Source organism: Orcinus orca, chromosome 1, assembly GCF_937001465.1.
Source record: "Orcinus orca chromosome 1, mOrcOrc1.1, whole genome shotgun sequence".
NCBI lineage: Eukaryota > Metazoa > Chordata > Mammalia > Artiodactyla > Delphinidae > Orcinus > Orcinus orca.
Genome location: NC_064559.1, coordinates 64,477,261 through 64,621,439, shown reverse-complemented (window position 1 = coordinate 64,621,439; position 144,179 = coordinate 64,477,261). Strand labels below are relative to the sequence as shown.

Below are 144,179 nucleotides of genomic sequence, written 5' to 3'. Positions count from 1 at the left end.
ATTTATTTTTGGCTGCATTGGGTCTTCGTTGCTGCACGTGGGCTTTCTCTAGTTGCGGTGAGCGTGGACTACTCTTCGTTGTGGTGTGCAGGCTTCTCATTGCAGTGGCTTCTCTTGTTTTGGAGCATGGGCTCTAGGTGCACGAGCTTCAGTAGTTGCAGCACACGGGCTCAGTAGTTGTGGCTCACGGGCTCTAGAGCACAGGGTCAGCAGTTGTGGTGCACGGGCTTAGTTGCTCCACGGCCTGTGGGATCTTCCTGGACCAGAGCTTGAACCCATGTCCCCTGCATTGGCAGGCGGATTCTTAACCACTGCACCACCAGGGAAGTCCCTATGTTGATCTTGAGTTTTGTAACTTTGATAAATTCACTTATTAGTTCTAGAGGGGTTTTTGGGTAGACTTCCTTGGGTTTTCTATGAAGACAATCTTATAATTTGAAAATAGAGATAGTTCTATTTCTTCTTTTTCAATATATATACTACTATTTATCTTTATACATTTATCTGTTTATCTATCTATCTATGTATCTTGACTAGTTGCACTGGCTAGGCCCTTCAGTATAATGTGGAATAGAAGTGGGGAGGGTGGATATCCTTGTCTTGTCCACTCTGCAGAAAAGTATTCAGCCTTCACCATGACGTATGATGTTAGCTGGCCCCCTTTTTTTTCCTAAATGCCCTTTATTAGCTTAAAGAAAATTTTCTTCCATTCCTAGTTTGTTGAGGGTTATTTACCATGAATGGATGTTGACTTTTGTCAAATGCTTTTTGACAAGGCATTTTCAACCTGGTTGATTCTTCTTACTTCTTGAGAAGAAATACTTGTACAAAAATTATTGAATGACTTGAGTAAAACATTTCAGTAATGGCTGTAATCCCAGGTTACGAGGAGTTTAAAATGACTGTTACTTCAGTCTCACCTTGTGATTTATAAACAATTATTCAGTATCAGTCAGGTTAGTAGAGTTTTCTAGTCAAGCGAGAGCTTTAGCTATAGAATTACCAAAGGGCCGCACTATAAATAAATGTCACCTCCAAAGTAGTCCCAGATGGGTTATCACAAAAAGCATTTTAGTAACTCTGATTTTATTTTCTGCTATGTTTTGGGCATTGTGCTTGTTGTCTGGCATCCAGTATCTCATTTAGTCTTAACAAAAACTCTGAAAAATTGGTATTGACATCTTCAGGATATTACAAGGTTTAAGAGTATGAACACTGAAGACCAACTGCCAGGGTTCATATTTCAGCTCTACCACTTGCTGAATGAGCACAAGCAAGTCATTTAACCTCACTTAATTCATTGCTTCACGTGTAGAATAGGGAAAAGAGTAATAATATGAGTAGTTGTTTAAGAGATTTAAATGAAGCTATTCATTTAACATATTTTAACATATTTTCTGGTGCATTGTAAACACTACATCAAAGTTAGATATACATCCTGCTATCTTACAGATGAGGAAATGGAGAGATATGGAAACAAATGCATATAACTAATGTAAGTCAGAGTTTAGATTCAAATCTAAGCCTAGCTGCTTCCAAAGCACACCCTCCCTCCCCCCATCATGCTGCTGTTTTCTTATGTTCTGATTAGGAAGAGAATATTTTGCTAATATATAGTGTCATTATATATCCTAGTTTATGCCTGTTGTCTCAGTGCAATTATTACTTGTGCCCCCTTTAACTCTCATGATTGTCCATTTTAGATAATAATTTATATGAACACTCTACTAATAACCCACATTCTAATTTATGTTTCAGTGGCAAATTATTATTTTTATTTCTAAATTTTCCTGTGGTCCAGACTCTCCAACACACACACACACACACACACACACACACACACAGAGAATCTAGCCTACAGTGGATTTTATAAGGATGTTGCAGATACTATGTGTGTTTTGCATCTAAGACATTAATCACAATTTAGCAACTTCATGGCTTTATGCAGAGTAAACATACACCCTTTCAAAAATCTTATATTTAAAAAAAATTATTTATTTGGTCACACTACACCTCAGTTGCGGCAGGCTGGCTCCTTAGTTGTGGCTTGTGGGCTCCTTATACTGACACAATTGCAAATCTATTCCTCATGTTGGGAGCGCCATACCAATTCTACGTGAATGGATACACATTGAAGTTGACTACTCTTGAAGTGAATTTGGGTTATTAATAAAATGCTATTGGTTGTCCAAACCAGAAAAATACGGTCTAGTAGACAATTAGAGTCTATGAATGATTTCTAGGTGTGATTCTTTGGGAGATTTGTTCCAGAGAGAGGAAGATAAAGGCTATGAGGTATTTCCAACATAAGGTTTTGCCCCTTAATGGGAATTTAGCTCATATCTGACTTTTCTTAGTATTTTTTTAGTAGTTCTATAGGCGAATATTATTAGTCCTTTAAATAAACATTCTTATTGTGAGGAAAAGTATCTTCCTTTGTTGCCTTCACTGTTAAACATACAGTATAACTGAAGTGTCTGTGCATATGTCATAACTGAAATGTTTGCATTAGTGAGACTCAAAGTGAGAGCCAAGAATTTTATTTTCCATAGACATTAAACCTTTATAGAGACCAAAATTCAAACAATTTTATTTTTATTCCTTTGAGGCTTGGTGCTATTCACAACTTTATATTCCTTATAGCCAGTATTTTATTTTACAATGTATATTTCAGTCTCAAGATAGTTAAATTCCTTTTATACTACATTTTATGAACACCTTTTTTCAATTGTCATTGGAGGCCTACCATAAGCAATGTGTTTAGCCTTCTGCTCACCCAATCATATTCCGCAAAAAAAAATAGACTTTCATCTGAAGAAATCCCCTGTGGAGTAGGAAACACAGCTGTTTCATCGTACTAGACAGCCTGCAGAGAGATACTATTTTCCTTGGGGGAAAGGACACTCAAGTTTTGAGAATCTAGGTACTGCACCATTGGGGAAAAAGATGAAAAGAAAATAGACCATCCTTTTCAATTCTATTGTGCAGAATATAAAGAAGCTCTTTGTTCAGATTTCATGTCCTCCTCCTCCTTTCTCAATCTTTAGTCTTTTAAAATTCTACCCTTAACTAAATGGGTAAGCTGCAAAAAAGATTAAACTTAAAAATATACCAGGAATACAGAATGAAGAGAGGTGACTGATCTTTGAGTAGGTATCCAACAGTGCAATGAAATTCTCAAGCAGGTTCCTTTTTATTTCAAAATGGGTTTGATTCAGAGAGATTTTATAGCTGCTAAATCATGCAGTTGGCAGAGATTGTGCGCGCTTCTTACAGTTACTTTGAAAGATGTCAAATTTGGCAAAGGCAGTAAAAACACTGGGATTTACTGAGTTTGCTTTTTTTTTCTCTTCTAGAGAATGCTCTAAAATTCAGTGTGCTCAGAAGTAATACAGTACAATTCTGCAAAGTGTGCAGAATTGCAGATTTCACAGAAAGAGTGTGGCTTTCTCAGCCAGTGTGTTGCAACTACATCTTTGGCAAAAGCTTATGTTAGTTGTTACAGAAGGCTCCTTTTTACCACCAGTGTACTTTCAGTGTCATTGCCATTGGCATCTGAAAGCTGCTTATTTCCAGCATGATAGTTCCTGAACAGCCTTACTTTGTTCATCCATAGAGTAGGTCTGAAGCAGCACTTCTGGCCAGGTAGGCATACCTACACAAGACCACCACCCTATATTGGTGCAGTATTGATGATGAGCATGATGAGTCATGATGAGCATGGCTCTGGTTTGATGAATGCCTTGGTTTGATTATCAGTTCCACTGGTGACTTGCATAACCGTTCCAAGCCCCAGCTTTACTAAGTGTAAATGGAGGCAACAGACAATTTTATTAGTCTGCTAGGAGATTAAGTGAGATACAAAGTGCTTAAGACAGATACATAAGTGTCAATAAATGCCATTATAACTATTGTCATTATGATGGTCAATGAATGGAATTTATTATTATTATTAGATTATCTCCAGTCCAGGAGAATAGATTATTATTCATAAAGTTCACATTTGCTTTCATGACACAAATGATGCAATTGTTACTACTAAACTTATAATACAATACCTCACTTCTATCTTGTCTAGAAGAAAGTGATACCCACTGTCTGTGAGTCCCTAAATGCTGTTCTGCTACCAATCAGATTCAGATTGCTATCTCTATTTGTACATTAAAAAATTAGCTTTTTAAAGCTAATTTTTTCCTAAAGCCAAGCTCATGGCCCGTTTGATAGATAAAATGTGTATTAATATACAACAGTATATACAATATAATTGAAGGATGAACCCAACTGGTGTGGTCTAGGTAATATGCTAAGAAATTGCTCATTCCTAGCAGATCATATATAAATCCATTCCTAAAATCCACTGGCATCTGCAGCTCAAAGAAGCCTTGATTATAGGACAGGAAATCAGAGTAGTGCTATAATTCTAAGCACTTCACTTTCTGATATCCAGAGGTCTATAAATGTGGCTTTTTAAAATGTATCTGCTATGTGCTAGTCAATGTGACAATTTAAAATTTTTTATCCTTAAAACAATCTTGTCGTCCCCATTTCCAGATGAAGACACTTTCTTGTTTTAGAGGAAAAATTTGTTAATTAATATGACCTTTGACCTTAACAGTTTGAGATGCATTTATTCTCTTTCACATAGGAATAGCCTGTCTTATCAGTTACTATAACCCTAGTGGCCAACACAGTGCCTGAAACATAGTACACGTTCCATAAATATTTTAAGTGTGTGCATAAATGCTAATATAGAGATTCTGAACAACTATAATGTCTTCATTTTCTATATCTCTTTTCAAACCTATCCCTAACTATAATAAAGTATACAAGCCCCTGGTTCCTTGAATGAATGGTAAGGGTGGATTATGGTGCAAACCAAGACTGTTGAAGCTTCAGGGATTACTCCAAACTGTGACTAAGTCTCTATTGTAGGACTAATGGGATTAGGCAGAAATTAAACCATCAAGGCAAGTAAGATGATGGAAGCATTTAACTAAATCTCCCAACTGTGCCAACTGGAATAAATATAAACGAGCAGGTCCAATGTTATAGACGGTTGATAGATAATTGAAGGGCAGATATTGTAGGCCACATTCTCATTCTGTTTTCTTCATAAAAGTCCAAGGAATATGTTTTAAAATGTAAATTGGTTTGTCCCACATCCTCACTTAAAATGCACTCATGTCTTGTGGCAGTTTTAATGTAACATAAGCGCTACCATGACCTACCACATCCTATATGATCTAGACCTTTTGCCGCCAAACTGTCTTCTCAATTGTATACTCCAATCACACTGCTCTTTGCATCTCAAAATCTTTTTCTTATTGTTCCCTTACCTGGAGTTTCTCACAGTTCTTTTCATTTCTGATCCTTCAGTTTCAGCTCAAATGTCACCCTCAGACCTTCCCAGGCTTTTGCATGTAAATTGCCCTCCATCTTCAGACTCTATCACAGTGCCTTGATGATTTCAGCTTGCGGTAAATGCAATGAAAGGAGTCATTTCTGACTAGGTGTCCTCCAAAACAATGAAGTCAGCAAATAAGTTTTGTGTGAGTGGGGGGCTTCTTTTTTTCCCCATATTTAAGACTGATAAAAGCCTAGAATTTGGTATGTTCTTAACAAATATTTGTGGTACATATTATTGTCTGAAGAATGCAATGCTGGGTACTATGGGTTGGTCTAAAATATGAAAGGTTTATGATTTTGATGATCTGATTGTTCTTGAAATGACTAGGGACATTATGCTGCTTGACAGTTAGGGATTGGTATCACAGCACAGAAAGCTGTGTGCCAAACCTGTACAGAGCGGACCAGCAGCAAATGAAAACCTATGTTGGGGTTGAGGGCATTCAGATAATATAACCTGCCTGGACAACAGCCCTAAGAGAGGATTGTGATGGTTAATTTTGTTTTACTTGGCTGGGCCATGGAATTCAGATATTTGGTCAAACATTATTCTGGATTTTTCTGTGAGGGTGGTTTAAGATGAAATTAGCATTTACATTGGTGACCTTTTTTTTTTTTTCCCGGTACGTGGGCCTCTCACTGTTGTGGCCTCTCCCGTTGCGGAGCACAGGCTCTGGATGCGCAGGCTCAGCGGCCATGGCTCACAGGCCCAGCCGCTCCACAGCATGTGGGATCCTCCCGGACCGGGGCACGAACCTGCGTCCCCTGCATCGGCAGGCGGACTCTCAACCGTAAATCTCTATATACGTTCTATTTGTTCTTTTTCTCTGGAGAACCCAGAAAAATACAAGGATACTGGGGTGAAGGATCCAGAAGGCTCTGAGAGGTTAGAGATAATTGCATTAATCATAGCAGAAGGCTTATCACAGTTGGTGAGACATCGGCTGGGGTGTTTCCATTTTGAAGTCCAGTAGGATAGTGGCTATACCTGGGAATCTGTCCAAATAAAGTAGTATTTCCCTTAGTGGCTTGGAAGTGTGCCAAAAAAGCTTCAACTTAGAGAATGGGCAGAAACAGTAAGCATCAAGCCATCAGATGGAGTTGATAGGACACCACAGATAACACTGTGTAACTTTTCTGCGGAAAGATGAAATGGGAATCTGTAGTAGCAAAGATAAGGCTATCATCAGGGGCTATCTCACATGCTTTATATGCATTATCTTACTTAATATCCTCAAGCAAGCCTTCAGGGTAGATGAGAATATTCCTGTATTACAAGTGAGAAAACTGAGCCTCAGAAGAGTGAAATTACTTTGCCAAATTCACATAGCTGGTAGGTGCTGGTGACAGGACTCACACCCAAGCATGCTGTTTCTAGCACCTGTCTTGGCCTGCTGTGGTGTTTCCTTTAGCACATTGGCTCTGAAAGACACTTGAGGGTAGGAGTTGGTAGAACTTCAGAACTTAGAAGGCCGTATGGAAGCACTGGATCCTTGGATTAAAACAAAACTATGTTTCATACTTTTAGTGCCTTCATTTTTGAAATTATTAGTATTATCAAGTGGATATAACATCTAGAATGATTTTTCACAGTTGAAATCTCTGACTGCATGAAATTTCATGTACTGTATTTCAGAGCAGTATATCCATTCCCTTCCACTGCCTTCTAGAAGATTGTGGGAAGTGTGCACATGAAGGGAAAAATGATACACACTATATCTCTTTAGGTATTAAAAGTACTTGAGTATAAGAAAATGTTTTCTTTTAAGAGGCCATGCATTCATATGAATCACCTCTCCCCATCTATTCTAATTAGACATTCTACTGTATTTCTTCATTGTGAACAAGTTCAGGAAAAATATGGACAGATATGTGCAGACTCAAATTTATTTCGAAAGGAAAAGCTGTCTCTCAATTTCTAGTACCTTTATTTCCATCCTGTGTGGCCTGTGCCTTTGTCACTTTGTCACCAGCATGATTAGTAAGAAGTACAAGGAACATCGTTCAACTTTGTATTTGTCTCAGCTAGATTATAAGCAGAAACACAAAATAATATAGGTAGAAATGTATTTTTAAATCTTGTGTTTCAGAAATAATACCTATCTCAATAATAGCCATCTGAATGCATACCCACCATAAACTAGGCAGTGTCCTGGCAGAATTAAATATGTTGTCACACCTAATTCTCGCAAGAATCATGTTTCCTCATTGACTTATTTATAAATTGAGATTTGGAGAAGTTAATATGTTACCAACGTCACAGGCTCGGATAGGAATCTAACCAGGATTCAAACTCAAGCTTGTCTGTTCCTCAAGCTCATGTTTTTTCGCTGTGAATATACCTCTAACTTCCTGAAATCTCTACAAAGACTTGTGCTGCCCAGCGAGCCGTGAGACAAGGGGAAAACCCCACGCTATTTCTTAGAACAGCGGATCCTTAAGTAACATGCAGTGAAAGAATTTGGGTATCAGAAATTCCAGCTGGGAGTGTGGCCAACCAGATGAGCTGAAGCCTCAGGGAGGCTGCACAAGAATATGGACATTTTCTCATATTTTAGAAAGAAACAGCAAATTTTCACACACAAAGAAATACCATTTGACACATGAAACAAGCCTGTTGTTGGGTCAAAAATTCTTCCCTGGGCTCTTCAGGCATCTGTTTCCCAGCAACTCCTCGAGGTCAAAGACCATTTTCCCTTCTGGTTCCTAAATCTACAAGACCATCTAAAAGCTGTATCTAGCTGGCACCTCTTTGCAATTGGAACATTAAACATATTTTCTCTCTTGTTGTCTCATGCAGTCAGCTTCCTTCTGTTGCTAGCTTGAGGGGTTATCTCTCTTTAGTCACAGCACAGGGCAATGTTTTTGTAGCCTTATTATGGAATTGTGTTCCACATTTTCTCTTTCATCCAACAAGTCTGTCTAATAGAATTATAATACACAAACCAGTCTTGCCATGCTGATGCTGTATTTCATGGTACATGAGACTGTGTGATGACTAGAATATCCTCCCAACCTGAAGATGTGATGGTTCTGTGACTAGGTTTGATTTGTGTAGAAAAAAACACTGGAACAACTACTTGATTCCTCTTCCTGTCTTTCTCTCTCAAGATTTCTCAACTGTGGCACTATTGACATTTTGGGCTGGGAAATTCCTTGTCGTGAAGGGCTGCCCTGTGCCTTGTAGGGTGTTTAGCAGCATCCCTGGGCTATGATCCCAGTAGCACCCGCCCCCCTCAGTTGTGACAACCAGAAATATCTCCACATATTGTCAAGTGTTTCCTGGAAGGTAAAATAGTCCCTGATTGAAATCATGGTTCCCTCTTTTTCCTCCCTCCTCTCTCTCTCTCTCTGTCTCTCTCTCACACACACACTCACGTGCACGCACACATGCACACACATGCTAGCACTTTGAAGGGACAGGTTTCACACTAAAATTACCAGTTGTATGTGTGTTACTTACATGGTTTTGTGCATTTGACTATGGAAGAAATTATTCTACATTCAAAAATACATGGCTAGCTGTTTCTTTAAAGGTATAACTTGAGGTTGTGTAAATCCTTAGGCCTGTGCAAAAGTTTGAAACCATCTGGAGTTGAACCAGCCCCAAAACCTAACTCACCTGCCCTGGAACTTGAAGATGGAAAGCTTGGAGGGAGGAGGGACTGGACGTGGGAATCATCTCAACTTTATAAACATGAAAGCTTAGGAATAAATTGCTTTTAGCTCCCAAACAATTCTGGCTTCTAGATTTCAATTCAAGGCAGTAATAAATGCTTCTTTCAGGTGCTCTCCACCCCACATAATGGCACAGGGTCAGAATACCAACAGGGAGGTCCAGGGTCCAGAAAGGCAGTTTACAGATTAGTTGTACTGATGCCAGACAGGAAGAAGGGCCCGGCTTCCCTTGGGGTCTGGTGTGAATGACAACCCTCTTCCTTCTCTGGGTGGGATTTTTTTTTTTACACTTTAATGCAAATTATCATTTCAGAATGTGTGACTTTCCCAGAAGTTACAGAATTTCAGGTCCATCATGTGTACTCACTTACTGAAGTCCACGTAGTGGTCCTCAAGGCTTGAGTATGAAAAAAGTTCTGATTCTTGAATTCAAGTGGCTTGCACACCATTTTAGAAGACAAAAACCTGATGTATTATATTCTCTGAAGATTTTATTTTCACTAACTCAGTTTCTCCTTCCTTGAGGTAATTCTCTACTAAATAACAGTTGTATTTTGCACTGTTCCCACTCTACTGTCACATATTTGTTTACCTGTCTATGTCTCTGTGAAGGCTAGAGTGATGATGTATTCACATTTATATTCTCAGTGTCTTGGAAAGGTCTTAACATGGGTTTAGTGCCACTCTCTGCTCCATTTAATGACAGAGAGCAATAAAGGCTTTCTGAAACTCTACTCTTTGGAGTCAGTGTCACTCCTGCTTTCCTCTCTGGCCTTACTTTCCTTTTTTCTTTGTTTCCTTGGTCATTCCTACCCTATAAGACTCTTAGATACTGGACCTATAGAGATTTATCTTTGATTCTCCATTTTACTTATTTTGAATAATTCCCCTAAATGATCTAATCTGTTTTCATTGGTCTAACTGTAGAGACTGTTGATTCTCAAATCTACTACCATCCGTCCTAACTTCCTTCCCAAGCTTTAGGCTTGTGAGCGCTTTGCTGGGTATATCCACCTAGCATTCCAAAGAAATTACAATTTAACACATTCAAAACTTGGTGGATATTATATTTTCGTCAACTGTAGTTAACTTCTTTAGTATTAAATCTCAATTGATAGCCCTATCAGCTTCCTAGCCATTCAATCCAGAAACATGTGGGTCACCATTAATTCTTCCTTCTCCCTCCTCTTCCAGAATTCTGTATTGGATTTTCCACCAAATTCTGCTGCTTTTACCTTCTAAATTTTGTTTCGTTTTGGTTTGGTTTTTTTTGTCAAGGCTATCCTCCCTTCTCTATTTGTATCATTACTGTCCTAGTAAATGTCCTCCTCATCTTTCAGTAGTCTCTTACCATCTCCCTGACTCTGGTCTTGCCTGTCTTAAATTTAACCTTCTCACTGCAGCCAGGATGAGTTATCTAAAAAGTAAGTCCAACTCTGATGGTCTAAAAACTGATTATCTATGGAATAAAGCTCAATGCTCTTCACATGGCACGACCTGGCCCTATTCTACTTCTCCAGCCTCACTTGTTATGACTTGTTCCAGTTACTATTGCTGTGTAACAAGGTACCCTATAATTTAACAGCTTAAAATAGCCCTCTTATTATGCTTACAGATTCTACGGGTCAGGAATTCAGATAGGACCCAACAGGGACTGCTTTTCTCTGATCCACATTCTGGGGATTCAGTTGGGAAGACTCACTGGCTAAGTTGATGAGAAGGCTGGTGGCTAGAAACTTCTAAAGACTCATCTCATATTTGTTTGAGTGACTCAAATCAGAGTGCCTACATGTGGTTTGATTGGTTTATGGCATGGAGGCCTCGTGGAGTTAGGTTTCTTAGAGTATGGTTCAGGGCTCTGAGTATGAATGGTCCATTGAACAAGGTGGAAGCTGCATGGCCTTTTATGACACAGCTTTGTGCATCACACAGAATCACTTTAGCAGTTCTCTCTTTGTGAAAGCAATCGCAAGGTCTGGTATAATAAAGAATATATCTGGTCTTTGTCCCTGGTTCCTGGCACAGAGTTTCAAGAATCCTTGGAATTTTCTGAGGGATTAGAGTGTCTTTTGTTATTCATAATGACCCCTCTTCAACCATATCTGAATTTATGCAGTGAGGTAACTCATAGTGGGGCCTCTAGATAGCTTTAGCATGGGGGCTGATTGACAGCAAAACCAACCATGTGATGAGAGGGTTGGAAATTTCTGTCTCATCCCCTGACCTCTCTAGTCCCTCTTAGAGGGTAGAGGGACTAGAGAGCTTCTTGGTTGGTGAGCATATTGATGTACTGGGAGGGTGACATACTCTGATTTCATGGGACCAGAAGCTCTAGTGCTTGGGACCTTTGCCCCATGTACCTGTTCAACTGGCTGTTCATTTATATCCTTTATAATAAAATGGTAATTTAAATATAGCACTTCCTTGAGTTTTGTGAGTTGTTCTAGAAAATTATTGAAACTGTAGGGGATCAGGGGAACCCCTGAATTTGTAGCCAAGCCTATTGGTCAAAAGTATAGTAGTCTCTAGCACCTGTAGCTGGGCTCCAAAGTAGGAGCCGTCTCATAGCACTGAGCCTTTTAGCCTATGGGGTCTGTGCTATATCTGGGTAGTTAGTATCAGAATTCATTTGAATTGTAGGACACCTCATTGGTTTTAGAAAATTGATGTTGGAAAGTGCAACCCTATCCAGATTCACATTAGGGGACATAGACTCCCACCTTTTGATAAGACGAGTATGAATACTCCTCATATGTTTTTCCAGCTTTATTGACAAATTGTATTACAATTTATAAAGTGTACAATGTGATAATTTGATATACGTATATATTGTAAAAGAATTCCTACCATCACATTAATTAACACATCTATCACCTCACATATTTATTCACTTTTTTTTTCTTTTGGTGAGAACACTTAAGTTCCACTCTCTTAGCAAATTTCAGTTATACAACACTGTGTTATCAACTCTAATCACAATGTTATACATTAGGTCCTCAGATCTTATTCATTTTATAACTGAAAGTTTGTACCCTTTTACCACCTATCCCTCTTTCTCCTATTCCCCATCTCCTGGCAACCACCATTCTACTCTCTGTTTTTATGAGTTCAACTTTTTTTTTTCCAGGTTCTACACATACGTGATACCATGCAGTGTTCATTTTTCTGTTATGGGTTATTTCATTTAGCATAATGACCTTCAGATTCATCCAAATGGCAGGATTCCCTTCTTTTTCAAGGCTGAAGAGTATTCCTCTGTATATGTGTGTGTGTGTGTGTGTGTGTATCAGTCACTTTTTCTGTATCCACTGATCTGCTGACAAACTTATGTTGTTTCCATACCTTGGCTATTGTGAGTAATGCTGCAATGAACATTGGAGTACAACTCTCTCTTCAAGATAGTAATTTTGTTTCCTTTGGATATATATCCGGGAGTGGGATTGCTGGATCATGTGGTAGTTTTATTTTTAATTTGAGGAACCTTTATACTGTTTTCCATAGTGGCTATACCAGTTTACATTTCCATCAACAGTGTACAAGCGTTCCCTTTTCTCTACATTCTCACCATGATTTCTCTCTTGTGTTTTTGATGACAGCCATCCTAAGAGGTATGAGGTGATACCATTTGTGGCTTTGATTTGCATTTCCCTGATATTAGTGATGTTGAGCACCTTTTTGAAGCTGTTGGTCATGTTCATGTCTTCCTTGGAAAAATGTCTATTCAGGTCCTTTGCCCATTTTTAAATTAGGTTATTTGTTTTTTCTTGCTGTCAGTTCCAGGTATATTTTGGATATTAACTGCTTATCAGATATGTGGTTTGCAATTTTTTATCCCATTTCATAGGTTGCTTTTTCATTTTGTTGATAATTTCCTTTGCTGTGCAGAAGCTTTTTAGTTTGTTGTAGTCTCACTTGTTTATTTTTGCTTTTGTGGCCTTTGCTTTTAATGTCAAATCAAAATCATTGCTAAGACCAGTATCAAGGAGTATACCCACATGTTTTCTTCTAGTAGTTTTATGGTTTCAGGTCTTATGTTCAAGTCTAATACATTTTGAGTTGGTTTCTGTATATGGTGTGAGACAGGAGTCCAGTTTCATTCTTTTGTATGTGGCTATCTAGTTTTCTCAACACTGTTTATTGCAGAGACTATCCTTTCCCCATTGTACATTCTTGGCTCCTTTGTTGTAGATTAACTGACCATATGTCCATGGTTTATTTCTGGGCTGTCTATTCTGTTCTATTGATCTATGTGTCTGTTTTAATGCCAATACCATGCTGTTTTGATTACTATCGCTCTGTAATATAGTTTGAAATCACAAAGCATGATAACCCCAGCTTTGTTCTTCTTTTCAAGGTTGCTTTGGCTATTTGGAGTCTTGTGGTTCCATACAAATTTTAGGAATGTTAGCTCTATTTCTGTGAAAAATGCCATTAAGAATTTGTTAGGGATTTCATTGCATCTGTAGATTGTTTTGGGTAGTATGGACATTTTAACAATATTAATTCTTCTAGTCCATGAGCATGGGATATCTTTCTACTTATTTGTGTCTTCTTCAGTTTCTTTCATCAGTGTCTTATAGTTTCCAGTGTACAGATCTTTTACCTCCTTGGTTAAATTTATTCCTAGGTCCTTTATTTATTTGATTGTAAATGTCATTTATTTCTGTAGAATATCTTTTCTATCCTTATTTACCTGGTTAATGGAGGACAAGGACTATGTCATCCCTCTTTATACTCCCAATAAAATTTAATAAGAGGCAAAAGTCAGTCATAATTTAGTTTATATAGTTTGATATTTAGGACTTTGTGATTCAAATGCTGCAAATATCTCTAAGACATGTTAGCCGAGATATCATAACTATATGGTATGCAAGTAACTACTGTCCCCTCCTCTGTCTGTGTAGATATTGTTAACCAATCAGAACACTCTACCCACTTAGGTCCTAACTTGACCTCAGAATATTTTTCAACACAAATTTCAGAAAGATTTTCCCAACTTCTTTCCTCTTTTTAATCAGAAAATAATTTAAATTTTCTTAATGATTTGACTTTTATATCAGTTGATGTACTGCTCTTAAATGTGGTATTGGAGGAAATAGAATTGGTAGGCAAAACAAAGAAGGAAACCATAACTGATTGGATATTAATTACATGCTACACCATTTACCTGCATCATCTTAAATTCTATCAACGGGTTTTTAACGTAAGTTTTGTCCCCATTATACAAATGAGGCGACTGGAATTCAGAGGATCAGAATCATTTGCCCAAAGTCACACAGCTGGCAAATATGATACAGGATTTAAACATGAGCAATTCTGTTTCAAGGGTTCTTCCATTTGTCTTTCTTTGGAACACCACCCTACTCAATCACTGTGCCTCTGAATAAAACAACTATCTCCCCTGCTTCTCACATGACTGCTGGGCACTGGTGCCTTCCTCAGGGTGCATTAGTGACAGTGAGGTTATTAAGAAGCATGTGGTTCCTTTTCTACCCATCTAACTTCCTCCTCTGACTTAGTCCGAGTAAGGACTAATTTTCTAATTTTCACAGAGGCAAAAGTAGAAGTAAGTGGAGCTAAGCTTTAATGCCATCTCCTGTCCTTTTCCTCTTCAGATCTCAATAAGTTAAGAGATGTAGGAATTTAATGGTTACTTTCTCATCCCTTCAGGTAATGGCTAGCAAGGAACTGTCGTATCAGTAGCAGCATTGACCAAGTCCAGGCTCTGTTGCTTTAGGATTCTCCAAAGAGAGAGAAGGTCATTGGGCTTTTGCTTCATGAAGTTCCCTGGATGTTATCCTGACTCTTGTTGGAAGTGCCAGGAAGCAATGACTAAGCTTCCTTACTATATTAAATGTAATTAGAGATTTAGGAGCTGCACCACTCAGGCACAAATCCTTTAAAAATTATGTATTTAAATAAATATATGTTTATATATTTTATATTGGCTAAGCTAACCCTCCCATTTCAAAAACAGTATTGTCACCTCAGCTCGCATTGCTCTATTATGATCAGTGGCACTGAGCAGCTTTATATTCAAGGCTCATGAGTTTCAATTACTTCAGGAGACAATGTGGTAACTGAAGATAGAAAGTCTCACTTCAGAGTGGCATTCACTAAGAATTTCATTCCATGGGGGATAGTCCAGAGGAATCTTACCAATATACTTTCCTTCTCCAAAATATGGGGTGCACATATAGTCAGTGTGTGTGCTTGTGTGTCTGTGTGTGTGTTTAGTGACTAAATATTAAAAAGTGCAGGCATTGTACATTTAGACACTCTCTGCTGTGATCATAGAGCATCTTATACAAATATCTATCAGAGCACTTAACTGACTGAGTTGTTACTCCCTATGTATCTACTCATTTTCTAGATCTTAAGCTTTTAGAGCATTTTTGAAGTAGTAGTATTAGTATTAGTAATAATAAGAACAACAACTTATTGAGAATGGATCATGTGCCAGATACTACCCCATCTATACCTATTCATATATTTTGTCCTTACAACTGACCCTTTGATGTAGATACTATAAGATCCCAGCCATTGAGGAAACTATGAGGATAGTGGTAATTCTAATGGACAGAAACTGGGATGGGCATAGAGGAGTATGCCTATGGGAGATTGATTACCCTCCAATTAAAAACACTCAGACCTAATTAGCTGTATATATAAGCCAAGGACTCAGGTGGCCAGGTCTAGAGCCGAGGTGTAAATAAAGAAGTAGCGTGTATATCTGAAAGAGTATGATCATTTGGGTCAGGCAAATCTGGTTTTAAGTTTTCTTTTGAAGGCTAGGAATAAAACCAATGTGTAAAAGTGGCAAATATTAGAAGCAACTTGTAGAATTGTTGCAAGAATTAGGATACGTGCCATTACTAGTTGATGCTAATTATTAGCGGAATAAGAATTTTTTAAAGTTTCTAGGAATGAAGGTATAAGGGAACATGAGGCCAAGGACTCAGTTGTGTTATGGGGCTCTCCATGTGTGGAATAGTAGGAAGAAGAAGAGATGCCGATGGGGACAAAAGAGTATAGAGGCAGAAAGAAAAGCAGAACAGGAATTTGTTCTGGGAATCTAATTCTTTGGTCAGGATTATCAAGATTGAGGAATATGCAAACCAAGGTCATTGTGAAGAATGAAGTCACCTCTGAGAGGGAGGACCATTCTGATATAATTGGGACCACAAATACAAACTCAGAAATATTATTCTGATTTTTCCACAGACCCAATAAAATAAAGACCAGGATTCCTAGGAACCAGGGCTCAGCAAAGTTAACTGAAATATGAAGTTACATAAGGAGTAAATGGCAAAGAGAGAGCTCGGGCCTAGGTTTGTCTGGATTCACGTCCATAAGAATGGGGACTTCCAAAGCAAAAACCCACTAGTGAGAGATGTGAAAATGATGATTTTTCCCCCCTTTTCTTTAGAAGTCATGCCCAGCCATTGAGGCCAGCAGCTATTATGGAACTAACATTTTGGTAAACCCCTAGTTAGATTCTTCTGCATCTTTAAAAAGCCATAGATTAAACAAGGAAGAGATGCTATAGATCAGTAAATTTACACGTTTTATAATTCCTGGGTCCTGCTCAGCTGCAGTGTTCAGTGAATGCAAGTGCAGTAAATACTTGGTCACAGATCCCATTTACATAACTATAGCCTGACAATGCAGGGAGTAAGAAAGTATCATTTTCTGTATCCTTTAGAATTACATGGAAATCAACAAGATCTTTGTTTCTTTTTTTTATAAATTTGTTTATATATTTATTTATTTATTTTATTTTTGGCTACATTGGGTCTTCATTGCTGTGCGTGGACTCTCTCTAGTTGCATTGAACTGGGGCTTCTCTTGTTGCAGAGCACGGGCTGAAGGCACGTGGGCTTTGGTAGTTGTAGCACGTGGGCTCAGTAGTTGTGGCTCGTGGGTTCTAGAGCACAGGCTCAGTAGTTGTGGCGCACAGGCTTAGTTGCTTCATGGCATGTGGGATCTTCCCAGATGAGGGCTTGAACCCGTGTCCCCTGCATTGGCAGGCAGACTCCTAACCACTGCACCACGAGTGAAGTCCCAGCAAGCTTTTCTTTTTTCCTCAACAGTGGTTATGTAAAACAAATATTTGTGATAATTTTAAAAAGCTTGTTTCAGTGCAAATATAAAGCAATTTATAAGACAAAGGAGACAAATAGCTAAATTAAGACAGTTGAATGATTATTACAATGTACACACACATGAGCTCAAAAAGTGTGGTTAAATTGCACACTGAAATCACAATAAAAGATAATTTTATTGCCAAATAATTAAATCTCTTTTTAAGTGTACTTTTTTTTCTATACAAGCAAATTTAAAATCTTAGTAAATCTTTTTTTTCCTCAGAAAAATATTTGCCAGATTAAGTCTTTATCCTCAGCATGCAGAGTTTTCATAATTGTTTGGCTATTTTTGTTTATAAAAATGTCCAGTAGAGGCCATGCCTAATTTTGCAGATCTATCATTTATATGCTGTGGGCAGGCAGGTAAAAGAGTGAAGTCATGAACTTCTGCCGCTTACTGAGTAAGAGTCATAGTTAACATTTACTGAGCATGTACTAAGTGTCAGGGACTCTGTGAATGCTTTAAGTGGATTGTCTACTTCAGTTAACTCAATGAATTAAATATGAGAGAACTGAAATGTAGAGAGACTAATCTAATTTCCCAGAATCAAATAATAAGGAAGTGGGTAGGCTGAGATTCAAAGCAGCTATAGAGTCTGTACTCCTAATCAAGGGGTTACATTCTTCATTTTCTTATCAAATTGAAGACAAATTGTCAGTCCAGGCCTTCACACCCACTGGTTGCTAGACTAATGTAAACTTAACATTGAAAAAAATCTGGTAGCTCTTAAATTGACATCTATGACATTTCTCCCTGATATATTTGGTTTTTCTAACAGTGGAAGATATTTGTTAATGAATTTATATTGTCAGTAACTGACAGCTTTGTAACAAGATGGTTTATTATTATTAACCATCATGGCAACAACAACAACATTAAAGAACAAGGTAGTAACACCTAATATGTACTGAGTATTTACAATATGCCAAGAGTGATATTTAAAGAACATCTGTGGTTTCTGCGTTTTCTTTGGGCATTTGCTACTCCAACCAGTCCATATTTAAAATGCCGGGAGGAGCTTCAAGTGGCGGAAGAGTAAGACACAGAGATCACGTGATCTTCCTCCCCACAAATACATCAGAAATACATCTACATGTGGAACAACTCCTACAGAACACCTACTGAGCACTGGCAGAAGACCTCAGACTGTGACCAGTCTGGCATAGAACCTTCTTTTCTTCCTCCTCAACGTCTTCCATTCCATGTCCTCTAACCCACTGAGCAAACGTGGAGCTCTGTGGCTCTTGATGTCACCTCTAGAGGTGGTCAAACAATTCCATTTCGAAAAGTCATTTCCAGAAGACATTTCTTTTCTACGGTTTTTTTAAAGAAACAAATGGGCATTTACAAGACATGTGACTTTAACTATCATACGTCGGCAACCTCTTCACATCTAGAAGGCCTATATGTAGCGAAAAGTTTTCGAAAGGTTGGGGGGAAAGTTGAGAGCAGCTTTTTCATATTATATACACAGGCCTTCTATAAACGGCCAGTAAATCTTCCCAAAGGGTGGCGGGCACTTCCTATTGGCCACATGTGGTACGTGATTCTACCATTTATATCTTCCAACATCTAGGTCTTGGTAGAACGAAGACCAACCGCCGGATGACCCGCTAACGTTCCACCCGTCGTCGACCGCGGCTCCGCTCACCTTCTGGGCCTGTTAAGGCCTTTGTCTGTCATTGTCCGGATGAGGTGAGGTCTTGTCCAGCTGGGACAGAGAGGTCACCTCAGGTCCCAGATCGCGCGGGCTCCAAGGCCTAAGGGTGGCTGAGCTGGCGTACACGTAGACCCCCCTTCCCGGGCCCTCGAGGCTCTAACGTTCCTCCGCAGCGTTCCAGTGGCCGCCATTCTTCTCGCCCTGCCATGCCCGACGCCCAAAAGCGCCACGTTCTTGGTGGCCTGCCGGAGCCTTCGCCTAACCCCTGCAGCGTGAGGTCAAGAGACCCGGCGGTAGGTGGGATCTGGGCTCCGAGGGGCCGCCTCCATTAGGTCGCGGAGGTGGGAGTGGGGGAGCAGTTCGTTGCTGCTTCCGGGCTCCGGCACTGCCAGTGGGCAGCTGCGGCGAGGGCTCTGGGGCTCGGCAAGACACAGCCTGAGCCTGTCCCGGGGGCTCCCCAGTTCACCTGCCGACCGGAGGCCGGAGGGCCTGGAGGGCCCCGGGCTAGAAGGCCGCGATCCCCTTCTCACCGCATTCTCTGCCAGAACTGTGGCACAACTTTTTTGAGGGCAATTAAAATTTTATATCTAAATAGTCTTCACCCCAACAATCCCATTTCTAGATAACTATTCTATAGAAATTAATGACCAGGCTCACAAAAATGCATGTACAAGGATACTCATTGCAGCAATGCAAGTAACAAGAAAACTGGACATAATCTAAACATCCTTCAATAGGGTCATTATTAAACTGTGATACATTCATACTATGGAATATTATGCAGGAGTTTAAATGAACGGGGTAAAGCTCTATGTACTGGGAAGGAAGGAAATCTAAGACATAGCATGAAATGAAGGGATCAAGTTGCAAGGATGTTACTTATGTAAAAAGAAGATAGGAAAAAGTACACAAACCTATTTGGCTATCTGTAAATATGTATGTACTCAAACGTATGGAAAAGAATCTGGAAGGATTAATACTAAACTCAAAGTAGTGGGTGGGGGATTAGGGCACAAGGAGGGTTTTCACTATACCTGTAATTTCATTGTTATATATTGAGAATACAATCATGTATTACTTGTATAATAGAAAATAAGTTTAAATTGTCTCTTAACTGGTTTTAAAGAGGTCCTGCCAAACTTGATTTTTAAAATAAACACAGAATGTCAATCATTAGCTTGCTTTGGGATATGGAAGGGGAAATACCTTTTCTCACAGGTATTGACCTCAAAATTCTGAACCAAGAAGGATCTTATAATGCGGTTAGCTTTTCTTTTAAACATATTTATTGGAGTATAATTGCTTTACAATGGCGTGTTAGTTTCTGCTTTATAACAAAGTGAATCAGTTATACATATACATATGTTCCCATATCTTTTCCCTCTTGCGTCTCCCTCCCTCCCACCTTCCCTATCCCACCCCTCTAGGTGGTCACAAACCACCGAGCTGATCTCCCTGTGCTACGTGGCTGCTTCCCACTAGCTATCTATTTTACGTTTGGTAGTGTATATATGTTCATGCCACTCTGTCACTTTGTCACAGCTTACCCTTCCCCCTCCCCATATCCTCAAGTCCATTCTCTAGTAGGTCTGTGCCTTTATTCCCATCTTACCCCTAGGTTATTCATGACTTTTTTTTTTTCTTGGATTCCATATATATGTGTTAGCATACAGTATTTCTTTTTCTCTTTCTGACTTACTTCACTCTGTATGACAGACTCTAGGTCCATCCAACTCACTACAAATAGCTCAATTTCGTTTCTTTTTATGGCTGAGTAATATTCCATTGTATATATTTGCCACATCTTCTTTATCCGTTCATCTGTCAATGGACACTTAGATTGCTTCCATGTCCTGGCTATTGTAAATAGAGCTGCAATGAATATATTGGTACATGACTCTTTTTGAATTATGGTTTGCTCAGGTTATATGCCCAGTAGTGGGATTGCTGGGTTGTATCATAGTTCTATTTGTAGTTTTTTATTTTTTGCAGTACGCGGCCCTCTCACTGTTGTGGCCTCTCCCGTTGCAGAGCACAGGCTCCGGAGGCACAGGCTCAGCGGCCATGGCTCACGGGCCTAGCCGCTCTGTGGCATGTGGGATTTTCCCAGACCGGGGCACGAACCCATGTCCCCTGCATCGGCAGGCAGACTCTCAACCACTGCGCCACCAGGGAAGCCCCCCTATCTGTAGTTTGTGAAGGAACCTCCATACTGTTCTCCATAGTGGCTGTATCAACTTACATTCCCACCAACAATGCAAGAGTGTTCCCTTTTCTCCACACCCTCTCCAGCATTTATTGTTTCTAGATTTTTTGATGATGGCCATTCTGACCAGGGTGAGATGATATCTCATTGTACTTTTGATTTGCATTTCTCTAATGATTAATGATGTTGAGCATTCTTTCATGTGTTTGTTGGCAATCTGTATATCTTCTTTGGAGAAGTGTCTCTCTAGGTCTTCTGCCCATTTTTGGATTGGGTTGTTTGTTTTTTTGTTATTGAGCTGCATGAACTGCTTGTAAATTTTGGAGATTCATCCTTTGTCAGTTGCTCCATTTGCAAATATTTTCTGCCATTCTGAGGGTTGTCTTTCGGTCTTGTTTATGGTTTCCTTTGCTGTGCAAAAGCTTTTAAGTTTCATGAGGTCCCATTTGTTTATTTTTGTTTTTATTTCCATTTCTCTAGGAGGTGGGTCAAAAAGGATCTTGCTGTGATTTATGTCATAGAGCGTTCTGCCTACACATTGAAGTATAAAAACCATGTGATCATCTCAATAGATGCAGAGAAAGCTTTCAACAAAATTCAACACCCATTTATGATAAAAACCCTGCAGAAAGTAGGCATAGAGGGAACTATCCTCAACATAATAAAGGCCATATATGACAAACCCACAGCCAACATTGTCCTCAATGGTGAAAAACTGAAACCATTTCCTCTAAGATAAGGAACAAGACAAGGTTGCCCACTCTCACCACTATTACATGCTAGAGTTACAGGCCCAAGAATGAAACAGCCCAAGTATCCCAGTTCTCAGGGGATTTACAAATATATGGAAATAAGTATGTAAGTATAATAAATAGATAGATATAATTTCAAGCATTGCTAAGTACTTTGGAGAGAAAGAAAGCAGGGAAAGGAGAGTAAATCCGTCCCAGAAAGGCCTATTGTTTGCATTATATATATAGTTAAATCAATAAAACAAACAAACAAACAAACCCTGAGCCCTCTCAATTTCCTAGAAGTTACAGAGGTTGAGAAAAGGATAATTGTCAATAATACAGAATCAAGAATGAATGTGAAATTCAGAAGAGTGCCTTAGACCAGAACCCTGGTCAGAAGTTAGACATGGATCATTCTTAAATGTTCATTCACACCTGGTTTTGATATTTTCATGGTGTGAGAAAGTTTTAGATCTGGCTTTAACTCTGATTCCCCGTATTTTTAAAATTTTTTCTTCAGTCAAAATGGATATTTGGAGTTCTACAGATTAATGTATTTTATTTTAGTTATTCAGTTATTTCTTATTTGAAGCTCCTTTTTGGGTAATTTTCTGGTGACTGACTCATTCTCAGTCTAAACTTTACTTCTAGGCTGAACTTACCATTGTTATTTTTAACATTTCTACTATCCTGTCATCCAAACAACTTCACAGAAAGAAACCCTATTAATTTGAAATACATACTGTTTGGTTACGCCCTGTCCTACCATGATATTCAAACTCCAACCAGTCTGATATGGGCATCAGCCAATCAGAGAAGACAGTGCCATATAGAGTTGAGGATCAGCCCCATCTCTTTGCTGTACTTACTGAATCCTTGTCAACGTTCAAAGTTATAGTTAGTATATATGAGTTCCACTTTTGTGTAGCTTTTTTCATTTCCTGTGACGTTTGTATATCATTTATGGTATATACATACAGTTTTGTTACGCCATATGGGGAGGTAGAGTTTTTTCCTACCTTGGAAGGTATGAAAAGGGTGAGCAGACATGTCGTTGGACATATTGATTTGTTTTTTTTCTTTTTGGATCATTTGCATGGAAATATGAAACCAGTACTTAGAGGTGAGAAAACAATCTTAGCACCATCTGTTGACCATTCCCCCTAACATGTATTCTGACAGTCACTGCGATTCCTTCTAAAATGGTGAATTTCAAATTGAGGTCAGGGTCTTTGAAGCATGCTCAGGGCTCCAAGAGTTCTTTATGGGAATTGAAGTCTTTTGTGTTTTTGTTTTAGTGATCTTATACAAATGTGTGTGACTATATTCTGTATAATACGAACCACCTTAATAACTGAGTTGCAGAGTTTCCAGGTAGTAATATTTTAATTCTCATAAGCTATGAGTAAAGAATTAATTTATGAGCTGGAAATGAGCTATGAGATGGAACTAATATAAATATGTGACCAAGAGACACTGTGAGTGAAAAGCAGAACGTTTAAATGCAGAACTCAGTGGAAATAGCTTCACAAGGCAACATAGCCTGTGCTCAGATCCCCAAGGCTCCTGAAGGATGTACCACCGTTAATATCACGTGCAAGGAAGGGGATACTTCCAGGCAAGAGAAACCTACCTTTGACATCTTATAGAGTTTCTTCTATACTGGCTCTCTCTACCACTCCCTCACTCCACTCTTGGGTCACTGGCTATGTGCCTTCCTGCTTATCAGATTTAAGAAACTGGTGCAAAACACCACCCCCTCCTCCCTGCACTATGTTCCTAGTCTTTATTGTGAGACCAGTTAAAGCAAAGGGGTTAACATTCCTCGGGCAGACCCAGGGGTCAGGCTTGACTGTGAATCGTTTCTGCTCCCTTCATTCTGCATTCTGGAGAAGTATTTGGCGGGATCTCTCAGTTTCCTAATTTATTCTTTAACTGTCATTTCTGCTGCTTATATACTGAGTTTTTTAAATTATTGCTAACCCTTTTCATTCGTATATTCTTGATTAATGGATGCACTCTCTGCTTACATCTGTCTGAGGGTAATAATTGTGCTATCCTAAGGTCCTCTTGCGCTTTGTTAACTCTGATTCATTGGCTGTAAGCTCTTATGTTTGTTTTTGTTTTCTGTCCTTAATGGAGTTGGCTTTATCACATTGTTTGGTCATTCCTGAGTGTAATTCATCTTTGTAGTTGAGATTCTACTGCGTTTGTTTCCCAGCTTTAGGGGACAAGTGAAATGAGCTGTTGGGGCTTATTACTCCCAATGGGTTCCTGAGAATAAGGCAGAGGTGGGAGGTGCCTTCTTGTGGCTCGTCAGGGAGTGCATACCTTTCTTTCAGGGTTCTGGGACCTTGCCCCCTTTCTAACACCAATTGCTCCTGCCTAGAAGAAAACACCTTTTGCCGCCTTGATCAAGGAGGGAAGATGTGGGGTTGATGTGTGCTGTCGGATGCTCCTACCGAACTATTCCAACTGATCACCCTGTAGGCAGCTCTGGGACGTTTCTGGTAGGGGAGGTGCTCCCACACATTGAGCTAAGGTTGTGATTTTTAAGTTTTATCTTTTCTATCATTCTTAGGGATTTTGGTGGAAGTTGAAGGGGTGGAGACTTGACATGTTTCAATCTGCCAACTTGAAATAGCACAACTTCTTAGGAAACAATTTTGTATCCCTATTACATCCTAGACAAACTCAGGCAAATATGTATCAGGATACAAATACAAGAAGTTTCAAAGCAGTATTGTCTTTAATAAATAAAAACTAGAAAAAATCTCAGTATACACCAACCGTTGAATAAATAAAGTGTGATATAATCATAATTAGAAGTCATAGACTTCATCAGACACATAATGCAAGCCACATAAGTAATCTTAAATTTTCTGGTGGCCACTTAAAAATAAAAGTAAAATGAAACAGATGAAATAAATGTTAATATCTTTTACTTAACCCTTATATCCCAAATATCATTTTAACATGTAATCATTATATACATTATTAATAAGATATTCTACGTTTTTTTCATACTAAGGATTTAAAAACATCCAAAGTATTATATTTACATTTAATCAATATAAAAATTAATGAGAGAATCTACATTTTTTTTTCCATACTAACTCTTTGAAATCACAATTTGGTTGCTAAATTTTATTACAAATACTTGATCAATATTTAGATTGCATAAAATTTACAGTCGGAAAAGTAGTATCACATATGCAGATTGTTGCTAACATAAACATTTTCCGATAATTACATTGTGTATCTGTTTTTTAAATTTTAATTTTAAAATAATTGAAATTAATTAAATTAAAAATTCAACTCCTTAGTGTCATTAGCCACTTTCAAATACTCAGAAGCCTCATGTAGTTGGACATGCAACACTACATACTACAGGCAAAACTAAAATAATTTTACAAAATAATGTTGGATGAAAGAAGCAATGTGGAAAACAATACATATAATATGATTCCACTTATATAAAGTTCAAGAAGAAGGAAGACTAAACTATGTTGTTTATGGCTGATAGAGAAAAGGCAAAAGTAAATTTAAAAAGCAAGGGAATTATTCTTAAAGTCAGGATAGTGGTCCCCTCTAGGAAGTCAGAGAGAGGATTGAGATTGGAAAAGGGCACATGGGGGGCTTCTGGGATGCTGGCAGGATTCTTTCTTGACATGAATGGTGTTACGTGGGGATCTGTATTGTAATTATTTAACAGTTGAACAGTTGTTCAATTGAATTATTGAACAGTTATGTATATTTTATTCGCATTTTAGTTTTCAAAAATTTGTTGTGGGGGAAAAACTCAGATGGCTTCATTTTCCCTGATACAGTTGTGTGGGAGACTTCCCAATAAGGTTTGGGGAAAGAGAGGAGGGAAGAGCAGCTCTGCAACGTTGGTGCCACCCAGAGCTGGGTTCTAACAGAGACTTCGTGGTCTAGAGAGTAGGCTTTAACTATATGATTTGGTGGGAAGAGTGGGTGGTGTGTGTGTGTGTGTGTGTGTGTGATGTGAAAAGAAGGTTTAAATGAAAACAGAGCAGAAATCACCATCCCTAAATCAAATAAGAATTAGTTTGTTTAGGTGGCACCATTACCCAGCTTTCCTCCACATATAGGAGTTAGTCCTATATAGTATATAGTTGTAGTTATTTTGCATTTTGATCCAGAAATAACCTTTTCATTTTTCAGAATTCTCAGTGAAAATGATTTGACTGAATTACATAAGGACTCATTTGAAGGCTTGCTATCCCTCCGATATTTGTAAGTTAATCATATTTATTTATGAGTTCTTACCTATAAAGTAGGTTATCTATAAAGTAATTAAGGGGTTCAAGTTAGATAATCTCTTCAATTTCTTCTAGCAATACAATTCTACAATCCTGTGAGTCTGTGTAGGGTCCCAGCCCGTCACTGGCACTAAATATCTCCTATTCATTTTTAATTTTTTAATTATACAGACAAGGTATAGATAGAAAAATACACTTTAGTTGTAGAGGAAAAGTGGTAATGATGTCTGAGCAATTATAGGCTCCCATATGAACCTTGTTATATAAGTGTTCATATAGTCTCCATCTGTATTTACATTTTGTTTATGACCTATGGATCAAATCTGGCCAACAGTCCGTTTTTATAAAGCCCATATGTTAAAACTGATTTTTAAAGGGCTGTAAATGGGAAAAAAAAAAGAAACGAAGAAAAATATGTGACAGAGACTGTATGTGGCCTGCAAAGCCTAAAATATTTACTTATCTGGCCTTTACAGAAAAGGTTTGAAAAAGTTGGTTTAGTGAAATGAGAGGAATTAAAGTTAACCTCAAATTGTCACCTACAAGACAAGAAAATATAGAACACTTAGATTAATATGAATGCCATTAACTCCTAACTTTGATAATTTAATCTAAATTAAATTAACATTTAAGTATTAAATATTTAAGCAGATGAATTATGTAAACTGTATTGCCAAGGGACTTTCCTGGTGGTGTAGTGGTTAAGACTTTGCCTTCCAATGCAGGGGGTATGGGTTCGATCCCTGGTCAGGGAGCTAAGATCCCACATGCCTCATGGCCAAAAATGAAAACATAAAAATAAAGAAACAATATTGTAATAAATTCAATAAAGACTTTAAAAATGGTCCACATCAAAAAAAATCTCTTAAAAAAAAATCAGTATTGTCAAGAACACATTAAGTTACCAAAATAACAAACACTTGTTAAGGATTTTAATGCAGGAAGTGTGATATTAATATTAAGAATGTTTAAGATGATGGTTAAGTGGTATATTTAGAAATGCTCACACTAAATAAGCATCTCAGAAATGCCCCTAACAAAAATCTCTCCAGCCTTTTTATTTGTTTTTTGTGTTTGTTTGTTTTGTTTTTTGGGCATGCCACACAACTTGTGGGGTCTTATTTCCCTGACCAGGCATTGAACCCAGATCCCCAGCAGTGGAAGCGCCGAGTCCTAACCTCTGGATCACCAGGGTATTCCCTGTCCAGCTTCCTTATCAAAGAGGAAATGCTTGCCTAGTATTTCTTTTAATTTAGGGATAAACAGATAACTGTGTTTTTTGCTATAAAACCTCAGTTTTTGTCCTTTGTCCATGGCATCCAAAGTTGTGTATGTCATTAATCTTTATTAAGCGAATGAATGATCCTCTTTAGCAAATAGATTTTTCTTGCAAATATAAAAGGCTTAAGGGAAATGGGTATAAAGAGCCTCACATGACCCTAAAAATAGTTCGTTTAATTATCAAGGCTTCCAAGCCTTAAGGGACAATCACCTTTATATTAGTCTCTTCTCTGCCATCTGGGCTCCAAACCTTAGAAACACAGTTTGGAGAAGAACAAATAAAATAACTGCTCAGTGGGCTAAGGCCGTCATTACTTCTACTATGAAATACTTTATAATCTGATTATTTCATGTTAGCATAAGTATTCTCATTCTTAAAAAAAATGCCAATCAATAAAAAAGCGAAGAAAGAATATGCTAATACGCACTATGCCTAGTGCTGTAAACATTAAGATGGGTAAGACAGGATTCCTTTCAGCAACTTATGATCTCACAGGGAAAAAAACATATAATAAGCTCAAACCATAATCACAAAATGCTATGGAGGCACAATGAAGTAATAAAACTACATTTATTTTAAAACAGTCATTTCCTCCTTCTCTCCACTCCCCAGCTATTTGTTGCTTTTATAAATATTTGAGTTTGCTTTATGTCCACGCGTTGGCTTTAAACATGATATACAATTCACATAAGCAGGATCTAGTCCATACTTTGAAGGAGTTTATGCTCAGAGGAAATGGGTTGCAAAAATAGCTATATTTAAAGAAAAAATGAATATGTGCAATGAGTACTATAAGTTGGTACTGGAGCACAAAATAGGGAAAAAATACTTCAAATTGGATCAGGGAATATATTACTAGAGCAATGCTATTTAAACGGGACCTTGAAGGGCCATTTGGTATCAATGACAGACATCTTGGGAAGAATAAGCTTGCAAAAGGAAAGTGGGAGAAAGACAAAGCACAGGAGAAATACTCTGAGTACCTGTAGAGTACAAGTGGGAAGAGTAGAAGGTTAGAGCCAGATCATCTAGAGTTTTGGAGGCCAAGCCAAGGATAACATGCCAAGCACCATGTTACCACAGCAGTGCTTTAGGACAACCTTTAGCCTGCAACAGAACCAGCCACTTGGAGGGCTTGTGAAAACACAAGCTCCACCCCCGTAGTTACTGATTCAAGAGGTCCAGAGTAGGGCTGAGTATTTGTATCTTCAATAATTCACAAGTGATGCTGGTATTTGAGAACCACTTACAGAGTGTTAATCTGGCGATCACGTGTAGGATGGCTTAGAAAGGGAGAGGGTAGAGATGGAAATATCAGTCAGAAGACAGTTATACCCATCCAGGTGAAATGAGCGACGAAGCTGGAATCAATGGAAATAAGATAGTCAGCTATCGTCAAGAGTAGGTATTTTCGAATAAAAGTCCATATGATAGAAAGTGTAATACTGAATTAAATTTACATATTAATGATAGGAGTAACTTCCTTTCAAGTTGTGTGAAAGGGTATCTTTTATTTCTTTTGGTAATGAATTGGCCTAGAAGAACAGAACTATACTGGGAAGTGTGTAAATATAAGAATATTCCTTTTAATATTAGAAATTATAATGATATATAGAGATAAAATCTTTGAGCTCATAATCTAGAATTTGATCAGACCACAAAAGGTGGAATCTAATCAATGCTTCTGCTCTCAGGAAAGGTTACCTCCAAACTATAGTTGTATATTTAATTTATGAACATCCTGAAGGTGAGACTCTTAAGAGAGGTGAAGGCAGGGTTAGGGGCTCTGGAAGATTCAAATAGTAATTCCTAAGGTTTGGAGTTTAGACCAAAGCTTCTTATGTATTATTATCTTTCTAACCTCTACTAGTTATTCCTACTAATTAGATATCTAATAGCTAATTGAGGCAATATTTTCCTTTTACATTTCCTAGAAATTTTTCCTGTAATAAAATACCGTCTATTGTACAACGTACATTTGAACCACTACCTTTTTTGCAGTTTATGTAAGTTACAAATATAACTTCATTATATTTGAAATTTTTATAGTTTAATTATTTATAAAATTAATTTGTTACTCATTTTGATTAAAATTGCTGCTAAAATTTTGTAGCAAATCCTTTTTCTCTCTAGCAAAGATTAATGTGAGAAATATTACACAGATCAGAGTGAATAATTATAGAGCAGTGGTTCTCAACCAGGGTGATTTTGCACGTAGGTGACATTTGGTAGTGTCTGGAGACATTTTTGCTTGTCAGAACTGTATATGCTACTGGCATCTAGTGGACAGAGGCCAGAGATACTACAAACATCCAACAGTGTACAGGAAAGCCTCCGACAGCAAAGAATTATCCAGCCCAAAATGTTAATAGTGCTGCCTTTCTAGAGATATAAGGATCACTTAACACAAGTATTTAATGAGCATTTACTAGTTTGTATCTAATGCACCCCATATATAATCATGAAAGTATAAATCATAATGTCTTCCACAGTGAGATTACTTTAGTGTATGGAGGGAGTACTGATGTTATGTTTCATCATATATAAATTAGAATATTTGCCAAAGGATAAATGTTCTGAAAGAATACATATTTTTCTTCTTCTTTTGCTGGTGTCTTTTTTTGTAGAAATCTTGGTTGCAATTTACTCACAGAACTTAGATTTGGAAAGTTTCAGGCCTGGCATGGAATGCAGGTATTATACAAGTTGTAAGTGAAATAGAAGATGAATGCATGTAAAAAACACTGTGTAAAAAAATCATGCAGTTATTGGTTAGCTGGTGTAAGCTCAGTATGAATTCTGGAAAGTATGTCTTGAGAGCAATTTATTTTCCTTTAAAATTAGGAAACTAAGGTACAAAGAGGCCAAGAGACTTGTTTAACTCATATATATGAAACACCCTGCTTTCCATATTACTGATCTTTGGTACAGGCAATAAAAGGCACCAAGCAAAAACACTCAAATTAGCATTGTCATGGAATCCAACTGATGCCTCTCCAGTATGCGAATGGTCCATGAAGTTCCACTTTTGAATTTAACTTTGATTCCTGCTCATTTGCAAAATTCCTAACTGCTTAAAATGTATGCAACACAGAGCTGCAAAGAACTAACTATAGCACCGAATTCTTCAGGGAGCAAAAGGTGTGGGTGCTTCTCCAACCATTATTAGCTCTTTTAAATGGTAAAGCAGAAAGAATTCCTGAACACCCACCACAGGCTCTCCCCAGCCACCCAGAACATTATTTTTCAAAAAGCATGTATCTCTGAAGTGAATTATCTGTGGTCAATAGGAACATTTGTAGTATGGGAAAAGACATTGTTTGTGTTCAGCTATAGTGTGAAAAATATGAAGAAAATACATTGCTGTAGCGTAATTCAACGTACTTTCTTTGCTGACTACTCTTCAATAAGAAGTGTGGGTTTTACAGCCCTTCAGCTCAAAAGTTCTGTGATTTCTCTTGACACAGGGAAATGATAGTGGGTACTTTCAATGGCCCGAAGTTGATTTTAGACTCAAGGAAAAGAGCTCTTCTACACCTGACTTTGGAAAAGACTCTCTTACCTGGCTTGTGGTTTAGAAATCCAGTTTCACACAGTTCACACATTTTGGGTTAATGAAGGTGTTGAGGCTGTGTCTGGAGCTGGATTAGCAATTCGTGCAGATGCCTATCTTTAGCGGCCTCCTTTCTTTCCCTTGTTAGTTTGCTGATGCCTACCTTGGGGAGAGAGTATCAAGGGTCAGTTTTTCTTTTGCCAGCACACAGGGGAGCAGGCTGATGGGGTCCCTTCACCAGGAGGTTTTAGTAGCGTCAATATAACGTCATAACCTCACCACCTTTCCTAAACATCCTATAACATCAAGACTTCCTTATAAGTATCAGAGTTTCACTATAGTTATGTAGGCAACACGGGAAAATACATTGTGGAAATAAAAAAATAAATCAATTAATCACAGTTTAAAAATTAATGAATTCATTCAGAAAACATTCACTGAGTGCCATGCCCACTGTGTGTCAGCACTGTCCTAAGTGCTGCGGATACAAACATGCATACGCCAGGGACTTTGTCCCCAAGAAGCTTTCATACTGGGAGGAGAAAGATGGATGTTGATAGGAAGACATATATGAGAGCCATTCTAGCATCTATGCAGCGGGGTAACAAGGTGAGGAAGGGGGGTGATAGGTTAGAAAAGATTTGTAATGGAAGAGGCAGGAACTTGTTCCTTTTGAATTTGTGTTCCTCTTAAATGACAGAAAGAGGTAGTGAAAGAATCAGAACTATCTGGAGTTGGAAATAAATTAGTACTGTACTCCTAAAACTCGTTCACAGTTACTTTCAAAAGATTGTCACAGTATAGTAAGTCTTTGTTTTGGGCTCTTTCTAGTAGACAAAGGTAATTTGCTTCAGGACATATTTGCCATAGTGATATATAAACTTTATTGCATCTCTTTCCAAAGGCAAGCCACCAAGGGAAGATGCCACACTCGAGTTAAGTCATTTTACTACCTACTATGACATATTACTGGGGTGTTTATAAGTTGCCTGTATTAAATAAGTTTGAAAAAGGGCCCCAGCTGAGGTGGATTTATCATGAATACAATGAGGCTTAGGCTTCAGGGCTCCTCACTTGCATAGGTTCCTTCCAAGATATTGAGCGGGGCCCTAGCAATTTTTGTATTCATAACTTTGCATGTTTTTATTAGATAGGATTTCCCGAAGTACATGAGGTACAGGCCCCACAAAACCTTGATTCATCACCAGTTTTCAGGTAATTATAAGTCTGTAGGTTTCTAGAATCAAGCCTCTATGATATTGACAAACATCAGGTGAAGTAGTTAGCAGTGTGGTAGTCTATTTTAAATCCGAAATCTACCTCAAAGATGAGCCAAGAGCTTATTAATTAATAAAGTACCACTTTTTGACTGGTGGTAGTAATCATATCTCTTTCAGATAAAATCAGGAATGAAATATATTATGGAAAACCAGCAGTGGTTGATAATCCTAAATGTTAACTTTACTTTTTTTTCTGACTATAAATTGTTTCTCCTTCATTCACCTATGCAGGTCCCGACTGATGACTTATTTTAAAAAATTGTTTTAGTCACTTCATTGGTTGTAACAATACAAGCTCCGTGATTTTAGAAACTGAAGGACTCTACAATGTAGAAAGGCTATATAACTTAACCAGACAGAGCACATTCACATGCTTCCTTTTCTGTGGTACATCAATATGGTACCTAGAACATAAGCACTAAGAGAGAATAAGAGGAAAATCAAAGCCTTATCCCTATTAAATTATTTACCCCGTTGTTGAGAATATCAATGAGGGAGGTGTGGCCACACTATGAAGGCAAATTGAGCTGCGGTCACAGAGCCGCCCTAATGCTCCCCCTGACAACTAGTATTGGTTTCCTTTAGATAACTATGTACACACAAAAGCTTACACACTTCAGTGTGCTGTCATCACTTTTTGCTATGTACTAGAATCCTGGCAGCTTCTCAGATTTAGAAAGGCATAAACATTAAAAACAAAAATAACTTGGGTCTGCCCTTTGGGGTGATTCAGGGTGGCTGTTTTATTTGTAATAGTTCAAAATTTTGAGATTGTCACACCTAGAAACTACCATACTTTTCTTATCCCAACTGCATCTTATTCTTCCCACCTGTAGTATTTTCTACCATTGTATATGTTTATTCACTTTCCTGATAGTGTCCTTTGAAGGACAAACTTTTTAATTTTTATAAAATCCCATTTATCTATATTTCCTTTGGTTGTTTGTGCTTCTGGTATCATATCTAAGAAACTATTGTGTAATGCAAGGTCATAAAGATTTAGCCCTCTGTTTTCTTCTAAGAGTTTTATAGCTTTAGCTCTTACATTTGGATATTTGATCGATTTTCAGTTGATTTTCATATATGGTGTGAAGTATAGGAGTCCAGCTTCATTATTTTGTGTGTGGATGTACTGTTGTCCCAGCATTATTTGAAAAGACTGTTCTTTCCACATTGAATTGTTTTGGCACGCTTGTTGAAAATCAATAGACCATACATATGAGAGTTTATTTCTATACTGCCAATTGTGTTCCATTGATTTACATGTCTGTTCTTATTCCAGTACCACACTGTGATTGCAGTAGCTTTGAACTGAGTTTTGAAACCAGGATGTGTGAGTCCCTCACGTTGTTCTTTACCAACATTGTTTTGGTTATTCTGTTTCCTTGAATTGCCATATGAATTTTAGAATTAGCTTGGCAGTTTCTGTAAAGAAGTCAGCTGGGATTTTGATAGGAATTGCAATGGAACCATAGGTCGATTTGGGAAATAGTGACATTTTGATAAGATTATCTTCCAGTCCATGAATCCAGTATGCCTTTATATTTATTTAGATCTTCTTCAATTTCTTTCAACAGTTTTGTACATTTCACAGTGAATCTTGCCCTTACTTGGTTAAATTTTACCCTAAGTATTTTACTTGTTTTGATGCTGTTACACATGGAGTTGTTTTCTTAATTTCATTTTTGGATTACTCATTGCTGGTGTGTAGAAATAATATTGATCTTATATCCTACAACCTTGCTGAACTCATTTATTAATGCTAACAGTTATTTCCTAGATTCCCAGGAATATGTCTTGTGGTCTTCCAGTTTCCCAGGAATACATTGGAACATTTCAAAGTCTCCATGGACATCTCATTCCTCAGCTTTTCTCTTTAAGCTTCTCAGTTGGGCTGTTTTTTGCCCCAAACTGTTATCCATTGCCTCATGCAACCACCATGTTAAAATATTTGCTTGAAAATGTTTTCCAGAAATGCCACCTGAGGAGCGGCTTTTCTCACCAGACAGGTCTCGGTCAGGTCAAAGGAAAGCCTTGCAAGTGAGGTCTTCCAGGCGACCACCAGACATGTAAAACAATGACAGTTCTTTGGGAATGAGGCTTTGAAGGCCCTCCCAGTCCATGCTGCTCCTTCTGGTACCAGGGATGTGGGCTGTTTTTCCAAGGCTACCACTGGTATGGAGAGCAAAGGTCAAGAACAAGTTAAAGCAACACAAATCTCATTGTTTTTACCGAAATTAATTTGTTTTCCTTGAAGAAATTGCTCCCCCATGTGCTGCAAGCCTGTTGGTTAAATTTCCAGAGTTCAGAAGAAGTTGATTCTGATTTTTGCCAGTTTTGTTGTTGTTTTTGTTGTTATTGGTATTGTGGCTTCTATGGAGGGATGAATTTTCTGATATCTTTCCTCCATCATTTTTACTGATTTTAGTGCAATATTTTTAAAAATCTCTAAAGTCTCAATGACCATAGGCTAATTAAATATTTATGATGGGAGATGATTAAGGAAAAAATAAATTAAAGGAGAAATAATAAATAAAAAGAGAAAATATAATTATCATAGAGGCTTTCCCAGATGGGTAGATGAAGTTTGAAATGGTATTTATATATTTAGTGCTCTCAAAGTTAAGGTTCAAGTAACAGATGTATTAACACCCGCCCCTTTTTTTTTCATTCAGGTTAAACACAGGCTTTAGCGTCAGAACTGAGTTCAAATTCCAGCTCTGCTTCTTACTAGCTTTATGACTTAGGACAAGTTATGTAACTTCGCTGGACCTCAGTTTCCTCATTTGTTCAATGGGGTAATATATCTATCACATAAGGTTACTGTGAGGATTAACTGTTAAATGCTGATCACAGATGCCTGGCAACCCAAAATATATTAGTTTTGATAATTATCTTTATAATATTGTGCACAAATATGCTAATAATTCTTGAGTAGTGTTAACCTAAAGTCAGATATTCTTTTCTTTCTTCCTGTTTCTGTTTTCTTTCCCCCCCGTATTTGTTGTAAAGAACTACGAAGAAAAAAAAAAGAAAGAAAGAACTAAGAAGAAAATGTATTCCAGCATTTTGGAATACAATTTTGTTCCCCACGATTAATTTGTTTATTTTATTGATATATAAACAAAATGTTATTTATTTATTCAGCAAACATTTATTAAATACCTGGTAAATATTAGCCACTATGTCAGGCACAGGAATAATAATGAGAATAATGTGTGGTCCCTGCTTTCAAGTTGCTGACAATCTAGGAGACTGACAAGTAAACAGGTGATTACATACACAGTAACAAAGGGTATGACAAGGATACACGTGGAACTATGTGATGGGAGTATGGCTTTTACCAGTTCCTCTTGGATTTATCTCTGCTTCTTTGGCTCCAGAACCAAGGAATTAGTCCTATTTTTGTCTTTAACTGGGTAGTTTAAATCATGAAATTTTAAAAAATTTGTAGAGATGAAAGAAAAACCCCTTGAATTATGGAGGACACTAGAAATAGTACTTTTTACAGAGCAAGAGCTTCCTACCAGCATAGTCACTTCGAGGGTTTTGAACCTGAAATGTTCTTTGGCATATTTTTTCTTTGCTAGCCATGTTTTTTCTAATGTTTGTTTGTTTGTTTCTCTTTTCCACTTTATCATCTAGAGACCTGGGTCCTTCCCAATGAAAGAGTGTTTTACAGATTCTAAGGGTGATTTATAGGTAAAGACAGAAAATGATTTTTTTTTTAACCTTCAAGTTCCACACCAAAAAAAATGAATATAAGCTTTCATGGAAGTAAATGAAAATGCAGATAATTTTAATTCCATTCCATTTTTCAGAATTCTCAATCGTAATCCTTTGACAACAGTTGAAGATTCTTATCTTTTTAAATTGCCAGCATTAAAATATTTGTAAGTATTGCAACAGTTTCATGGCTCATGAAATAATTTCTGCTCTTTTTTGCTTTCGTCAAAGACTGAGTACTTTGGCTGAAATGTCATAATTTAGATTTTAACTGGGTTATTGAAAATAAGAGTTATTGGCAAAGAAAAGGATTAAGAAAGACTATATATGAGTAAGACAGCCAGCAGAGAATGAGAACAGTGTTGAAGAACACATATAGTTATGGAAGATGTAGATGCATGTAGGAATATTATTTATCCCAGAAAGCAAAAAGGAATAAGGGGTACATTATTTTTTAAAAAGAGTGATCAAAGAGGTAGATGCAATTGAAAATGAGAAGTTCGGATAAAAAAAATTATTCTGCTGTTCAGCACCAAGGTCATTAATTTGATGATGCAAATTTAAATTTCTTGAATACGAGCTCTTTGGAATTATCATCTATGGCAAGTAAGAAGCCACAATTGAAGTAATCACATGTTAAGTATCTTTTTAAGTTTAGAATTTTTGTCTTTGGGTTTTATATCAAGCATGTTTGGGCTTCTCCTTTGGAGACATGGGAACAACACAAGTGTCACTTACAACAATTGAAGGCATCCTCATGATGACCCTTGAATTGGAAAAACTGTAAGTTGATTTTTCTGACATTTATTTTCACTCAATTATTTTTTTTTAGTTTTCTTTTATTATTTTCTTAAGTCAGATTTATTTATAATTTTCATTTAACAAAATTCACTATTTTTAAATGTACAGTGTGATGTGTTTTGACAAACGTATAGTTCTGTAGCCACCACTGCATTTGAGGTAAAGAAAACTTCTGCACTCTCAAAAGACCCCTTATGTCCCTTTCTAGTCAATCCATCCTCCTCCCACTACCACCCCTTGGCAACCACCAATCTGATTTTTGTCTGTATAATGTTGCCTTTTCCAGAATATCTAATAAATGAAATCATGTGGAATGTAGCTTTTTGTTTTTGGCTTTGTTCACTTAGCCAGTCTCTTTGGAAATTCATCTGTTTTGTTGCACCTGTCAGTATTTCATTCCTTTTTATTGCTGAGTAGTATTCTTATTGTGCGGATACACATTTGTTTATGCATTCATTATTTGATGAACATTTGAGTTGTTTCTAGTTTTTTGGCTATTATAAACAAAGCTTCTGAAAACACTCACATGTGTGTGTGAACATATGTTTTCATTTCTTTGGGGTAAAATACATAAGTGTGGGATTGCTTCACCGTATGCTAAGTGCATATTTAACTTTTCAAGAAACTGCTAAACTTTTTTCTAAAGTGCCTGTGCCATTTTGCTTTCCCACTAGCAGTCTATGAGAGTTGCAGTTTCTCCACTTTGTCACCTGATCATTATATTTGTTTTTTAAAAAAAATTAGCCTTTCTAGTAGGTGTATAGTTCCTTCTCGTGGTTTGTGCCACATTTTGCATTTCTGTAATAGCTGATGATGTTGAGTGTCTATTCATGTGCAAACATCTTTTTAAATGAAGTGTCTGTTAAAATACATTTTTTAATTGGATATTTATATTGAGTTTTAAGAGTGCTTTATATAAAAAGCAATGGAAAAAGTCCTTTCTCTCAGATGTGTTTAGTAAATATCTTCTCCCAGATTATGACTTATCTTCATTGTATTAAAATGTCTCGAAGACTAGAAGTTTTAAATGTTTGATGAACCCTAATTTAGCAATTTTTTTCATATTTATTTAATTTATTTATTTGGTTGTGCTGGGTCTTAGTTGCAGCAGATGGACTCCTTAGTTGCGGCTCATGGGCTTCTTAGTTGTGGTATGTGAACTCTTAGTTGCAGCATGCATGTGGGATCTAGTTCCCTGACCAGGGATCGAACCCGGGCTCCTTGCTTTGGGAACTTGGAGTCTTAACCACGAGGGAAGTCCCTTAGCAATTTTTTTTAGATGGTTTGTGCTTTTTTGTGTCTTATCTAAGAAACGTTTTCCTGAGACCCCATTGTGTAACCCAAAATCACAAAGATTTTCTCCTATGTTTTCTTCCGGAAGTTGTATAGTTCCATTTAGGTCTATGATTCATTTTGAGTTAATTTTCATATATGTTTTGAGGGAAGGGTCAGGTTTCTTTTTTTTGCCATTTAAAAAAAACTATTTATGTAGAACCCTATTGGGACAGTTTATTACACAACTTACTGCACCTTAAATTGTGCCATCCCCTGTCCAGTATGGCAAGCTAATAGAAAGTTTCTGTTATGCCAAGGCTAGGTGAGGGGATTGCGTGAGATTAGTATGCGGAAAGAACCCTGCATTTAGCAGTCTGTTCCAACCGTCTTTGTCAGGTCAGCTGACAAATGACTGTCTTCACCACGCCATCACTCATTGGTCACTGCTCTAGCCTCATCTTCTTCAGCCTCCAACAGCATCTGCCACAATTGCGATCCCTCTCTTGTCACCTAGATGTCCTACTCTCTGGATATTAAAAATTATTTCCCTATGTAACTACAATACAGTTAACACACAGTGTTGAAGAAATTAAATTCCTGCACAATAATATTACCTAATAAAGAGTTGCTGTTCAATTTTCCCCAAGTGTCTCTCTCATATATCATGTCTTTTAACAGCTTTTTGAGGTATAATTGACATACAGTAATCTGTGTTCACACACACACATACATACACACCATGAAGACATCACCAAAATCAAAATGTCCATCACCTCAGAAAGTTTCTTAACGTTTCTTCGTAATTATTGCTTCCCATCGTTCCTTGCCCTTTCCAATCGCCATGCAACCATTGATCTGCTTTCTGTTTTAATTTTCTAGAATTTTATGTAAATGAAATCATGCAGTGTATACTTTTTTCTAACTGGCTTCTAAGCTCAGCATGATTATTTTAATCTTCATCCATATTTTTGTATTTATCAGTAATTCATTTCTGTTTGTTGTTGAATATTATTCCATTATACGGATGTATCCCAATTTATCTATTCACCATTGATGGACATGTGAATTGTTTCAGTCTTTGTCTATTACAGATAAAGTTGCTATGAATATTTGTGTACAAGTCTTTGTATGGATGTATACTTCCATTTCTCTTGTGTAAATACCTGCAAGTAGATTGGCTGGATCACTGGTAAGTGTATGTTTAAGTTTTTAAAAAACACCTATGTTCCTTAGTGGTTTGATCATTTTACATCTCTTACCAGCAGTGTATGAGAGTTGCATCTTCTTCACGTTGCGGCCAACACTTGCTATGCTCAATATTTTTAATTTTAGATAGTTTAATAGGTTTGTAATTTTTTCTCACTCTAGAATCCCTAATGATTAATCTTGTCAAACATCTTTTCATATGCTTATTTTCCATATGTATATCTTTGAATCTTATCTATATTTTTCTGGAGTTTTGAGAGTTCTTTATTTATATTCTTGAAATTAGTCCTTTATCCAATGTATAAGTTGCTAAGTATTTTCTCCCATTCTGGGACTCATCTTTTCATTCTCTCCGTAGTGTCTTTTGCAGGGTAGAAATTCTTAATTTTGATGGTGGCTAATTTATCTATTTTTTTTTTTTATGGATTATGCTTTTGGTGTTGTATCTAAGAAATCATGCGTAAGTCAAGGTCATAAAATTTTTCACTTGTTTTGCTCTAGAAGTTTTATGTTTTACATTTAGATCTTTGAACCAATTTCAGTTCATTTCTGTATATGGTTTGGATGGAAGTTTTTTTTTGTTTTTTTTGTTTTTGGGGTTTTTTTTTTGTTTTTTTTTGCACCTGGATATTCAATTGTTCCAGCATCATTTGCTGAAAAGACTATCGTTTCTCCTCTGAAATGCCTTTGAACGTGAAAGTCAGTTGTCCACGTCTCTGTACTTCTGAACTTTCTATTCTGTTCTTTTGATTTTTTGTGTATCTTTACGCTACTATCACAATGTCTTGAAACTGTAGCTTCATGAGCCTTGAAATCAGTTACTGTTAGTTCTTCAACTTTGTTCTTTTTCAATGTTGTTTTAGTTATTCTAAATTTTATTTCCATATAAAATTAGAATTAGCTTGTCTATTTCTATAGAAAAGCCTACTGGGATTTTGATCTATAAATCAATTTGGGGAGAATTGATATCTTATCAATATTGAATCTTCTGATGCATGAATACATTATATCTCTCCATTTATTTAGGTCTTCCTTAATTTCTCCCAGCAATATTTTACAGTTTTCACTGTGCAAGTCTTTTACATATTTTATCAGATTTATTCTAAGTATTTTATATGTTTGATTATACTATAAGTAGTATTTTAAAACTTTGATCTCTGTTTGTTGAGATAACTTAATCTTTTTGAATGTTGATCTTGTACCCTGCAAACTTGATAAACTCATTTATTAGTTCCAGTAGCAATTTTGTAGATTCTATCAGGTTTTCTACATAATCATGTTATCTGCAAATAAAGATCATTTTACTTCTTCCTTTCCATTCTGAATATCTCTTTTTTTTGTTTCCCTGTTGCACTGGCTAGAACCTTCAGTGCAATGTCAAATAGAAGTAATGAGAGCAGACATCCTTGCTTTTGTCGTGATTCTGGAGAGAAAGTACTTTGTCCTTCAGCATTAAATATGATGTTAAGTTTTTTGTAGAAGTCATTTATCAAGTTGAGGAAGTCTCCTTCCATTCCTAGTGTACTGAGGGCTGTTATTTTCCTTAATCAGGAATGAATGTTAGATTATTTCATTCTTTTCCTGCATCTATTACAATGATTATGTGATTTTTCCCTTCTTTTCTTTTCTTAATTTGTTTATTTATTTTTGGCTGCTTTGGGTCTTCGTTGCTGCACACAGGCTTTCTCTAGTTGTGGCGAGCAGGGACTAAACTTCGTTGCAGTATGCAGGCTTCTCATTGCAGTGGCTTCACTTGTTGCAGGACATAGTCTCTTGGTGAATGGGCTTCACTAGTTGTGGCACATGGGCTCAGTAGTTGTGGCTCACAGGCTCTAGAGTGCAGGTTCATTAGTTGTGGTGCACGGGCTTAGTTGCTCCGTGGCATGCGGGATCTTCCCGGACCAGGGCTGAAACCCATGTCCCCTGCACTGGCAGGTGGATTCTTAACCACTGCCCCACTAGAGAAGTCCTGATTTTTCTTTTTTAGTGTACTAAGTTGGGTAAATTGATTTTCAAATATTAAACCAACCTTTCATTCTTGAGATAAACCCAGTTGGTCATGATGTATCATCTTTTTATACAATACTGGATTTGATATGTTAAAATTTTGTTAAAACTGTTTGCCTCTGTGTTCATGAGAGATATTGGTCTATAGTTTTCTTGTAATGTTATTGTCTATTTTTGATACGGTGAAAGTTGGCCTTATAAATAAGTTGGGAAATATTCCCTTCTCTTCAACTTTCTGGTAGAGTTTGTGTAGAATTGACATTATTTTATTCCTTAAATGTTCAGTAGAATTTATCAGTTAAGCCACCTGGATTTGAAGCTTTCTTTGTTGGAAGGTTTTAAACTGCACATCCAATTTCTTTAATAGCTGTATTCTTCTTTTTTTGCGGACCTCTCACTGTTGTGGCCTCTCCCGTTGCAGAGCACAGTCTCCGGACGCGCAGGCTCATCGGCCATGGCTCACGGGCCTAGCCACTGTGCGGCATGTGGGATCTTCACAGACCGGAGCACGAACCCATGTACCCTGCATCGGCAGGTGGACTCTCAAACAGTGTGCCACCAGGGAAGCCCTAATATTTATATTCTTGAATAAACTTTAGTAGTGCTTGTCTTTCAAGGAATTTGTCCATTTCATTTTGAATTTATTGGTTTATTCTATATATTCTCTTATTATCCTTTTAATATCTATAGTATTTTTCTGTTTTCCATTTTATTTCTACTTTGATCTTTATTGTGTTCTTTCTTCTTTTACTCTGTGATTAATTTGCTCTCGTTTTCCCAGATTAAGGTGGAAGTTGAGGAAGCTGAGTACAGATTTAGCAATATCCCACATGTTGACATATTATGTTTTCAGGTTCAGTGAGTTCAAAATAGTTTCTGATTTCCCTTTTGATTTCTTCTTTGACCACAAAGTTACTCAGAAGAGTGTTGTTTAGTTTCCAAATATTTGGAGCTTTTTCAGATTTGTTAATTTCTAATTTATTTCCATTGTGTTCAGAGACATATATTGAATGACTAAAATCCTTTAAAAAATTTTTAAGTATCTTTTTAAATTTATTATTTTGCTGCATTGGGTCTTTGTTGCTTCGCCTGGGCTTTCCCTAGTTGCAGCAAGCAGGGGCTGCTCTTCGTTGCAGTGCATTGGCTTCTCATTGGATAACTTCTTTTGTTGCAGAGCACAGTCTCCAGGTGCATGGGCTTCAGTAGTTGTGGCACACAGGCTTTAGAGTGCAGGCTCAGTAGTTGTGGCATACGGACTCAGTTGCTCCACGGCATGTGGGATCTTCCCCGACCAAGGATCAAACCCGTGTCCCCTGCATTGGCAGGCAGATTCTTAACCATTGAACCACCAGGGAAGTCCCTATTCCTGTATTCTTAATCTTCTGTGTAGATCCATATTCCAATCTGGTGTCATTTTCCTTCTGCTTAAAAATACTTATTTTAAAATTTCTTATAGTGAAATTCTACTAGTAATGAATCTTTCAGCTGTTGTATGTCTGAGATAGTCTTTATTTTGCTTTTGTTTTGACAGATCTGGGTATAGAATTCTAGCTTGATAGAATTCAATTCACTACTTTAAAGATGTTATGCCACTGAGATCTCGTTTACATTGTTTCCAACAAAAATTCTGCTGTCTTTGTTTTCTTTCTTCCTCTGCATGTATTGTGTAGTTTTTTCCTCTGGCTGCTTTTAAATTTTTCTCTTTATTGCTGGTTTTGAGCAATTTGATTATTTTTTGTGCCTTTGTGTAGTTTTGTCCATGTTTCTTATGCTTAAAGTTCATTGATCTTCTTGACTTTGAGGCTTTATAGTGTTTACCAATTTGGAAAAATTTTGGCTATTATTTTTTCAAATTTTTGCATTTCTCCTCTCCTTCATGGACTCTAAGTACACATGTATTAGGCCACTTGAAGTTGTTCCACAGCTCACTGATGCTTTATTCAGTTTTGTTGTTGTTGAGTTTTGTTACTCTTTTTGTTTCATTTTGGATAGTTTCTATTACTATGCCTTAATGTTCAGTGACACTTTCTTCTGCAGTGTCTAATCAGCCATCAACCTCGTTCAATATATTTTTAATTTAGACATTGTTTTTAATAGCTAGAAGCTCAATTTTGGTATCTTTTACCTTTTCCATGCCTGTACTTATTTAACATTTTCAGTTTTTAGTCTACATTTTTTAACATATGAAATACAGTTATAATAACTTTACTTCAGGTATAATAACATTTTAAATGTTCTTTTCTGCCAATTCTAACATCTGTATAGATTATGGGTTAGTTTTGATTGATTGCCTTTTCTCCTCACTATGGGGCATATTTTCCTACTTCTTTGCATGGTTGGCAATTTTTCATATGATCCCGGATATTGTGAGTTTTAGTTTATTGTGTGCTATATATATTTATATTCCTGTAAAATGCTTGGGATTTGTTTTAGGTGAAATTAAGTTACTCAAAACAATTTTATTCTTTTAGGTCTACCTTTTAAGATTCGTTGGGTAGGAGTCCAAGTAGCCTTTAGTCTTGAGCTCATTATTTGCAACTACTGAGACAAGTCCTTTCTGAGTATCATGAGGTTTTCCAGTCTGACTTGTAAGAACAGGTACTATTCCTACAACCCTGTGTGATATCCAGTTATTCTTATTATTAATCCTTTCATGTGGTTCTTTTCCTGGCATCAAGTAATTCCTCACACAAATGTACTGACAAATACTTTGTTGAATTCTCAAGAGATCCCTCTGCATATCTCCAGAGTTCTTTGTCTGTGCACGTCTTTTGTCTCTGATACTCTGCTTTTTGAACTCTAGTTACCTTGGTTTTCCCAGAATCTCAGCTCCATTTCCTCAGTCAGGGAGTCCACCCGTCTCTGCCTGGACTTCTCTTCCCTGTACCGTGACCTGGAAACTCTCTCAGAGAAGTAAATTAGGGCAATTATAGGGATCATTTCATTTATTTCCCATCTCCTGGGGATTACTGAACTTTATTGCCTGAGGTCCAGTTTCTTGAAAACTGTTTTTTCATATGTTCTGTCTTATTTTTTCATTGCTTCAGGTGCAAGGTTAAATTGGTCCTTGTTACTTCTTCTTGGCCAGAATCCAATAACATTCTTTAAGTGTGTTTTGCTTTGATACAGGATCCAAATAAGATTAGGCATTGCATGTCTTGTCTTTGTTTCCTTTAATCTACAATATTTCCCTTCTATTTTTGTTCTTGGTCTTTTATGACATTGGCATTCTTGAAGAGTCTAAGCCAGTTGTCTTGTAAATTGCCCCACAATCTGGATTTGTCCGTTTCCTCATTAAATTCAAAGTAAACTTTTGGGGGAAAAATACCATATAGGTGATGTAGTCTTCATACTTCATCACTTCAGGTGGCCCAGTGCTAAGTTTGATCACTTGATTAAGGTGGTATCTTCCATATCTCTCCATTGTAAAGTTATTGTTCCCCTTGGTAATTGAAAAATAATATGTGGCGTGATACTTTGGGATCACTGCAGATCCTACTTTCAAACAACTCTTCACCCAGCTGTGCATCAGTCATAATCCTTGTCGGAATCTATTATTACATTGTTAGATGCAAAATGACACTTTCAAATTCTATCATTCCTTTTGCATTTATTAGCTGACATTATTTTATAAAGAAGAGCACCCCCCACTTTCATTTTGAGTATGATTATGAACTCATGTGCTTTTTTTAAATTAACTATATTATACCTTATTATAATAATAATGTTATTCTTTGGAATGTTCCTTTTGTCCCGATTTGGCCGAAGTGACCTCTGTTATTGTTTAACCACACGATGCTGTTTTATTACTAGAATAATTTCTAATATATTACTAGTCACAAATAGGAACTGAGAAAGGGATTCCAAAAGGAACGGTCTTATTCAGACTCTTCTTAGAAGTCTGCCTTCTTCCTGTGTACTCTCAACCCAAAGTGAGGCTTTCAGGTTGGAAGGAAATACTTTGGATTTAAACTACATATCAGTGTCACCCAATTCTAATCCCTATTCCCTTTTTTCTAGGCATACTATATGTACTACCATCTTAGTCCTTCTGTTGGGCACCTCTCTCCTCCTCTATATTTATTTACAACAGTCAAGAGCAGCAATTGGCCAACCGGCCCCTATCCAGTTCTCCAGTCCCTATGCCCCAAGAACTCCTTTTTGCACTGGTCTGTGGTCTTGGCCTACCTCTTCTACCTACCCAAGTAACTCTTTTACCACGAATTTAATTACCTGTGTTTCCATTTATAGGTTCTTACCTGGCCGTATGGCCTGCTGCCTCTACTAATTTAAAAATATTATTGAGGTTGTCTGAAAGACAGTCAAGCTGCGTTGTGATAGTGGATGCCTGACAGACGTCACACGTTGTGGTGAGTCTCCATTGCGGGATAATAAATTTTTAATTTAATATTTTAATTTTTAATCAATGATGATAAATTTTAAAATTCATGATGTAATTGCATTATTTTAATTCATACATTCAGAGTTCCAGCTCCCTAAGTTTCTAAGAACTACCCCCTTGCTAAAAATCAGATTCTTATTTACATTATTAAGCTAATAATAGCTCAGTTACATTGTTAGCTTAATAATGTAACGGACCGCATACATAAAGGAACAAGAGAAACGAATGGATGGGGGAAGGGTGTTGTAGTTTCTTAGGACAGGGCCGAAAGTAAGCTCATCACACGAGATGAATTGTGCCAAAGCACAGCAGGAGAGGGCTGCCGCTCGCTCAGGCAAAACAGCGCCGTCTGTCTTGCTGTGGTAACTTTTATTAAAGCATTATCTAGATTTACATTTTAAGACTTGTTTTCTTAACATTTCAGAAGTGCCAAAGCAGCAACCTATGTTTTTATTAATTATACAAGCAATAATTGGCTTTCGTGAGCACCTGCCATGCTTCGTCCTTGAGCGCAAGAACAGCACAGAGTTCCCACCATTATTTTGATTATACTGAAGTAGCACAAGGACATTTCCTTGCGTTCCCACCACTGATTATACTGAGGACATCTCATGGATCAGTGCCCAAAGCACTCAATGCTTCTTTTGCAGGCACCCGGTTTGCCGCGGGGGGCGCTCGAAGCATTCAGAACTGTTCACAACTCTGGCTTATTTGCATGCCCCTTGTTTGCCGCGGGGGGGGGGGGGGGGTGTTCAAAACAATCAGATTTGTTTGCAGTTCTGGCTTATTCGCCAGCCCTCAGTTTGCTTGGGGGGTGGGGCTCATGGGTCACGTCTCCTTTCCATGTCCTCAGTTATCCCACTACAGAAGGGAATTAACATTAATGGCCTCATATCCTATGCTGTGCTCTCTGCAAATGAGAACTTATTGATATAGTGCATCACAGTTTGTAAACTGATTTTATATACATTAGGTCTCAAGTGCCCTTTGTCTTATAGGACAAGTATAAATATAGTTTTATTTTGTTTGTTTCTGCAGTTTTATAAAGAGTACAAGTGATGCTGTTTTATGTCCTATTTGGAGCCTGAGAGTTTCGGATTCCATAACCAGAAGCTGCTACCTAGCCCTTCTAATGGAATGGAGAGCTAATTTATTCTTAGACAGTCAAGCTCTGAACTTGCTCTGAATCTCAAGCTTTTCTATTCACAAAACACTCAGGGGCTTTGAACTATTTTTCTATATACTAGATTTATTGGCACTAAGTATTTAAAAAGCACGGGTGCGCGTGCGCAAGCGTAGTCCGCTTGCTCCCCGAGCAGCGCACGTGCGGTGACGGTGGGATGGTGCAGTTGGTACCTTTTGCGGTTCCCATCGAGGGTGACAAAACCTTGCTGGTGTGGGAGCTGAGCTCTGGACCCACCCCCGAGGCTTTGCAATTGAGCCGAGCCGGGGTGGAGGAAGACACCCCGTGCCCCAGTAACTGGACGCCCCGGGGTACTACTTCAGTACCTCATCTGCCTGTGGTCTCTGCTGAGAGGAATCTTAGTTCTAGAGACGACCTGAGCAGTCAGCTCACCCCCATAGATTTTTGAGAGTTAGTCCCCAACAGAAGGAATTGCCTCCTAATGCTTCTCGAAGCTTAGGATTTCAGAGGGAACCTTGTTCATGAAATGAGAAGTGTTTGGAGTTACAGGCTCACCACAGTTGCCTGTGGTGAAGGGCTGGGGGAATATAAAGGAATGGGCTGTTTGGTTTCCTAGGCCTGAAATTTACTGCACTTACTTAGTGTGAGACCACCCTAAAGCATTCTCTGTTTACAGTCTTCTCTCAGTTTGGCCTTCTGTATTCGGTCCGACTCTTCCCAAACGCAGCAGTGGGAGGTCCTGGGTCCTCTGCCATCATCAAGTTTTACTCAGCAAGGGATGCCCACAGAGCCCAAAAGCCATGCGACCAGAAGCAGCTTTTTCACACATCTCCAGTGAAGGTGGGTCCAAATGTGGAATTCCTCGCTCTACTGGGATGAAGTGCTGAATTTAAAACTAATAGGCCATCGGGAATTCCCTGTTGGTCCACTGGTTAGGACTCTGCACTTTCACTGCTGAGGGCCCGGGTTCAACCCCTGGTCTGGGAACTAAGATCCCAGGGAAAAAACAAACAAACCAACAAACAAAAATAACGGCCAGCGTTTGTACAGCACTGTGGTGTACAGAATGCTCTCACATGCACTGCTCCACTGATCCCCCAGTTCCCCAGTTGTTTCTTTCTTTTTTTTTAGATGAAGAAACTCGAACTCAGGATGCTTAAGTGACTTACTTAAGGTTCATGACAGTAAACGTGGAAACTAGAGGCCAAACCCAAACTTAACTGATGTTAAACCCCATGTCATTTTCTGCTGCCCCTTAATTTAAGAAATCTTCACAAGCATCTTACTTATATATACATTTATGTGGATTTTAAATATGTGAAGTTGACAAAAATTTTTCTAATTAATTAATGAATTTATTTATTTATTTTTGTCTGCATTGGGTCTTGTTGCTGCGTGCCGGCTTTCTCTATTTGCGGCGAGCGGAGTTTGTTCTTCCTTGCAGTGCATGGGCTTCTCATCGTGACGGCTTCTCTTGTTGTGGAGCATGGGTTCTAGGCACACAGGCTTCAATAGTTGTGCCTCACGGGCTCTAGAGCACAGGCCCAGTAGTTGTGGCACACGGGCTTAGTTGCTCTGCGGCATGTGAGATTTTTCCGGACAAGGATCGAACCCGTTTCCCCTGCATTGGCACGCAGACTCTTAACCAGTGTGCCAACAGGGAAGTCCCGAGCTTGACAAACTTTTGTCAGATGTAAGATAAAGGAGGCTTCATCATCATCATCATCATCACTCTCAAACTGCCTATTAAGAACTCTCTTCAGATTCCAGAAAATGGGTAAATATTCTTTAATGCATTGTAGAAACCTTATTCCATATTAACTTGCCATCCAAATTTACCTCCCCAGAATTAACATTTCATTATGTTAAGGACCTTTACAATTCCTCTGAATAAGTGAGTGAGGCTTAGACTTCCCAGACCTTTCCTTTTATAATTGTGTGTCTTCTCTGATTGGCTTCTTGCTCTGGCTACTTCCTACTGACCTTGCTGCCTCTTCTCACCCATATTTCTTTACTCACTGATTTCACCTTTATTGAATCTGAGAACTCTCCTCAGATGTGACTCCAGGTACACTAACTTTCAATTCTGTACCCTGTTTAACACCCTCTTCAATCGTGGCAGTACTCCCTGGGATTGAAATGATTTTTGTCAGAAATGCTTTTATTTGCGGACCCTGCGACCATTTCACGTACCACTCAGATATGACAGATGGTCCTGGAAACATTATGAAACAGTTACTTAGTATCAGTTGTGAGTAATGAGTTCTTTTCTTATATTTGACATAAAGACCATTCCATAAGCGTAGGTTGTGAGATTTTCACAGCATATAGCCCGTCACTGATAGCGTAATGAAGAAAATGTTCTCCAAGTCACTATAGAGTTGAGAGGAAAGGGCATTCGTATTAGATTTGTATACTTAATGCAGAGCCTTAGTTTACTACCCACAATCCCGAAATTTTTCCGTAATTTACTTATGTGTTCTTTTTCAATTTTATTTATTTATTTGCTTGCACTGGATCTCAGTTGCAGCAGATAGCTCCTTAGGTGCGGCTCAAGGGCTCCCCAGTTGTGGCATGTGGGCTCCCCATTTGCAGTAGGCAGGCTCCTTTTTTTGTGGCTTGCAGGCTCCTGAAATTTAGCGTGCAAACTCTTCACTGCAGCATACATGTGAGACCTGGTTCACTGACCAGGGATCGAACCCAGGCCCCCTGCATTGGGAGCATGGAGTCTTAACCACTGCACCAGCACGGAAGTTCCAATTATGTGTTCTTTTATTCATTGGCAGGTATACATACTTCTTATCTTACTTCCCCTGTGTTTTTTATAAATACAGAAAAGAGAATAACATATTAAAATAAAACCAAGGAAAGGCCTAATGTATCTGAGCTTTTCTTAGTAGCACGAAGGGAAAGGTTTGCCAGCAAGAACTGTGGCAAGGTTATCCCAGATGTCAGCTGTCTCTGCTACCCAGGGGCTCAAGCCCTTCTGAACCTTCCTAATTGTCCAGGACAGCTCCATTATGACTCACCGTACAGGGCCTAGCATCCCATGCGACACTCAACATTTAAAAATTAATCTTCATTTCTCCTTCCTAGCAGGCAGCTTCAGTTGGAGAAAGTAACTTCATTTTCCTATGTACTCATTCATTCACTCAGTCAACAGACCATCACTCCTCTATTATACGCCAATATGTATTCTTTCTGGTAACAAGGAAAGAATAATATATGGTTCCTTCAAGCACTGAAGGAGCTTATAAACTAGTGACAGAGGAAGATGCACAAACAAATCAACAAAGAACAATGCTTTGATTTTATTTGTATTATTTGAATTTTTATGACAAAATTTATATACTACACCCTGTTCAAATGGAAATAGACGTTTCAGAAAGAAGTAGTGATGTATAAAATCCACAGTAATATGTAAGATCTCTAGAGAGTTAAGACTGGAAATATTTGCACTCTCAAAGAAGCTTGTTAATGCAGATGAACCTCTAATTCTTTTTGATGCTTTATATACATTTATAGAGGTATACATATTCCCTCTTCTAACAGGGGTTAGTACCTTGGGGAGGGAGTGCTACAGATTAAGGTCCTAATTCAGTGGCAGGTCCATCTTGTCTCCTCTTCAGGTCATATTCTCAAGCAGGAGCTACAGATGAGACGAGTAAAACACTCCATTCTTTGCTTACCCCCAGCCCCATAATAGGCTTCTGCTGGGCTTCCTTGGATGCTTTCATCATCACTTTCACCACGGGATGTCAGGGAACCTTCTGTTAATCAGGGGCCCTGGAAATGTTGCAGAAAAGTACTGACTTAAAAATAATAAATAACATTTATTTAGAACTCACTGTGAACTCATTGCTTAAAATGTCCTACTTAATCTTCACAAACACTCTATGAAATTGGAATTAATAAATCTCAGGTATATCCAAAATAAATCTCTATGTAGGGTTGTGATAGTTTTAAGTCTTTTATGTCTTTAGGTTCGTCTCGGCACCAGACATACGGCGGTTCATCATAAAATGCTTGCCGTAAACAACTCCAGATGCCAAGAATTGGCAAATTACATTTTTGTTTTCCATGAGTGGTCAAAAAGGATCATCAAGGTAAACTCTGTAGACTTTCTTTGACTAACCAGACTCCTTTCAACATTGAACTCCTAGACTTTACAGAGCAGAATAGAACATGGCTATGGGGAGGAGATGTAGGAGGCTTCCACATGGAAGTATCTGAGCATTGGCCTGCCACCTAGAATTAGTGATAATCTCAATGACTTGGATGGTGGTGTCCAAAATTTTCTCCAGTATTTGTATGGTATATCATAAAAAATAGTTGTCCATATCTAGTCATTCATTTGCAAGTCTCAGTTGATTTTGAAGGGATAGCATACCTAAACTATTACCTGGGATTGCTGGAGTTTATCTTTTATTTCTAACAAAAGAATATGTTGAAGTCTAGCCTTTAATTCAAAATCCTAACAGCTTCAGGATCTTTCTAACCTTGAAGAAAGGGAAAATGAAGATATTGTGACACCACTTCAGAAGCAAAGCCTGAAGTTCTTCTGTGCTTTAGAGGTGGGGTTGCCCTCCCACGAGTGCAGGAGTCCCTGGGTTGGCATGGCTGAGGAATCTTTGGATAAGTTGGTGGAAGGTCTGTTTTCCAGTATGTGTGTGTGTGGAGAGGTGAGGCAGTGGGATTTCTCTTTTTTCCTTTCTTTCTGAAACTCAACTTTTCAGATACATCATCACCTTCTCTAAGCAACTAAAGCCCTGGGCAGAACTTTTCTGCCCGACAATATAGGTTTTTATCTTAGGGAATACCTGACAGCACCTTAAACTTTAGAATTTTAGAACTCACTGCCTGCCAAGAAGCTTAGGAGGGGGGAAAATTATTATTATTATTTGTTTGGTTAATAATTTGTTTTGTGCTAAAATAATTCTTCAGATACACATGTAATCTGGCCTTCAGTTATCTCAACAAAATCATTGTCTGAAGATTGAAATAAACTCATGTGTAAATGTTCAGTCCTTTGCCTCCTATAAAATGGCCTGAGCGGAAAAAGTAAATGTAGATCCCTAGAAAGGGGATTCTCATTGATACTGAGTTTTTTCCTAGAATGCATGGCACTTGGGCTTAGGGTTTTAAGGCAGAGGCAGGGCTGTTAGCGAATGGGGTGGAGGAGGCTCCACCATTCACGTGAGTGGGTGATGGTGGAGGAGAGGCCAGATCATCTGCACTAAAACCAAATCTATCTCACTGTATGATTCCAGCCCTTTACGCTGAGGAGAGCAGGGTCTGTAGCAGTGCAGCCTAAGCTTGTCCATTTGAAATCTGTGAGTAATATGAGATTTCTGCCACGATTTTAGTTTGCAGTTGCCGTCTAGTATTTTAGGAACTTCCAGAATAGATCTGAGCTGTAAAAATATGCCATGCCAGGGTATACCTGCAACGGAGACATTCACCCGTAGCCCAGTGTTGTGCCTGCCCTTAATCACTAAGGTAATGATCTAAGAATCACAGATGCATTTTTAGTTTTAAACATATAATCTAGAAATCAGTTATTCATATAGGCATTTTAAATTCATCTGTTTTGGTTGGATTTAGGGTCATTATTGTTGTTTATGAAAAGGAAGATAACCCAGAAGCTTGCTATTCAGAAAGCTATGACAGATGCATTTCAGAGATTACTGATTGTGCTTTTAGGTAAGACCTTTTTGATTGTCGTTGAAGTGCTTCAGTTTCAGTGAGCAAATAAACTTATTTGAAAAGTTTCGATGAATATAATGGTTATCTAAAACATTACATATTCTTTCATTCCCCATATGCTTTCACAGCAACAGTCTTAAATTTGTTCTTTGTGGCATTTATGAGAAGAACGACAGCAAATATTATTGTCCCCAGTGTTTAGATGTAGAATCACTTGCCTCAGTTCATACAGAAAGTGTTTGATCCAGTTCTTCCTCAATTGCTTGCTTATCATACAGAGTAGTGTAGTGATTATAAGCCTTGGACACCTGTGTTTGAGTTCTAACATTGTCTCTTAGATTTTGTTGTTGTTGTTGTTGTCCCTATTGTAGGTTTTTCTAGCCAGAGACATTTGAAGGTATTTAATATCTCTAAGCTGCAATTTCTTTATCTGCATATAGGGTTAGTAATTCAGCTTACCACCAAATGGGGGATATTGTAAGAGTAAATGAGATGATGAATGTAAAAAGCTTAGAACTATGCCTGAAACATAGTAAGCAGACAAAGTATATTGACTATTATTATTACCGTTGTTTTCTTGTTGAAGTGTTTATTAGGCTATCTTTTTGGAATCAGTTGAATTTCAGTTTTCATTTCTAATGTATTGGGTGAATATGATTCTTATATAACAATCGGCTATGTTTTTGCGAGCCTTGAAACTGGTCATGCTATTGAATAGCGTTGATTGTGTTCCCTATCGAGTTATACAGCGGTAAGAATGTCACAGGCTGTGCCCAAAGGAAACTTTACGATTAGTAGATTCCCGGAACAGAATTGCTCCCCTGCTTCACAGCCCTGCAGGCTTAGAGACTGAGAAATCCTAGCTAAGTTGTCAGAGACCTTATTGGCTTGTAAGAGTTGACCCTTGATTGGTTTTGGCCTTCCAGCCTGGGCAGTCCTTCCAGTGAAGTTTGACTTCTCTGGTGGTCAGGCGGAATCTCCATCAGCTGTCAACTCTGGGTAACAACCTTTAAGAACCAAACTAAATTCCTGGGTTGTTTGTGCCTAATATGCCAAGATACTCCTTATATGTACCCAAAACTCCTTAGACCAAAAAGCCTGGTGGCTCTAGCTTGCCTTGAGGAAAGCTGTATTGTCCAAAGGGTACATGGGCCAGTTTCTGCCAGTAGAGTGTTCAAATGCTCCGTCTCTCTGTCTCTGTCTCCAAAGCTTTGTTCATTTTATCTGGTAGAATTTTGGTCCCAAGGAGTAGGCACTTGCCTTGCTTCTAATAGGAAGTATCTGTTATAGTCCAGTGGTATCTCTCCGAGGTTTGAACTCACTTTGACTCCCAGCTAATGCCTTCCTATTTATTTGTATTTTGATTGAACATTTTTGTTTCCACAGCTTTTAATTTCTATGTCCTTATTCCTTATTTCTTATTTCTTTTTTTTTTATATAAATTTATTGTTTTTGGCTGTGTTGGGTCTTTCTTGCTGCACATGGGCTTTCTCTAGTTGGGGCGAGTGGGGGCTACTCTGCATTGTGGTGTGCGGGCTCCTCATTGCTGTGGCCTCTCTCGTTGCGGAGCACGGGCTCTAGGTGCTGGGGTTTCAGTAGTTGTGGCACGTGGGCTTCAGTAGTTGTGTCTCATTAGCCCTAGAGCACAGGCTCAGTAGTTGTGGCGCACGGGCCTAGTTGCTCCGCAGCCTGTGGGATCTTCCCAGACCAGGGCTCGAACCCATGTCCCCTGCACTGACAGGCGGATTCCCAACCACTGTGCCACCAGGAAATCCCCTTAGTTCTTATTTCTAAGATCATAAAGTTTTTGAAAAGTTGATCATAAAGTTGATACTTCTTATATATGTCTTCACAAATAATTATAATAAAAACTGAAGTGTCAGATGAGGGAACTTCTAGGAAAATGCTCTTATTTTCTGTTTTTAGAAGTCAAAAGAATGTCTAATTAGTCGGTGCTACCATTGTATATAGGAAGTTTTAGAACAAGAAAACTTCTGAATTGATCCTTGTTAACTTTATTACAGAAAGTGGTAAAACGGCTGTGGCATATAGACCCTGTGAAGATGTCACAGATGCTAGAACCGAAGAGGAAGTACAGGATTTAATTCAAGTATGTGGAGATAAAATCTCAAGGGGTACACAGCCAGTGTAGACATAATTCAAAACACCCAGCAGGATGTGGAAGACTGCAGCATATCTACTCAGTTCTGTCTTCCTTAGGAAAAGGTGACACTGCTTTTGAGGCAGGGAATTTCTAGGACTTTTCCAAGTCCTGGGCCTTGTCTCTAGCCCCTTATTTGAAGTTTGGAGAGCAGGACTGAGGGCCACCAGTGTACGTCTACGGTTGTGGACACAGGAGAAGACACAGGCCTTTTAGAACTCCCCTCAAATAGAATTGCAGGGATTTGGGAACAAAGTAACTATGGTTTTAAGTGTGATTATGCTACACTGTTTAAAAACTATTCATGCCTTTCAAGTAAAGTATATTACCCAGATCTCAGCATCTCATATATATCTTGTGTTAAATATTTTGCCAAAGAACCTTCCTGTAAACCAGTTATATGGATGCGTCGAATTAGGGATTAAGTTGTCAACGTAGTTTCTGAAAGAAAACATTAATATACTGCATATAGGAGTTTTATTAAAAAGGAGCAAAAAATGTGTTTCATGTCACTGAGAGCTTAATTTTTGGCTAGATTTCTGATTATTTAACTCACCCCAATGTTGCAAAGCTTGTTTTGAAGGGAAGAAAGTAGAGAAAGAAAAGGTGGTTATGTTCTGAAAAATGTAAAAATTTTGAAAGTTTTTTCCTGTATAAAATAATTATTTTAATTCAATTTAAATCAGTCAAGGAAACTTGAAATGTATCCATGTTTGGGCTTTAAGAAGTCTAGCTTCCTATGAAATGTGAGAGGAAAGGGTTCCGTATTGATACTAAAGATTCTGCAAACCTGATTATAACAACAGATCCACTCCTAAATGAGGCCAATCTTGGAATCGGTTCCATTTAGAAACCATTATGTGCTAGGCACTGGAAATAAGGTGAAGCTCCTTCTCTCTTGGAGTTTAGGTGTTAAAGGTGTACCAGACAATTAAAAAGGACTAAAATTAAATAGATTATGAAAAGGACTGTGAAGAAATTAAACTGAGTGCTAGTTACAGTATTTCAAGAAAATTACTTAACATGAAAATTACTTAACATGCTGACTTTAATATTCTAAGTGTCTTCTCCATATGTGCACACAGGGTAGACCTCTGAAAAGTGACACTGTAGTTTTTTTCTAGATTAATGGCTCTGTTTTGAAAAGTTGGGATGGTGGATGTTTTCCATAGTAATGTAAAGGGCCGTGGTTTTAGACTCTCTTTCCCAGAATGAATTGCTCACCTGCCGAAACTCCTCCTTCAGATGTTCTGGAGTCATCCCTGATTCAGTGGTGACCCCCTAATAATAGAGTGGTGTATGAATCATGAGACGTGAATACTGAGAGTTTGCAGGAAATGTCAACATTTTCGAATAATTGTAAGGTGTGTTCCCCTCCCGCCACCCTAACTGGTGCTCATTTTGCAGGTCAGCTAATTTTCTTGTCAGCCGTGTGGCCAAAGGGAGCAGGAATGTCTCTCAGACTTCAGCTTTGAGGAGGAAGAGTTCAGTTTGCCAGAACTGGTCTAGCACTTTTGAATTTCCCAGAATGCCAGGTCCTTTTGTTTCCTTGGGACGCTCTGCATCCTTCCCTCCCCGCTCCACCCCTGGGCTGCTGGAGTTTGGGGCCACTCGGGTCTGCAGCCCAAATCCCGCCTCATTGTTTGGGGCCAGGGAGGGCAGGGCGGTGTTGGGAAGAGGGCCCGGCAGGAGGTAATTGTCGCCTTTGCAAGGGGAAGGATGACTTGCGCCCTGGCGACTCTGGCAGAAAGGCCCACTCTGGTGGCGCGGATTGGATCTCCACAGGAGCCTAATAAGGGTGGCGTAACTAAAGACGTCATAAATAACGGGAGGGACGTTAGGCGGGGGCGGGGCGCGCGGTTGCTAAGGTGAGCCTTCGCGTCGGCGCTGGCATAGCGGTTCAGCTCAGACGCAGGTTGTGGCTCCGGCTCCTCAGTGGCCTGGGTCACTGCCCCTGGAGCCGCTGCATGTTATGTCCTGGCTGCGCCATTGGTTGCCTCGGCTCTTCCTCACATGGCAAGGACGGTGGCTTCTAGTCCAGGCAGTTCAGCCTCCGGAGTGGGCCCTGGGCCCCATCCAGGTGACCTCCAACCCCCCGCGGCTGACAGAGGCTTGGTCTTCACAGGCCTCAGACCCTCCTCCCAAATTGCCCCATGCCCTTACCCCCCTGGCAGAAGCCGTGGGCTTTAATTACTTAACGTCCTTGTCTCCAGTCCAGATGTTGGCCCTGCCTCATCAGAAGTTGACTGAGACTGGGGTTCCATACCCGGACACGGATTCGGTTGGAGAGCTGTCTACAGGGCCAGATCAGTTTGCTGTTCCACATCAGGATCTGAATAACAAGCAAACCCAACATCATAAGCTCCCAGAGGCAGTTCCAGTGCTAGACTGGGATCAAAGTCAGCCCTTGGTTCTCCTTTCTCTACACAAAAGTAAGACTAAACAGATAGGTCTAGACGAGGCTGAAGGTCACCAGTCATTTGTTCATACTTGTTCCACCTCTAGGTAGTAACAGCTCAAAAACAATGAAGTTTATTGTTTCACGCCCAAACCTGAAGAAAGATCTAGTTCAGCATCAACGGCTTGACAAAATTATTGTTGGAACTATAGGCCAATTTCAAAAAAACACTCAGGGTCTAGAACGACAGTTGCAGGGTGATTATTTAGATCCCAGTATGGATGCCATTTATCCTGAGGACAGCCTACCTAGGGATTTTTTGGGGTGCGGAGATGAACCTACGGAACCCCCTGAGGAAGCTGAAATTTCTCCATCCCAGCAGGATGGCCCAGTGCTAAGTTTGATCACTTGATTAAGGTGGTTTCTTCCATATCTCTCCATTGTAAAGTTATTGTTCCCCTTGGTAATTGATAAATAATCTGTGGGGTGATACTTTGGGATCAGTGAAGATCCTACTTTCAAGCAACTCTTCACCCAACTGTGCATCAATGATAATCTTTGTCTGAATCGATTATAACATTGATAGTTGCAAAATGACACTTTCCTATTCTATCATCCATTTTGCATTTATTAGCTGACATTATTCTATACAGAAGAGCTCCCCCACTTCATTTTGAGTATCACCAGTAACTCATGTGCTTTTTTAAATATTACCTATGTTATACCTTATTATAATAATAATGTTATTCTTTGGAATGTTCCTTTTTTCTAGATTTGGCCAATGCGATCTCTGTTATTGTTTAACCACATGATGCTTTTTTATTACTAGAATAACTTCTAATATATTACTACTCACAAATAGGAACTGAGAAAGGGATTCCAGAAGGTGTGGTCTTATTCAGACTCTTCTTAGAAGTGTGCCTTCTTCCTGTGTACTCTCAACCCAAAGTAAGGCTTTTGGGTTGGAAGGAGATACTTCTGAATTAAAGTACAGATCAGTGTCACCCAATTGTAATCCCTATTCCCTTTTTTCTAGGCATACCATATCTACTGCCATTCTAATCCTTCTGTTGGGCACCTCTCTCCTCCTCTATATTTATTTACAACAGTCAAGAGCAGCAATTGGCCAACCGGCCCCTATTCAGTTCTCCAGTCCATATGCCCCAAGAACTCCTTTTTTAACTGGTCTGTGGTGGCCTTGGCCTACCTCTGCTACCTACTCAAGTAACTCTTTTACTATGAATTTAGTTATCTGTGTTTCCGTTTATAGGATCTTACCTAGCCGTATGGCCTGCTGCTTCTGCCAATTTAAAAATACCATTGAGGTTGTCTGTAAGAGAGTCAAGCTGCATTGTGACAGTGAATGCCTGACAGACTTCACACATTGTGGTGAGTCTCAACTGCGGGATAATAAATTTTTAATTTAATTTTATTTTTAATCAATGATGATAATTTTTAAAATTAATTTAAAATTAAAATTAATGATGTAATTTCATTATTTTAATTCATTCATTCAGAGTTCCAGCTCCCTAAGTTTCTAAGAACTACCCCCTTGGTAAGAATCAGAGTGTTGGTTACATTATTAAGCTAATAGTTGCTCAGTTACATTGTTAGCTTAATAATGTTACTGATCCACATACATAAAGGGACAAGAGAAAGGAATGGAAGCGGGAAGGGAATTAACATTAATGGCCACATATCCTATGCTATGCTCTCTGCAAATGAGAACTTATTGATAGAGTGCATCACAGTTTGTAAACTGATTTTATATACATTAGGTCACAAGTGCCATTTGTGTTATAGGACAGGTGTAAATATGTTTTTGTTTATTTTGTTTGTTTCTGCAATTGTATAAAGAGTACAAGTGATGCTGTTTTATGTCCTATTTGGAGCCTCAGAATTCTGGTTCCATAACCAGAAGTTGCTACCTAGCCCTTCTAATGGAATGGAGAGCTAGTTTATTCTTAGACTGTCCAGCTCTGAACTTGCTCTGAATCTCAAGCTTTTCTATCCACAAAACACTTAGGGGCTTTCAACTATTTTTCTATATATTAGATTTATTGGCACTAACTTGGTGACTTCCAAAATGTGCTTTCATGCCCACGTAGCTTGAATACAGGTCTCTATCGCTGATCTGGAGCACATCATAAATAATAACACTTTGCTAGTTATATAAAGACAATATCGCTGATTTTTCAACACAATTTGATTTTTTGGCTGTGACACACAGCTTGTGGGATCTTAGCTCCACAATCAGGGATTGAACCCAGGCCACAGCAGGGAAAGTGCCGGGTCCTAACCACTTGACCACCAGGGAACTCCCCCAAACAATTTTTTTTACTAGTTGTATTACTCCCTTCTCCCCCAGAAGTGGGCAGAAAAGGCATTTTTAATCTCCTTTTACAGGTGAGGAGAAACAAGATGAGAGGTGTTAAGTGCTATGACCCTAGTGCCCCGATCTCCTCCCTCCAGTTTGGGGCTCTCTGCAAGCCCATGCTCCTCCTTTCTCATGACCCTTCCCTCCTCCTTTGACCCTCAGGAAAAATACTTTTAATCCTTTTGGAAGAGAAGCCCAGCTACACAATGGTACACATTGCCTTCACACAGTCAGAAACTTTGGATGGTTCCCCAAGTAAAGCTGGAAATATTAGAAGTAAAATGAAATGAAAGCAAAGTAGCCATCTGACAGAAGTTGCTTTTTCCCTTCTGCATTTTGGACCTCAAGTATTATTCTATTGATTTGTTGAACATTCCACATTGGCATACAATTCGGCAAATCTCTTAACTTATACCCCAGATCCCTGCCCAAATTTTAGCAATGAGCCCAGGCGGGCATAGTGTTTTTTTCCTGTATAGAGCCATCTGTTATGAGGGCTGGGACATATAGAAGCAGGGAGTGAGCAAAGGACTCGGTGGGTGGGTGGAGAAGAAAATGTCCAGATGACGACCTGTTAACAGGGGTCGTTGTCGTGGTCATCTGTGATAGTAGCAAGGACACAAGCACACTAAAGAGGTGGATAGAGGAAGCCTCACACTCCTCTGCCTCTGAGGAAGGACAGGATGGGGTATATAAATTTGAGGAGTCACAGTAGATCTGCAGAGAGTCCAGCTGAGTAGGGGAATATTTGTCTTCCAGCCTTGGGGTTTCTTCAGTTCTGGCCCCTGGGAACCAGTGGAGTAATCCTGAATACAGTTAGTGTATTTCATGCTACAGAATTTTCTGAGTAGATAGCCACTTTTTCAAGAGATACCATTTTGCTGTTGCCAGTCATAGACTTAAGTGTGTGTTTCTTTTTCTCCTAAGTGGCACTCAAACGTTGACTGATTCCTAATTTATTTGGCTGTGGACTGACTAAAAGCTCTCCCATCAGTCTTCAATGATCAAAAACAGTTATTTTTGACAGATGAAGAAACATCTGTAGGGAATGCAAAAGGATCGTTGATGAAGGTGTTGCAAGCCTGGAAGAAGAACAGCAGCGAGCTGACTATTGAGTCAGAGAGGGCATCCTCAGATAAAGTGCTGTCAGCTTGTCAGGCTTCATGAATGAGCAGCTGGACTTTAATAATAAAAGTGATATTATCAGTGCACTGAATTACATACTGCCTTTTATCTCAGAGGGGAATCTAGGAGATGTGGAATCAACATTATTACCATTCATTCAACGTCTTTTTTCAAATACACAAGATGGAGATATGCCACTGGGCATTTTGAAAATCAATACAAGGAGCCCTTCTGTTAAAGCTGTATCCAGCAATTCAACTAATAAAAATAAATGGAAGAAACTTCACTTTCTGGAAAATTTGTTAGATGCAGAAACAGAAGAAAAATTTGATGAGGTTAAAAAGGAAGATAAACCTGCCACGCATACGCGTTCCAACCATTTAGGTGCCATGTTTAAGCTCTACATCTTTCAAAAGAAATTGGAAGCTGCCCAACCAGAGAAAGACAGCCTAGCAAAGATTGAGAGTACAGAGAAAAAGCTGCTGAGAGTGAACAGGGTCCTCAGGGGCCCAAGGGGCATACAGAAAATGCACCTCAAAGCAGTGGGAGATGAGAGCGTCAGGAGGAAACGGAATGCCCAGAAATCTGTGGCGAACACTGCCGAAGAAAGAAGGCTCAGGAGGCCATCCCCAAGAAAGCTGAAACAGCTTCTCATGGTGCAGAGGCCCAGGAAGCTGGTGGGAAAGTCGTCCAATGCAGAGTCTTCATTCATAAAGGAACCCAAGGCAGCAGGCTCCTCTTCCCTGAAACAGTACTTCAAGGGCAGGCCTTCTGCCTCCATCCCTCCAAAATCCCCATCTGAGGTTAAAAGCAAATCAAAAGACTTATCCCACACTATTTTTGTTTAAGAAGCTGTAAAGGCTAGAGTTAGAAATATTGCATCTCCTGAACTAATCTCACCTTCTGGTGAAAAATACATCTTCCATAAAACTCAGTCTCATCGGGTCCACGGAAAACCCAAAGTCAAAAGGAGTCGATAGTTCAGAAAGAAAAGTTCACTCAATAGAATGATGCTTGCAAGCTCTCCGTTCTCTGTAGCGAGGAGTCTAAAATATCCCCTCCACGAGAGGCTGTTTCACCTTCAAGAGAAGTGACTTCTCAGGAAAAACCTTTTCCAGCATTATTTTCTTTTACAGACACTTCTGCAGAAAACACTAGTTCAGAAAACAATACTGCACAAAATGATTCTGATGAAATTATTTCTAGAGGAAACTCTACTCTGCCAGGAGGAAGCGGCCCTGGAAACTACCCATAGGAACGTCTCCACTGCACATTCTACTGTTGCTGCAGACAACAGTATGCCAACTGTTCAACACACCAACAAAACACAATGGGAGTACCATAACACGGGCACTGAATTATCCCTAAGCCCACAGGCTTCAATTTCCCAGGGCGCACATCCCCAGGTGATGAAGTTGAAACTCAGCTAAACCAGCAGCTACAGTCCCTCATCCCCAGCAATGACATGCAAAAGCTCATTTCTCATGTTATCCAGACTTTGAAAATGGACTGCTCAGAGGCCCACGTGCAGCTGGCCTGTGCCAACCTCATCTTTAAAACAGACCTCCTGATGAAACTTCTCAGCAAGCAGCAAGAGGTAAATGTTTCGAAAGCGGAATGGCATACGGACCAGTGGAAAACTGACAACTATATCAGTGAGAGCACAGAAGCCCAGAGTGAGCAGAAAGAGCAGGAGTCAAGTGAAGTGAGGATAACCCCTGACACATGGGAGCTGGACTTTTACTCAGTTTAGGATATGCCATTAACGTGCCCAAGCAGGAATACCATGGGCTCCTAGTCTGTATCTTATCTTCAGCCATGAAACTGGCTAAGACAGTGATCTCCCATTTTGCTCGTTTAGAGAGTGTGCCACTATTCCTAGGGTAGATGAGAAAAGGCATAACACAAGATAAATAATGTGTAGATAAATAAATTGTAGAAGAAAATGCTAATGATAAGATTAATAACACTAAGTTTGGTTTGTTCTTATAGAAGCTACTCGCCTGAAAGGATTGGGTTTTATAGTATTTTAAGAATAGTTAACTATCATTTAGAATAGGATTAAAAATAGTTAGCTTTCATCCCTTCCATGTCCTTGTATTTAAAAAATTGTTACTTATTTTTTTTAGCTCACAGAAGAAGTTCCAGGATATGGCTATAACAACAAACTCATCTTGGCAATATATGTAACTGTAGTAGTGAGGATTTTGGTTACAATTCTGTGTCTCATTGAGGTAAGGACGATAATTAATTCAGATTCAGAACCCACAAACTGAGAATCAAAGCCACCTTTCCTCCTACTACTATTCGATTTTTCTCTTTAATCATGAGGGCTGAATACACTTTGTTCTTTTACTGAAAAGTATATTCCCAGGATTTTTGTTTGTTTGTTTGTGTTTTTGTTTGTTTATTTGTCTGCATTGGATCTTCATGGCAGTGGGCGGGCTTCTCATTGTGGTGGCTACTCTTGTTGTGGAGTACAGGCTCTAGGCGCGCGGGCTCAGGAATTGTGTCTCATGGACTTAGTTGCTACGCAGCATGTGGGACCTTCCCAGACCAGGCATCAAGCCCGAGTCCCCTTCACTGGCAGGCGAATTCTTAACCACTGTGCCACCAGGGAAGTCCCCACAGGATTTTTAAAGGAACTCCACTCCCAGGAGATCAAAATCCTTTCTGTATTTGTATATAGCCTAGGATTTTCCATTTAGTTAATATGAGCAATGCTATGGTGAATTAAATTGGGTCATTTGTGAAAGAATGTTGATTATAAACATACTCTTAGGAAGAGAACTTGAACCAGTGCAGATAAAGGTTTCAGTTTTACATAATTACCGGGCTCTGCCACCGTAACAAACCCAGTTCTACAGTAGGGTATGTATAAATTAATTGAATGTAGTTTATATCATCATTTAGTTTGCAGACATTTTGTAAAGTAAGCCGTATTGCTCTTGTCCTTTCATACTGGAAGAAATCTGCAATAGACAGAAAGCAACCAGGATGACTCCAGGCTGAACTCAGATCATGTGAGACTTTAATCGTTGAACAAACAGACAATTAATAGCAGTTATACCATTGAAATGTCGTCATCCAGCATCAAGGTCATAAACCATATTGCCGATATGAACTCCAGAATACAATTACACTGCTATCCCTAGTAAAACTCGTTCCGTTGATCAGTGTTTTTAAGAACAGGTGATAAAGCATTTAGACTAGCTGGTCTAAATTTTAATCACTCAGAGGTGGTTTTATTCTCCAAAAAATAAATGGTGCACAGACTGAAGGCGCATCGGCTTCAGTAGTTGTGGTGTACAGGCTCAGTAGTTGTGGCCCACTGACTTAGTTGCTCCATGGCACGTGGTATCTTCCCGGACTAGGGATCGAACCCGTGTCCCCTGCATTGGCAGGCGAATTCTTAAGCACTGCATCACCAGGGAAGTCCCAGAATCGCTGTCTCCCTTTTAATACCGTAAGCCCAAAGAATCCATGGAAAATTGTTACAGAAAATAAGACAATAAAATATTGTAAGGACTATAACAGAAGCATATAGTACACAGTTCATATAGACACATCCCAAGCAGTTACAAAGTATATTAAAAGGGAGGCTGCAATTTTATTTTATTTTTTATTGTTTTTTTAACATCTTTATTGGAGTATAATTGCTTTACAATGATGTGTTATTTTCTGCTTTATAACAAAGGGAATCAGTTATACATATGCATATGTTCCCATATTTCTTCCCTTTTGCATCTCCCTCCCTCCCACCATCCCTTTCCAAACCCTCTAGGTGGTCACAGAACACCCAGCTGCTCTCCCTGTGCTATGTGGTTGAGGGAGGCTGCAATTTTAAAAGAATAAGATAAATTATACCCACAAACTCCCAATATTTCCTGAAACATTGCAATCTGAAACCCTATTGTAGGAAGCAGAAGATTCCAGGAGACATTCTACAAATGAAGGACTCTAAAAGCTGTGGTTGGATAAGGAATTCTGGAAGGAAGGTATCCTCACCCAAGGAGAGTAGGTTCCTATACTTCTCTAACATCACATCCCCGTACAATTTCCACTGATGTTGGTCCAGGCACTCTCACTCCTCTTGAGAGAAATGTATGGCCATATCCTGGAATGTCAGCAGTCCCTGAAATTAAAGGTACACATGCCATGTGGCCAACTGGAAGAGTTTACAAGGTGACCCAAAAAGAAAACAGCAAGTTAAGAGAACTGGTTTTAATTTAGAAGAGTGTCTTCAATTATCACAAATATATATATATTACAAAGTAACTTTCTCTACCTTATTTCTAACTACAAGAAAAGAGTATGGCATGTGATTCACAAAACCAGTATAGAGACTATACTTATCTGGAAAAGAAATGATAAAATGATGGTTTCAACACAGGCATATACATTTTTGAATGTTTTATTTATATCAAATTGGATAAAATGTGTGTATTTCTCAGACACAAAAGACATGTCGAGGTAGAAATGTACCTTTCAACTATACATGGGTACACAAGTACACTGGGGAGACTGTAAAAGTGCAGATTGTGATTCAGTAGGTCCGGTGGGCCTGAGTTCTATATTTTTAACAAGCTCATTTTTAAGTAGTGATGCCACAGTCTCTGATCCATTAACGACAATTGTGAATAGCAGAGACATAATTAGAAAGGTAAAAATTCATATTTAATTTTGAACTTAAAGTGTTTTATGGATTTTACACCTTAAATAGGATAGTAAGCATAGCAGCAACAATCATTTGTGAATATTTACTATAGACCTTGTAACTTTCTTTTTTGTGTAGGATTCCAGGAAAAAGGCCTGGGCTGCGGTCACAATGGGGGGGCCCCCAGGCCTGGCCGCCCCTCCAGGACCCCCGACAGGGCCCTGCGCTCCTGGCGGCACCCTCCCCCGGCGCCCCCTCCCTCCCGGGAGGCCTCGGGTCAGAGCGGTCCCACCCCCTGCGCCCAGAACTGAGTCCGCGTTTCCGCAGAGCTGGGACTGCCGCAGCTCGGGGTCTCTTCCCTCCGCCGTCACGGAACTCCCCGGAGGCCGAGTGGAGGGCGGCCTCATTGAGGCTGCCGGTTCTGGACGGGCCCCGGCGGCCGAAGCCGCGAGAGTCGTGCGGACCGCGGGCCGGGTAAGTGGGCGACGACCCTCTGCCTGGTCCGCTGCCCGGGCGGCAGCGCAAGACCAGCTTCTGAGGGGCAGGGGTTCGCTGCCACCCGCCGCTGCTGTGTAGAAAGAGCGGTCCCCAGCGTCTGGTCCCGGGGAACTTCGGTCCCTCCTCTCCCCGCTGCCCTCGCCCTGGCTCGCGGGGCTTGTGGGGCGTGGGGAGGGGGTCGGCCTGAGCGTCCTGAGGGGAAACGGGGCAAGGGAGGAGCAGGGTCTGGCTGCAGCGTCAGCGCCCGTACTCCGGACTGCGGGGAAAGCGGCTGAAAACTCCTCCCGAGGCTCGCAGGCCCCTTATTCAGCCGAGACCCTCTGAGCTCTTTCCTTCCAGAGCTAAAGTATCGGGGGGAGGGGACAGGGCAGGGCCCTGGCGCAGGTAATGGGGAACATCAAAAGGTGATTGTTAACTAAGGAAAACCAGCTCTCCCAACGTGAGGAATGTAGCGCTTTTCTTTGTATACGGAGATGCCAGAGTCTGGGCTCCCTGAAATCCTTCCTTTCATATGCACCTCAGCTCTCTGGGGCCTGCATTCTGTATTTGCATGTCCTGAATTCCTCATCGCCCGTGGCTCACACTGGAGGGCTGCAAGTGCTGATGACTGTGATATCCTTTGTTTACTGAGCTGGCAAGAAATATTCCATTTCTCACAGGCTTGAGGGGCAGGCAGTGAAAAAGAGTCAGAGAATGTCATTCAGCCTGTACTTTGCTTTACATATAGATTATATTTATACTTAACTGTGCTAATAGAGGTTCTCAAGTCCCATCAACTTCTACTACTGCCCTCTAGGTATTCATTTCATCAATATTCATAAGATAAATGCCTATAGAATTGACTTAATCCATTTAAATAGGATAATGATTTTTAAAGGAAACATAATAGAAATATAACAACAAAACCTTTTCCACTAAAGGCTGGGTGTGGAACAACCTACATAAATGTTCCATTGTTAAAATATTGAAAGATGTATTCAATAGAAATATCAATAAAAATGACAAATAATAAGGGCAGCAGAATGTTGAAATGTTCTATCTTTATCATTAAAGTGGCAGAAAATCATTTATTAGTAGGCACTGGGGGCAGAAGATGCCTGATATTATATCTTTGTCATATTTGTACAGTTGTTTCAACAAGTTACTTAAAGACAAAATGGAAAAACAAGGAGGTTTGTGCCTGACATCACGTTGATGTGAAACCAGGGATGGCCATCTTGTGCCAGGTGAGTTAAGTTTACCTGGCAGGTAGACCGCAGAGCTCCTGAGAAGCAAGGGTTGCAATTTTTTTGCTGGGTGCCCCTTAGGTTCTGTGACTTGACTGATTGTGAGTCATGTTTCGGTAAAGACCTGATCACAGGAAAAGGGTGGGAAAAGAGTGATTTGGGGAGCAGCTAACAACATTCATCACGGCTCACGGCCTGAATGAATTTTAAAGAAACAGGAAAACAAATGCTTCTTATGGAATCAGAGAATGTGAGGGCTGGACAATCCCAGAAAATGAGGAACACCCGTCCCATTTTTCAGATGAGAAAACAGAGGCCCAGCAAGGTGAAATCCCTCACCCAAATTGCACCCGTCTCTCCTCCCCACTACATGGTCCATAAAAGCAGGACTCTTCCTGTCGTGATCACTGCTGAACCCCCAAAAGGGCCAGGCATCTAGCAGCTGCTCCAAAAATTTTGGTTGACTGTAGGAACAATGCTATTTCTTTCTTTCTCACTCTTATTCAGGACTGTGCCAAGAACTCCCCAGTTTTCAATGTAATTCGATAAATGTAAATATGAATTGAGTTTTGTTGTGATGAGGACTTAGGCATTGAAGGTAACAGAGTTGGTTCAGATCCTGGTTCTGCCACTCAATAGCTATTTGGCTTTGGGAAAATTACGAAACCTCTCTGAGCTTATTTTCTCCTTTGTAAAGTGGGGATAAATGTATCTGAGCCAGCAGAGCACTTGCATGAGAGATGTGCACTAAATATTGGTCTTTCTCACTCTCCTACACCATCTCTCTGTTCTTCCCAGCAAAATTGTACAGACGGATATAGTACTTTAAAAAAATTAATTAATTAATTAATTTTTGGCTGTGTTGGGTCTTTGCTATGCGCGGGCATCTCTAGTTGTGGGGAGCGGGGGCTACTCTTTGTTGCGGTGCGCGGCTTCTCATTGCGGTGGCTTGTCTTGCTGCTCTTGCTGTGGAGCACCGGCTCTAGGCGCGCGAGCTTCAATAGTTGCGGCCTGCAGGCTCAGTAGTTGTGGCGCCTGGGCATAGCTGCTCCGCGGCATGTCGGAACTTCCCTGACCAGGGCTCGAACCCATGTCCCCTGCGTTGGCAGGCAGATTCTTAACCATTGCGCCACCAGGGAAGTCCGATATAGTACTTTATAAAGAGGGGTTTTAATTTATGTCAGATAGTGTACATGTTCCTTGTAGAAAAGATTATTCCACTATAGAAACATTAACACGCGATACCAGTACAAATGCAGTATTCTATGGGCTAGATCTTATCAGTAAATTTTATAAGTATTTGGGCAAAGGCCAAGGCACTAGGTACTGGGGAGTAAGAAGACTCAAATCTTGGGTGCCCCCCCACGCCAATTTCAAGAGCAGGGTGTGTTTTTCAAATCCATGTTTCATCTGGTCTTTGTTTCTCATCCATCCTCTGTGTCTGCCTTTCTCAAGAAGGCTCAGATCCTCCGCTTTCACACCCTCCCGGCTGGCTGTGCCCCAGCTCCCGTCCTGGACCCTCTTCATGCATGGGTGTGCCTGCTCTCCCTGTGCACCACCAGCTTTGCCAGGGAGCTGCTGTATCGTGCACTGCTTGCTGTACCCCAGAGTGCCTAGATCCTTCTGGTACATGAAGTACACTCTCATCACCATGAGTGCACGCCCATCCCCTTACCTTATATCCTGCCTCTAAGCCAGGCTTGGGGGTGACTACAGTGTGCGTTCAGCTAGGTGAGCTGCTGGGATCAAAGTGAAGTTCCCAACTTTTGAAGTTGCAGGCTTGAGGGGCACACAGTGATTTAAAGTCGGGTCACCTGACTTAAAGGGGGGTGCTGATTGATTTAAAACCAAGGCAGCTGACTTAAAGACTGCGTCCCTCAGCTGCAGGATGAGAACAACTTTGGGGGTGCACGGGTTCGCTCCAAGCCAGCAGTGCTGTTCAGGAAGAGCTTCCAGTAGCGCCTTAGTGCAGGGGGACTTGGTGTGTTGTCTTGCCGCTGCCCTCAGAGGGGGGCCACCTGCTCTTCTGGAGGAGAATCAGGGAGAGGGAAGTGCAGAGTCCCGGCTGGAGTTGCGGCACCCCTTCTCTGATGGCAGGGAACGTGGGGCGGGGCTGTGTGGTGTCCTGGGGCTGGACTCACCAGGTCGACTCAGCCTCCTAACCCCCCCACACACCCCACAAGAGTTTCCCATAATATGTAATTGCGCCTTAGGTTCTTGGTCTTCAAACTCATACCAAGGCTCCCAGGTCCCTTGATTCATCCAATTCCTCTGTGCTCTTTCTTCTATTAGATACAGTCCCAGAGGGAGGGGCTGGGGGATGGGACTGGAGGGACCCCGGCAGCACTGGCCTCAGCTGACTAAAGAGATCCGGGGCCTGCGCTCTCACATATGTCCGAGGACCCTTAAGGCGGAATCGAGGGGGCTAGTTAGAGGCAGTCCTTGCTGCCTCAAGTGAGTATGGATCGCCGTCGGGTGGGGAGCACGCTGAGCCCTGAGAAGTACTGTTAGGAGGATGTGTTCCTCCCTCGGCTTCAAGGACGTGGGTGGACTTCAGGGCTCCAGTTTCCCTCCAGGCCTCCAGGTCTAACTTCATCCCAGCGGCCTTGCAGACCTGGCTTCCTGTCCCAGAACTTTCCAGACTCCAGGAAGAATCCAGACTGCAGAGATGGTGCCTGAGGGCTCCTGCTTAAGAAGTGCTGCCCCTTGGGACCCAACAGTGGAGGGAGGAAGGGTGAAGGGAGTAGGGGGGTGGGGTAGGGAGGGGTGGCTGCCCTGGGTGACGTTGAGAGAGAAATATCGCCCCCCACACCCCCTGCCCCCTGCAACTCACCCATTGATGCCATACGATCTCAGGGCCTTTTAGTCAGAGATGCCTCTGCTTCTTTACTCCTGTGTTCAAAACTGTGCAAAACTAACTCTTCATCCTCTTGCTGCCTTGCCAGGACTTTTAAAGCACTGTTCTTTTGAAACACTCGTTCCCTAAAGTGCAGTTTGGAGCTGTCCCAGCTATTTAAAAGTGTTCTCCTTAAACTGAGACTAAATCCTACTCTTTTGGAAAAACGACCTTCACTTCAGAGGAGATCGTCTTTTCTGCCCATTCCTTCTTTCTACTGCCCTCTTAAGCACCCCTGTGCTCAAAGAGCTTGGTGATTTATTTTCTGCTTGATGTCAAAAAGAAACCTTCCTCATGTACCCCAAAAAGCTTTCCTTGAACATAGGTGTTTCAAAACCATGACAGTGTTTTGCAGTTAGTATACACTGGGTAGACTGCCTAGCAATCACTCCAAGAGCCAGAGGTGAGCGACGCCTTTACTTATTTGATTGGATGTCCTTCAAGTTTAGGAAGGTCCCATTCTTATGCCCCAGCGGATAAGACAGAGCCCTGGATGGCTGTGGCTGTGATTAGGTAGCTTCTGATGATTTTATTTCCCTTACTGAGCTGCTGCTTCTAGGTTAAATTCATTTTATTACCTGTCCTTTTTAATTTTTTTTTTTGCAGTACGCGGGCCTCTCACTGTCGTGGTCTCTCTCGTTGCGGAGCACAGGCTCCGGACGCACAGGCTCAGCGGCCATGGCTCACGGGCCTAACCGCTCCACGGCATGTGGCATCATCCCGGACCGGGGCACGAAACCGTGTCCCCTGCATTGGCAGGCGGACTCTCAACCACTGCACCACCTGCGAAGCCCTACCTGTCCATTTTTAAAGAAAGGCTGACAAAGTCACTGTAATAGGTCAGGAGTCTGAGCTCAGGGTTGGTCAAAGGTACCCACAGGGAAGAAGGTGGATAAAAATAGGTGGGTAAAATAGGAGGGTTGGCAAGTACAGCCAGGACCACCGTGTTCACCGTGCATACTAATAAAGGCCAGAATCTCCTCATTTATCTCTGGTGGGAATTTCTGATGATTTCACAGGATCAAACTGAAATCATATTCAAACTAGGGGGCTTCCCTGGTGGCACAGTGGTTGGGAATCCGCCTGCCAATGGAGGGGATGCAGGTTCGTGCCCCGGTCCGGGAAGATCCCACATGCCGCGGGGCGGCTGGGCCCGTGAGCCATGGCCACTGAACCTGTGCGTTCGGAGCCTGTGCTCCACAGGGGGAGAGGTCACAACAGTAAGAAGCCTGCGTACTGCAAAAAAAAAAAAAATACAAACTAGGGGATTCCTCCTGAGCATAAAATTAAGTATCCACGCCTCGCAGGAGTCGCTGCCGAGGAATAAAGAAGCAGATGTAGAGAACTGACTTGAGGACACATAGAGGGGGAAGGGTAAGCTGGGATGAAGTGAGAGAGTGGCATAGACATGTATACACTACCAAAGGTGAAATAGATAGCTAGTGGGAAGCAGCTGCATATAGCACAGGGAGATCAGCTCAGTGCTTTGTGACCACCTAGAGGTGGGATAGGAAGGATGGGAGGGAGTCGCAAGAGGGCGGGGATATGGGGATGTATGTATACGAATAGCTGATTCACTTTGTTATACAGCAGAAGCTAACACAACATGGTAAAACAATTATACTCCAATAAAGATGTTAACAACAACAACAAAACCCCCAAAATCTAAGTCAGTCAAGCCAACGGAGACATTGTATGTGTTTACAGTTCAGGAAATCCAGAAGAGAATCCTTTACTCTGTATGCAATGAATGGTCCATTTGAAAAGAAAAGAACTTTCTAAAATGTAGTTTTTCCATTTATTGTTCAGAACATTTTTATACCTCTGCATTTCTTACTATTTAAAGCCAAGTCACGTGAGTTACAGGGAAGCAGCTGATTGATTTAAAGTTGGGTCATGTGATTTAAAAACCAGTGGCAGTTGATTGATTTAAATCCCGGTCATATGACATGAGGAGGGGGTGCTAAAAAGCTAAAAGCTTCTTCATCTCTGGCTCAGAATATCATATTTACCTTGGTTTTTCTTATGATTTAGAAAACTTGAGCTGTCTCTCCTTGGAATCGTCAGGAGAAAAATACAGTATTTCAGGTTCATTCTTGAAACCAGCTTCTCACGGTAAAGGTGTATTGACTAAAAGACCTTCCTTCAAGAGGTTCCAGACCTCTGTAGGACACTTCAGTGTAATTGGAGAAAAAAGCAGAATGAAGTCAGGCCAGCAGCTGCAGAGGGCAAGGCAGCCCCCAGGACTAGGGAAGGAGGAGGAGGAAGGGCTGAGAGTTGCCATTAGAGCAGACAACCTCCAGAGGGCGCTGAAGCACCGGCACAGCCCACCTGCACTCCCACTTTGGCACTCCAGGATCAGAGTTGGGTTTGGAGATGGGGTTGTTGTAACCCCAAGGAGGTGAGTAGAGAGGAGGAGTTGATTACCGGTCTCCTCTGACTCTCTGGCCCACATTACCTGGCTTCACAGCGGGGACAGAGTTTTGCTTTCAGCAACTGATGGGGCACTTCCAGGCTGGTGGGGTTGCCCAGTGGCCTGACAGCCTGACAGGGTGACTGCAGTGTGACTGCCCTTTGTTTCTCCAGAATCTGTACATCAGGAGGTGCATGGCTGCGGGAACCCATTCACTGACCCTCCCCCCAAGGGGGATGGCACCTTTCCTGGCTGTACCCTATGATCACCAGGTACTTGAAATGAATGCAAGTTTTTTTTACTTCAAGGAAGAGCTCACATAACCCCTTCTGCCTCATAATGTGTGGGATTTACTATAATGGAAGGACGTTACAAAGAACAGGTAGAAAACTCACCTGTTGGTCTCCATGTAGGAGTTTATTTTGCATGCATCCCTCCTACATGAGTAGATAGCAGAGGTCTATTTTTGTTCCTGTGTGTGTAGTTGTGGCGGAGGATGTAGGTATGGTGATTTGAAGCCCTGAAAGAAATATTCTCAGAATTCTCAAGACTTCTCTTGATTGGAATCGAAAGAGACCTGGAAAAGGAGGAGGGGGAACGAACGACTGTTTCTCAGTAAATTCACCTTCTTGGTTGATCTGTCTTCTCATTTCTTTTACCTTCTATGTATGTCAAATGGAATAATGTAGAAAGGCTGATTTTTATGCTTTAAAATATTTTACATCACAAAGAAACTAGAAGTGGCTAACAGAACTTATTCAAGTCAATATTACATAGAGACTTTGATATTAAATTTGTATACTAAAATGGGTTAATCCAAATTTTGTCTTTCTTTTTGAGTGAATATTTGTAACATTTTTGTAGCTAATAATTTATGCTAGATATACAAAATTGTGAGAATGGGTACCATTTTTCACCACTTAAATGATTTCTTTTAAATGAATAGATCGTACACTTTAAATGCCAATGTTGTGTCTTACATGTTGTTTTTTAATTCCTTGATTTCCAAAATTTGTGTTTATTTAATTGATTTCTATCTAATAATCTCCTCTTTATTGTTTCTTACTTTATATTTTATTAATCTATAGTTAATTTACATTATTACATTAGTTTCAGAGGTACAACATAGTGATTCATAAATGTTTAGGTTGTTCTCCATTTATATTTATTATAAAAGAGTGGCTCTATCCCCCATGCTATACAGTACGTCACTGTAGATTATTGATTTTATACATAGTGGATTCTTCCTCAGAATCTCCTACCACTATTTTGCTCCTCCACCCTGTCTCTCCCTGCTGGTAACCACTAGTCTGTTCTTTAATCCGGGAGTCTGTTTTGTTGTTGTTGTTGTTGTATTCAATTTTTTAGATGCCACGTGTAAGTGATAACCTACCAGGCTTGTTTTCTCTGCGGCTTATTTTACTAAGCATAATACCCTCCAAGTCCATCCATGTTCTTGCAAATGGCAAAATTTCATCTTTTGCTGAAGTCATCATAGAAAATCTTTTTTATCCCCTAACTTATTGATGAAGACTTAGTTTGACTCTATATCTTGGCTATGGCAAATAACACTGTTATGAACATTGGTGTGCAGTTATTTTTTTGAAATAGTGGTTTTGTTTTCTTCTGATATACCCAAGAGTGAAATTGCTGGATATTATGGTAGTTCTATTTTTAGTTTTTTGTGGAACCTCCATTCTGCTTTCCACAGTAGCTGCACTACTTCACATTCACATCAAGAGTGTACAAGAATTTCCCTTTCTCCACATCCTCACTAACCTTTGTTATTTGTGACCTTTTTGATGACAGCCATTCTGACAAGCCTGAGCGGATATATCTCATTGTTTTGATTTGCATTTTATTGCCAGATTAGCTATGTTTAGCATCTTTGTGAGTTCTGGATGTCTATGTGTATTTTTTCCTTGGAAAAATGACTATTTAGGTCTTCTCATATTTTTAAAAATGATTTTGTGTGTTGTTCTGATATTGCGTTTTATGTGCTGTTTCTGTAGTTTAGATATGAACCCTTGCTTGGTCATCATTTTGGTGTTAACCTCTTATCATGTGCAAATATTGTCTCTCCTTCAGCAGGTGGTCTTTTCATTTTGTCTTTGGTTTCCTTTGCTGTGCAAAATCTTTTAAGTTTAGTGAAGTCCCATTTGTTTATTTTTGCTTTTGTTTCATTTGCCTCAGTAGACTGAACCCAAAACTGTTGCTATCATTTATGTTGAAGAATGTTCTGTGTTTTCCTCTAGGGGTTTTATGGTCCTATATTTAAGTATTTATTCAGTTTTGCATTGATTTTATATATGGTGTGCCAAAATACTCTAATTTTATTCTTTTCCATGTAGCTGACCAGTTTTCTGAGTACCACTTATTGAAGAGACAGTTTTTTCTCCATATTGCCTGCTTTGTCATAAATCAGTTAAATATACGTGTGTGGGCTTCTTTCTGGGATCTCTGTTCTATTCCAGTGATCTTTGTGTCTGTTTTTGCTCCGGTCCAATTCTCTTTGATTACTGTCGCTTTGCAGTATAATCTGAAGTCAAGGTGCGTGATGCTTCCAGCTGTGTTCTTTCTCCACATTGTTTGGCTATTTGGGGTCTTTGTGTTTCTATACAAATTTTAAAATTACTTTTTAAAGTTCTGTGAAAATGCTTTGGTATTCCAATAGGGATTGCATTAAATCTGTAGATTGCCTTCAGTAGTATGGTTATTTTAACAGTATTAATTCTTCCAGTCCATGCACCTGCTATATTTTCCCATCTTTTTCTGTTGCCTTCAACTTCTTTCACCAGTGGCTGATAGATTTCTGAATACATGTCTTTTACCTGCCTAGGAGTGTTTGTTCCTAAGTATCTTACTCTTTTTGGTGCGATTACATATGGTATTGTTTTCTTAATTTTTTTCTTTCTGGCAGATTTGAGTTTTGTTTTTTCTTCCTTTTCTAATTCCTTCAGGTATAATGTTAGGTTGTCTATTTGATATTTTTCTTGTTTCCTAAGAATAAGCTTGTATCACTATAACTTCCCCCTGTGAACTGCGTTGGCTGTGTCCCATAGATTTTGTATCATTGTGTGTTCATTTTCATTTGTCTTGGGTATTTTTAGAATCCCTCTTTAATTTCTTCAGTGTTCCTTTCTTCCCCTTTTATTCCCTTCATCTGTGATGTGAGGACCATCTTTAATGTTATGTTTGGATTTCTTTCAGTTTTGTGTGTGTGTGTGATTATTTAAGCTGCTGAGCTCTTAATTTCACATGGACACTAACAACCCTGCACTGTTACTCTGCTCCCCCACAGTCACTGAATTTGACCTTATATTTTACATCTGCTTGTTTTGTGTGTCCCTGAACTTCTTATTGTGAATATAGATGACTTTATTACTGTTTTCTTTCATCCTTCCCATTAGCTATGTACATGGTTGATTTACTGCCTTTGTTGAATGTTTGTCTTATCCAATGAGGTTTTTCCTTTATTAAGTTTCCTTTCCTAATTTTTATGTTTCAGTCGTGGCCTTTCCTTTTTCACTGAGAAAAGCCCCTTTAAGATTTCTCATAAACCTGGTTTGGCGTTGCTGAGCTCTTTTAGTTTTGCTTCTCTGTAAAACTTTAGATCTCACCATCAGATCTGAAGGAGAGCCTTGCTGGGTAGAGTATTTTTGGTTATAGGCTTTTCCTTTTCATGACTTTAAATATACCATGCCACTCCTTTCTGGCATGCAGAGGTTATCCTGAAAAGTCAGCTGATAACTTTATGCAAGTTCCCATGTTTGTAACTTGTTGCTTTTCCTTTGCTCCTTTTAGTAGTGTCTTTTTATCTTTATTTTTTTGCCATTTTAATTACAGTGAGCCTTGGTGTGGTCCTCTTTGGGTTGATCCTGTTTTGCCCTTACTGTGTTTACTGGACATGGATGTCTGTTTTCTTTCCCAGGTTATGGAAGTTTTCAGCTCTTATGTCTTCAGGTATGTTCTACACTGCTTTCTCTTTCCTTTTTTGGTTCTGGGACCAGTATAATGCAAATATTAGTACACTTGATGTTGTTTCACAAGTCTGTTCAACTTTCCTCATTTCACTTTAATCTATTGTTTTACCGTTCATCTTCAGTGATTGCCAGTACTCTGTCCTTCAGTTTTCTGAGTCATTCCTCTGTATCATTTAGTCTACAGTAGTTTCCTTTTAGTGTATTTTTCATTTCAGTTATTGTATTCCTCATCTCTGTTTTGTTTTTCTTTAATGGTCTAACTCTTTTTAAAAAAATTCTAACTTCTTGCTCTGGTCGTCCATTCTTCTCCTGAGTTCTTTGATCATCTTTATAGCTATTACCTTGAACTCATTGTTGAGAAGATTGGCTATCTCCACTTCACTTAGATCTTCTTCTGAGTTCTTATCTCGTTCCTTCATTTGGATCGTGTTTCTGTGTCACCTCATTTTACTTAACTTGCTGTTTTTATTGCTATGTATATAGTAGGCTCGTTACATTTCCTGACCTTGGAGAAGTGGCCTTTTGTAAGAGAGGTCCTATGTGTCCCAGCAGGCCACTGTCCCCTGGTCACTAGAACTATATGTTCAAGGTGTACCCACTATGTGGGCTGCTTGGGCTCTTCTGTTTTGGTGGGCTGACTACTGGGGGTCGTCTGGTAGCCTTGGCTGCCCCCAGAGTGCATGTTTGCCAGGCTCTGCCTCGTATGGAAGCTGTCTGTGCTGCTTGGTGAGGCTAAATCATAAGGCAGCTGGCTGCACAACTCTGGGGGACACCAAATCTAGTGCTGGATCACTTATGGGTTGAACTGCAGTCCAGGTGATTTCAGGGCTAGTGCCCAGTCACTGGTCCTGGGGCTATGCTGGCTACTGGGAGGAAGACACAGGTCCTGAGCTCTGGCTGCAGGACCCAGGAGTCACAGAGTTGGTGTTGGATCAGTGTCCCTGACACAGCTATCTGCAGGGTCTGGGGTATCCCTAATCTTGTATTGGCATTCTGATGGGCAGGGTCAGGGCCCAGCTGAGTCCATGGCTGCTTCTGGCCTGCAAGTGAGTGTTCTGGTCACACATGCTGCTGGAATGTGGTATTCCTGGAGGTGGTGTTGCCTGTTGGTGTATGAGGCTGATCCCACTGCTAGAGCAGGTTTGCTGTTGGGTAGGTCCAAGCTCCATGCAGTCCCTGTTCAGTAATCACCTGCTGACGGTGAGGCTGATTCCAAGGCCAGAGCAGTTAACCTGGTGATCCTGTGGAGCATATTTTAGAAAGGGAGAGGGTAGAGATGGAAACACCAGTCAGAAGACAGTTATACCCATCCAGATGAAATGAGAGACTAAGCTGGAATCAATGGAAATAAGATAGTTAGCTAACATCAAGAGTAGGTATTTTCGAATAAAAGTCAATATGATAGAAAGTGTAATCCTGAATTAACGTTACATATTAATGATAGGAGTAACTTCCTTTCAAGTTGTGTGAAAGGGTATCTTTTATTTCTTCTGGTAATGAATTGGCCTAGAAAAACAGAACTATACTGGGAAATGTGTAAATATAAGAATATTCCTTCTAATATTACAAATTATAATGATATATAGAGAGAAAAACTTTGAGCTCATAATCTAGAATTTGGTAAGACCACAAAAGTTGCAATCTAATCAATGCCTCTGCTCTCAGGAAAGATTACCTCCAAAATCTATAAAGATCTATAGTTGTATATTTAATTTATGAAGATCCTGAAGGTGAGACTCTTAAGAGAGGTGAAGGCAGGGTTAGGGGCTCTGGAAGGTTCAAATAGTAATTCGTAAGGTTTGGAGATTAGAACAAAGCTTCTTATTTATTATTATCATTCTAACTTCTACTAGTTATTCCTACTTAGATATCTAATAGCTAATTGAGGCAATATTTTCCTTTTACATTTCCTAGAGATTTATCCCACAATAAAATACAGACTATCGAAAGACGTACATGTGAACCACTACCTTTTTTGCAGTTTATGTAAGTTACAAATATAACTTCATTATATTTGGAATTTTTATAAAGCTTAATTTTTTATAAGATTAGTTTGTTACTCAATTTGAAATAAGAATAAATTACTACTAAAATTATGTAGCAAATCCTTTTTGTCTCTAGCAAAGATTAGTGTGAGAATTATTACACAGATCAGAGGAATATTTATGGAGCAATGGTTCTCAACCAGGGTGATTTTTGCACTAAGGTGACATTTGGTAGTGTCTGGAGATATTTTTCCTTGTCAGAACTGTATATGGTACTGGCATCTAGTGAACAGAGGTCAGAGATGCTACTAAACACCCAACTGTGCAGGGAAGCCTCCCACAGCAAAGAATTATCCAGCCAAAATGCCAAGAGTGCTGCCTTTCTAGAGAAATAAAGATCACTTAACACAAGTATTTAATGAACATTTACTATTTTCTATCTAATGCACCACATATATAATCATGAAAGTATAAATCATAGTATCTTCCACAGTGAGATTTCTTTACTGTATGGAGGGAGTAGTGATGTTATGTTTCATCATATATAAATTAGAATTATTGCCAAAGGATAAATGTTCTGAAAGAATATATATTTTTATTCTTCTTTTGCTTCTGTCTTTTTTTGTAGAAATCTTGGTTGCAATTTACTCACAGAACTGAGCTTTGGAACATCCAGGCCTGGCATGGGATGCAGTTTGTCCACAAGTAGTAAGTGAAATAGAAGATGAATACATGTAAAAAACTGTGTATAAAAACATCATGCAGTTATTGGTTAGCTGGGTGTAAGCCCAGTATGAATTCTGGAAAACATGTCTTGAGAGCCATTTATTTTATTTTTTCAAATGAGGAAACTAAGGAACAAAGAGGCCAAGCTACTTGTTTAACTCATATATATGAAACGCTCTGCTTTCCATAGTACTGATCTTTGGCACGGGCAATAAAAGGCACCAAGCAAAAACACTCAAATTAGCATTGTCATGGAATCCAACTGATGCCTCTCCAATATGCGAATAGTCCATGAAGTTCCACTTTTGAATTTAACTTTTAATCCTCCTCATGTGCAATGTTCCAAACTGCTTAAAATATATGCAACACAGAGCTGCAAAGAACTAAGTTTAGCACCGAATTCTTCAGAGAGAAAAAGCTGTGCGTCCTTCCCCAAGCATTATTAGCTCTTTTAAATGGTAAAGCAGAAAGAATTCCTGAACACCCACCACATGGCTCTCCCCAGCCAACCAGAACATTATTTTTCAAAAAGCATAAATCTATGAAGTGAATTATCTGTGGCCAATAGGAACCTTTGAGGTATGGAAAAAGATGGTGTTTGTGTTCAGCTGTAGTGTGAAAAATATAAAGAAAATACATTGCTGTAGCCTAATACAATATACTTTCTTTGCTGACTACTCTTCAATAGGAAGTGTGGGTTGTACACCCCTTCAGCTCAAAAATTCTGTGATTTCTCATGACACAAGGAAATGATAGAGGGTATGTTCAGTGGCCTGAAGGTGATTTCAGACTCAAGGTAAAAAAGAGCTCTTCTACACCTGGCTTTGGAAAAGACTCTCTTACCTGTCTTGTGGGTCAGAAATCCAGTTTCACACAGTTCACACATTTTGGGTTAATGAAGGTGTTGAGGCTGTGTCTGGAGCTGGATTAGCAATTCCTGCAGATGCCTATTTTTAGCAGCCTCCTTCGTTTCCCTTGTTAGTTTGTTGATGCCTACTTTGGGGAGAGAGCACCAAGGGTCAGTTTTTCTTTTTCAGTGCACTGGAGAGCAGGCTCATGAGGTCCCTTCACCAGGAGGTTTTAGTAGCGACAATACAACGTCTTAAACTCACCACCTTTCCTAAACATCCTATGACAGCAAGAGTTCCTTATAAGAATCAGAGTTTCACTGTAGTTGTGTAGTCAACACGGGAAAATACATTGTGGTAATAAATAAATCAATCACAGTTTAAAAATTAATGAATTCATTCAAAAGCGTTCACTGAGTGCCATGCCCACTGTGTGTCAGCACTGTACTAAGTGCTGGGGATACAAAGACGCATAGGACAGGGACTTTCTCCCCAAGAAACTTTCATACTGGAAGCAGAAAGATGGACGTTGATGGCAAAACATATATGAGAGCTATTCGAGCATCTATGCAGCAGGGTAACAAGGTGTGGGACGGGGGTGATGAAGTAGAAAATGCGTGGTAGGTTAGAAAATATTTGTAATGGAAGAGGCACCAACTTGTTCCTTTTGAATTTGTGTTCCTCTTAAATGACAGAAAGAGGTAGTGAAAGAATTAGATCTATCTGGTGTTGTAAATAAATTAGTACTGTACTCCTAAAACTCGTTCACAGTTACTTTCAAAAGATTGTCACAGGGCTTCCCTGGTGGCGCAGTGGTTGGGAGTCCGCCTGCCGTCGCAGGGTACACGGGTTCATGCCCCAGTCCGGGAAGATCCCACAGGCCGTGGAGCAGCTAGGCCCGTGAGCCATGGCTGCTGAGCCTCTGCGTCCGGAGCCTGTATGCGGGTGAGAGGCCCGCGTACAGCAAAAGAAAAAGAAAAAAAGATTGTCACAGTATAGTAAGTCTTTGTTTTGGGATAAGTCTTTCTAATAGACATAGCTAATTTGCTTCAGGAAATATTTGCCATAGTGATATATAAACTTTATTGCATCTCTTTCCAAAGGCAAGCCACCAAGGGAAGATGCCACCTTCGAGTTAAGTCATTTTACTACCTATAATGACATATTACTGGGGTGTTTATAATTTGCCTGCATTAAATAAGTTTGGGAAAGGGCCCCAGCTGAGGTGGATTTATCATGAATTCAATGAAGCTTAGGCTTCAGGGCTCCTCACTTGCAGAGGTCCCTTCCAAGGTCTTGAGAGGGGTCCTAGCGATTTTTGTATTCATAATTTTGCATGTTTTTATTAGATAGGATTTTCCAAAGTAGGTGAGCTTCAGGCCCCACAAAACCTTGATTCATCAGCGGGTTTCAGGTAATTATAAGTCAGTAGGTTTCTTGAATGAAGCCTCGATGTTATTGACAAACATCAGGTGAAGTAGTTAGCAGTGTGGTAGTCTATTTTATATCCGAAATTAACCTCAAAAATGGGCCAAGAGCCTATTAATTAATAAAGTACCACTTTTTGAATGCTGGTAGTAATCATATCTTTCAGATAAAATCAGGAATGAAATATATTATGGAAAACCAGCAGTGGCTGATAATCCTAAACGTTAAGTATACTTTTTTTTCTGACTTCAAAGTGTTTCTCCTTCATTCACCTATGAAGGTCCAGACTGATGGCTTATTTTTAAAAATTCTTTTAGTCACTTCATTGGTTCTAACAATACAAGCTCCACGATTTTAGAAACTGTGGGACTGTTCAATGTAGAAAGGCTATATAACTTAACCAGACAGAGCATATTCACATGCTGCCTTCTCTGTGATACACTAATATGGTACCAAGGGCTTCCCTGGTGGTGCAGTGGTTGAGAGTCCGCCTGCCGACGCGGGGGACGCGGGTTCGTGCCCCGGTCCGGGAGGATCCCGCATGCCGCGGAGCGGCTGGGCCCGTGGGCTATGGTCGATGGGCCTGCGTGTCTGGAGCCAGTGCTCTGCAGCGGGAGAGGCTGCAACAGTGAGAGGCCCGTGTACCGCAAAAAAAAAAAAAAAAGTAAAAATAATATGGTACCAGGAACATAAGCACTAAGAGAGAATAAGGGGAAAATCAAAGCCTTATCCCTATTGAATTATTTACCTCATTGTTGAGAATATCAGTAAGGGAGGTGTGGCCACACTCTGAAGGCAAATTGAGCCCTAATGCTCCCCCAGTCAGCTAGCGCTGGTTTCCTTTAGATAGCTATGTACACACAACAGTTTATACACTTCAGGGTGCTGTCATCACTTTTTGCTATGTACTAGAATCCTGGCACCTTCTCAGATTTAGAAAAGCATTAACGCGAAAAACAAAAATAACTTAGGTCTGCCCTTTGGGGTGATTCAGGGGGGCTGTTTTATTTGTAGTAGTTCAAAATTTTGAGATTGTCACACCTAGCAACTACTATGCTTTTCTTCTCCCTACTGCCTCTTATTCTTCCCACCTGTAGTATTTTCTTCCATTCTATATGTTTTTTCACTTGCTTGATAGTGCTCTTTGAAGCACAAACTTTTTAATTTTTATAAAATCCAATTGATCTATTTTTTCTTTGGTTGTTTGTACTTCTGGTATCATATCTAAGAAACTGTTGTCTAATGCAAGGTCAGAAAGATTTACTCCTGTGTTTTCTTCTAAGAGTTTTATAGCCTTAGCTCTTACATTTGGATATTTGATCCATTGGGAGTTTATTTTCATATATGGTGTGAAGTGTAGGAGTCCAGCTTCATTATATTGTGTGGGCATGTACGGTTGTCCCAGTATCATTTGAAAAGACTGTTCTTTCCACATTGAATTGTTTTGGTACGCTTGTTGAAAATCAATAGACCATAAATATGAGGGTTTATTTCTATAATGTCTATTCTGTTACATTGATTTACATGTCTGTTCTTATTCCAGTACTACACTGTGATTGCAGTAGCTTTGAACTGAGTATTGAAACCAGGATGTGTGAGTCCCTCACTTCGTTCTTTACCAACATTGTTTTGGTTATTCTGTTTCCTGGAATTGCCATATGAATTTTAGAATTAGCTTGGCAATATCTGGAAAGATATCAGCTGAGATTTTGATAGGAATTTCAATGGAAACAGAAGTCGATTTGGGAAGTAATGACATTTTAATAAGATTATCTGCCAGTCCATGAATCCGGCATGTCTTTATATTTATTTAGATCTTCTTCAATTTCTTTCAACAGCTTTGTACGTTTCAGTGTGAATCTTGCACTTACTTGGTTAAATTTTTCCCTAAGTATTTTATTTCTTTTGGTGCTGTTACACATGGAATTGTTTTCTTAATTTCATTTTTGGATTACTCATTGCTGGTGTGTAGAAATAATATTTATCTTATATCCTACAACCTTGATGAATTCTTTTATTAATGCTAACAGTTATTTTCCTAGATTCCCAGGAATATGTCTTGTGGTCTTCCAGTTTCCCAATAATACATTGGCACATTTCAAAGTCTCTGTGGACATCTCATTCCTCAGCTTTTCTTTTTAAGGTTTTCGGTTCGGCTGTTTATTGCCCCAAACTGTTATCCATCGCCTCATGCAACCGCCATGTTAAAATATTTCTTGAAAATGTTTTCGAGAAATGCAACCTGAGTAACGGCTTTTCTCACTGGACAGCTCTCAGTCAGGTCAAAGGGCAAGCCTTTCAAGTGATGTCTTCCAGGGGACCACCAGACATGTAAAACAATGACAGTTCTTTGGGAATGAGGCTTTGAAGGACCTCCCAGTCCATGCTGCTCCTTCTGGTACCAGGGATGTGGGCTGTTTTTCAAGGCTACCACTGGCATGGAGAGCAAAGGTCAAGGACAAGTTCAAACAACACAGATCTCATTGTTCTTACAGAAATTAATTTGTTTTCCTTGAATAAATTGCTCCCCAATGTGCATTAAGCCTGTTGGTTAAATCTCCAGAGTTCAGAAGAAGTTGATTCTGACCATTTTTGCCAGTTTTGTTGTTGTTGCTGTTGTTACTGGTATTGTTGCTTCTATGGAGGGATGAATTTTCAGATGTCCTTCCTCCATCATTTTTACTGATTTTCCTGCAATATTTTTTTAAAAGTCTCTAAAGTCTCAATGACCATAGGCTAATTAAATATTTGTCATGGGAGATAATTAAGGAAAACATAAATTAAAAGATAAATACTAACTAAAAAGAGAAAATATAATTCTCATAGAGGCTTTGCCAGATGGGTAGATGAAGATTGAAAAGGTATTTCTATATTTAGTCCTCTGAAAATTAAGGTTAAATTAACAGATGTTCAACACACCCCCAGTTTTTTTTTCATTCAGGTTAAACACAGGCTTTAGAGTCAGAACTGAGTTCAAATTCCATCTCTGCTTCTTACTAGCTGGATGAATTAGGACAAGTTATGAAACTTCTCTGTGCCTCAGTTTCCTCATTTGTACAATGGGGTAATATATCTATCACATAAGGTTACCGTGAGGATTGACTGTTAAATGCTGCTCACAGATGCCTGTCAACACAAAAGATATTAGTTTTGATAATTATCTTTATAATATTCTTCAAAAATAACGCTAATAATTCTTGAGTAGGCTTAACCTAAAGTTAGATATTGTTTTCTTTCTTCCTGTTTCTTTTGGTCTTTTTTCCCCTATTTTTTTTAAAGAACTAAGAAGAAAAAAAAAAAAGAAAGAAAGAACTAAGAAGAAAATCTATTCGAGCATTTTGGAATAAAATTTTGTTTCCCCAAATTAATTCGTTTATTTTATTGATATATAAAGAAAATGTTATTTATTTATTCAGCAAACATTTATTAAACACGTAGTAAATATTAGACACTGTGTCAGGCACAGGAATAATAATGACAATAAAGTGTGGTCCCTGCTCTCAAGTTGCTCACAATCTAGGGGACTGACAAGTAAACAAGTGATTACATACACAGTAACAAAGGCTATGATAGAAGAATACACATGGTACTATGTGATGGGAGTATGGCTTTCACCAGTTCCTGTTGGATTTATCTTTCCTTCTTTTGCTCCAGAACGAAGGAATTAGCCTTATTTTTGTCTTTAACTGGGTAGTTTATATCATGAAATTTTAAAAAATTTGTAGAGATGAAAGAAAAACACCTTGAATTATGGAGGACACTAGAAATAGTATTTTTTTACAGAGCAAGGGCTTCCTACCAGCATAGTCACTTTTTGGGTTTTTAACCTGAAAATTTCTTTGGCATATTTTTTCCTTGCTAGCTACTTTTTTTTCTATTTTGTTGTTTGTTTCTCTTCTCCACTTTATCATCTAGAGACCTGGGTAGTTCCCAATGAAAGAGTGTTTTACAGATTCTTAGAGTGATTTATAGGTAAAGAAAGAAAATGATTTTTTTTAACCTTCAAGTTTCATACCAAAAAAAATGAATATAAGCTTTCATGGAAGTAAATGAAAATGCAGATAATTTTAATTCCATTCCATTTTTCAGAATTCTCAATCGTAATCCTTTGACAACAGTTGAAGATTCTTATCTTTTTAAATTGCCAGCATTAAAATATTTGTAAGTATTGCAACAGTTTCATGGCTCATGAAATAATTTCTGCTCTTTTTTGCTTTCATCAAAGATTGAGTACTTTAGCTGAAATGTCATAATTTAGATTTTAACTGGGTTATTGAAAATAAGAGTTATTGGCAAAGAAAAGGATTAAGAAAGGATATATATGGGTAAGACAGCCAGCAGAGAATGAGAACAGTGTTGAAGAACACATATAGTTATGAAGATGTAGATGCATGTAGGAATATTATTTATCCCAGAAAGCAAAAAGGAATAAGGAGTACATCATTTTTTAAAAAAAGAGTGATCAAAGAGGTAGATGCAATTGAAAATGAAAAGTTAGGATAATAAAAAATGATGGTGCTATTCAGCACCATGGTCATTAATTTGATGATGCAAATTTAAATTTCTTGAATACGAGCTCTTTGGAATTATCATCTATGGCAAGTAAGAAGCCAGAATTGAAGTAATCACATGTTAAGTATCTTTTTAAGTGTAGAATTTTTGTCTTTGGGTTTTATATCATGCATATTTGGGCTTCTCCTTCAGAGACATGGGAACAACACAAGTGTCACTTACAACTATTGAAAGCATCCTCATGATGACCCTTGAATTGGAAAAACTGTAAATTGATTTTTCTGACATTTATTTTCACTCAATTGTTTCTTTTTTAGTTTTCTTATTATTTTAAGTCAGGTTTATTTATGTATAATTTTCATTTAACAAAATTCACTGTTTGTAAATATACATTGTGATGTGTTTTGACAAACGTGTAATTCTGTAGCCACCACCACATTTGAGGTAAAGAAACCTTCTGAACTCCCAAAAGACCCCTCATGTCCCTTTGTAGTCTATCCATCCTCCTCCCACTACCAGCCCCTGGCAACCAACAATCTGATTTTTGTCCGTATAATGTTGCCTTTTCCAGAATATCTTATAACTGAAATCATGTGGAATGTAGCCATTTGTTTTTGGCTTCTTTCACTTACCAGTCTCTTTGGAGATTCATGTGTTTTGTTGCACCTGTCAGTATTTCATTCCTTTTTATTGCTGAGTAGTATTCTAGTTGTGTGGATATACAGTTTGTTTGCACATTCATCGTTTGATGAACATTTGAGTTTTTTCTAGTTTTCTGGCTATTATGAATAAAGCCTCTGATAACATTCACATGTGTGTGGGAACATATGTTTTGTGCGAGCATATGTTTTCATTTCTTTGGGGTAAAATACCTAAGTGTGGGATTACTTCATCATATGCTAAGTGCATATTTAACGTTTTAAGAAACTGCTGAACTGTTTTCTAAAGTGACTGTGCCATTTTGCTTTCCCACTAGCAGTCTATGAGAGTTGCAGTTGATCCACATCGTCACCTGATCTTTATATTTGTTTTTTAAAAAAATTTAGCCTTTCTAGTAGGTGTGTAGTTCCATCTCGTGGTTTTTGCCACATTTTGCATTTCTGTAATAGCTGATGATGTTGAGTATCTATTCATGTGCAAATATCTTTTTAAATAAAGTGTCTGTTAAAGTCCATTTTTAATTGGATATTTGTATAGAGTTTTAAGAGTGCTTTATATAAAAAGTAATGGAAAAAGTCCTTTCTCTCAGATATGTGTTTAGTAAATATTTTCTCCCAGATTGTGACTTATCTTCATTGTATTAAAGTGTCTCTGAAGACTAGAAGTTTTAAATGTTTGATGAACTCTAATTTAGCAATTTTTTTTCGTATTTTTTTTATTTATTTGGTTGTGCTGGGTCTTAGTTGCAGCAGATGGACTCCTTAGTTGCGGCTAATGGGGTTCTTAGTTGTGGCATGTGAACTCTTAGTTGTGGCATGCCTGTGGGAACTAGTTCCCTGACCAGGGATTGAACCTGGGCCCCCTGCATTGGGCACTTGGAGTCTTAACCTCCAGGGATTCCCTTAGCAATTTTTTTTAGATGGTTTGTGCTTTTTTGTGTCTTACCTAAGAAATCTTTTTCTGAGACCCCATTGTGTGACCCAAAATCACAAAGATTTTCTCCTGTGTTTTCTTCTGGAAGTTGTATAGTTCCATTTAGGTCAATGATTCATTTTGAGTTAATTTTCATGTATGTTTTTAGGGAAGGGTCAAGTTTCTTTTTTTGCCGTTTAAAAAAACTATTTCTGTAGGACCCTATTGTGACATTTTATTACACAACTTACTGCACCTTAAATTGTGCCATCCCCCCTCCAGTATGGCAAACTAATAGAAACTTTCTGTTATGCCAAGGCTAGTTGAGGGTATTGCATGAGATTAGTATGTGGAAAGAACCCTGCATTTAGCAGTCTGTTCCAACCATCTTTTATCAGGTCAGCTGACAAATGACTGTCTTCACCACGCCATCACACATCGGTCACTGCTCTAGCCTCATCTTCCTCAGCCTCCAACAGCATCTGCCACAATTGTGATTCCTCTCTTGTCACCTAGATGTCCTCCTCTCTGGATATTAAAAATTATTTCCCAGGGCTTCCCTGGTGGCACAGTGGTTGAGAGTCTGCCTGCCGATGCAGGGGACGCGGGTTCGTGCCGCGGTCCGGGAAGATCCCACATGCCGCTGAGCGGCTGGACCAGTGAGCCTTGGGCGCTGGGCCTGCACCTCCAGAGCCTGTGCTCCACAACGGGAGAGGCCACAACAGTGAGAGGCCCGCGTACCGCACACACACACACACAAAAAAATCCCTATGTAACTACAATACTGTTAACACACAGTATTGAAGAAATTAAATTCCTACACAATAATATTACCTAATAAAGAGTTGCTATTCAATTTTTCCCAATTGTGTCTCTCATATAATATCATGTCTTTTAACATCTTTTTGAGGTATAATTGACATACAGTAATTCACACACACACATACATACACACCATGAAGACATCACCAAAATCAAAATGTCTATCACCTCAGAAAGTTTCTTAACGTTTCTTCGTAATTATTGCTTCCTATCGTTCCTTGCCCTTTCCAATCGCCATGCAACCATTGATCTGCTTTCTGTTTGCATTTTCTAGAATTTTATGTAAATGAAATCATGCAGTGTATACTTTTTTCTAACTGGCTTCTAAGCTCAGCATGATTATTTTAATCTTCATCCATATTGTTGTATATATCAGTAATTCATTTCTGTTTATTGCTGAATAGTATTCCATTATACGGATGTACCTCAATTAATCTATTCACCATTGATGGACATGTGAGTTGTTTCAGTCTTTGTCTATTACAGATAAAGTTGCTATGAATATTTGTGTACAAGTCTTTGTATGGATGTATACTTCCATTTCTCTTGGGTAAATACCTGCAGGTAGAATGGCTGGATCACTGGTAAGTGTATGTTTAAGTTTTTAAAAAATACCTATTTTCCATAGTGGTTTGATCATTTTACGTCTCTACCAGCAGTGTATGAGAGTTTCATCTTCTTCACGTTGCGACCAACACTTGCTATACTCAGTATTTTTAATTTTAAATAGTTTAATAGGTGTGTAATTTTTTTCTCACTCTAGCATCCCTAATGATTAATCTTGTCAAACATCTTTTCATATGCTTATTTTCCATATGTACATCTTTGAGTCTTTTATCTATATTTTTCTGGAGTTTTGTGAGTTCTTTATATATTCTTGAAATTAGTCCTTTATCCAATGTATAAGTTGCTAAGTATTTTCTCCCATTCTGGGACTCATCTTTTCATTCTCTCAGTAGTGTCTTTTGCAGGGCAGAAATTCTTAATTTTGATGGTGGCTAATTTATCTATTTTTTTTCTTTTATGGATTATGCTTTTGGTGTTGTATCTAAGAAATCTTGCCTAACTCAAGGTCATAAAATTTTGCACTTGTTTTGCTCTAGAAGTTTTATAGTTTTGTGTTATACATTTAGATCTTTGAACCAATTTGAGTTTATTTCTGTATATGGTATTGATGGAAGTTTTTTTTTTTTGCACCTGGATATTCAATTGTTCCAGCATCATTTGTTGAAAAGACTATCGTTTCTCTTCTCAAATGCTTTTGAACCTGAAGGTCAGTTGTCCACATCTCTGTACTTCTGAACTTTCTATTCTGTTCTTTTGATTTTTTGTCTATCTTTACGCTACTATCACCTTGTCTTGGAAGTGTAGCTTCATAAGCCTTGAAATCAGTACTGTTAGTTCTTCAACTTTGTTCTTTTTCAACGTTGTTTTAGTTAGTGTAAATTTTATTTCCATATGAATTTTAGAATTAGCTTGTCAATTTCTATAGAAAAGCCTACTTGGATTTTGATCTATAAATCAATTTGGGGAGAATTGATGTCTTAACAATATTGAATATTCTGATCCATGAATACATTATATCTCTCCTTTTATTTAGGTCTTCCTTAATTTTCCCCAGCAATATTTTTCAGTTTTCAGTGTGCAAGTCTTTTACATCTTTTTTCAGATTTATTTAAGTATTTTATATGTTTGATTCTATTATAAGTAGTATTTAAAAACTTTGATCTCTGATTGTTGGTTGAGATAAATCAATCTTTTTGTATGTTGATCTTGTACCCTGCAAACTTGATAAACTCATTTATTAGTTCCAGTAGCAATTTTGTAGATTCTATCAGGTTTTCTACATAATCATGTTATCTGCAAATAAAGTAGTTCTACTTCTTCCTTTCCATTCTGAATATCTCTTTTTTTTTGTTGCCCTATTGCACTGTCTAGAACCTTCAGTGCAATGTCAAATAGAAGTAATGAGAGTAGACATCCTTGCTTTTGTCCTGATCCTGGAGTTGTGCCTCACGGGCTCTAGAGCACAGGCACAGTAGTTGTGGCACACGGGCTTAGTTGCTCTGCGGCATGTGGGATCTTCGCGGAGAAGGATCGAACCCATGTCCCCTGCGTTGGCACCCAGACTCTTAACCAGTGTGCCAACAGGGAAGTCCCGAGCTTGACAAACTTTTGTCAGATGTAAGGTAAAGGAGGCTTCATCATCATTATCACTCTCAAACTGCCTATTAAGAACTCACTTCAGATTCCAGAAAATGGTTAAATATTCTTTAGTGCATTGTAGAAACCTTATTCCATATTAACTTGCCATCCAAATTTACTTCCCCAGAATTAACATTTCATTATGTTAAGGACCTTTACAATTCCTCTGAATAAGGTAGTGAGGCTTAGTCTTCCCAGACCTTTCCCTTTATAATTATGTGTCTTCTCTGATTGGCTTCTTGCTCTGGCTACTTCCTACTGACCTTGCTGCCTCTTCTCACCCATATTTCTTTACTCACTGATTTCACCTTTATTGAATCTGAGAACTCTCCTCAGATGTGACTCCAGGTACACTACCTCCCACTTTTTTACCCTTTTTAACACCCTCTTCAATCCTGGCAGTACTCCCTGGGATTGAAATGATTTTGTGTCAGACATTCTTTACTTTGCGGACCCTGTGACCATTTCACGTACCACTCAGATATTACTGATGGTCCTGGAAAGATTATGAAACAGTTACTTGGTATCAGTTCTGAGTAATGAGTTGTTTTCTTATATTGGACATTAAGACCATTCCATAAGCGTAGGTTGTGAGATTTTCACAGCATAAAGCCCGGTCACTGATGGCGTAATGAAGAAAATGTTCTCCAAGTCACTATAGAGTTGAGAGGAAAGGGCATTCGTATTAGATTTCTTTATTTAATGCAGAGCCTTAGTTTACTACTCACAATCCCGAAATTTTTCCCTACTTTACTTATACGTTCTTTTTCAATTTTATTTATTTATTTATTTGCTTACACCTGGTCTCAGTTGCAGCAGGCGTGCTCCTTAGTTGCGGCTCAAGGGCTCCCCAGTTGTGGCATGTAGGCTCCCCATTTGCAGCAGGCAGCTTCCTTTTTTTTTTGCCTTGCAGGCTCCTTAAATGTGGCGTGCGAACTCTTAGTTGCAGCATGCATGTGAGACCTAGTTCCCTGACCAGGGATCGAACCTGGGCCCCCTGCATTGGGTTAACGGAATCTTAACCACTGCACCAGCACAGAAGTTCCAATTATGTGTTATTTTATTCATTGGCAGGTATCTTCCTATCATTTTTCCCCTGTGTTTTTTATAAATACAGAAAAGAGAATAGCATCTTAAAATAAAATGAAGGAAAGACCTAATGTATCTGAGTTTTCCTCAGTAGCACGAAGGGAAAGGTTTGCCAGCAAGAACTGTGGCAAGGTTATCCCAGATGTCAGCTGTCTCTACTACCCAGGGGCTCAAGCCCTTCTGAAGCTTCCTAATTGTCCAGGACAGCTCCATTATAACTCACCGTACAGGACCTAGCCTCCCATGTGACACTCAACATTTAAAACTTAGTCTTCATTTCTCCTTCCCTGCAGGCAGCTTCAGTTGGAGAAAGTAATTTCATTTTCTTATGTACTCAGTCATTCACTCAGTCAACAGACCATCACTCCTCTATTATATGCCAATATGTATTCTTCTTTCTGGTAACAAGGAAAGAATAATATATGGTTCCTTCAGGCACTTAAGGAGCTCATAAACTAGTGACAGAAGAAGATGCAGAAACAAATCAAAAAAGAATTAACAGTGCTTTGACTTTATTTGTATTATTTGAATTTTTATGACTAAATTTATATACTACACCCTGTTCAAATGGAAATAGACGTTTCAGAAAGAAGTAGTGATGTATAAAATCCACAGTAATATGTAAGTTAATTAGAGAGTTAAGACTGGAAATATTTGCACTCTCAAAGAAGCTTGTTAATGCAGATGAATCTCTAATTCTTTTGGTTGCTTCATTTACATTTATAGAGGTATACATATTCCCTCTTCTAATAGGGCTTAGTAACTTGGGGAGGGGGTGCTACAGATTAAGGTCCTAATTCAGTGGCAGGTCCATCTTGTCTCCTCTTCAGGTCATATTCTCAAGCAGGAGCTACAGGATGAGTTGAGTAAAACAGTCCATTCCTTTGCTTACCCCCAGGCCCATAATAGGCTTCAGTTGGGCATCGTTGGATGCTTTCATCATACTTTCACCACCGGATGTCAGGGAACCTTCTGGTTAATCAGGGGCCCTGGAAATGATGCAGAAAAGTACTGACTTAAAAATAATAACATTTATTTAGGGCTCACTGTGACCTCATTGTTTAAAATGTCCTACTTAATCTTCACAAACACTCTATGAAATTGGTATTGATAAATCTCAGGTATATCCAAAATAAATCTCTATGTAGGGTTGTGATATTTTTAGGTCATTTATGTCTTTAGGTTCATCTCGGCGCCAGACATAAGGAGGTTCATCATAATACGCTTGCCCTGAACAGCTCTAGATGCCAAGAATTGGCAAATTAATTCTTTGGTTTCCATGGGTGGTGAAAAAGGATCATCAAGGTAAACTCTGTAGACTTTCTTTGACTAACCAGACTCCTTTCAACATTGAACTCCTAGACTTTACAGAGAAGAATAGAACAGGGCTATGGGGAGGAGATGTGGGAGGCTTCGACATGGAAGTATCTGAGCATTGGCCTGCCACCTAGAATTAGTGACAAACTCAATGACTTGGATGGTGCTGTCCATAACTTTCTCTAGTATTTGTATGGTATATCATAAAAAATAGTAGTCCATATCTAGTCATTCATTTGCAAGTCTCAGTTGATTTTGAAGGGATAGCATACCTAAACTATTACCTGGGATTGCTGGAGTTCAGTTTTTATTTCTAACAACAGAATATGTTGAAGTCTAGCCTTTAATTCAAAATCCTAACAGCTTCAGGATCTTTCTAACCTTGAAGAAAGGGAAAATACAGATATTGTGACACCACTTCAGAAGCAAAGCCTGAAGGTCTTCTGTGCTTTAGAGGTGGTTTGGCCCTCCCACGAGTGCTGGAGTCCTGGAGTTGGCATGGCTCAGGAACCTTTGGATAAGTTGGTAGAAGGTCTGTTTTCCAGTATGTGTGTGTGTGGGGAGGTGAGGGAGTGGGATTTCTCTTTTTTCCTTTCTTTCTGAAACTCAACTTTTCAGACACACCATCACCTTTCTCAGCAACTAAAGCCCTGGGCAGAATTATTCTGCTCGACACTATAGGTTTTTATCTTAGGGAATACCTGACAGCACCTTAATCTTCAGAAATTTGGAACTCACTGCCTGCCAAGAAGCTTAGGAGGAGGGAAAATTAGTTAGGAATGTTTCTTTTTTTTGGTTAATAATTATTTTTGTGCTAAAATAGTCCTTCAAATGCACATGTCTTCTGGCCTTCAGTTATCCCAACAAAATCATTGTCTAAAGGTTGGAATAAACTCTTGTGTAAATGTTAAGTCCTTTGCCTCCTATAAAAGGGCCTGAGCAGAATAAGTAAATGTAGATTCCTAGAAAGGGGATTCCGATTGGTACTGAGTTTTTTCGTAGAATCCATGGCACTTGGGCTTAGGGTTTTAAGGCAGAGGCAGGGCTGTTATCGAATGGGGTGGAGGAGGCTCCACCATCCACCTTAGTGAGTGATGGTTGAGGAGAGGCCAGATCATCTGCACTACAACCAAATCTGTCTCACTGTATGAGTCCAGCCCTTTACGCAGAGGAGAGCAGGGTCTGTAGCAGTGCAGCCTCAGCTTGTCCATTTGAAATCTGTAAGTAATATGAGATTTGTGCCACGTTTTTGGTTTGCATTTCCCGTCTAGTATTTTAGGAACTTCCAGAATAGATCCGAGCAGTAAACATGTGCCATGCCAGGGTATACCTGCAACAGAGATATTCACCCGTAGCCCAGTGTTGTGCTTGCCCTTAATCACTAAGGTAATGATCTAAGGATGACAGATGCATTTTTAGTTTTAAACATATAACCTAGAAATCAGTTATTCATATAGGCGTTTTAAATTCTGTTTTGGTTGGATTTAGGGTCATTATTGTTGTTTATGAAAAGGAAGATAACCCAGAAGCTTGCTATTCAGAAAGCTATGACAGATGCATTTCAGAAATTGCTGATTGTGCTTTTAGGTAAGACCTTTTTGATTGTCGTTGAAGTGCTTCAGTTTCAGTGAGCAAATAAACTTACTTGAAGAGTTAATTGGATGAAAATAATGGTTATCTAAAATATTACATATTCTTTCATTCACCATATGCTTTCACAGCAACAGTCTTAAATTTGTTCTTCGTGGCATTTATGAGAAGAACAACAGCAAATATTATTGTCCCCAGTGTTTAGATGTAGAATCACTTGCCTCAGTTCATACACAAAGTGTTTGATCCAGTTCTTCCTCAATTGCTTGCTTCTCATACAGAATAGTGTAGTGATTATAAGCCTTGGACACCTGTGTTTGAGTCCTAACATTGTCTCTTAAATTTTGTTGTTTTTGTTGTTGCAATTTTAGGTTTTTCTAGCCAGAGATATTTGAAGGTATTTAATATCTCTAAGCTGCAATTTCTTTATCTGCATATAGGGTTAGTAATTCAGCTTACCACCAAATGAGGGATATTGTAAGAGTAAATGAGATGATGAATGTAAAAAGCTTACAACTATGCCTGAAACATAGTAAGCAGACAAAATATATTGACTATTATTATTACCGTTGTTTTCTTGTTGAAGTGTTTATTTCTGATACATTGGGTGAATATGATTCTTATATAATAATCGGCTATGTTTTTGTGAGCCTTGAAACTGGTCATGCTATTGAATAGCGTTGATTGTGTTCCCTATCGAGTTATACAGCGGTGAGATTGTCACAGGCTGTGCCCAAAGGAAACTTTACGATTAGTAGATTCCCGGAACAGAATTGCTCCCCTGCTTCACAGCCCTGCAGGCTTAGAGACTGAGAAATCCTAGCTAAGTTGTCAGAGACCTTATTTGCTTGTAAGAGTTGACCCTGGATTGGTCTTGGCCTTCCAGCCTGGGCAGTCGTTCCAGTGAAGTTTGACTTCCCTGGTCATCAGGCAGAATCTCCATCAGCTGTCAACTCTGGGTAACAACCTTTAAGAACCAAACTAAATGCCTGAGTTGTTTGTGCCTAATATGCCAAGGTACTCCTTATATGTACACGAAACCCCTTAGACCAAAAAGCCTGGTGGCTCTAGCTTGCCTTGAGGAAAGCTGTATTGTCCAAAGGGTACATGGGCCAGTTTCTGCCAGTAGAGTGTTCAAATGCTCCGTCTCTCTGTCTCTGTCTCCAAAGCTTTGTTCATTTTATCTGGTAGAATTTTTGTTCGAAGGAGTAGGCACTTGCCTTGCTTCTAATAGGAAGTATCTATTATAGTCCACTGGTATCTCTCCCAGGTTTGAACTCACTTTGACTCCCACCTAATGCCTTCCTATTTAATTGTATTGTGATTGAACATTTTTGTTTCCACAGCTTTTAATTTCAATGTCCTTATTCCTTAGTTCTCATTTCTAAGATCATAAATTTTTGAACCGAAGTTGATACTTCTTATATATGTTTTCACAAATAATTATGATAAAAACTGAAGTGTCACATGAAGGAACTTCTAGGAAAATGCTATTATTTTCTGCTTTTAGAAGTCAAAAGTATGTCTAATTCGGTGCTACCATTGTATATAGGAAGTTTTAGAACAAGAAAACTTCTGAATTGATCCTTCTTAACTTTATTACAGAAAGTGGTAAAACAGCTGTGGCATATAGACCCTGTGAAGAGGTCACAGATGCTAGAACTGAAGAGGAACCACAGGATTTAATTCAAGTATGTGGAGATAAAAGCTCAAGGGGGACACAGCCAATGTCGCCATAATTCAAAACAACCAGCAGGATTTGGAAGACTTCCGCATATCTACTAAGTTCTGTCTTCCTTAGGAAATGGTGAAAATCTGAAAGTGCTTTTGAGGCAGGGAATTTCTAGGACTTTTCCAAGTCCCGGGCCTTGTCTCTGGCCCCTTATTTGAAGAGTGGAGAGCAGCACTGAGGACCACCAGTGTACGTCTATGGTTGTGGACACAGGAGAAGACACAGGCCTTTTAGAACTCCCCTCAAATAGAATTGCAAGGATTTGGGAACAAAGTAACTATGGTCTTAAGTGTGATTATGCTACACTGTTTAAAAACTATTCATGCCTTTCAAGTAAGGTATATTACCCAGATCTCAGCATCTCATATGTATCTTGTGTTAAATATTTTGCCAAAGAACCTTCCTGTAAACCAGTTATATGGATGCCTCGAATTAGGGATTAAGTTGTCAACCTGATTTCTGAAAGAAAACATTAATGTACTGCATATAGGATTTTTATTTAAAAGGAGCAAAAAATGTGTTTCATGTCACTGAGAGCTTAATTTTTGGCTAGATTTCTGATTATTTTACTCACCCCAATGTTGCAAAGCTTGTTTTGAAGGGAAGAAAGTAGAGAAAGAAAAGGTGGTTTTGTTCGGAAAAATGAAAAATTTTTGAAAATTTTTCCCGTACAAAATAATTATTTCAATTCAATTTAAATCAGTCAAGGAAACTTGAAACGTATCCATGTTTGTGCTTTAAGAAGTCTAGCTTCCTATGAAATGTGAGAGGAAAGGGTTCCGTATTGATACTAAAGATTCTGGAAACCTGATTATAACAAGAGATCCACTCCTAAATGAGGCCAATCTTGGAATCAGTTCCATTTAGAAACCATTATGTGCTTGGCAGTGGAGATAAGATGAAGGTCCTTCTCTCTTGAAGTTTAGGTGTAAAAGTGTAACAGACAATTAAAAAGAACTAAAATTAAATAGATTATGAAAAGGACTCTGAAGAAAGTAAACTGGGTGCTAGTTACAGTATTTCAAGAACATTACTTAACATGCTGACTTTAACATTCTAAGTATCTTCTCCATATGTGCACACAAGGTATTCCTCTGAAAAGTGACACTGTAGTTTTTTCTAGATTAATGGCTCTGTTGGGACAAGTTGGGATGGGTGAAGTTTTCCCATGCTAATGTAAGGGGCCATTCACTTGGTTTTAGACTCTCTTTCCCAGAATGAATTGCTCACCCGCCCCAAATCCCTCCTACAGAAGTTCTGGAGTCATCCCTGATTCAGTGGTGACCCCCTAATAATAGAGTGGTGAATGAATCATGAGACGTGAATACTGAGAGTTTGGAGGAAATGGCAACATTTTAGCATAATTGTAAGGAGTGTTCCCCTCCCGCCACCCTAACTGGTGCTCATTTTGCAGGTCAGCTAATTTTCTTGTCAGCCGTGTGGCCAAAGGGAGCAGGAATGTCTCTCAGACTTCAACTTTGAGGAGGAAGAGTTCAGTTTGCCAGAACTGGTCTAGCACTTTTGAATTTCCCAGAATGCCAGGTCCTTTTGTTTCCTTGGGACGCTCTGCATCCTTCCCTCCCCGCTCCACCCCTGGGCTGCTGGAGTTTGGGGTCACTCGGGTCTGCAGGCCAAATCCCGCCTCATTGTTTGGGGTCAGGGAGGGCAGGGCGGGGTTGCGAAGAGGGCCCGGCAGAAGGTAATTGTTGCCTTTCCAACGGGAAGGATGGCTTGCGCCCTGGCGACTCTAGGAAAAAGGCCCACTCTGGTGGCGCGGATTGGATCTCCACACGAGCCTAATAACGGTGGCGTAACTAAAGACGTCATAAATAATGGGAGGGACGTTAGGCGGGGGCGGGGCGCGCGGTTGCTAAGGTGAGACTTCGCGTGGGCGCTGGCATAGCGGTTCAGCTCAGACGCAGGTTGTGGCTCCGGCTCCTCAGTGGCCTGGGTCACTGCCCCTGGAGCCGCCGCATGTTATGTCCTGGCTGTGCCATTGGTTGTCACGGCTCTTCCTCACATGGCAAGGACGGTGGCTTCTAGTCCAGGCAGTTCAGCCTCCGGAGTGGGCCCTGGGCTCCGTCCAGGTGACCCCCAACCCCCCGCGGCTGACAGAGGCTTGGTCTTCACAGGCCTCAGACCCTCCTCCCAAATTGCCCCATGCCCTTACCCCCCTGGGAGAAGCCGTGGGCTTTAATTACTTAACGTCCTTGTCTCCAGTCCAGATGTTGGCCCTGCCTCATCAGAAGTTGACTGAGACTGGGGTTCCATACCCGGACACGGATTCGGTTGGAGAGCTGTCTACAGGGCCAGATCAGTTTGCTGTTCCACATCAGGATCTGAATAACAAGCAAACCCAACATCAAAAGCTCCCAGAGGCAGTTCCAGTGCTAGACTGGGATCAAAGTCAGCCCTTGGTTCTCCTTTCTCTACACAAAAGTAAGACTAAACAGATAGGTCTAGACGAGGCTGAAGGTCACCAGTCATTTGAAATACTTGTTCCACCTTTAGGTAGTAACAGCGCAAAACCAATGAAGTTTACTGTTTCACCCCCCAAACCTGAAGAAAGATCTAGTTCAGCATCAACGGCTTGACAAAATTATTGTTGGAACTATAGGCCAATTTCAAAACAACACTCAGGGTCTAGAACGACAGTTGCAGGGTGATTATTTAGATCCCAGTATGGATGCCATTTATCCTGAGGACAGCCTACCTAGGGATTTTTTGGGGTGCCGAGATGAACCTACAGAACCCCCTGAGGAAGCTGAAATTTCTCCATCCCAGCAGGATGGCCCAGTGCTAAGTTTGATCACTTGATTAAGGTGGTTTCTTCCATATCTCTCCATGGTAAAGTTATTTTTCCCCTTGGTAATTGATAAATAATCTGTCGGGTGATACTTTGGGAGCAGTGAAGATCCTACTTTCAAACAACTCTTCACCCAACTGTGCATCAATGATAATCTTTGTCTGAATCGATTATTACATTGATAGTTGCAAGATGACACTTTCCTATTCTATCATCCATTTTGCATTTATTAGCTGACATTATTCTATTACAGAAGTGGTCCCCCACTTCATTTTGAGTATTACCGAGAACTCATGTGTTTTTTTAAAAATTAACTATGTTATAGCTTATTATAATAATAATGTTATTCTTTGGAATGTTCCTTTTGTCTAGATTTGGCCAATGAGATCTCTGTTATTGTTTAACCACATGATGCTTTTTTATTACTAGAATAACTTCTAATATATTACTACTCACAAATGGGACCTGAGAAAGGGATTCCAGAAGGTGCGGTCTTATTCAGACTCTTCTTAGAAGTTTGCCTACTTCCTGTGTCCTCTCAACCCAAAGTGAGGCTTTTGGGTTGGAAGGAGATACTTCTGAATTAAACTACAGATCAATGTCACCCAATTGTAATCCCTATTCCCTTTTTTCTAGGCATACCATATCTACTGCCATCCTAATCCTTCTGTTGGGCACCTCTCTCCTCCTCTATATTTATTTACAACAGTCAAGAGCAGCAATTGGCCAACCGGCCCCTATTCAGTTCTCCAGTCCATATGCCCCAAGAACTCCTTTTTTAACTGGTCTGTGGTGGTCTTGGCCTACCTCTTCTACCTACTCAAGTAACTGTTTTTTTTTTTTATTTTTGGTACGTGGGCCTCTCACTGTTGTGGCCTCTCCCGTCGCGGAGCACAGGCTCCAGACGTGCAGGCTCATCGGCCATGGCTCTCGGGCCCAGCGGCTCCGTGGCATGTGGGATCTTCCTGGACCTGGGCACGAACCCACATCCCCTGCATCGGCAGGCGGACTCTCAACCGCTGCGCCACCAGGGAAGCCCTCAAGTAACTCTTTTACCAGGAATTTAATTATCTGTGTTTCCCTTTATAGGATCTTACCTAGCCGTATAGCCTGCTGCCTCTGCCAATTTAAAAATACCATTGAGGTTGTCTGTAAGACAGTCAAGCTGCATTGTGACAGTGAATGCCTGACAGAAGTCACACATTGTGGTGAGTCTCAATTGTGGGATAATAAATTTTTAATTTAATTTTATTTGTAATCAATGATGATAATTTTTTAAATTAATTTAAAATTAATGATGTAATTTCATTATTTTAATTAATTCATTCAGAGATCCAGCTCCCTAACTTTCTAAGAACTACCCCCTTGGTAAGAATCAGAGTGTTGGTTACATTATTAAGCTAATTGTTGCTCAGTTACATTGTTAGCTTAATAATGTTACTGATCCACATACATAAAGGGACAAGAGAAAGGAATGGAAGCGGGAAGGGAATTAACATTAATGGCCACATATACTATGCTATGCTCTCTGCAAATGAGAACTTATTGATAGAGTGCATCACAGTTTGTAAACTGATTTTATATACATTAGGTCTCAAGTACCATTTGTCTTATAGGACAGGTGTAAATATATTTTTATTTTGTTTGTTTTTGCAATTTTATAAAGTGTGCAAGTGATGCTGTTTTATGTCCTATTTGGAGCCTGAGATTTCTGGTTCCATAACAGGAAGCTGCTACCTAGCCCTTCTAATGGATGGGAGAGCTAGTTTATTCTTAGACTGTCCAGCTCCGAACTTGCTCTGAATCTCAAGCTTTTCTATCCACAAAACACTCAGGGGCTTTCAACTATTTTGCTATACATTAGATTTATTGGCAGTAACTTGGTGACTTCCAAAATGTGCTTTCATGCCCATGTAGCTTGAATACAGGTCTCTATCACTGATCTAGAGCACATCATAAATAATAACACTTTGCTACTTATATAAAGACAATATTACTGATTTTCAACACTTTTTTTTTTTTTTGTCTGTGACACACAGCTTGTGGGATCCTAGCTCCACAACCAGGGATTGAACCCGGACCACAGTAGGGAAAGTGCCGGGTCCTAACCACTAGACCACCAGGGAACTCCCCCAAACAATTTTTTTACTAGTTGTATTACTCCCTTCTCCCCCAGAAGTGGGCAGAAAAGGCATTTTTAATTTCCTTGTACAGGTGAGGAGAAACAAGATCAGAGGTGTTAAGTGCTATGACCCTAGTGCCCCGATCTCCTCTCCCCAGTTTGGGGCTCTCTGCAAGCCCATGCTCCTCCTTTCTCATGACACTTCCCTCCTCCTTTGACCCTCAGGAAAAATACTTTTAATCCTTTTGGAAGAGAAGCCCGGCTACACAGTGGTATATATTACCTTCACACAGTCAGAAGCTTTGGATGGTTCCCCAAGTAAAGCTGGAAATATTAGAAGTAAAATGAAATGAAAGCAAAGTAGCCATCTGACAGAAGTTGCTTTTTCCCTTCTGCATTTTGGACCTCAAGTATTATTCCATTGATTTGTTGAACATTCCATGGTGGCCTAAAATTGGGCAAATCTCTTATACCCCAGATCCCTGCCCAAATTTTAGCAAAGAGCTTGGGCGGACATAGTGGGGTTTTTTTCTGTATAGAGCCTTCTGTTTTGAGGGCTGGGATATGTGGGAGCAGGGACTGAGCAAAGGACTCGGTGGGTGGGTGGAGAAGAAAATGTCCAGATGACGACCTGTTAATGGCGGTTGTTGTGGTGGTCATCTGTGATAGTAGCAAGGACACAAGCACACTAAAGAGGTGGATAGAGGAAGCCTCACACTCCTCTGCCTCTGAGGAAGGACAGGATGGGGTATATAAATTTGAGGAGTCACAGTAGATCTGCAGAGAGTCCAGCTGAGTAGGGGAATATTTGTCTTCCAGCCTTGGGGTTTCTTCAGTTCTGGCCCCTGGGAACCAGTGGAGTAATCCTGAATACAGTTAGTGTATTTCATGCTACAGAATTTTCTGAGTAGATAGCCACTTTTTCAAGAGATATCTTTTTCGCATTTTGTTGTTGTCAGTCATAGGCTTAAGTGTGTGTTTCTTTTTCTCCTAAGTGGCACTCAAACGTTGACTGATTCCTAATTTATTTGGCTGTGGACTGACTAAAAGCTCTCCCATCAGTCTTCAATGATCAAAAACAGTTATTTTTGACAGATGAAGAAACATCTATAGGGAATGCAGAAGGATCGTTGATAAAGGCGTTACAAGCTAGGAAGAAGAACAGCAGCGAGCTGACTATTGAGTCAGAGAGGGCATCCTCAGATAAAGTGCTGTCAGCTTGTCAGGCTTCATGAATGAGCAGCTGGACTTTAATAATAAAAGTGATATTATCAGTGCACTGAATTACATACTGCCTTTTATCTCAGAGGGAAATGTAGGAGATGTGGAATCAACATTATTACCATTCATTCAACGTCTTTTTTCAAATACACAAGATGGAGATATGCCACTGGGCATTTTGAAAATCAATACAAGGAGCCCTTCTGTTAAAGCTGTATCCAGCAATTCAACTAATAAAAATAAATGGAAGAAACTTCACTTTCTGGAAAATTTGTTAGATGCAGAAACTGAAGAAAAATTTGATGAGGTTAAAAAGGAAGATAAACCTGCCACGCATACGCGTTCCAACCATTTAGGTGCCATGTTTAAACTCTACATCTTTCAAAAGAAATTGGAAGCTGCCCAACCAGAGAAAGACAGCCTAGCAAAGATTGAGAGTACAGAGAAAAAGCTGCTGAGAGTGAACAGGGTCCTCAGGGGCCCAAGGGGCATACAGAAAATGCACCTCAAAGCAGTGGGAGATGAGAGCGTCAGGAGGAAACGGAATGCCCAGCAATCTGTGGCGAACACTGCCGAAGAAAGAAGGCTCAGGAGGCCATCCCCAAGAAAGCTGAAACAGCTTCTCATGGTGCAGAGGCCCAGGAAGCTGGTGGGAAAGTCGTCCAATGCAGAGTCTTCATTCATAAAGGAACCCAAGGCAGCAGGCTCCTCTTCCCTGAAACAGTACTTCAAGGGCAGGCCTTTTGCCTCCATCCGTCCAAAATCCCCATCTGAGGTTAAAAGCAAATCAAAAGACTTATCCCACACTATTTTTGTTTAAGAAGCTGTAAAGGCTAGAGTTAGAAATATTGCGTCTCCTGAACTAATCTCACCTTCTGGTGAAAAATATATCTTGCATAAAACTCAGTCTCATCGGGTCCACATAAAACCCAAAGTCAAAAGGAGTCGAAAGTTCAGATAGAAAAGTTCACTCAGTAGAATGATGCTTGCAACCTGTCCGGTCTCTGTAGCGAGGAGTCTCATAAATTCCCCTCCACGAGAGGCTGTTTCACCTTCAAGAGAAGTGCCTTCTCAGGAAAATCCTTTTCCAGCATTATTTTCTCTTTCAAACCATCCTACAGAACACACTACTTCTGAAAACAATACTGCATAAAATGTTTCTGAAGAAATTGTTTCTAGAGGAAATTCTACTCTGCCAGGAGGAAACGACCCTGGAAACACTACGCATAGGAACGTCTTCACTGCACATTCTACTGTTGCTGCAACAACAGTATGCCAACTGTTCAACACACCAACAAAACACAATGGGAGTACCACAAGATGGGCACTGAATTATCCTCCAAGCCCACAGGCTTCAATTTCCCTGGGCTCACATCCCCAGGTGATCAAGTTGAAACTCAGCTAAACCAGCAGCTCTGGTCCCTCATCCCCAATAATGACATGCGAAGGCTCATTTCTCATGTTATCCAGACTTTGAAAATGGACTGCTCAGAGGCCCACGTGCAGCTGGCCTGTGCCAACCTCATGTCTCAAACAGGCCTCCTGATGAAACTTCTCAGCAAGCAGCAAGAAGTAAATGTTTCGAAAGCGGAATGGCATACGGACCAGTGGAAAACTGACAACTATATCAGTGAGCGCACAGAAACCCAGAGTGAGCAGAAAGAGCAGGAGTCAAGTGAGGTGAGGATAACCCCTGACACATGGGAGCTGGAGTTTCAGTCAGTTTAGGACATGCCATTAACGTGCCCAAGCAGGAATACCATGGGCTCCTAGTCTGTATCTTTTCTTCAGCCATGAAGCTGGCTAAGACAGTGATCTCCCACTTTGCTCGTTTAGAGAGTGTGCCACTATTCCTTGGGTAGATGAGAAAAGACATACCACAAGATAAATAATGTGTAGATAAATAAATTGTAGAAGAAATTGCTAATGGTAAGATTAATAACATTAAATTTGGCTTGTTCTTATAGAAGCTACTCGCCTGAAAGGATTGGGTTTTATAGTATTTTAAGAATAGTTAACTATCATTTAGAATAGGATTAAAAATAGTTAGCTTTCATCCCTTCCATCTCCTTGTTTTAAAAAAACTGTTATTTATTATTTTTAGCTCACAAAAGAAGTTCCAGGATATGGCTATAACAACAAACTCATCTTGGCAATATCTGTAACTGTAGTAGTGACGATTTTGGTTACAATTCTGTGTCTCATTGAGGTAAGGACGATAATTAATTCAGATTCAGAACCCACAAACTGAGAATCAAAGCCACCTTTCCTCCTCCTCCTACTTGATTCTTCTCTTTAATCATGAGGGCTGTATACACATGGTTGGGGATGTAGGGGCTGGCCTCACTCAAAGCTGACAAAAGGTAGAACATATGAGTCCCTTCTGTAATTTGGCAAGGAAACTTCGCTTCTCATCCTACTGCTTTTTATGCCCCTACTCTCTATTCCCTTTATCCAAACCTCATAGAATTTTAACCGAGAGAAGTGTTAGACAGTAGTTTGTCTCTTCCTTTAATAATAAGGAAATGGAGAAGGAGAAAGGGAAAATATCTTGCCCCGTGGTCATACTGCTAGTGATTATCAAAAAGAAGAGGGTCCCTTTCCACTGAGGGCTTCTCTACTAATCGCACTGTGCTTGGGCTGTGAGCTACCTTTTATGTCACAATTCAGTATACACATACTATATGGACATAAGTAGTTTCTGAAACAAACTATTGTGCACTCTGATGTTTTTCTCTTCTATTTGTATTCAAAAAGAGTATTTTGTGTTTCCCTGCTGGTCATGGCCTTTAAACTGATCCCACAATTCACTGACACCTCAGTGACAGCCTGCAGTATGAAAGTCAGAGAGGTATAGATAACTTTGCTCGTTGGTTTCAGGTGTTTACTTGGTGTGATTCAACTTATAGGATAGAGCAGCCAGGAAAATAAAAGCACCTTCTCCCCACACCCACACCCCCAGCAAATGCTGCCTGTGCGACTATATCCAAAGCGAACTGGTGTGAAGCGCATCTAGAGAGTAACGTGTTTCTGCACAGCGCCGTTGTGCAGTGTTTTCTCTGCACGATGTCACTTGGCCAAGGACCAAGAAAGGTGAGTGGGGCTGAAAATCCTGCCTATACTCCATGCTAAGCTACATGTAAAAGTCTCCCCAGAGACACTAGGGGGCCATTTTGGACAGACACAGAGAACTTCTGGAAGGACAGCATGCATGCAATGATTTTCAAGGTCCCGGGTCTGTTGTGATTTTGCTCATTGTGATTATGGACTGAGGTACCCATTTAGTCCTGATTAAGACCAGAGATAACACTTTGTGAGAGAGATGAAAAATGACATGTAACACTAACTGTGTGTGTTTTCCTCCAAGGGGCTTTTTTCGATTTCTGCTGCGTAAGAGAAGCTCAGGGGAAAGTGAGAGTCAGGTAAGTTTGAGGAGGAGAAAATACTGTGGCCAGAGAAAGCAGGGGAGATGCAGAATTAATATTTCCCTTTCTGTTTCTAGGAGGGCTCTTTCGGGAGAACGCAGCCACTTTGACATAGGGATACATATAGGCCTCTCAACACCACACGCAAGGAAAGTATGGCACAAAAGCTACACGACGGGGAGTCTTCTTAGGAGGATGAGATATTTCTCCATCCCAGCAGAAGGCCCAAACTCGTCATCCAGAGCTCACTGAAGAGGTTGAACCACCTCCACTTCAGCAGGAGCCTCCACCTCAGCCTTCAGAGGCCCCTGAGGAACTAGAAACTCCAAGTCCTCAAGAGACCCTCACCTGGCCTTTGGAGACACTTAAGGAGCTTGTAGTTCGACCAGTAGCACATCATGGGGTAAATGAAGCTCAGCAGTCAAACTTGTACAATTTCACTATTAAACCTATGGATCTGGCACTTACCATAACTCCACAGGTCACTAAATAGGTTGATCCTTCTCCAGTCCAGCAGGAGACCCCATCTCAGCGTCCAGCAGGCCCTCAGGAGGTGAACCTTCTCTACTCTATCAAGACGCCCCAACTCAGGCTCCAGGTCTCCCTACTGAGCATGTACATGAAATTCCAGTGAATGAAGAGGTAGCATCTCTACCTGGCGTTCAGCGTCACGCTCATTCCAACTTGCCCAGTGTTACACTTCAACCTCTGGATTTGGAACTTAACCATCACTCCAGAGCCCACTACGGAAGCTGAATTTCCTACAGCTCAGCAGGAGGCCCTGACTCCACCTCTTCAGCATCCTGAGGGAACAGAATCTTCTCCAACCCAACAAGAGACCTCAGCTATGCCTCCAGAGCCTCCTGGAGAGGTTGAGCCTTCAAGGGAGCAGGAGCAACCAGCTCAGCCTTCTGAGCCTCCGGGGGAAGTTGAACCTTCTCCAACCCAGCAGGAGCCCACAGGTCAGCCCCCAGGGCCTCTTGTGGAAGCTGAGCCTTCTCCAAGTGAACAGGATCAACCGACTCAGCCTTCTGAGCCTACAGAGCCTCCTGAGGAGGTGAAAACAGCAACCCAGCAGGACATTCCAGCTCAGCTTTCAGAGTCTTTTGGAGAACCTGAAACCTCTGCAACCAAGGAGGAAGCCTCAGCTCACTATCCAGAGACCCCTAATGAGGCAGAATCTTCTGCAACCCAGCAGGAGATCCCAGCTCTGTCTCCAGCAGAGATAGAAACTTCTGCAACCCTGCAGGAGCAAGCAGCTCAGCCTCCAGAGCCTCCTTCAGGGGAGGTGGAACCTTCTCCGACTCAACAGGAACAGCCAGCTCAACCTCCAGAGCATCATGAAATGACAGTTTCACCTCCAAGTCACCCTCATGCTCAGCATTCAGACTTATCCAGTGTCATTGTCAAACATGCAGATGTGGAGCTTACCATAACGAAAGAACCCACTCCAGAGGTGGGACCTTCTCCAAATCAGCACAAGCCTTCAGCTCAGTCTCAGTGCCCCTTACTAATGCAGAATTTTCTACGGTGCAACATGAGGCCCCCACACTGCCTTCACAGCCACCTGAGGAGGTTGAACTTTTGCCAGTTCAACAGGAGGCTCCAGCCGCACTCCAGAAGACAGTACACATAATAAACCTTCAGTACAAGAGGAGACCCCAGCTCAGTATCCAGAGCATCGTGGAGAAGAGGTTATACCTGCCACAAGCCAGCAGTAGACTCCAGATCAGCTCTCACAGGCTCCTGACGTACCTTCTCCACCTCAGCAGGAAGCCACAGCTCAGCATCCAGAGTCTCATGGTGAGGTGGAATCCTCTCCAACTCAGTCTCCAGAGCTCTCTAATGTGACTGAAGTTTTCTCTCCAGAGCATCCTGTGACAACAGTTTCTCCTCTAGGTCAGGGTCAAGCTCAGCTTCTGCAGCGGCCCGATGTCACTGTTAAACCTGTGGATCTTGCACTTACCGTAACTCCAGCGTTCACTAATGAGGTTGAAACTTCTCCACCCCAACAAGAAACCTCGGCTCAGTCTACAGTCTCCCCTCAGCAGTTGGAACCTTTGTCAGTCCAGCAAGAGTTTTCAGATCAGCATCCAACCCCCTCTGAGAATATTGAACCTTCTCCAGTTCAGCAGGGAGCCCCAACTCAACCTGAAGAGCTTCCTCAGGAAACTGACCCTTCTCCAAGCCAGCAGGAGAGCTCAGCTCAGCATCCAAAGCCCACTGAGTGGGTTGGACCTTCTCCAGTGCAGCATCAGCACCCAATTCAGCCTCCAGGGGCCTCTACAGATGGTACAGCTCAACCTTCAGTACATAATGAAGTGACATTCTCACCTCTAGGTCCAGGTGAAGTTGAACATCCAGTGTTGCCTAATACCACAGTTAAACCCATGGATCCTGCGGTTGTCTTAACTCTAGAGCCCAGTAAGAGGTTGAACATCCTCCAGTGCAGCAGGAGGACCCTACTCAGACTCCAGATCCCCCTGGAGGGATAGAGCTTTCTTTAATCCAGGAGGAGGCCCCAGCTCAGTCTCCGGTTCCACAGGGGAGCTCAGCTATATGTCCGTAGCCCCCGAAGGAGGTGGTACCTTCTCCCACAGAGCAGGAGCTTCAGGCTCAGTCACCAGAACTCCCTGCAAAGGTGGAACCATTTCCAGTCCCTCAAGGGACCCTCCTCACCTTCTACAGCCCCCTGAGAACATGGAATCTTCTCCAGTCCAACAGGCGTTCCCAGGCCTACCTCTGGAACCCCTTAAAGAGACAGAACCTTCTCCAGCTGAGCAGGAGGCCCCATCTCAGCCTCTAGCACCGCCTAGGGAGGTTGTAGCACAAACTCCAGTGCATTATGAGATGACAATTCCAACACTAGGACAGGGTCAAGCTCAGCATTTAAACTTGCCCAGAGTCACAGTTAATCCTTTGGACCAGGGCCTTCCCACAGCTCCAGAACCTACAACGGAGGCTGAATATTCTGCAGCCCTGCAGCAGACTGCATTTCCTCCAACATAGCCCGAGGTGACATTTCCAAATGCAGAGCAAGTTCAGGCTCAGCATCCAACCTTGACAGAGGTCACAATTCAACCTTTGAACCTTGAACTGACCATAAGGCCACAACCCACTAAGGAGGATGAACCTTCTCCAACCATGCAGGATAACTTAACACAGCCTCCAGAACCACCTAAGGAGGTTTTTGTAGCTCAGCTTCCAGTATATCAGAACCCAATAGTTCCAACACCAGAACAGGATCACACTGAGCGTCCAGCATCACCCAGTGTCACAGTTCAACCTTTAGACCAGGGGCTTACCACAACTCCAGAACCTACTGTGGAGGGTGAACATTCCACACCCTTGCAGGAGACTATAGATCCTCCAACATACCACGAGGTGACACTTCCAAATCCAGAGCAAGTTCAGGCTCAGCATCCAACCTTAACTGAGGTCACAGTTCAACCTTTGGACCTGGAACTTACGTTAACTCTGGAATCCAGTTTAGAGGTTGAACCTTCTCCAACCGTGCAGCAGACCCAAGCTCAGCCTCCAGAGCTCGTTAAGGAAGTTGTAGCTCAGTCTCCATTGTACTCCAAAGTGACTTTTCCAGCACCAGATCAGGATCATGCTGAGCATCCAGTATCACCCAGTATCACAATTAAACCTTTGGACCTGGAGCTTAGCAGAACTCCAGCACCTACTACGGAGTCTGAACATTCTGCAGCCCGGCAGCAGACTACAGCTCCCCCTCCAAAACACCCTGAGATGACACTTGCACAGCCAAACCTGACTCAACTCACAATTCAACCTATGGATGTGCAACTTACCATTACTGCAGGATGCAATATGGAGACTGTACCTTATCCAATCATGCAGGACACCCCAACACAGCCTCCAGAGGCACCTCAGGACGTTGTATTTCAATCTCCATTCCAGCAGGAGGTGACAGTTCCAAATCCAAGTAAGGATCAAGGTCAGCATTCAACATCATCCAGCGTCAGAGTTCATTATGTGGACCTAGAGCAAACCACCACTCCAGAATCCACTATGGAGGCTGGACATTGTACATCCCTACAGCAGACTACAGCTTCCCCTCCAAAACACCCTGAGGTGACACTTGCACAACCAAACCTGACTCAAGTCACAGTTCTACCTGTGGGCCTGGGAGTTAACATATCTCAGCAACCAATGCCATCTGAGACAGTTCTTTTTCCTTCGACTCAGTATTCAGTATCCACAGGCCTTCCTGGTGTAAAATATACCCCAGAAAAGAAGCAGCCGGAACAGAATGCCACCACAAACTTCAGCATATGTGAGCTGTGTACCTGCACAAATGCGATGCTGTCGTGTGTTGGTCTTAGCCCAAAGCAGAAGCTCCACAGAGTGCCTGAGCCAGAGCCTAACACCTACAATGGCACCTTCACCAACAGGTAAGGATCGCCTCTCCTCATTTGTTCTCTGCATCTTGCCTGACATGGCAGCCTTTCTTCAGGTCTTCCTGGGTCCTCCTTTTCTCCCCAATCCACATTGACTGACTTTCTGTTTTCACCTTTTGTTTGTCAATGATTCCTTATCTTCCTTCTCCTCCTTACCATTTTTCCCTCTCCTCCAGTCTTTTACTTTTAATTGCCCTTATTTTTTCCTTCTCCATTTTTTACCCCATTATTTAATTCCTTAACACCTAACCTTCTCTCATCTTTATTCCATCGTCTTTATAGCAACATGTCCCTCTCCCCATCTCATTGGTGGTAATACAACAAAGTGGTTAAGGGTAGAAATTCCGGAGCCAGACTACCTGGGTTTGAACCCAGGTCTGTCATTTATTAACTTTATGACTCAATTTCCTCATCTGTAAAATGGAGATTATGGTAGTCATCATCTCATAGGATGACTCCTATGACTCCTCAATCTCCCAATGACTCCAATCTCATTGGGAGGTAAAGCTCTTCTATCAGTGCCTAGCATATATTTTAGTGTAGCTGTTATTATTATTCCATCCCTCAGTTATAGCTAGAACTCATCTTTGTCCCCTGGCTTTCTATATGTAGCACCCATTTTGTGCCCAACCCAGGGCTAAGTACTTTGGGAGCCACAGAAGTATATGGCATTGTCTCCAGAAATGACAATGACAAGTTGGAAGAAAGGGGATATGCCTTAAAAGGGAGGTAATATATAATTAAGTATGAAGAGAAATACAGATAGGTGGTGTAATTCACGAGAACCTGTAATCGCAGGGGTGTGGAGGTCACGGAAGGCTGCATGGATAAGCTCAGTGTTTAGCTGGGACTTAAAGATTGGCTGTGATTTGTAAGAAAAATAATAGGCAGTACAGTCTAGGCAAAGGTGTGACTGCAGGGATGATCAGAATTTAATAGATTAGTCTGGCTGTAAATAATTGGGTGAGGTAACAATGAAATATAGGATTATGAAAAACCTTGGCTATCGACAATGCAGGTTTGAAAGTTCCGCTGTAAGATATGGGCAGCCACTGCAAGGTTTCAAGCAAGAGAGACAAATGATGAAAAGAGGAGGCTTATTTTAAACACGAAGATGGGTAAGACAGGATTCCTTTTAGCAACTCATGATCTCATAGGCAAAATAAGCATATAAGCTCAAACCATAATGACAAAGTGCTGTGGAGGCACCATGAAGTAATAAAACTACATTTCTTTTAAAACAGTCATTTCCTCCTCCTATCCATTCCCCAGCTATTTGTTGATTTTATAAATATTTGAGTTTGCTTTATGTCCACGTGTTGGCTTTAAATATGATAGACGATGCACATAAGCAGGACCTAGTTCATACTTTGAAGGAGTTTATGCTCAGAGGAAATGGGTTGCAAAAAGAGCTATATTTAAAGAAAGAAATGAATACGGGCAATGAGAGCTACAAGTTGGTACTGGAGCACAAAAGAAGGAAAAGAGACTTCAAATTGGATCAGGGAAATTGTTACTAGAGCAATGCTGTTTAAACGGGACCTCGAAGGGCCATTGGGTATCAGTGAGAGACATCTTGGGAAGAATAAGTTTGCAAAAGGAAAGTGGGAGAAAGGCAAAACACAGGAAAAATTCTCTGAGTACCTGTAGAGTACAAGTGGGAAGAGTAGGGGATTGGAGCCAGATCATCTAGGGCTTTGGAGGCCAAGCCAAGGATAACATGCCAAGCTAGCATGTTACCACAGCAGTGCTTTAGGACAAGCATTAGCCTGCAACCGAACCAACCACTTGGAGGGCTTGCGAAAACACAAGCTGCACCCCCACAGTTACTGATTCAAGAGGTCCAGAGTAGGGCTGAGTATTTGTATCTTCATTAATTCACAAGTGATGCTGGTATTTGAGAACCACTTCCGGAGAGTTAATCTGGGGATCGCGTGGAGGATGGCTTAGAAAGGGAGAGGGTAGAGATGGAAACACCAGTCAGAAGACAGGTATACCCATCCAGGTGAAATGAGAGACTAAGCTGGAATCAATGGAAATAAGATAGTCAGCTATCGTCAAGAGTAGGTATTTTCGAATAAAAGTCAAAATGATAGAAAGTGTAATCCTGAATTAACGTTACATATTCATCATAGGAGTAACTTCCTTTTAAGTTGTGTGAAAGGTTATCTTTTATTTCTTCTGGTAATGAATTGGCGTAGAAAAGCAGAACTGTACTGGGAAGTGCGTAAATATAAGAATGTTCCTTTTAATAGAAGAAAGTATAATGATATATAGAGATAAAAACTTTGGGCTCATAATCTAGAATTTGATTAGACCACAAAAGGTGGAATCTAATCAATGCTTCTTCTCTCAGGAAAGATTACCTCCAAAATCTATCAGGATCTATAGTTGTATATTTAATTTATGAAGATCCTGAATGTGAGACTTTTAAGAGAGGTGAAAGCAAGGTTAGGAACTCTGAAAGGTTCAAATAGTAATTCCTAAGGTTTGGAGTTTAGACCAAAGCTTCTTATGTATTATTATCATTCTAACCTCTACTAGTTATTCCTACTAATTAGATGTCTAATAGCAAATTGAAGCAATATATTCCTTTTAATTTTCGTAGAGATTTTTCCTGCAATAAAATACCATCTGTCGAAAAAATTACATTAGAACTACTACCTGTTTTGCAGTTTATGTAAGTTACAAATATAACTTCATTATATTTGGAATTTTTATAAAGCTTAATTTTTTATAAAATTAATTTGTTACTCATTTTGAAAGATGATTAAAATTACCAGTAAAATTTTGTAGCAAATCCTTTTCGTCTCTAGCAAAGATTAGTGTGAGAATTATTACACAGGTCAGAGTGAATCATTAGAGAGCAGTGGTTCTCACCCAGGGTGATTTTGCACGCAGGTGACATTTGATAGTGTCTGGAGACATTTTTGCTTGTCAGATCTGTATATGCTACTGACATCTAGTGGACAGAGGCCAGAGATGATAGTAAACATCCAAGAGTGTACAGGAGAGACTCCCACAGCAAAGAATTATCCAGCCCAAAATGTCTGTAGTGCTGCCTTTCTAGAGATATAAGGATCACTTAACACAAGTATTTAATGAGCATTTACTATTTTGTATCTAATGCACCACATATATAATCATGAAAGTATAAATCATAATATCTTCCACAGTGAGATTACTTTAGTGCATGGAGGGAGTAGTGATGTTATGTTTCATCATATATAAATTAGAATTATTGCCAGAGGATAAATATTCTGAAAGTATATATATTTTTCTTTTTATTTTGCTTGTGTGTTTTTTTGTAGAAATCTTGGTTGCAATTTACTCACAGAACTGAGCTTTGGAAAGTTTCAGGCCTGGCATGGAATGCAGGTATTATACAAGTTGTAAGTGAAATAGAAGATGAATGCATGTAAAAAACACTGTGTAAAAAAATCATGCAGTTATTGGTTAGCTGGTGTAAGCTCAGTATGAATTCTGGAAAGTATGTCTTGAGAGCAATTTATTTTCCTTTAAAATTAGGAAACTAAGGTACAAAGAGGCCAAGAGACTTGTTTAACTCATATATATGAAACACCCTGCTTTCCATATTACTGATCTTTGGTACAGGCAATAAAAGGCACCAAGCAAAAACACTCAAATTAGCATTGTCATGGAATCCAACTGATGCCTCTCCAGTATGCGAATGGTCCATGAAGTTCCACTTTTGAATTTAACTTTGATTCCTGCTCATTTGCAAAGTTCCTAACTGCTTAAAATGTATGCAACACAGAGCTGCAAAGAACTAAGTTTAGCACCGAATTCTTCAGGGAGCAAATGGTGTGGGTGCTTCCCCAACCATTAATAGCTCTTTTAAATGGTAAAGCAGAAAGAATTCCTGAACACACACCACAGGGCATTCCCCAGTCACCCAGAACATTATTTTTCAAAAAGCATATATCTCTGAAGTGTAATGTTTGTGGCCAATAGGAACCTTTGTGATATGGAAAAAGACATTGTTTGTGTTCAGCTGTAGTGTGAAAAATATAAAGAAAATACATTGCTGTAGCCTAATACAATATACGTTCTTTGCTGACTACTCTTCAATAAGAAGTGTGGGTTTTACACCCCTTCAGCTCAAAAATTCTGTGATTTCTCATGACACAAGGAAATGATAGTGGGTACATTCAATGGACCGAAGGCGATTTTAGACTCAAGGCAAAAAAGAGCTCTTCTACACCTGGCTTTGGAAAAGACTCTCTTACCTGGCTTGTGGTTTAGAAATCCAGTTTCACACAGTTCACACATTTTGGGTTAATGAAGGTGTTGAGGCTGTGTCTGGAGCTGGATTAGCAATTCCTGCAGATGCCTATCTTTAGCGGCCTCCTTCCTTTCCCTTGTTACTTTGCTGATGCCTAGGGGAGAGAGCACCAAGGGTCAGTTTTTCTTTTGCCAGCACACAGGGGAGCAGGCTGATGAGGTCCCTTCACCAGGAGGTTTTAGTAGTGTCAATACAAGGTCTTAAACTCACCACATTTCCTAAACATCCTGTAACACCAAGAGTTCCTTATAAGAGTCAGAGTTTCACTATAGTTATGTAGGCAACACTGGAAAATATATTGTGGAAATCAGTCAATCACAGTTTAAAAATTAATGAATTCATTCAAAAACATTCACTGAGTACCATGCCCACTGTGTGTCAGCAGTGTACTACGTGCTGGGGATACAGAGACACATAGGGCAAGGACATTGTCCCCAAGAAGCTTTCATACTGGGAGGAGAAAGATGAAAGTTGATGGGAAAACATAGATGAGAGCCATTATAGCATCTATGCAGCAGGGTAACAAGGTGATGGAGTAGGGGGATGAAGTAGAAAATGGGTGGTAGGTTAGAAAAGATTTGTAATGGAAGAGGCAGGAACTTGTTCCTTTTGAATTTGTTTTCCTCTCTAATGACCGAAAAAGTTAGTGAAAGAATCAGAACTATCTGGTGTTGGAAATAAATTAGTACTGTACTCCTAAAACTTATTCACAGTTACTTTCAAAAGATTGTCACACTATAGTAAGTCTTTGTTTTGGGCTAAGTCTTTCTAATCGACAAAGCTAATTTGATTCAGGAAACATTTGCCATGGTGAGATAAAAACTTTATTGCATCTCTTTCCAAAGGCTAGCCACCAAGGGAAGATGCCACCCTCGAGTTAAGTCATTTTACTACCTATAATGACGTATTATTGGGGTGTTTATAAGTTACCTGCATTAAATAAGTTTGGAAAAGGGCCTCAGCTGAGGTGGATTTATCATGAATTCAATGAAGCTTAGGCTTCAGGGCTCCTACTTGCAGAGGTCCCTTCCAAAGTCTTGAGAGGGGTCCTAGCGATTTTTGTATTCACAACTTTGCATGTTTTTATTAGATAGGATTTCCCAAAGTAGATGAGGTTCAGGCCCCACAAAACCTTGATTCATCAGCGGGTTTCAGGTAATTATAAGTCAGTAGGTTTCTTGAATGAAGCTTCTATGTTATTGAGAAACATCAGGTGAAGTAGTTAGCAGTGTGGTAGTCTATTTTAAATCCGAAATCTACCTCAGAGATGAACCAAGAGCTTATTAATTACTAAAGTACCACTTTTTGACTGGTGGTAGTAATCATGTCTCTCTCAGATAAAATCAGGAATGAAATATATTATGGAAAAGGAACAGTGGTTGATAATCCTAAATGTTAAGTATACTTTTTCTTTCTGATTTTATAGTGGTTCTCCTTTATTCACCTGGGCAGGTCCAGACTGATGGCTTATTTTTAAAAATTCTTTTAGTCACTTCATTGGTTCTAACAATACAAGCTCCATGATTTTAGAAACTTAAGGACTCTACAATGTATAAAGGCTATATAACTTAACCAGACAGAGTGCATTCACATGCTGTCTTGTCTGTGGTACACCAATATTGAACCAAGAACAAGAGAGAATAAGAGGAAAATCAAAGCCTTATCCCTTTTAAATTATTTACCCCATTTTGTAGAATATCAGTGAGGGAGGGGGGCCACACTATGAAGGTAAACTGAGCTGTGGTCACAGAGCCGCCCTAACGCTCCCCCAGTCAACTAGCATTGGTTTCCTTTAGATAGCTATGTACACGCAAAAGCTTACACACTTCAGGGTGTTGTCATCACTTTTTGCTATGTACTAGAATCCTGGCAGCTTCTCAGATTTAGAAAGGCGTAAACGCTAAAAACAAAAATAACTTGGGTCTGCCCTTGGCCGTGATTTAGGGTGGCTGTTTTATTTGTAATAGTTCAAAATTTTGAGACTGTCACACCTAGCAACTACTATATTTTCTTCTCCCAACTGCATCTTATTCTTCCCACCTGTAGTATTTTCTCCCATTCTATATGTTTTTTTCACTTTCTTGATAGTGTCCTTTGAAGCACAAACTTTTTAATTTTTATAAAATCCCATTCATCTATTTTTCCTTTGGTTGTTTGTGCTTCGGGTATTACATCTAAGAAACTGTTGTCTAATGCAAGGACTACTCCTGTGTTTTCTTTTAAGAGTTTTATAGCCTTTGCTCTTACATTTGGATATTTGATCCATTTGGAGTTAATTTTCATATATGGTGTGAAGTGTAGGAGTGCAGCTTCATTATTTTGCGTGTGGATGTACAGTTGTCCCAGCATCATTTGAAAAGACTCTTCTTACCACATTGAATTGTTTTGGCACGCTTGCTGAAAATCAATAGACCATAAATATGAGGGTTCATTTCTATACTGCCAATTGTGTTCCATTGATTTACATGTCCTGTCTTATTCCAGTACCACACTGTGATTGCAGTAGCTTTGAACTGAGTTTTGAAACCAGGATGTGTGAGTCCTCCCACTTTGTTCTTTACCAACACTGTTTTGGTTATTCTGTTTCCTTGAATTGCCATATGAATTTTAGAATTAGCTTGGCAATTTCTGGAAAGAGGTCAGCTGGGATTTTGATAGGATTTGCAATGTAACCACGGGTCGATTTGGGAAGTAGTGACATTTTAATATGACTATCTTCCAGTCCATGAATCCAGCATGTCTTTTTATTTATTTAGATCTTCTTCAATTTCTTTCAACAGTTTTTTACTTTTCAGTGTGAATCTTGTACTTACTGGGTTAAATTTTTCCCTAAGTATTTTATTTGTTTTGATGCTGTTACACATGGAATTGTTTTCTTAATTTCACTTTTGGATTACTCATTGCTGGTGTGTAGAAATCTTTTTTTTTTTTTTTTTTTTTTTGTGGTATGCTGCCTCTCACTGTTGTGGCCTCACCCATTGCAGAGCACAGGCTCCAGACGTTCAGGGTCAGCGGCCATGGCTCACAGGCCCAGCCGCCCCGCGGCATGTGGGATCCTCCCGTACCGGGGCACGAACCTGTGTCCGCTGCATCGGCAGGCGGACTCTCAACCACTGCGCCACCAGGGAAGCCCTAGAAATAATATTGATCTTATATCCTGAAACCTCGCTGAATTCATTTATTAAAGCTAACAGTTATTTTCCTAGATTCCCAGGAATATGTCTTGTGGTCTTCCAGTTTCCCAGGAATACATTGGAACATTTCAGTCTCTGTGGACATCTCATTCCTCAGCTTTTGTTTTTAAGCTTTTCGGTTGGGCTGTTTCTTACCCCAAACTGTTATCCATTGTCTCATGCAAGTGCCATGTTAAAATATTTGCTTCAAAGTGTTTTCCGAAATGCCACCTGAGGAGAGGGTTTTCTCACTAGACTGCTGATGGTCAGGTGAAAGACAACCCTTTCACGTGAGGTCTTCCAGGGGACCACCAGACATGTAAAACAATGACAGTTCTTTGGGAATGAGTCTTTTTGAAGGACCTCCCAGACCATGCTGCTCCTTCTGATACCAGGGATGTTGGCTGTTTTTCAAGGCTACCAGTGGCATGGAGAGCAAAGGTCAAGGACAAGTTCAAGCAACACAGATCTCATTGTTCTTACAGAAATTAATTTGTTTTCCTTGAATAAATTGCTCCCCACTGTGTTGGGAGCCTGTTGGTTAAATTTCCAGAGTTCAGAAGAAGTTGATTCTGACCATTTTTGCCAGTTTTGTTGTTGTTGTTATTGTTATTGTTGCTTCTATGGAGGGATGAATTTTTAGATGTCCTTCCTCCATCATTTTATTACTGATTTTCCTGCAATGTTTTTTAAAATCTCTAAAGTTTCAATGACCATAGGCTAATTAAATATTTATTATGGGAGATGATTAAGGAAAAAATAAAAAGAAAAATAAATAAATAAATGAAAAGAGAAAATATAATTCTCATAGAGGCTTTCCCCGATGGGTAGAGGCTTTCCCCGATGGGTAGATGAAGTTTGAAAAGGTATTTCTATATTTAGTGCTCTCCAAATTAAGGTTAAAATGACATATTTTTAAAAAGCCCTTTATTTTTTTCGTTCATGTTAAACACAGGCCTTAGAGTCAGAACTGAGTTCAAATTCCAGCTCTGCTTCTTACTAGCTTGATGACGTAGGACAAGTTATGTAACTTCTCTGTGCCTCTGTTTCCTCATTTGTACAATGGGGTAATATATCTATCACATAAGGTTACTGTGAGGATTAAATGTTAATTGCTAATCACAGATCCCTGGCAACCCAAAAGATATTAGTTTTGATGATTATCTTTATAATATTCTGCAAAAGTACACTAATAATTCTTGAGTAGATTTAACCTAAAGTCATATATTCTTTTCTTTCTTCCTGTTTCTTTTGGGTTTTTTTTCCCTTATTTGTTTTACAGAGCAAAGGAAGAAAAAAAAAAACAACTAAGAAGAAAATCTATTCCAGCATTTTGGAATAAAATTTTGTTCCCCAAAATTAATTTGTTTATTTTATTGATATATAAACAAAATGTTATTTATTTATTCAGCAAAGATTTATTAAATACCTGGTAAATATATAGCCACTATGTCAGGCACAGGAATAATAATGACAATAAAGTGTGGTCCCTGCTCTGAAGTTGCTGACAATTTAGGACACTGACAAGTAAACCAGTGATTACATACACAGTAACAAAGGCTATGATACTAGAATACACATGGGACTATGTGATGGTAGTATGGCTTTCAGCAGTTCCTCTTGGATTTATCTCTTCTTTGGCTCCAGAACCAAGGAATTAGACCTATTTTTGTGTTTAATTAGGTAGTTTAAATCATGAAATTTTCAAAAAATTTGTAGAGATGAAAGAAATCACCTTGAATTATGGAGGACACTAGAAATAGTACTTTTTTACAGAGCAAGGGCTTCCTACCAGTATAGTCACTTCGAGGGTTTTGAACCTGAAAAGCTCTTTGGCATATTTTTTCTATGCTAGCCACTTTTTTTCTATTTTTTTGTTTGTTTCTCTTCTCCACTTTATCATCTAGAGACCTGCCTTCTTCCCAATGAAAGGGTGTTTTACAAATTCTAATGGTGATTTATAGGTAAAGTGAGAAAATGGTTTTTTTTTTGACCTTCAAGTTCCATACCAAAAAAATTGAATATAAGCTTTCATGGAAGTAATTGAAAATGCAGATAATTTTAATTCCATTCCATTTTTCAGAATTCTCAATCGTAATCTTTTGACAGCAGTTGAAGATTCTTATCTTTTTACATTGCCAGCATTAAAATATTTGTAAGTATTGCAACAGTTTCATGGCTCATGAAATAATTTCTGCTCCTTCTTTCTTTCGTCAAAGATTGAGTACTTTGGCTAAAAAGTCATAATTTAGATTTTAACTGGGTTATTGAAAATAAGAATTATTGGCAAAGAAAAGGATTAAGAAAGAATATATATGGGTAAGACAGCCAGCAGAGAATGAGAACAGTGTTGAAGAACACATATAGTTAAGGAAGATGTAGATGAAGGTAGGAATATTATTTATCCCAGAAAGCAAAAAGGAATAAGGGGTACATTATTTTTTTAAAAAAGAGTGATCAAAGAGGTAGATGCAATTGAAAATGAGAAGCTAGGATAAGAAAAAATGATTGTGCTGTTCAGCAGCAAGGTCATTCATTTGATGATGCAAATTTAAATTTCTTCAATAAGAGCTCTTTGGAATTATCATCTATGGCAAGTAAGAAGCCAGAGTTGAAGTAATCACATGTTAAGTATCTTTTTAAGTGTAGAATTTTTCTCTTTGGGTTTTATATCATGCATGTTTGGGCTTCTCCTTCAGAGACATGGGAACAACACAAGTGTCACAGCAATTGAAAGCATCCTCATGATGACCCTTGAATTGGAAAAACTGTAAGTTGATTTTTCTGACATTTATTTTCACTCATTTGTTTTTTTTATGTTTGTTTTATTATTTTCTTAAGTCAGGTTTACTTATGTACATTTTCATTTCACAAAATTCACTGTTTTTAAATATACAGTGTGATGTGTTTTGACAAACGTATAGTTAGTTCTGTAGCCACCACCACATTTGAGGTAAAGAACATTTCTGCACTCCCAAAAGACCCCTCATGTCCCTTTGTAGTCAATCCATCCTCCTCCCACTACCAGCCCCTGGCAACAACCAGTCTGATTTTTGTCCATGTAATGTTGCCTTTTCCAGAAAGTCTTACAACAAATCATGTGGAATGTAGCCTTTTGTTTTTGGCTTCTTTCACTTAGCCAGTCTCTTTGGAGATTTATCTGTTTTGTTGCACCTGTCAGTATTTCATTCCTTTCTATTGCTGAGCAGTATTCTAGTTGGGTGGATACACAGTTTGTCTACACATTCAATGACTGATGAACATTTGAGTTTTTTCTAGTTTTTTGGTAGTTTTGAACAAAGCCTCTGAAAACATTCACACGTGTGTGTGAAGATATGTTTTGTGCGAGCATATGTTTTCATTTCTTTGGGATAAAATACTTAAGGGTGGGATTGCTTCATCATATGCTAAGCGCATATTTAACTTTTTAAGAAACTGCCAAACTGTTTTCTAAAGTGCCTGTGCCTTTTTGCTTTCCCACTAGCAGTTTATGCGAGCTTCAGTTGCTCCACATCGTCACCTGATCCTTATATTTGTTTTTTAAAAAAATTTAGCCTTTCTCGTAGGTGTGTAGTTGCATCTCGTGGTTTTTGCCACCTTTTGCATTTCTGTAATAGCTGATGATGTTGAGTGTCTATTGATGTGCAAATATCTTTTTAAAGAAGTGTCTGTTCAAATCCATTTTTAAATTTGATATTTATATTGAGTTTTAAGAGTGCTTTATATAAAAAGCAATGGAAAAAGTCCTTTCTCTCAGATATGTGTTTAGTAAATACCTTTTCCCAGATTGTGACTTATCTTCATTGTATTACAGTGTCTCTGAAGACTAGAAGTTTTAAATTTTTGATGATCTGTAATTTAGCAATTTTTCTTGTTTTTCATATTTGTTTATTTGGCTGTTCTGGGTCTTAGTTGCGGCAGATGGACTCCTTAGTTGTGGCTCATGGGCTTCTTAGTTGTGGCATGCATGTGGGAACGAGTTCCCTGACCAGGGATCGAACCCGGGTCCCTGCATTGGGAACTCAGAGTCTTAACCACCAGGGAAGTCCCTTAGCAATTTTTCTTAGATGGTTTGTGCTTTTTTGTGTCTTATCTAAGAAATCGTTGTCTGAGACCCCATTGTCTAACCCAAAATCACAACCATTTTCTCCTATGTTTTCTTCCAGAAGTTGTATAGTTCCATTTAGGTCTATGATTCATTTTGAGTTAATTTTTATATATGATGTGAGGGAAGGGTCAAGTTTCATTTCTTTGCATTTTAAAAACTATTTCTGTAGGATCCTATTGTGACAGTTTATTACACAACTTACTGCACCTTAAACTGTGCCACCCCCCCTCAATATGGCAAGCTATTAGAAACTTTCTGTTATGCAAAGGCTAGGTGAGGGGATTGCATGAGATTAGTATGCAGAAAGGGCCCTGCATTTAGCAGTCTGTCCCAACCGTCTTTGTCAGGTCAGCTGACAAATGAGTGTCTTCACCACGCCATCACACATTGGTCACTGCTCTAGCCTCATCTTCCTCAGCCTCCCATAGCATCTGCCACAATTGCGATCCCTCTCTTGTCAGCTAGATGCCTTCCTCTCTGGATATTAAAAATTATTTCCCTATGTAACTACAATATTGTTAACACACAGTATTGAAGAAATTAAATTCCTACAGAATGACATTACCTTATAAAGAGTTGCTATTCAAATTTCCCCAGTTGTCTCTCTCATATAATATTTCTTTTAACAGCTTTTTGAGGTATAATTGACATACAATAATATGTGTTCACGCATACACATATAAAAACACCATGAAGACATCACCAAAATCAAAATGTCCATCTCCTCAGAAAGTTTCTTAACATCTCTTTGTAATTCTTCTTTCCCATTGTTCCTTGCCCTTCCCAATCACCATGCAACCATTGGTCTGCTTTCTGTTTGCATTTTCTAGAATTTTATGTAGATGGAATCATACAGTGTATACTTTTTTATAACTGGTTTCTAACTCAGCATGATTATTTTAATCTTCATCCATATTGTTGTATATATCAGTAATTCATTTCTGTTTATTGCTGAATAGTATTGCATTATATTGATGAGCCACAATTTATCTATTCACCATTGATGAACATTTGAGTTGTTTCAGTCTTTGTCTATTACAGATAAAGTTGCTATGAATATTTGTGTACAAGTCTTTGTATGGGTATATAGTTCCATTTCTCTTGGGTAAATACCTGCAAGTAGAATGGCTGGATCATTGGTAAGTGTATGTTTAAGTTTTTAAAAAATACCTATTTTCCATAGTGGTTTGATCATTTTACATCTCTACCAGCAGTGTATGAGAGCTGCATCTTCTTCACATTGCGGCCAACACTTGCTATGCTCAGTATTTTTAATTTCAGATAGTTTAATAGGTGTGTAGTTGTATCTCACTGTAGCATCCCTAATGATTAATCATGTCAAACGTCTTTTCATATGCTTATTTTCCATCTGTGTATGTTTGTATCTTTTATCTATATTTTTCTGGAGTTTTGAGAGTTCTTTATATATTCTGGAAATTAGTCCTTTATCCAATATGTAAGTTGCTAAGTATTTTCTCCCATTCTGTGCCTCATCTTTCCGTTCTCAGGAGTGTCTTTTGCAGGGCAGAAATTCTGAATTTTGATAGTGTCTAGTTTATCTATTTTTTTCTTTCATGTATTATGCTTTGGGTGTTATATCTAAGAAATCTTGCCTAACTCAAGGTCATAAAAATTTTCACTGTTTTCTTCTTGAAGTTTTATACTTTTATGTTTTACATTTAGATCTTTGAACTAATTTGAGTTCATTTCTGTATATGGTTTGGATGGAAGTTTTTTTGTTTGGTTTTTGCACCTGGATATTCAATTGTTCCAGCACCATTTGGTGAAAAGACTATCATCTCTCCACTTAAATGCCTTTGAACCTGAAAGTCAGTTGTACACATCTCTCTACTTCTGAACTTTCTATTCTCTTCCTTTGATCTTTTTGTCTATCTTTACACTACTATCACAATGTCTTGAAAGTGTTACTTCATAAGCCTTGAAATCAGTTACTATTAGTTCTTCAACTTTGTTCTTTTTCAACGTTGTTTTAGTTACTCTAAATTTTATTTCCACATGAATTTTAGAATTAGCTTGTCAATTTCTATAGAAAATCCTACTGGTATTTTGATCTATAAATCAGTTTGGGGAGAAATGATGTGTTAACAATATTGAATCTTCTGATCCATGAATACATTTTATCTCTCCATTTATTTAGGTCTTCCTTAATTTCCCCCAGCAATATTTTTCAGTTTTCAGTGTGCAAGTCTTTTACATCTTTTTTCAGATTTATTTAAGTATTTTTATGTTTGATTCTATTATAAGTAGTATTTTAAAACTTTGATCTCTGATTGTTTGTTGACATAAGTTAATCTTTTTGTATGTTCATCTTGTACCCTGCAAACTTGATAAACTCATTGATGAGTTCCAGTAGCAATTTTGTAGATTCTATCACGTTTTCTACATAATTATGTTATCTGGAAATAAACATAGGTTTAGTTCTTCCTTTCCTTTCTGAATATCTCTTTTATTTTTGTTGCCCTATTGCACTGGCTAGAATGTTCAGTGCAATGTCAAATAGAAATAATGAGAGCAGACATCCTTGCCTTTGTCCTGATACTGGCGAGCAAGTTCTTTGTCCTTCACCATTAAATATGATGTTAAGTTTTTTGTAGAAGTCATTTATCAAGTTGAGAAAGTCTCCTTCCATTCCTCGTCTACTGAGGGCTGTTTTTTTTTCTTTAATCAGGAATAGATGTTAGATTTTTTCATTCTTTTCCTGCATCTATTGCAGTGATTATGTGGCTTTTCCCTTCTTTTGTTTTCTTAATTTTTGTTTATTTTTGGGCTGTATTAGGTCTCCATTCCTGCACGCAGGCTTTCTCTAGTTGTGGCGAGCAGGGACTACTCTTCCTTGCAGTATGCAGGCTTCTCATTGCGGTGGCTTCTCTTGTTGCAGAGAACGGGCTCTTGGTGCACGTGCTTTACTAGTTGTGGCATGTGGGCTCAGTAGTTGTGACTCACGGGCTCTAGAGCTCAGGCTCAGTAGTTCTGGTGCACGGGCTTAGTTGCTCCGTGGCATGTGGGATCTTTGCTGACCAGGGGTCAAACTCATGTCCCCTGCACTGGCAGGTGGATTCTTAACCACTGCCCCACTAGAGAAGTCCTGATTTTTCTTTTTTAGTGTACTAAGTTGGTAAATTGATTTTCAAACATTAAACCAACCTTTCATTCTTGAGATAAACCCCACTTGGTCATGATGTATCATCTTTTTATATATTATTGGATTTGATATGTTAAAATTTTGTTAAGATTTTTTGCCTCTGTGTTCATGAGAGATATTGGTCTATAGTTTTCTTGTAATGTCATTGTCTAATCTTGATACGGTGAATGTTGGCCTTATAAATAAGTTGGGAAGTATTCCCTTCTCTTCAACTTTCTGGTAGAGTTTGTGTAGACTTGGCATTATTTTATTCCTTAAATGTTCAGTAGAATTTATCAGCTAAGCCACCTGGATTTGAAGCTTTCTTTGTTGGAAGGTTTTAAACTGCACACCCAATTTCTTTAATATCTATATTCTTGAATAAACTTTGGTAGTGCATGTGTTTCAAGGAATTTGTCCATTTCATCTTGAATTTATTGGTATAAAGTATTCTATATATTCTCTTATTATCATTTTAATATCTATAGTATTTTTCTATTTTCCATTTTATTTATTTCTACTTTGATTTGTATTGTGTTCTTTCTTCTCTTACTCTGTGATTAATTTGCTCTCGTTTTTCCAGTCTAAGGTGGAAGTTGAGGAAGCTGAGTACCACGTTAGCAATAACCCACATGTTGACATATTATGTTTTCAGTTTCAGTGAGTTCAAAATATTTTCTGTTTTCCCTTTTGATTTCTTCTTTGACCACAAAGTTACTCAAGAGGAGTGTTGTTTAGTTTCCAAATATTTGGAGCTTTTTCGGATTTGTTAACTTCTAGTTTAATTCCATTGTGGTCAGAGACATATATTGAATGACTAAAATCTTTTCAAAATTTTTTTAAGTATTTTTTTAAATTAATTTTTTCTGCGTTGAGTCTTTCTTGCTTCGCCTGGGCTTTCTCTAGTTGCGTCAAGCAGGGGCTGCTCTTCGTTGCAGTGCATTGGCTTCTCTTTGGATGACTTCTCTTGTTGCAGAGCACAGGCTCTAGGTGCGTGGCCTTCAGTAGTCGTGGCACACAGACTCTAGAGTGCAGGCTCAGTAGTTGTGCCGTACGGGCTTAGTTGCTCCGCGACATGTGGGATCTTCTCAGACCAGGGATCGAACCCATATCCCCTGCGTTGGCAGGCAGGTTGTTAATCACCGAAGCACCAGGGAAGTCCCAATTCCAGTATTCTTAATCTTTTGTGTAGATCCATATTCCAATATGGTGTCATTTTCCTTCTGCTTAAAAATACATCTTTTAACATTTCTTATAGTGAAATTCTACTTCTAATGAGTTCTTTCAGCTTTTGTATGTTTGAGACAGTCTTTATTTTGCTTTTGTTTTGATACATCTGGGTATAGAATTCTAGCTTGATAGAATTCAATTCACTACTTTAAGGATGTTATTCCGCTGAGTTCTCATTTACATTGTTTCCAGCAAAAATTCTGCTGTCATTGATATCTTTGTTCCTCTCTATGTAGTGTATAGGTTTTTCCTCTGGCTGCTTTTAAATTTTTCTCTTTATTGCTGGTTCTGAGTAATTTGATTATTTTTTGTGCCTTGGTGTAGTTTTGTTCATGTTTCTTATGCTTAAAGTTCATTGATCTTCTTGACTTTGTGGCTTTATAGTGTTTACCAATTTGGAAAAATTTTGGCTATTACTTCTTCAAATTTTTGTATTTCTCCTCTCCTTCACGGACTCTAAGTTCACATGTATTAGGCCACTTGAAGTTGTTGCACAGCTCACTGATGCTCTATTCATTTTTGTTGTTGTTTTGTTTTGTTACTCTTTTTGTTTCATTTTGGATAGTTTCTATTACTATACCTTAATGTTCACTGACCCTTTCTTCTGCAGTGTCTAATCTGCCATTAACCTCATTCAGTGTCTTTTTCATTTAGCCATTGTTTTTAATCACTAGAAGCTCAATTTGGGACTGTTTTACGTTTTCCTTGCCTGTACTTAACATTTTCAGTGTTTTGTCTGGGTTTTTGAATATATGAAATACAGTTATAATAACTTTTCTTCGTGTGTAAAAACTTTTAAAATGTTCTTTTCTGCCAATTCTAACATCTGTATAGATTATGGGTTAGTTTTGATTGATTGCCTTTTCTCCTCACTATGGGGCATATTTTCCTACTTCTTTGCAGGCTTGGCAATATTTCATATAATCCCCGAAATTGTGAGTTTTACTTTCTTGTGTGCTATATATATTTATATTCTTGTAAAATGCTTGGGCTTTGTTTTGGGTGGAATTAAGTTACTCAAAACAATCTTATTCTTTTAGGTCTAGCTTTTAAGATTCGTTGGGTAGGAGTCCAAGTAGCCTTTAGTGTGGAGCTCATTATTTGCAACTACTGAGATGAGTCTTTTGTGAGAATCATGAGGAACAGGTACTATTCCTACAACCCTGTGTGATATCCAGTTATTCTTATTATTAATCCTTTCATGTGGTTCTTTTCCTGGCATCAAGTAATTCCTCACACAAATGTACTGACAAATACTTTGTTGAATTCTCAAGAGATCCCTCTGCATACCTCCAGAGTTCTTTGTCTGTACACTTCTTTTCTTTCTGGTAGTCTGCTTTGTGAACTCTAGTTACTTTGATTATCCCAGACACTCAGCTCCATTTCCTCAGTCAGGGAATCCACCAGTCTCTGCCTGGACTTCTCTTCCCTGTACCATGACTTGGAAACTTTCTCAGAGAAGTAAGCTAGGGCAGTTGTAGGGATCACTTCATTTATTTCCCATCTCCTGGGGAATCACTGAACTTTATTGCCTGAGGTCCAGTGTCTTGAAAATTGTTGTTTCCTATGTTCTGTCTAATGATTTCATTGTTTCAGGTGGGAGGTTAAATTGGTCCTTGTTACTTCATCTTGGCCAGAATCCAGTAACATTCTTTAAGTGTGTTTTTCTTTGATACAGGGTCCAATTAAGATTAGGCATTGCATGTTATGTCTTTTTTTCCTTTAATCTAGAATATTTCCCTACTATTTTTTTTTGGTCTTTTATGACATTGGCATTTTTGAAGACTCTAAGCCAGTTACCTTGTAAATGGCCTGACAATCTGGATTTGTCTATTTCTTCATTAGATTCAAAGTAAATATTTTGGGGAAGAATACTATGTAGGTGATGTATTCTTCATACTTCATCAGTTCAGGTGGCCCAGTGCTAAGTTTGATCACTTGATTAAGGTGGTATCTTCCATATCTCTCCATTGTAAAATTATTTTTCCACTTGGTAATTGATAAGTCATATGTGGGGTGATACTTTGGAATCAGTAAAGATCCTACTTTCAAACAACTCTTCACCCAGCTGTGCATCAATGGTAATCCTTGTCTGAATCAATTATTATATTGATAGATGCAAAATGACACTTTCCTAATTCTATCATTCCTTTTGCATTTATTAGTGGAAATTGTTCTATAAAGAAGAGCTCCCCCACTTTTCATTTTGAGTATCATTATGAACTCATGTGCATTTTTAAAAATTAACTATGTTATACCTTATTATAATGATAATGTTATTCTTTGGAATTTTCCTTTTGTCCAGATTTGGCCAATGCAATCTCTGTTATTGTTTAACCACAGGATGCTTTTGTTGTTGTTGTTGTTGTTTTTTGTTTTTTTGCGGTATGCGGGCCTCTCACTGTTGTGGCCTCTACCGTTGCAGAGCACAGGCTCCGGACACGCAGGCTCAGTGGCCATGGCTCACGGGCCCAGCCGCTCCGCGGCATGTGGGATCTTCCCGGACCGGGACACGAACCCGTGTCCCCTGCATCGGCAGGCGGACTCTCAACCACTGCGCGACCAGGGAAGCCCAGGATGCTTTTTTGTTCCTAGAGTAATTTCTAATATATTTCTACTCACAAATAGGACCTGAGAAAGGGAGTCCAGAAGGTGCAGTCTTATTCAGACTCCTCTTAGATGTCTGCCTTCTTCCTGTGTGCTCTCAACCCAAAGTGAGGCTTTCGGGTTGGAAGGAGATAATTCTGAATTAAACTACAGATCAATGTCACCTAATTCTAATCCCTATTCCCTTTTTTCTAGGCATACCACACCTAGTGCCATCCTAACCCTTCTGTTGGGCGCCTCTCTCCTCTTCTATATTTATTTACAACAGTCAAGAGCAGCAGTTGGCCAACTGGCCCCTATCCAGTTCTGCAGTCCATATGCCCCAAGAACTCCTTTTTGCACTGGTCTGTGGTGGCCTTGGCCTACCTCTTCTGCCTACTCAGGTATCTCTTTTACCATGAATTTAATTACCTATGGTTCTATTTATAGGATCTTACGTCGCCTGCTGCCTCTGCCAATTTAAAAATATTATTGAGGTTGTCTGTAAGACATTCAAGCTACGTGGTGACAGTGAATGCCTGACAGACGTAACACGTTGTGGTGAGTCTCAACTGCAGGATAATAAATTTTTCATTTTTAATTTAATATTTTAAGTTTTAATCAATGATGATACATTTTAAAATTAATGATGTAATTGCATTATTTTAATTCATTCATTCAGAGTTCCAGCTCCCTAAGTTTCTAAGAACTACCCCCTTGGTAAAAATCAGATTCTAGGTTACAGTATTAAGCTAATAATAGCTCAGTTACATTGTTAGCTTAATAATGTAACGGATCCGCATAGTTAAAGGAACAAGAGAAAGGAATCCAAGGGGGAAGGAAATTACCATTAACGGCCACATGTTCTATGCTGTGTTCTCTGCAAATGAGAACTTACTGATATAGTGCATCACAGTTTGTAAACTGATTTTATATACATTAGGTCTCAAGTACCCTTTGTCTTATAGGACAGGTGTAAATATATTTTTGTTTATTTTGTTTGTTTCTGCAATTTTATAAAGAGTCCAATTGATGCTGTTTTATGTCCTATTTGGAGCCTGAGAGTTTCTGGTTCCATAACAAGAAGCTGCTACTTAGCCCTTCTAATGGAATGGAGAGCTAGTTTATTCTTAGACTCTCAAGCTCTGAACTTGGTCTGAATCGCATGCTTTTCTATCCACAAAACACTCAGGGCCTTTCAGCTATTTTTGTATATATTAGATTTATTGGCACTAACTTTTTAAAAAGCGCGGGCGCACGTTCGCTGGTGCAGTCCACTTGCGCCCTGAGCAGCGCACGCGCGGTGATGTTAGGATGCTGCACTTGGTACCTTTTGCGGTTCCCATCGGGGGTGACAAAACCTTGCTGCTGTGGGAGTTGAGCTCTGGATAAAACGGCCGAGGCCTTGCAAGTGAGACAAGCCGGAGCGGAGGGAGGGTTGGAAGAAGCCGCCCTGCACCCCAGTAACTGGGTGCCCCGGGATACTGCTTCAGCACCTCATCTGCCTGTGGTCTCTGCTGAGAGGAATCTTAGTTCTAGAGACGACCTGAGCAGTCAACTCGTCCCCATAGATTTTTCAGACATAGTTCCCAATAGAAGGCATTGCCTCCTAATACTTCCCGAAGCTTAGGATTTCAGAGGGAAACTTGTTCATGAAATGAGAAGTGTTTGGAGTTCCAGGCTCATCACACTTACCTGTGACGAAGGGCTGGGGGAATACAAGGGAATGGGTGGTTTGGTTTCCTGGGCCTGAAATTTACAGCACTTACTTAGCGTGGGACCGCCCTACAGCATTCTCTCTTCACAGTCTTCTCCTGGTTTGGCCTTCTGTATTCTGTCTGAGTCTTCCCAAACGCAGCAGTGGGCGGTCCTGGGTCCTCTGCCATCATCAAGTTTTATTCAGCAAGGGATGCCCACAGAGCCCAAAAGCCATGCGACCAGAAGCAGCTTTTTCACACATCTCCAGTGAAGGTGGGTCCAAACGTGGAATTCCTCGCTCTACTGGGATGAAGTGCTGAATTTAAAACTAATAGGCCATCGGGAATTCCCTGGTGGTCCACTGGTTAGGACTCTGCACTTTCAGTGCTGAGGGCTCGGGTTCATTCCCTAGTCTGGGAACTAAGATCCCAGGGGTAAAAAAAAAAAAAAAAAAAAAAACGGCCAGCGTTTGTACAGCACTGTGGTGTACAGAATGCTCTCACATGCACTGCTCCACTGATCCCCCAGTTCCCTAGTGGTTTCTCCCTTTTTTTTAGATGAAGAAACACGAACTCAGGATGGTTAAGTGACTTACATAAGGTTCATGGCAGTAAATGTGGAAACTAGACGCCAAACCCAAACTTAACTGATGTTAAACCCCATGTCATTTTCTGCTGCCCCTTAATTTAAGAAATCTTCACAAGAGTCTTCCTTATATTTACTTTTATGTGGATTTTAAATGTGTGAGGTTGACAATTTATTTTAATTAATTTATTTATTTTTGGCTGCATTGGGTCTTGTTGCTGCATGCCGGCTTTCTCTAGTTACGGCGAGCAGGGGTTGCTCATCGTTGCGGTGCGTGGGCTTCTCATCGCAATGGCTTCTCTTGTTGCGGAGCACGGTTTCTAGGCACGCAGGCTTCAGTAGTTTTGGCTCACAGGCTCTAGAGCACAGGCTCAGTAGATGTGGCACACGGGCTTAGTTGCTCTGCGGCATGTGGGATCTTCCTGGACCAGAGATTGAACCCGTGCCCCCTGCACTGGCAGGCGGACTCTTAACAAGTGTGCCACCAGGGAAGTCCCGAGCTTGACAAACTTTGGTCAGATGTAACATAAAGGAGGCTTCATCATCATCATTACTGTCAAACTGCCTATTCAGAACTCCCTTCAGATTCCAGAAAATGGTTAAAATATTCTTTAATGCATTGTAGAAACCTTACTCCATATCAAAATGCCATCCAGTTTTACTTCCCCGGAATTAACATTTCATTATGTACTTCCATTCAGCCACCATTCCTTTTTCAAGGACCTTTTCAATTCCTCTGAATAAGTGAGTGAGGCTTAGATTTCCCAGACCTTTCCCTTTATAATTGTGTGTCTTCTCTGATTGGCTTCTTGTTCTGGCTACTTCCTACTGACCTTGCTGCCTCTTCTCACCCATATTTCTTTACTCACTGATTTCACCTTTATTGAATCTGAGAACTCTCCTCAGATGTGACTCCAGGTACACTACCTCCCACTTCTTTACCCTGTTTAACACCCTCTTCAATCCTGGCAGTACTCCCTGGGATTGAAATGATTTTGTGTCAGACATTCTTTAATTTGCGGCCCCTGCTACCATTTCACGTACCACTCAGATATTACAGATGGTCCTGGAAAGATTATGAAACAGTTACTTGGTATCAGTTGTGAGTAATGAGTTCTTTTCTTATATTGGACATTAAGACCATTCCATAAGTGTAGGTTGTGAGATTTTCACAGCATAAAGCCCGTCACTGATGGCGTAATGAAGAAAATGTTCTCCAAGTCACTATAGAGTTGAGAGGAAAGGGCATTCGTATTAGATTTGTATATTTAATGCAGAGCCTTAGTTTACTACCCACAATCCCGAAATTTTTCCCTAATTTACTTATGCGTTCTTTTTCAATTTTATTTATTTATTTGCTTGCACTGGATCTCAGTTGCAGCAGATAGCTCCTTAGGTGCGGCTCAAGGGCTCCCCAGTTGTGGCATGTGGGCTCTCCATTTGCAGTAGGCAGGCTCCTTTTTTTGTGGCTTGCAGGCTCCTGAAATTTGGCGTGCAAACTCTTCGTTGCAGCATACATGTGAGACCTGGTTCACTGACCAGGCATCGAACCCAGGCCCTCTGCATTGGGAGCATGGAGTCTTAACCATTGCACCAGCACGGAAGTTCCAATTATGTGTTCTTTTATTCATTGGCAGGTATACATACTTCTTATCTTACTTCCCCTGTGTTTTTTATAAATACAGAAAAGAGAATAACATCTTAAAATAAAATCAAGGAAAGGCCTAATGTATCTGAGCTTTTCTTAGTAGCACGAAGGGAAAGGTTTGCCAGCAAGACCTGTGGCAAGGTTATCCCAGATGTCAGCTGTCTCTACTACCCAGGGGCTCAAGCCCTTCTGAAGCTTCCTAATTGTCCAGGACAGCTCCATTATGACTCACCGTACAGGGCCTACCTAGCATCCCATGTGACACTCAATATTTAAAAATTAATCTTCATTTCTCCTTCCTAGCAGGCAACTTCAGTTGGAGAAAGTAACTTCATTTTCTTATGTACTCATTCATTCACTCAGTCAACAGACCATCACTCCTCTATTATATGCCAATATGTATTCTTCTTTCTGGTAACAAGGAAAGAGTAATATGTGGTTCCTTCAAGCACTGAAGGAGCTCATAAACTAGTGACAGAGGAAGATGCACAAACAAATCCATAAAGAATTAACAATGCTTTGATTTTATTTGTATTATTTGAATTTTTATGACTATATTTATATACTACACCCTGTTCAAAATGGTAATGGACATCTAAGAAAGAACTAGTGATATAAAAACTCCACAGTAATATGTAAGTTCTTTAGAGAGTTAAGACTGGAAATATTTGCACTCTCAAAGAAGCTTGTTAATGCAGATGAACCTCTAATTCTTTTCGTTGCTTTATTTACATTTATAGAGGTATACATATTCCCTCTTCTAACAGGGGTTAGTAACTTGGGGAGGGGGTGCTACAGATTAAGGTCCTAATTCAGTGGCAGGTCCGTCTTATCTCCTCTTCAGGTCATATTCTCAAGCAGGAGATACAGGATGAGGCGAGTAAAACAGTTCACTTCCTTTGCTTACCCCCAGCCCCATAATAGGCTTCTCCTGGGCTTCCTTGGTTCTTTCATCATCACTTTCACCACCAGAGGTCAGGGAACCTTCCAGTTAATCAGGGGTCCTGGAAATGGTGCAGAAAAATACTGACTGAAAAATAATAAATAACCTTTATTTAGGGATCACTGTGAACTCATTGCTTAAAATGTCCTACTTAATCTTCACAACCACTCTATAAAATTGGTATTGATAAATCTCAGGTATATCGAAAATGAGTCTCTATGTAGAGTCGTGATATTTTTAGGTCTTTTATGTCTTTAGGTTCATCTCGGCACCAGACATAAGGCGGTTCAACATAATACGCTTGCCCTAAAGAGCTCCAGATGCCAAGAATTGGCAAATTACTACTTTGGTTTCCGTGGGTGGTCAAAAAGGATCGTCAAGGTAAACTCTGTAGATTTTCTTTGACTAACCAGACTCCTTTCAACATTGAACTCCTAGACTTTAGAGAGCAGAATAGAACAGGGGTGTGGGGAGGAGATGTGGGAGGGTTCCACAAGGAAGTATCTGAGCATTGGCCTGTCACCTAGAATTAGTGATAATCTCAATGACTTGGATGGTGGTGTCCATAATTTTCTTCAGTATTTGTATGGTATATCATAAAAAAAATAGTTGTCCATATCTAGTCATTCATTTGCAAGTCTCAGTTGATTTTGAAGGGATAGCGTACCTAAACTATTACTTGGGATTGCTGGAGTTTGGTATTTATTTCTAACAACAGAATATGTTGAAGTCTAGCCTTTAATTCAAAATCCTAACAGCTTCAGGATCTTTCTAACTTTGAAGAAAGGGAAAATACAGATATTGTGACACCACTTCAGAAGCAAAGCCTGAAGTTCTTCTGTGCTTTAGAGATGGTTTTGCCCTCCCACGAGTGCAGGAGTCCCTGGGTTGGCATGGCTGAGGAACCTTTGGATAAGTTGGAGGAAGGTCTGTTTTCCAGTATGTGTGTGTAGGGGGAGGTGAGGCAGTGGGATTTCTCTTTTTTCCTTTCTTTCTGAAACTCAACTTTTCAGATACATCATCACCTTCTCTAAGCAACTAAAGCCCTGGGCAGAATTTTTCTGCCCGACACTATAGGTTTTTATCTTAGGGAATACCTGACAGCACCTTAATCTTCAGAAATTTGGAACTCCTGCCTGCCAAGAAGCTTAGGAGGAGGGAAAATTAGTTAGGAATTTTTTTTTTTTGGTTAATAATTATTTTTGGGCTAAAATAGTCCTTCAAATGCATATGTCTTCTGGGCTTCAGTTATCCCAACAAAATCATTGTCTAAAGATTGAAATAACTCTTGTGTAAATGTTCAGGCCTTTGCCTGCTATAAAAGGGCCTGAGCAGAATAAGTAAATGTAGATCCCTAGAAAGGGGATTCCGATTGGTACTGAGTTTTTTCGTAGAATCCATGGCACTTGGGCTTAGGGTTTTAAGTCAGAGGCAGGGCTGTTAGCGAATGGGGTGGAGGAGGCTCCACCATCCACCTGAGTGGGTGATGGTTGAGGAGAGGCCAGATCATCTGCACTACAACCAAATCTATCTCACTGTATGAGTCCAGCCCTTTACGCAGAGGAGAGCAGTGTCTGTAGCAGTGCAGCCTCAGCTTCTCCATTTGAAATCTGTGAGTAATATGAGATTTGTGCCACGTTCTTGGTTTGCATTTCCCATCTAGTATTTTAGGAACTTCCAGAATAGATCCGAGCAGTAAGCATGTGCCATGCCAGGGTATACCTGCAACGGAGACATTCACCCGCAGCCCAGTGTTGTGCCTGCCCTTAATCACTAAGGTAATGATCTAAGAATCACAGATGCATTTTTAGTTTTAAACATATAACCTAGAAATCAGTTATTCATATAGGCATTTTAAATTCATCTGTTTTGGTTGGATTTCGGGTCATTATCATTCCTTATGAGAAGGAAGGTAACCCAGAAGCTTGCTATTCAGAAAGCTATGACAGATGCATTCCAGAAATTGCTGAATGTGGTTTTAGGTAGGACCTTTTTGATTGTCGTTGAAGTGCTTCAGTTTCAGTGAGCAAATAAACTTATTTGAAAAGTTAATTGGATGAAAATAATGGTTATCTAAAACATTACATATTCTTTCATTCGCCAGATGCTTTCACAGCAGCAGTCTTACATTTGTGCTTTGTGGCGTTTATGAGAAAAACGACAGCAAATATTATTGTCCCCAGTGTTTAGATGTAGAATGACTTGCCTCAGTTCATACAGAAAGTGTTTGATCCACTTCTTCCTCAATTGCTTGCTTCTCATACAGAATAGTGTAGTGATTATAAGCCTTGGACACCTGTGTTTGAGTCCTAATTTTGTCTCTTAGATTTTCTTGTTGTTCTTGCAATTTTAGATTTTTGTAGCCAGAGACATTTGTAGGTATTTAATATATCTAAGCTGCAATTTCTTTATCTGCAGATAGGGTTAGTAATTAAGCTTACCACCAAATGGGGGATATTGTAAGAGTAAACGGGATGATGAACCTAACAAGCTTAGAGCTATGCCTGAAACATAGTAAGCAGACAAAATATATTGACTATTATTATTACTGCTGTTTTCTTTTTGAAGAGTTTATTAGATTATGTTTTTGGAATCAGTTTAATTTCAGTTTTCATTTCTGATGTAGTGGGTGAATATGATTCTTATATAATAATCGGCTACATTTTTGTAAACCTTGAAAGTGGTCATGCGAATGAATAGCGTTGGTTTTGTTCCCTATGGAGTTATGCAGCGGTGAGAATGGCACAAGCTGTGCCCAAAGGAAACTTTGTGATTAGTAGATCCCCGGAACAGAACTGCTCCCCTGCTTCACAGCCCTGCAGGCTTAGAGACTGAGAAATCCTAGCTAAGTTGTCAGAGACCTTATTTGCTTATGAGAGTTGACCCTGGATTGGTCTTGGCTTTCCACCCTGGGCAATCTTTCCAGTGAAGTTTGATTTTCCTGGTCATCAGGCAGAATCTCCATCAGCTGTCAACTCTGGGTAACAACCTTTAAGAACCAAACTAAATGACTGGGTTGTTTGTGCCTAATATGCCAAGGTACTCCTTATATGTACCCAAAACTTAGACCAAAAAGCCTGGTGGCCCTAACTTGCCTTGAGGAAAGCTGTATTGTGCAAAATGTACATGGGCCAGTTTTTGCCAGTAGAGTGTTCAAATGCTCCCTCTCTCTCTCTGTCTCTAAAGCTATGTTCATTGTATCTGGTAGAATTTTGGTCCCAAGGAACAGGCACTTGCCTTGCTTCTAATAGGAAGTATCTATTATAGTCCAGTGGTATCTCTCCCAGGTTTGAACTCACTTTGACTCCCACCTAATGCCTTCCTATTTAATTGTATTGTGATTGAACATGTTTTTTCCACAGCTTTTAATTTCTATGTCCTTATTCCTTATTTCTAAGATCATAAATTTTTGAACCAAAGTTGATACTTCTTATATATGTTTTCACAAATAATTATGATAAAAACTGAAGTGTCAGATGAGGGAACTTCTAGGAAAATGCTCTTATTTTCTGCTTTTAGAAGTCAAAAGAATGTCTAGTTATTCGGTGCTACCATTGTATATAGGAAGTTTAAGAACAAGAAAACTTCTGAATTGATCCTTGTTAATTTTATTACAGAAAGTGGTAAAACAGCTGTGGCATATAGACCCTGTGAAGAGGTCACAGATGCTAGAACCGAAGAGGAACTACAGGATTTAATTCAAGTATGTGGAGATAAAAGCTCAAGGGGTACACAGCCAGTGTAGCCATAATTCAAAACAACCAGCAGGATATGGAAGACTTCAGCATGTCTACTCAGCTCTGTGTTCCTTAGGAAAAGGTGAAACTCTGAAACTGCTTTTGAGGCAGGAAATTTCTAGGCCTTTCCCAAGTTCTGAGCCTTGTCTCTGGCCCCTTATTTGAAGTTTGGAGAGCAGGATTGAGGGCCACCAGTGTACGTCTACAGTTGCGGACACAGGACCTTTAGAACTCCCCTCAATTAGAATTGCAGGGATTTGGGAACAAAGTAACTATGGTCTTAAGTGTGATTATGCTACACTGTTTAAAAACAATTCATGCCTTTCAAGTAAGGTGTATTACCCAGATCTCATATATATCTTGTGTTAAATAATTTGCCAAAGAACCTTTCTGTAAAGAAGTTATATGGATATCTCGAATTAGGGATTAAGTTGTCAACGTAATTTCTAAAAGAAAACATTAATGTACTGCATATAGGATTTTTATTTAAAATGAGCAAAAAATGTATTTCATGCCATTGAGAGCTTAATTTTTGCCTAGATTTCTGATTATTTAACTCACCCCAATGTCGCAAAGTTTGTTTTGAAGGGAAGAAAGTAGAGAAAGAAAAGGTGGTTATGTTGTGAAAAATGAAAAATTTTTGAAAGTTTTTCCCGTACAAAATAATTATTTCAATTCAATTTAAATCAGTCAAGGAAACTTGAAACGTATCCATGTTTGTGCTTTAAGAAGTCTAGCTTCCTATGAAATGTGAGAGGAAAGGATTCCGTATTGATACTAAAGATTTTGGAAACCTGATTATAACAACAGATCCACTCCTAAATGAGGCCAATCTTGGAATCAGTTCCATTTAGAAACCATTATGTGCTAGGCAGTGGAGATAAGATGAAGCTCCTTCTCTCTTGGAATTTAGGTGTTAAAGGTGTAACAGGCAATTAAAAAGGACTAAAATTAAATAGATTATGAAAAGGCCTGTGAAGAAAGTAAACTGGATGCTGGTTACAGTATTTCAAGAAAATTACTTAACATGCTGACTTTAACATTCTAAGTGTCTTCTCCATGTGTGCACACAGGGTAGACCTCTGAAAAGTGGCACTGTAGTTTTTTCTAGATTAATGGCTCTGTTGAGACAAGGTGGGATTTGGGACATTTTCCCATGCTAATGTAAAGGGCCATTCACTTGGTTTTAAACTCTTTCCCAGAATGAATTGCTCACCTGCCCCAGACCCCTCCTACAGAAATTCTGGAGTCTTCACTGATTCAGTGGTGACCCCCTAATAATAGAGTGGTGAATGAATCATGAGACGTGAATACTGAGAGTTTGGAGGAAATGGCAACATTTTAGCATAATTGTAAGGAGTGTTCCCCTCCCGCCACCCTAACTGGTGCTCATTTTGCAGGTCAGCTACTTTTCATGTCAGCCGTTTGGCCAAAGGGAGCAGGAATGTCTCTCAGACTTCAGCTTTGAGGAGGAAGAGTTCAGATTGCCAGAACTGGACTAGCACTTTTGAATTTCCCAGAATGCCAGGTCCTTTGGTTTCCACGGGAAGCTCTGCATCGTTCCCAACCCCCCTCAACCCCAGGGCTGTCAGAGTTTGGGGCCACTCGGGTCTGCAGCCCAAATCCCGCCTCATTGTTTGCGGCCCGGGTGCGCAGGGCGGATTTGGGAAGAGGGCCCAGCAGGAGGTAATTGTCACCTTTGCAAGGGGAAGGATGGCTTGCGCCCTGTGGACTCTGGGAGAAAGTCCCACTCTGGTGGCGCGGACTGGATCTCCGCACGAGCCTAATAAGGGTGGCGTAACTAAAGACGTCATAAATAACGGGTGGGACGTTTTGCGGGGCCAGGCCGCGCGGTTGCTAACGTGAGCCCTCAAGTCGCGGCACTGGCATAGCAGTTCGGTTTGGCTCTGGAGGAAGATGTGGCTCCGGCTCCTCACTGGCCTCGATCACTGTGCCTGGGAGCCGCCGCATGTTATGTCGCGGCTGCGCCTCTGTGTCGTGGCTGCACCCCACGGCTCTTCCTCACATGGCAACAACGGTCGCTTCTAGTCCAGGCAGTTCAGCCTCCGGAGTGGGCCATGGGCCCCGTCCAGGTGATCCCCAACCCCGCACGGCTGACCGAGGCTTTGTCTTCACATGCCTAAGAACCCTTCCCAAACTGCCCCATGCCCTTACATCCCTGGCAGAAGCCAGAGGCTTTAACTACTTGACGTCCTAGTCTCCAGTGCAGATGTTGGCCCCACCTCATCAGGATTTGACTGAGTCTGAGGTTCCATACCCGGACATGGATTCGGTTGGAGAGCTGCCTATAGGGCCAGATCAGTTTGCTGTTCCACATCAGGATCTGAATAACAAGCAAACCCAACATCACAAGCTCCCAGAGGCAGTTCCAGTGCAAAACCTCCCAGAGGCAGTTCCAGTGCTAGACTGGGATCAGAATTACCCTTGGTTCTGCCTTCTGGACACAAAAGTAAGACTAAAAACATAGGTCTAGATCACGCTGAAGGTCACCAGTCATTTGAAATACTTGTTCCACCTCTAGGTAGTAAGAGCTCAAAACCAATGAAGTTTATTGTTTCACCCCCAAACCTGAAGAAAGATCTAGTTCAGCATCAACGGCTTCCCAAAGTTGTTGTTGGAACTACAGGCCAATTTCGAAAAAAACACTCGGTCTAGAACGACAGTTGCAGGGTTGTTTGGATACCAGTATGTATGCCATTTAACCTGAGGAGAGGCGACCTAGGGATTTTTTTAGGAGCCCAGATAAAACTATGGAGCCCGCAGAGGAAGCTGAAAATTCTCCATCCCAGCAGGAGGCCCAAGCGCCTCATCCAGAGTTCATTGAGGAGGCTGAAACTTTACCCCAGCAGGAGCCCCCAGCTTAGCATCCACAAAGCCCTGAGGAGGTTGAATCTTTTTTCAATCTTTCAATCTTTTGAAGTTCTGTAGCTTGTCCTGTGCTTTAAAGGAGACTCCAATGTACCTGTTGAAACCTGTTTCTTGCAATTCTGCCTTGATTTCGAATCCTCTTCGTTGCCTTACCTCAATATACTTTTAGAGGAAAGTTGCTCTTCTTAACTCTGCAGGTTTGTGAATTACAGTGCCCCTGAGCTCCATTTTCAACTCGCTTTTTTGTGAGCTGGCCGCAGAACCACAGGACTGCTTCAGGCCCTGTTCTTTTTCCGGGGCAGCAGGCTGAGCCTTTGGTTAATTCTTCCTCCTGATGGGAAATTAGAGTGGCATGAGCCTGTCCAAACACCTACAGCTGTTCTCTCATTGGTTCCCCCTCATACCTTTCATGCTCCGCACTATCTGCAGACTGTACGAAACAGGAGGTTAAATGCGCTGATTCTCCAAATGGGGAGATTGTTAGTAAAGTGGCTGGAGTGGCGAACCCTACCACCAGGAGAGGAAAAATGAGGTGCGTTTTAGAAACCTTTCCTGATCACACGCTGTACCATCCTCTGGGTTTCCTATGCATGTTTTAGCTGTTTCCTATGCATGTTTAGCGTTTTCTAAATGTGTGACTCTGTTCTGTTTTGTAATTCAGCTCCTGTGCAGCCATGTTTACATTCCGTCTATAAGTGATATCTTATGGTAAGTTTCTTTTTCTGTGTGACTTCTTTCACTTAGAATCATCGTACCTAAATCCACTCATTTTGCTGCTGCTGGCCTTCTGACATTGATTTCATGGCTGAGTGATATTCCATTGCACATAACTACCAGAACTCCTTTATCCATTTTTCTCTTTCCCGGGATATTTAAGGTGTTCCGAAGTCGAGGATTTTGTAAACAGAAGAGCCCTAAACTTTGCGGTGTCTCTGTCGTGTTGATTTTTCATTTTCCCAAGATACATGCCCATGAGTGGAAGTGTCCTATGCTCTGTAGCTCTGTTTTTTACATATTTCAGGAGACACCATACACTTCTCCAGAGTGGCTGTTGACAATTTACATCCCACCCATCAGGGTAACAAGGCTCCCTGTTCTCCATGGCCTGTCCTGCCTCTCTGGTTTTTACACTTTTTTCCGATGGCCCTTTGGACCGGTTGGAAGAGAGACTTCCTTGTTCGGATTTGCATTGCCCGCTTGCTTGGTTGGTCAAAAAGAGTGTATGCGTTTTCTCCTGAATATATTGAGAAAAAAACGCATACGCCCTTTTTGGCCAACTGCATGATTGTCGAAGTTCTGCCGCTTTTCATGTGCTTTAAAGAGACTCCAATCTACCTGTTGAAACCTGTTTCCTGCAATTCTGCCTTGGTCTCAAATCCTCGTCGTTGCCTTACCTCAATATATTTTTCGACGAAAGTTGCCCTTTTTAACTCTGCAGGTTTGTAAATTACAGTGCCCGTGAACTCCATTTTTCAACTCGCTTTTTTGTGAACTGGCCGCAAAACCACAGGATTGCTTTAGGCCCTATTCTGCTTCCGGGGCGGCAGGCTGAGCTTTTGGTTAATTCTTCCTCCTGATGGGAAATTAGAGTGGCATGTGCCTGTCCAAACACCTACAGCTATTCTCTCATTGGTTCCCCCTCATACCGGTCATCCTCCGCACTAATTGCCGACTGTGCGAAATAGGAGGTTAAATGCGCTGACACTCCAAATGTGGAGATTGTTAGTGAAGCGGCTGGAATGGCGAACCCGAGCACCAGGAGAGGAAAAATGAGGTGGGTTTTAAGAAACCTTTCCCGATCACACGTTGTACCATCCTCTTTGTTTCCCATGCATGTTTTAGGCGTAGGAAGATTCCCTTAAACCTGGAGAGTTGGGACCCATGGAATGGGTGGCGCGCAGTATTTCTTTAATGGGTCTGCATTTCCTCACACAACCTCACCAATCTGCTCAGCTCCAAGTGTTCAGCCTTAGGTCTCATCCAGCAGTGTGTGTAGATAAGTTCAATTCACGGTGCATTACAGCCCCTGGACGAATTTTGTAAGAATTTCTCTCTCCATCACTCTGTGTTTTTTTGCTTTTTGAAATTTCTTTTTATAATGGGGTTTAGCTGATTTTCAGTGCAGTGTTTATGCCCCTCTACACACAGTTGATTCCCTTACGGAGATATATCAGTACATAGGTTTTAAGCTTCTTACTAGTCACCTATATTCCTCTGCGGTGCATAGGGGGTGTTGAGTCCAGTTCACTGAGCAAAGAGTAGGTCTTGTCTAATACATATTTGGTTTATGGAACGGTATCTGTGGTAATTTCAATCTCTGGTTTTATGCAGCACCCCACCTCACCTTTCCCCTTAAGTCGGCATAAGTGCGTTTTCTAAATGTGTGACTCTGTTCTGTTTTGTAATTCAGGTCATGTGTAGCCATGTTTACATTCCGTGTATTAGTGACATCTTATGATAAGTTTCTTTTTCTGTGTGACTTCTTTCACTTAGAATCATCGTACCTAAATCCACTCATTATGCTGCTGCTGGCCTTCTGACGTTGATTTCATGGCTGAGTGATATTCCATTGCACATAAGTACCAGAACTCCTTTATCCATTTTTCTCTTTCCCGGGATATTGAAGGTGTACCGAAGTCGAGGATTTTGTAAACAGAAGAGCCCTAAACTTTGCGGTGTCTGTGTCTTGTTGATTTTTCGTTTTCCCAAGATACATGCCCATGAGTGGGAGTGCCCTATGCTCTGTAGCTCTGTTTTTTACATGTTTCAGGAAACACCGTACCCTTCTCCAGAGTGGCTGTTGGCAATTTACATCCCACCCATCAGGGTAACAAGGCTCCCTGTTCTCCATGGCCTGTCCTGCCTCTCTGGTTTTACACTTTTTTCAGATGGCCCTTTGGACCGGTGGGAAGAGAGTCTTCTTTGTTGTGGGGATTTGCATTGCCCGCTTGCTTGGTTGGCCAGAATGGGCGTATGCGTTTTTTCCTGAATATATTCAGGAAAAAACGCATACGCCCTTTTTGGCCAACTGCATGATTGTCGAAGTTCTGCCGCTTTTCATGTGCTTAATTTAAAGGAGACTCCAATCTACCTGTTGAAACCTGTTTCCTGCAATTCTGCCTTGGTTTCGAATCCTCTTCGTTGCCTTACCTGAATATATTTTTCGACGAAAGTTGCCCTTCTTAACTCTGCAGGTTTGTGAATTACAGTGCCCCTGAGCTCCATTTTCAACTCGCTTTTTTGTGAGCTGGCCGCAAAACCACAGGATTGCTTCAGACCCTATTCTGGTTCCGGAGCGGCAGGCTGAGCCTTTGGATAATTCTTCCTCCGGATGGGAAATTAGAGTGGCATGTGCCCGTCCAAACCCCTACAGCAATTCTCTCATTGGTTCCCCCTCATACCGTTCATCCTCCGCACTAATTGCAGACTGTGCGAAACAGGAAGTTAAATGCGCTGACTCTCCAAATGGGGAGATTGTTAGTAAAGCGGCTGGAATGGCGAACCCGAGCACCAGGAGAGGAAAAATGAGGTGGGTTTTAAGAAACCTTTCCCGATCACACGCTGTACCATCCTCTTTGTTTCCCATGCATGTTTTAGGCGTAGGAAGATTCCCTTAAACCTGGAGAGTTGGGACCCATGGAATGGGTGGCGCGCAGTATTTCTTTAATGGGTCTGCATTTCCTCACACAACCTCACCAATCTGCTCAGCTCCAAGTGTCCAGCCTTAGGTCTCATCCAGCAGTGTTTGTAGATATGTTCAATTCACGGTGCATCACAGCCCCTGGACAAATTTTGTAAGAATTTCACTCTCCATCACAGTGTTTTCTTGTTTTTTGAAATTTCTTTTTATAATGGCGTTTTGCTGATATTCACTACAGTGTTTATGCCACTCTACACACACTTGATTCCCTTACGGAGACATATCAATACATAGGTTTTAAGCTTCTTTCTAGTCACCTATATTCCTCTGCAGTGCATAGGGGGTGTTGAGTCCAGTTCATTGAGCAAAGAGTAGGTCTTGTCTAATACATATTTGGTTTATGGAAGGGTATCTGTGTTAATTTCAAACTCTGGTT

The 144,179-nt window shown here is 39.9% G+C and overlaps 3 protein-coding genes and 1 pseudogene across 5 annotated transcripts; all 4 read left to right on the top strand.

Annotated features, from left to right (window-relative positions):
* Window positions 1–46,990: 46,990 nt before the first annotated feature.
* LOC101269504 (RAD52 motif-containing protein 1-like) lies at window positions 46,991–56,077 on the top strand. Of its 3 annotated transcripts, XM_004282050.3 has the most exons (7): window positions 46,991–47,085; window positions 47,448–47,634; window positions 50,778–50,900; window positions 51,276–51,444; window positions 52,399–52,497; window positions 54,525–54,610; window positions 56,069–56,077. In XM_004282050.3, exons 1-7 carry the CDS (start codon window positions 46,991–46,993, stop codon window positions 56,075–56,077), a joined length of 768 nt encoding a protein of 255 aa, XP_004282098.3. The 3 variants fall into 3 exon arrangements, with proteins under 3 accessions (XP_004282098.3, XP_012392972.2, XP_012392973.1); XM_012537518.2 differs by lacking the exon at window positions 52,399–52,497; XM_012537519.1 differs by lacking the exons at window positions 51,276–51,444; window positions 52,399–52,497; window positions 54,525–54,610.
* A 42,197-nt stretch (window positions 56,078–98,274) lies between these two features.
* Window positions 98,275–129,582, top strand: LOC101272219 (leucine-rich repeat-containing protein 37A3-like). The gene is given in 19 exon segments (XM_049709507.1): window positions 98,275–98,571; window positions 102,566–102,991; window positions 103,591–103,889; window positions 104,314–104,418; window positions 105,852–106,037; window positions 106,133–106,354; window positions 106,356–106,562; window positions 106,923–107,260; window positions 107,407–107,437; window positions 107,539–107,943; window positions 108,644–110,052; window positions 112,667–112,738; window positions 113,370–113,450; window positions 119,621–119,692; window positions 120,237–120,256; window positions 120,259–120,307; window positions 124,770–124,777; window positions 129,054–129,164; window positions 129,572–129,582. Coding segments are annotated over 19 exon segments (4,338 nt in total). The 5' UTR covers window positions 98,275–98,285.
* Window positions 102,150–103,054, top strand: LOC117199237 (leucine-rich repeat-containing protein 37A-like). The gene has a single exon (XM_033418131.2). It carries the CDS (start codon window positions 102,220–102,222, stop codon window positions 103,027–103,029), a length of 810 nt encoding a protein of 269 aa, XP_033274022.2. The 5' UTR covers window positions 102,150–102,219; the 3' UTR covers window positions 103,030–103,054.
* A 194-nt stretch (window positions 129,583–129,776) lies between the features above and the next one.
* Window positions 129,777–139,380, top strand: LOC101271913 (RAD52 motif-containing protein 1-like; annotated as a pseudogene).
* The last annotated feature ends 4,799 nt before the right edge of the window (window positions 139,381–144,179 follow it).

What these genes read in the sequence shown, in the direction of transcription:
- LOC117199237 (XM_033418131.2), top strand. Translation starts at nt 102,220, where the DNA reads ATGAATGAGCAGCTGGACTTTAATAATAAAAGTGATATTATCAGTGCA.
- LOC101269504 (XM_004282050.3), top strand. Translation starts at nt 46,991, where the DNA reads ATGGTGCAGTTGGTACCTTTTGCGGTTCCCATCGAGGGTGACAAAACC. An exon ending in CCCACCCCCGAGGCTTTGCA is followed by an intron (nt 47,086 to 47,447) that starts ATTGAGCCGAGC and finishes GTGTGAGACCAC; the next exon opens with CCTAAAGCATTCTCTGTTTA. An exon ending in TTTGGATAAGTTGGTGGAAG is followed by an intron (nt 51,445 to 52,398) that starts GTCTGTTTTCCA and finishes GGTTGGATTTAG; the next exon opens with GGTCATTATTGTTGTTTATG.